Source organism: Hydra vulgaris, chromosome 03 (genome assembly GCF_038396675.1).
Source record: "Hydra vulgaris chromosome 03, alternate assembly HydraT2T_AEP".
In the NCBI taxonomy this organism is placed as follows: domain Eukaryota; kingdom Metazoa; phylum Cnidaria; class Hydrozoa; order Anthoathecata; family Hydridae; genus Hydra; species Hydra vulgaris.
The window spans coordinates 52,047,501-52,182,500 of record NC_088922.1 but is presented as its reverse complement, the minus strand read 5'-3'; the positions used below and the strand labels follow the sequence as shown (position 1 = coordinate 52,182,500).

The 135,000-nt window shown below is 27.8% G+C and overlaps 2 protein-coding genes across 4 annotated transcripts in view; both read right to left on the bottom strand.

The window, feature by feature from the left end:
• Positions 1-18,478: 18,478 nt before the first annotated feature.
• On the bottom strand, positions 18,479-76,387 carry LOC136077768 (polyamine-transporting ATPase 13A3-like). Its single transcript, XM_065791948.1, has 4 exons — positions 76,294-76,387; positions 63,181-64,722; positions 23,002-24,018; positions 18,479-19,515 (listed from the first exon to the last, which is right to left on the bottom strand). The coding sequence occupies exons 1-4, from the start codon at positions 76,325-76,327 to the stop codon at positions 18,650-18,652; spliced, it is 3,459 nt and encodes a 1,152-aa protein (XP_065648020.1). The 5' UTR covers positions 76,328-76,387; the 3' UTR covers positions 18,479-18,649.
• Positions 76,388-82,699: 6,312 nt separating this feature from the next.
• The window catches only part of LOC100204415 (polyamine-transporting ATPase 13A3), a 77,070-nt gene continuing 24,769 nt past the window's right edge, over positions 82,700-135,000 (bottom strand). For 2 of the 3 annotated variants that reach the window (XM_065793618.1, XM_065793619.1), the window contains 2 exons: positions 114,221-115,225; positions 82,700-83,681 (listed from right to left, as the gene is read on the bottom strand). In XM_065793618.1, the coding sequence (XP_065649690.1) occupies positions 82,825-83,681; positions 114,221-115,225 (1,862 nt within the window). In that variant the 3' untranslated portion in view covers positions 82,700-82,824. Of the gene's footprint in view, positions 83,682-88,685; positions 88,969-114,220; positions 115,226-135,000 lie in introns of all 3 variants that reach the window. The other variant, XR_010637650.1, reaches the window with a different exon arrangement.

Here is a 135,000-nt window from a genome sequence, read left to right as displayed (position 1 = left end):
TTAATTGGTCTCTTACAGAGTAGAGCAACTTACTTTGCCAATTCTTGCAAACGAATGAATGTTTGGATGAATGTTCTCATTGGACAAGGAGTTGGATCTGCAAAACTGAAACGACTGCAAAAAATTGGTGAAACACTCAAATAATAAGTATGTATAAAGACGTTGGATAACCGCAAGAGTTGAAGACAATCAAATCGTGGCACTTTACTGTAATGCATGCATGGCATTTTCAAAAAAAGGTGATTAATTAAAACACTGTATTTCACCATCAGTAGGTTCATCAGGAAGAATGATTGGCGTTGTGATAGTACAATAGAAGTGTTTTCAAAAACTGATTTTAATTTATAGTCTAAAACAGATAGTTTCAAAATACCATGTAGAGTAGTTAACAAATTTTCAAAATTAATATTTGCAAAATTTTTAGTTACAAAAGTTATAGTTTTGTTCCTTTCTCTTTTTTGATGTGCTGGTCCCTGTAGTCGAGCTTTAAAAATTCCATTATTAATGATTTTTACTGGGTAATTGCATCGATTTTAAAGTTTTTTTAGTTGTTGAAGTCTGATTTCCATTTTTATTGGATTAGATACAAAACAAATGATCTGTTTACTAATGTAAAAGGTATATTTTCCTTTGTGTGTTTAGGGTGATGGCTTTCGTAATTTAGATAGTCATGGGAATTTGTAGGTTTATAAAAAATATCTGTTTCAATAATGTTGTTATCATGTAGAATAACTGTTATGTCTAAAAAGTTTAAAAACTGGTACTGTGTGGTTTTCGTATAGGAAATTTTAGATTGTTCTTCTGTATATTTGATATTGGGATGTAAAGAATTGAGACACTTTAACAGTAAATTAACATTAATTGATTTTAATAAAGCGACAAAACCATTATCTATGTACCTTTTGAAATTTGTTTGAATATTCTCGCATTCAATTTTATTGAAGAAGTTTGGTAAAACTTTAGGAAATAGTTTCACTTCTTCAAGATACTACTAAACAAGCATATGGTGGAGCCTTTTTTGTTCCTATAGCTGTTCCGATTAGTTGATTGAAAAACTCATTATTGAAAGTAAAATTATTGTTCTTTAAAATAAAATTCACGTTTTCTAAAATAAAAGCTTCCGAAAATCTGATAGGTATATCATCACGTAATTTACTTATCCAAAATTTAATTGCTGCTAAACCTATCTGTTGCTTCTAAACTTATCTAGATAAAGTAAAAGGATTTTTTTATCTAGATACAGTAAAAGGATTTTTTATCTAGATACAGTAAAAGGATTTTTTTATCTAGATACAGTAAACGAATTTTTTGAAAATCATGAGAAGAAACTGGTTATGCAAGACAATGGTTTATTTGCATTCTGTGTTAGAGAAAAATTTTTTAAATATTTGTCAAAATTTAACTAACAAATATATTTTAATCATCTTAGTTTGAATAGTTTTTCTTTTGTTACTTGGAACTTTTACTCATACTTTTTAAATTTTTTTTTGGCTAAACATATATATCTATATATATATATATATATATATATATATATATATATATATATATATATATATATATATATATATATATATATATATATATATATATATATATATATCTATATATATATATATATATATATATATATATATATATATATATATATACATATATATATATATATATATATATATATATATATATATATATATATATATATATATATATATATATATATATGTATATATATATATATATAAAGTATATATATATTTATTTATATATATATATGTATAAACATTTATATATATATATATATATATATATATACATATGTATATGTATTTATATATATATATATATATATATATATATATATATATAAATACATATATATATATATATATATATATATATATATATATATATATATATATATATATATATATATATATATATATATATATATAAACTTGTATATATAAATACGTATAAATATTTTTTTATGCATACACATACAGGCCTGGCGCTTGACATTTCGATCGATTTCAAAATATTTTGTCGTTTTAATAGAATAAATTTCAAATTATATATTTTGATACAAATTTTTTGAAAAAAGTTTAATAGTAATTTATATTGAAAATGCTTTTCAAAACAATACTTCTGAACAATATCAATAGTTGTTTAGCGGAAAAATGCTTATGCATGATTTGCTCTTAATTAACTAAAACATTTTAAAAATTGTACGCTAAATAAATTAATTTAACATTAAACATAGTGGAAAGTCAGCAGCAGTGAAGGATAACCTCAACAGATGCTAGCGTAATTGAAGTTTTTATGTTTATAAGACGTATGCCTAACACAATATCGTTTAAAACAAAATTTTATGTTTTACTGTTAGAAAGAAACAGCAGCTTTAGTAAAAGAAAAATCTGTATTATGCTAAAAAGTTTGAAGTTTTGAATACTTGCTAAAAAGTTTGGAGAGTAACTAAGTATAGTCAACTTCTAATTTATCGTTTTTAATCATAAAAAAATAATAAATAAAAATTGCTTTTATTAGTTTTAAAATTAGTTTTTATTGTGGAACCCACTGCTTCTAATTATTAACTAAAAGCCAAGACAACATTTTGCAATTACATGCATATAAAAATAGCAAAACGTTACATTTGTTTATTACAAAATTTGTTTGTTTTCTTTACTTGTGTTAATAGGTTTGCATTTTTAGACATAATAGTTTTTTAGCAAATATTTTGAAACCATTGTAAAAATATCATAAAGTTTATCTGTTTTCAAATTTTAAGATATAATTTTTTTTGTTTTGTTTTAATTAACTTTATTTACTACCGCATAATTATATTGATAGATATGTAATCATTGTTGCTATTAGCAATACAAATTGGTTCTCATTTTATTAATAGAAACTGCCATTTGAACACAAGCTGTGATTTCTTTAAATTTGTAATCTCTTTAATGTTGCATTACGCTATTTCGCAAAACCAACAACCAGTGACGTCACTGACGTTGGTGTCATCTGGAGCGGTAAACTTTTGGTGTCACCCATCTAGACTAAAAACTAAAAAAAGTCCTGTATATCTAAAAATTTCTTAAAATTTTAAAAATAAAAATCTTTATAAGAAAAACTAGCATATTTGCTTTTATTCAATTTAGTGTCGCCCCCCTGATGATGTCACCCGGTGCGGACCGCACCCCCTAATGACGCCACTGCCAACTGATATTGTTGCACCGCAGCAGGCTACCGAAAACAGGTATATCGATATCCAGGTTTTTTATGTGATGTACTTTTATTTTTGTTTATAATTTCTTTGATTTTTTTATTTTAGATTTATGATCTATTTAGGCGTTTTAGAGAACTAAATTGTCATTAATTACGTTGAGTTAATTTTGGTTGTAGATATATAAACTTAAATTTTCCATTATTTACGATTTAGTTTTAAAATGTTGTACAAGCAAACTATGTTTACCTGTACGATAAACTGGAAGGAGTGGCTTAACACAATTGAGAATCGAAAATATTTCTCCCATTATTTTCTAACATTTAGTAAAACATATTAATATAAATAGACTACAAAGAGATCAGTATATAAATAGAAGTTGTGAAAGCGACCTACCATGGGCCGGTTCATCAATGATTACTGCTAAAATATTTCTAAAATCTAATAAATCGGTTTTTTAATTTCTAAAAAATGTCTTAAAACAAGAAATACACGTAGAAAATTGTTAGGATAATGCCTTTTTTATCTATAATGGAGAGATGTGAGATATTAACATCTATACTTAATTACATAAGTCTGCACACTTAAATTGATACAATTTTTTTTCTTGAAAAACAAATATTGCAAAACCATTTTTTATTTAATTATTCTTGGGTGCTTTACACAAAAAAAGGGAGGGGAAATATAGTCTAGAGTATGGGTTGCGGTCAAATGCGCATTTTTTTTACAGCTGTTTCCATATAACTTATTATGCTCATATAAATTTAAATTATGGTGAGAAATAAAGGTTTATTAATTTTGACAAACCAAAATTTTTTAAAAGAATTATATATGACTGATATATATATACATTATAAAAGTGTTTTTTTGTTGATATTATTTAATAAACGTCCTCTTACAGCTCCCCGCTTACCCCCTCCCTCAATTAAGCACCTCAGAGTTTCATCTCAGGGTATCAACATCAGTTTTTGCTATGTCTAATAGAATCTGTCCGACAAAATCTGTAAATATAATGATGTAAACTACATCTATCCAAAAACATCTGTAAATACACTGTGGTATAATAGCATCTGTCCAACAACATCTAAAATTTCATTGATGTCTAATAACATCTGTAAAAAGTACTACAAATGTAGTTACATCTTTTTAATTATCTAAGTATGAGAACATCTGCGGAACTACATCTGGAAATTTTACAAATGTAGTTACATCTTTTCAATTATCTAAGTATGACAACATCTGGGGAACTACATCTGGAAATTTTACAAATGTAATTACATCTTTTCAATTATCTAAGTATGACGACATCTGTGGAACTAAATTTGGTAATTTTACAGATGTAGTTACATCAATTATGTTAAGTAGAACTACATATGTACAGCTACATCTGTGAGTTCTAGAAATGAAGTTACATCTTTTCAATTATATTGTAACAACAGGATTTGATGAAGTTATTAAATTATAATGCATTATTTTAACCAGATGTTGTTACATATATGGTTTATTTTCAGATGTACTTACATCTGAAAAAAATAGTAAATATAAATGCATTACTTTAACAAGATCTAGTTACATATAAGATTGTTTTCAGATATAGTTATATCTGAAGGAAATTCTTCCAGATGTTATTTGACTTGAAGAAAAATTACCAGATGTAGTTATATCTTAATGAAGATGTTCTTAGCGGTCATTGAAATTCAAGATGATATTGGACGAATGTTGTTTGAGTAAAAAAAAAACACAGCTGATCTTGGATAAAAGTGGGGAGATGATCTTGGAGTACTCTAAAGATGTTGTTGGACATATGTAGTAACCTCTTAACAAAGTTTTTACATTAAAACTCATAAGCAATAGAAGAGGAAGGGAGAGGGGTGGGAAAGGGAGAGAGAGTCAGAAAAAATATATAAATCTTTGACGTCCAAACCCGGCGTTTAATAAAAGATTTTAAGTCAGTTTAAAGTTATATGGTGTTAGTCGTTAACTGAAAACCAAGATGAATTATTTTTGGTCTCAATTGAAATAATTTGACTAAACATATATGTAAAATAAAGTATATAAATGGTAAGTGTCAAACAGACCTAGCGTGACCCATTTTACGGGTCACGCTAGGTCTACTAGCGTGTTATTACTAATATTGTATAATAACATAGTTCTTTTTTTTGCTATACTATGTTAGGTGAGTGGATTAAAAATTTTAAATTGATTAAATACTATATAGTTATACATCATCGGAAAGAGCTTTTATACAGTGTTTTAAAGGTGAAAAAATTGCCAAAATTGAAAAATTTTACAAAAGCTGAGGTTTAAGTTACCAGGTTTCTAATATATGGAATTGTTGAAGAAGCTGTTCTTAAAATTTAGTTTTTATTTATCTAAATTGTTATAACATTGTCAATTCTTACCTAAACACATATAACTTGGTATTAAAATATTAAAAAGGTGTAGCATTAGACTACAAAATTATATTGGTTTCTACCCACCGTGCGTATCTTGGGGAATAGAGGGGGTGCCAAACCTCACCTTAAAAAAATGTATATTTACTTCATAAAAAAACTTTTTTTTTAACAAAATTTGTACTTTTTTAAACAAAAAGTTACCAAAACTTGATTCCAGACCACAAACAAATATACGATTTGTATCTTAAAGTTAAAAATGTTTAATCCATATAAAAAAATTTATCTTTATAACAATGAGTGTACAGTGGCGGGTTTTAGGGGAGGACAATGGGTGTAGTAGCGTCCTTCCCCATCCTTGGGACTTTTTTTCAGAAATGTTTTTTGTAAATTAACTATTATACAAAATTGGACTATTATACTGACGAATGAAACTGACCATTATACGTAATTATACGTATACAAACTTGGAGGAGTTCTGATATGCTATAAAGAAAACATCGCATATAAAGTTGTAAGCAATTTGAACGTTTCTGACGAAGATAAAGAGATCGCAACAATTGAATTAATTATTAACAAAAAAAAAAAAACATACTTATAAGCAGCTGCTACAGGCCACCTGGCTTAAATAAATCTTCGAAAATAAAGCAAAAGTTGTATATAAAATATTTAAAGACTAAATCTTCTGCGAATGAAAAAATATATAAAAATTATAAAAATTAATTTGAAAAAGTTTGTAAAAGTCTAGAAAAAAAAATTATACTAATCTGATCGATAAGTTTAAAAACAATTCAACGCGCACTTGGCAAATAATAAAAGAAATAACAGGAAAATAAAAAAATCATTTAAGTTCTTTACCACAAAACTATAAAATTTATAGATGTAAATATAAGTGAATCGAGCAAAGTTGCAAACATAACATTATTTAACGTTATATATAATGTTATTTAACAAATTTTTTACTGAAATTGGAACCAATCTCTCTAAAAAAATTCCTATGACCGAGAGTTCGTTTAAAGGCTACTTTGTGTCCTATAAATAAATCTCATTATAACAATGAGTATTCTTCTGAATTATCCTACGACGAGCTCGAAAGAGCCTTAAAAGCTCTTAAAAGAAATAAAGCTAGTGGTGCCGACGAAGTAAGTGTTAACATAGTTGTAGATTGTTATGAAAATCTGAAAGATATTCTTTATAAAGTATTTAATGCATCTATAAAACAAGGAGTTTTCCCGGATCAATTGAAAATTGCGAAAGTTGTACCAATTTATAAACAAGGCGATAAAACAAATATTATTAACTATCGCTCAATTTTGGTTCTTTCAACTTTTTTAAAAATATTAGAAAGAATAATATCTAATAGAATATTTAAATATTTTGATCAAAATAATATAATATATACCAAACAGTTTGGCTTAAAAAAAAATATTTCAAATGAGCCCGCAATTATTCAATTTGTTAGGGAAATCTAAGAATCTTTCGAAAAAAAAAAATATACCCTAAGAGTCTTTATTGATCTTTCGAAGGCTTTCGATACTGTTGACCATAAAATATTGCTTAAAAAGCTCGAATACTATGGAATAAATAACAATATGCTAAAATGGTTTCATAGTTACTTATCAAATATAAAGCAATTTGCAACCTCTAATGATGACCTTCAAAGTGACTATATTGAAATAACCTGTGGTGTTCCACAAGGCTCTATTCTAGGTCCTGTTATGTTTTTAGTTTATATTAATGATTTAAGTTTGCAGCTAATCTACGGAGTATTATGCTTGCTGATGATACGAATTTGTTCTTATCAAATATTAATGAGCTGTTATATAACAATAATATTAATGAGCTGTTTTCTGAAACGATTAAAGAACTTAAATGCGTATCTGAGTGGTTTAAACGTAACAAATCGACCTTAAACCTTGATAAAACAAAATACATTCTGTTTCACCCTATTATCTAAAAAACGTTTTTTACCAACAACCATGCCAAAAATTCTTATTGATAAACTTGAAATAAAAAAAGAAACTTTTACTAGTTTTCTTGGCATTTATCTTGATAAGAATGTTACATGGAAACCACATATTGACTACATTTGCACTAAAGTTTCTAAAAATATAGGAGTCCTCTATAAGTCAAGAAATTATTTAAACAAAACCATTTTAATCAAACTCTATTACTCATTTATACATAGTTATATTAGCTATGCAAATACTGGTTAGGGAAGTACAAGTAAAAGTAAGTTGCGTACTCTTTATCATCGTCAGGAACGCGCAACACGCTTAGTTTGTTATGAAAATCGATTTACGCATTCAAAGTTTTTATTTAAAAATAATGAAGTACTTAATATTTATGAAGTGAATGTATATAAAATATTATGTTTTATGTTTCAATGTAAAATCAATCCGTCATTACACATTTTTAAAGATTTTGTTACCTTAAAAACAAAAATAAGTATACACTACGAAATAATAACTCACTCTATGAACCCTTTTGTCGAACAAAATTCAATCAAATTATCGTACACCTAATCTCTGGAACAAAATCCTGGGGCGGATGCGGGATTTTTTGTGGGTGTTGCCAGTTTTTTTTCGAGTTGCCGAAATATGGTCGGCGATATTTTTTTGTAAATCCCTTCCCCGGACCATCGAGGTTGGGGGAGGGGGGAGAAAGAATGCATAAAAATATCGCCGACTATATTTTGGCAAATCGTCATCAAAGCGGCATCAGTACTTTATTATTACTTGACATTGTTCTTAATTACCTTATTATTACTTGGCATTGTTCTCAATTACCTATATAAAAAAAAAACCAAAAAAATAAGAAGCCATAGGACTTTGCACTCCATCTGTAAACTGTCTTGTGGCCTAAGGTTAGCCCACCATTTCTGGATTCTTACCTTTTCTTGATAGGCAGTTTTTTGCCAAATTTTTTTAATAGTTTTTTTTTTTAATTTTTTATGTTGGTTTTTCTAATTTTCACTAAATCTATGATAAACACGAATATAGTCAATAAACAAAAAAGAAATTAATAAATTAATATTAGGTGAAAACCAACACTTATACATTTAAACCTTTTTCTACATCAGGAAATATTTCTTGATGAATAGACATCAAAGCTAAAGAATTAAACCTTGACTCTGCACGCGGCTTCGCATATAAGTTTTAAGTCAACGTATAACAGAAATGATTCTCTCACATGTGGTAATTGAAATTGTTCCCATTAATAAAAAACTTTCCTTAATGTTTAAGAAACGCCTCATATCAATAGATTTGAAAGTCTCTGTAATAGTGATCTTATTCACTATTGATTATTGATTCACAGAATAATTGTTCCAAAATGTTTCCCACAAATCTAATTCAGCATGAATTGATGTAGGATGAGGCATATTGGATATATAAAAATGAAAAAATTCTATAAAATCTAACTTCCAAAAACATTTTTCTTTATTTTTTTTACAATAGTTGCAGGAAAACCAGATAAACCTGTGATGTGATGGAATATTTGAAATAATCTTTTTTGGATATCAATTATGATCATCAATTTCAGAAATTATGTTTTGCGCAAGACTTACACCAATTGTACCAGATTTACATTTCAAAAACCATAGAAAGTCTTGATAAATAACATTATCACAGTCAATATATCTTATAACTAGGATAGCTGTTCCACATTAGAAAAATCAGAGGCTCTATCACACAAGATAGAAAAAATAACCTGACTTTTTAATTTTCTTAATTAGAACTTCTTTGATTGTTTTTCCACAGCATTCAATAAGTTCGCTTTGTGCGGTTTTAGTTATTTAGGTTGAGTTTTTAGGAGCAGAGTGAATATGGTGCTCAAGAACTTTATTATCTGCTTCAATTTGAAAATTTAAAAGCTCTACAAAGTTACCTATACCAATGTTGTCTTTACATGTTTTTTTCGATCTCTGGATGATACTTACTGTCGTCACGATGACCTCCAAAAACATTACCGTTGCGGCCAAGAAAAATAATTCTCTTTATTATTAAAATTAATTTATTTCGATTACTTATAAATACTTTTTTTGTAAGATTATCGATGTCAACTTTAATCAGATTTTTTTTGAATTAGATCAAGGTTGCAGCATGTTAAGACAATGCATTGACATTTGATGAAGTCGACAATTATTATTGTGATTCATATAAGCACGAGTTACATTACCCCATATGGTAAAAGGTTTTTTAATTAAAGTTGATTATTGAGGTATTTTTTAATATACTGCTACCCAACAGTGTACATGGAAAGCAGTATGCTCCATCTTAAATCTGTGAGCAAGCTAACCAGGAATATTCAAGTAGCCATTTATGTAAAAATGATCGTTTCTTTTTTTCACCAGAAACAGAAAAAACAAAAGACAAGTTTGGAATAAATATTTTATTAACTAGATCTAATAACATTGAATCATCTTTACCAGCAGATAGATGTCTACCACGCTCATTGTAAGTAGAAACATCATAAAAAGTAAGGCTTGAAGGTTGATATGATGTACAAGGAATACAATTAAGTAATATTGAATTAGGAGTAATACTAATATTTACATCTATAACTTTATTTTCATTATCTATGCAAACCTTTATGCGACATTGATACTGAATTTTTTTTTGAAAATAGAATTTTAGGAGGTTGACAAGATAAATTAAGAACCTTAGTGGTAGCAGAAGAATGTGATAGAACACTTGACAAAACTGAACGCGATCTTCTTTTTAAATCACTTTTGACTAATTTCTTTGAGCATAAAACTTTTTACAATAGGGACAAAATGATTTCGTGACTACATATCTTTATCCTCGGAAATAGAGCGACAATCTGTGTTACACCATAAAATATTCAGAATCTCTTTATTTTTTTTATAATCACCACGTGGGTATATACTTACATTAAATAATTTTTTATATTTTTCAAGTCCAAATTCAGGATAAATAGACCGAATTTGTTTATTTAACACTGTAGATAATGCAATTAAACAAAGAAAAGGAGAAAATTTATTACTTCTGCAATTATTATAGGCATCTTCTTTTATAAATTCAGAAATATTTATATCATTTAATTCTGTAAAAGACTCAAATGAAACACATACCATGAAAACAATAGAGATTGAAGAAAAACTTATGAATTTCACTTGGTTTAAGATTATCTTGAAAAAAAGATTGCTTTCTCAAACAACTCAACAGAAGTTAGTAGTCGAAAAATTTCATGTGTTTTATCTGATATATTTAACAATAAGCGGCAGAGTTGTAAAGACAGCTACCATTTTCCATTGACCTGTAAAGTCATAATATATATTTACTAAATATAATAAAAAAAACCATATGTAACTAAGATTATTTGTCAAGAATTATTGTTTTACAAAACATAATAAAACATAAAAAAAGACATGTTTAAACTCATACTTTAAAACAATATAGTCTTCATTTTCTTTTTGCACGGGAATAAAAGCTTCCATTTCAGAATTTCTTAAAGAATGAAGATCTTTGTTTACAACAGGAAACTTTGAAATTAATTCTTTGAGATTATTACGAAACTTTGCTTTGTAAGTCGTAATATTAGGCAAATGCTTGGCTTTAATGACATTGGATAGCGACAAACCCATAATTGCAAATAAAAATAAAACTTGTATTAAAAATTAATTTAAGCTAATTTTTGATAAACTTCAATTTATTCAAATGCTTAGGTTTCACACACATGTACAAAGGCTTTATGCGAATAATTAAGACGCTATTAGAACAATTAAGGATTCTTTTTTATATATAAACAGAACCGAGAGAACCCTTTTGATCAAACATTCCTGCAACTTTTTTTTGTTGTCAACCGGAAATTTGGGTCAAATGAATCCTGCAACAATAAGGATTTTTTTGGCCTTAATTACGGTAACTAATATAAATATATTGCAACTGCAATTGATTAAAATGGTTCTTTCGGTTCTGTTTACTTTAAAAAAAGAATCCTGATTAATAGCGGTGTTTTGAAACATAACGGTGAGAACTAAGCATTTGAAACATTGTTATAAGCTGTGTATTTTTTCTATAAAGGCAGTATTTATTTTTTTTAAAGATCTCATATACGCATATTAGTATACTATAAATTTAAGTTTAGTATTTTTTATATTATGAAACAGAATTTTTTACAATTTTTTAGAATATTATGAGTGAATACTGAGCAATCCCTAGATCGGCCCCTTAAAATTCGTTTTACCTAATTTCGATTAATCAATTACCTTTCCATTCTTTAAAAAGAAATTTAAAAAAATCATTCTTTTTATTAACAATATTTTGAAATACTTTTAAAAATAGGAAATTTATATTAACACGCTCTTTTGTTTTTGTATTTTGTTATTTTTGTTTGTTTATATTTACTAATGGATTAAGTTGTATTTTATTATATCGTTTTATGGTTCTAGCGACAAGATCATTAAATCTTCTATCAGATACCAAGGTTTATTTAAACTAGTCTATTTCTCTTTTGTTATTTTTTTTTATTATATACAAAATTTTTATATACAAAATGTATGTATGTATGTATGTATGCATTATGTTACATATATATATATATATATATATATATATATAGAGGATCTATATATATAAATATATATATATATATATATATATATATATATATATATATATATATATATATATATATATATATATATATATATATATATATATATATAGGATGTATATATATATATATTTATTTATATATATATATATATATATATGTATATATATATATATGTATGTATATATATAGGATGTATATATATATATATATATATATATATATATATATATATATATATATATATATATATATATATATTTATATATATATATATATATATATATATATATATATATATATATATTTATATATATATATATATATATATATATATATATATGTATATATATATAGGATGATATATATATAGGATGATATATATATATATATACATATATATATATATATATATATATATATATATATATATATATATATATACATATAGGATACGCCTTTATAGACAAAGGCTAGAGATGGTGTAACGATAAAAATACTCATCTTAGACAGATGTTAAATGCATCCGGCTACTGTCTTGTAAATGACCTCCTAGGCAAAGACTTAAGGGGTAAACAAATTCTATCTATGGACTAGCCTCGCATCTCTTCTTCATCTATTAGGCTGGCGCAGATGTATTTTAAATAAATTGTTTCCTGTTTAGGACGTTGAATGGTGGATCTTCTTGACTCAATGCATGGGTTTTGCTTGTGTCTCTGTTTTTATGACTAGACAACTCATTCTACTATCTCCTAAGGAGGCTACAGCTCTAAAACTCAGTTTTATGTTTTTGAAGAATTCAAACATTTGTCGGGAAACTGTGTTGGAATCAACAAACTATTCTTTAATGTGCTTTCGTTTAGTACCACTTCACTCTATCACCTTTTTCTTTGTTCTATATTGGTCTCCTTCATCTCGAGACTGCACTTTTTTTGATGTTATTTCTGATCATACTGACCAAGCCCTCTCTCTTTATCCATCAACCTATATTGTTGTTGTCGATGACTTGCTCATAACACTGAATGGCTTAGGTCTAGTGTCAGTGATTCTGCAGGCATTAAAGCCCGCAACATTTGCCTTTCTCAATCCTTAACTCAAATAGTAAACTCTCTAACTCGCTTTCCAGACAACCCGAATCATTTACCTTCTCTACTCGACTTATGTCTTGTTTTTGATCCTAGTCAGTGCTCAGTTTCTCCACATTCACCCGTAGGTGCTTCTGATCACAGTTTGATTTCGCTAAAACTAATATCTCATTCTTCTTTATCACCTGAATCCCCCTATTATCATACCTCTTAAAACTACCTTAAAGCTGACTGAGATTCTTTCCGTGATTTTCTTCGTGATGGCCCTTGGGTAGTAATCTTTCGTCTTCCTGTCGAAAAATGTGCTTCTAATATAACTTCGTGGATTTAGGCTAGCGTGGAATCTTTTGTTCCTTCTCGACGATTCCAGGTCAAGCTTCGCTCTCCTCCATGTTTTTCCTCAAATTGTGCTGCTGCGATTGCAAATCGAAACCGTTACTACCATATCTATCAGTAAAATAATTCTCCAGAAAACAGACGTCTGTTTATTACTGCTAGAAACCATTGTAAAAAAGGTTTTGTCTAACGCCAAAGCCTGCTATTCTCAGGTCATGAAATCTCGTATCTCATCTTAACAAATTAGGCTCTCGTGACTTCTGGAGAATCTTTAATAGTAGTAATAATAAGGGCAAAACTTTATTTCCACCTCTCTCGTATGGTTCAGACTTTGTCACCTCACCTAAAGACAAAGCTGAACTGTTTACTAAGAACTTTTCATCAATATTATCTCTTGATTCCACAAGTTGCATTCTACCTGATATTGCCAAGAAACAGGTTGATCATTTGCTTGACATTCGTATCACGTCAGCTTCAGTATCTAAAGCAATTTCCTGCTTAGATTCTTCTGCAGCTTGTAGCCTGGACAACATACCTGTTAAAGTCTTGCTGAAGTGTTCTCCGGAGCTGTCATCTATACTCTCAAAACTGTTCAACAAGTATTTATCAAAGTCTTGTTTTCCAGCCTGCTGGAAAGCAGCATTTGTTATCCCTATTTTCAAAAATTCTGAAAAGCGATCTAAAATGTCTAACTGCCATCCCATTAGTCTTCTTCCTATCCTAAGCAAGGTTATTGAATCTTTAATTAACAAACACTTAATTTCTCATCTTGAACCTAATAACTTAATTTCTGACCATCAATATGGATTTCGATCTTCTCGTTCTACAGCTGATTTGCTAACAGTGATAACTGATAGGTTCTATCGTGTATTTGATAAAGGTAGAGAGGTTAAGGCCATCGCTCTTGACATTTCAAAAGGTTTTGATAAAGTTTGGTATGCTGGTCTTCTCCATAAGCTTTCTTCTCATGGTGTATCTGGCAACATCTTTAAGATTATTGAATCATTCCTTTCCAATTGTACTATAAAAGTTGTCCTCGATGGACAGCACTTTTCTTCTTATTCTGTAACTTCTGGGGTTCCTCAAGGTTCTATCCTTGGCCCTATACTCCTTTAATTTACATTAACGATCTTCCAGATATTCTCATATCTAAGGTGGCATTGTTTGCTGATGATACTACCATTTATTCTTCTCGTGATAAGAAACCAACACTCTCTGATTGCTTGGACGGGGCATTTGAGCTTAAAATGGATTTCACTTCTGCTATAGCATGGGGCTCACAGTGGCTGGTGAACTTCAATACAGATAAAACTCAATTTTTTTCAGCCAATGGTTATCGCAATAGTTTAGATCTTCCTATATTTATGAACAGTAATGTACTCGATGAGTCATTTACCCTTCATCTTCGAGGATTAACTCTAACTTCCAATCTTTATTGGAAACCATATATCAAATCTGTTGCAAACTTAGCATCTACTAAGGTTGCATCTCTTTATCGAGCTCGATACTTTCTTACTTTGGATTCTATTCCCTATCTCTATAAATCTCAAACCCTGCCTTGTACGGAATACTGTTGCCATATCTGGGGCGGATCTTCTAATGATGCCCTTTCTTTTTTAGACAAGGTGCAAAAACGCATTGTATACATAGTTGGACTTGTGCTTGCAGCCAACCTCTAACTGATATCACACCGTTGTGATTTTGCTTCTCTTTCTCTTTTCTACAAATACTATAATGGGCGCTGCTCTAAAGAGCTGGCGTCTCTCGTGCCATCTGCTAAAATTCATTCTCGCGTTACTCATCATTCAATTAAGTGTCATTCTTTTTCTGTAACTATTCCTAAGTGCTTAAAAAACTCTTAATGGTCTAGTTTTTTTCCTCAAACATCAGTTCTTTGGAATTCTATTCCTTCATCTCGCTTTCCTGATTCTTACAATTTGCAATCTTTTAAGACGTCTGTCAATCGTTATCTTGCTCTACATTCTTCATCTTTTCTCTTCCATTGACTTGCAACTTTAATTAGTGGTTGCTTGCAGCCTTATTTATATTTATGTATTTATATGTATATGTATCAGTATGTGTATGTAAATATGTGGTCAAAACAGCAATTTTTAAGTGTCTACGTCGTTATTAGTTGTCACAAATTTGAGACGATTTAAAAGGAAAAAAAAAAGGCTTTATTTTATTAAAACTGAAGAACTTTACGATGATTTAAAAGGAGAAAAAAGTTATTAACTTTTTAAAAAACTGAAGATTCGGATGTTTAACGACTAAAACTAACTGAGAGTTTGGACAAAATTATAACCGGATATAAAAACTCGAAATACAAATTTCAACAAGCAAAGACGGTCAATTTTTTCAAGTAAACGTTTTCACCACCTACAAGTTATAAAGATAAAAATGTAAACTATGTAAACTATATTATTGAAATATATAAAAAAAAAGCTAAAAAAAATTTGGATGAGTGAAATGACTATTTTTCACAATCAAATTACCGTTTTTCCATTTTATGGGCGTTATTTAAATAAACAAAACACATTTGACGCATTTAATGTACAACTTTCTAGATGAAAATATTTTAGAAAAGTTATTTGGACGACATTAAAACTGAAAGTACTAGATGATGTGGTTTACTCACTTTCAACACAGCGAGAAATTAAAAAACTGCTTTTCTCGTAAACAAGCTAATTTTAACTCTTTACTCACCTAAAGTATTGCCTCCTAAAATTTTTCATTCGCACTTGTTAATGATACAGCAGCTGCAAATAGTGAAGCGTATAATGAGCTGCAAATCTAATTGAGAAGCAAATTGATCGTTCTTTACTTGAACGTAGCCATCAATACCAAAACTCTTAATGAAAGCAACATCCAATGCTTTCTATGGTCCCTATAGTTTACCAAGCTATCAGCCCCAAAATTTCTTCATCCCCCACCCTCACCCACCCCAAACGTGAGAGCAATCAGTTGATAATATATTTTTTGTACTATTCTCAAATAGACTTATATTCATCCATAAATTTTAAGTTTCATACTATTATCTCTCAGCGTTCAAAAACTATACCGTATAAGTTTAAATTCCCTCAATTTGTGGGGGTTACAAGTTTTATATGGTCATAACTTTTAAACGCTGAGAGAAAATACAACGAAACTTAAAATTTATTGATGAATATAAGTCTAGTTGAGATAATTTCGTAAAATATTTAATCAACTTGTTGCCCTCACGTTTGGGTGCGGAAAGTTTGAAATTTTGGGTTTATTTGTTCCCAACCTTCAAATCCTTGTTTGTTCCCTCCTCTTTCATAAATTGTTTTATAACTTTTCGCAATAAGATTAAAAGTGCTATTTAAAAAAGATTTTAACTCGATTTAAATGATTAAAACTCATCTATACGCATCTTTATCAGTTTTTAAAGCAAAATCTACGATTGGGTATTATTTATAATAAAAAGCCTAGGACCTAGTGCGCTTAGCTGAGCTCAGAAAATTTGGTTGTAAATTTTTATCTATAGATGAGACTGTGATTTAAAGTAGACCACATGTGAGGCCTAGTGTCGCCTGGTGTTTTTCAACTTGTGTAAAGGTAAGTGTTAAAAAAATGCTGTGCATTTTAAGGGGTTTTATTAAAAAACGCTTTGAAAAAAGGCAAGCATAAAAAATAGATTTCATATTTCTTCTTCTTATTTCAATATATAATGTCAAAGGACTAAACTTTTAAGAAATTAAAATGTTGTAAAATTGTCTTCTGCCCTCATATTTCATTTTTGTATGGTTTCTTGCATTTTTACCAATATTTGATAAATAAAATATTGCTATTTTTGTAGTTAAATTAATATACTGAGTTCAAAAATCACAGTAGGGAAATTATATCAGTTTTAGAGTGCTGGGGGTCTCTAGATTACATTTAAAAAAAGTAATTACTCCAATATTAAAGTTGGTTGAAAAAGATTTGCTTACCTTTGGCCCACTGTGCAGTGGTAGGATTCGAACCACAACTTTTGCGTTCAAAAGCTTTGCTCACCATCTACTTAGCTACGCTGGAACATTTACAAAATTTTAAAACTATATAATAATTTTTTAAACGAAAATAAATCCTATAGATAAAAACTACGGAGAGGATGAAGCAATGTAATTTTCAAGTGTAGGATGTAATATTTCAAACTGTAAAACTTGATATATATTTAAGTATGCTTTAACATTACATAATTTGAAGTTTACGTACATTAGATATTTGCATACACGTTCGTTTACGTTTCCTTTTAAAACAAAGTGCAGCGACTCCTTCTCGTCATTACCTCAATTGCAATTACTGCCAAGTGTTCCGTGTCAAGGGGCACTTACACTACTTATAAAACTACTATTAAGTTCGGCAATAAAATAAAGAGATGTTGATACTAGAGCGGAAGCTAACTTGTCGTTGTCCTTGCGCCCACTGTAAATTTTGTCAAGCTGTACATTGTATTCAAAATTCATCACCACTAGGCCAATAATGAGTTAAAAATTAAGATCTTTTTTCAGTTATCTTCCCAAATATATCTCCTATAAACTTTTAGTGGATTAGTACGTGTTAGTCATTATAGGCTTGTTAAAACGCCAAAATGCCAGCACTGCAACGGATCCGCCATGCATTTATTATAATGCGCATAACATCCTAGTGCAATGCCCAAATCGTTACTGAAGAAGATTTTAACAAAATGAAACGGTTTTAATATTTGATTGGTGGATTTAAATAATTGATAAACTTGTTATTAAACCTTTTTTTGCACTATTAAAAATAACTTGATCAAACTTCATCAATAGCATTTAAATTTTTTCAAAATATTTCATCGCATCAAAAATGAAAATACTTAACACTCTTGAAAACAAATGTTTAACATTCTAAGAATATATTCTACATTACACAATTCAACATCATAAATTTAAATTTTTTTCTTGATATTTAAATATTTTTTCTTGTCTACAAATTTTATAATCTTTTAAATAACAGTTATTATAATAATATTTGCTCATAAAATAAAAATTTAAGTTTAAAAAAAAATATTATAATTGAATTTGTTCTTGTGGCGGCCAGTCCTGGTTTTTTAACTCTTTTAAAATATGCTTGTAAATATTTCTTGGAGCTTTTTTTTTTCTAAGCCAGTCAGCAAATATCTTTGAGTATTTAGTTTCTAACAATCGTTCCAGTAAAAATGCTGAAACCAAATGGCATAAAGCAACTCCAATTAAAAATACTGAATACTCAGCGTTTGGCGGCTCAATCAAATTCAATATACTTAGGAGACTTCGTTCAGGATAAATTGTTATATAAAGTGTTAAAGCTATTAATGTTGAGCAAATAATTCCATAAACGTAGTTTTGATAAATAGGAGATAAAAATGGCCGTCCTTTTAAACATATTAATGATAACCAAATTGCCATATAAAATGAAACAATAGCAACAGAAGCGTTTTCCATAGAATTAAACTGTATAGAGTTTATGGAGGGAGATGGGAAATACCAAGTCATTTTTTTAATACAAAAGAAAGTAATTAATTGAATACCAATGACAAGAAAAACGTGTAAAATTATTCCACCTATATATATTGGATGAAAAAGCCTACCCATTGGTCTTTTCATAGCTAGTTTTCTGTTTGCATTGGATAAAGTCATAGCAAAAACCAGAGGAAAACTTAACGCTAAATCTAAGTAAATAAACTGGTTGTTCGAAAATTTCGATTGAACTATGTAAAGGACAATAATTCCAAAGAACATTATCATGCTGTAAAGAATCATGTACTTGAATGTTCCAAAGGCTGTCACAAGTGATGCACGTCCTTCCATAATAAGATTTGGAACACACGATATATTAAATATTTTTGAAGTAAAAGGTGCTGCTATTGATGCGTCTGCGTAAGAAAGTGCAATACCTAAGCAAAAATAATATAAAAAGAATAGCGTAAACATAAGGCCTTTAAGTTTACGGCCTAATTTTCTGCATTTTTGCTTTGAATAAAAGTTTAATGATCTATATAAATAAAAAGTTTTATAAATGTGAAAAAGAAGAATAAGAAAAAGTTATATTAGACATAGAATGGTTAACAAAGTTTTTGGTCCTTATTCAAACTATTCAAAACATGATGTGGTGCAAGTTTTTTCATTTCCTTTTTTTCATTATTTTACCAAAACCGATACCGAAATTTCGGCTTGTCAATATTTATTTTATTAGAAAAATTTATTTAAAAATGCGATTTTACATTTGTCGGTTTTTTATACTTGTATTATGTTAAAATTAATTACACGTTTATCCCAAATTGAGATTTAATACATAAGTCGGCGATATAAGTTAACAACGAAATATAACAACTGGCAGATTTTCTCTGCAAAACAGGAATTTTTTGAGGTATTTTGTGAAAATTCTCAATATTTTTGTGAAAATTCTCAAAATAGTTTGTGAAAATTCTAAAAAATAACTGTTTTTCTAAATTAGATAAATATCGGCTTTCGGTATGTTTTTCAACGAAAGTTTTCGGTTTTTACAGAACTTAAAAAAGTACCCAAACCGAAATTTTGGTACCGGTTCAAATTGAAATTTCGGCCGAAACCGATACCGAAATACAATTTCGGTTGATCATTATACAAAATTTAATAACATAATGATCATATTGTGTTTTAAAGAATGTTGTTTAATGAGCTTTCTATACCAGAGGTTATCGAGTGTATAAGAGTTAATAATAGCTTTTATGTAAAACTATTTTACAAGGGTTGTTCAGTACCATTAGCCCAGTGGTTTCATTGTGGTCATATTTGAATCTTAACTCGTAAAAGTATGTTTGAAAACTTTTCAGTCTATTTAAAAAATCAAGCAGAAAATAGTTTCTTTGTTTTTGAAGAACTTGAGAAAATAGAAATATCAGAAAAAACCAGTGTAGTCTGCCAATGGCATTCGTTATGCATTATTATTGCGCTATATCTCTATGCAACCTTACAAAATGCTTTTCGAAGAATTTCCATTATCATCACTTTTTTTATTAAATAGAATAAGTTCTGGTAATATGAATGCAGTAAAATCTACAAAATTGTTACTTGAAAATGGCAAAATGTCACAAGATGTCTGTAAAATATTTGATGAAATGAATTTGCAGAAATGTACAGAGTACTCTGATGGAACTATAACAGGTGTAAAGAGTATTGGTGAAATTTACAAAAGTTTGCTTGATGATAAATAATTACAAAATTAAACATTTCATACATTATGAAGACTGTTCAAGTTTTAAAATTTATAGCAATAGGTAACGAATGCGGTAGTGGTGTAGTGGTAGAGCGTTCGCTTCATAAGCAAGAGGTTTCGAGTTCGATCCCTACCACGTCCCTGGTAGAACAAAGCAAAACTGATTTCTCTGCGCAGCGGCCTTGTTTGTAAAGGTTCGTGTTTCGAGATATAGAGTTGAGAGAGGGTTATAACCAAAATTAAGTAGCCTCCTCGTCTGTAGTGGCCTTCACGGCTTTGAGGAGGTGAATTAACAAAAAAGTTAAAAAGAAAAAAAAATTGGTTAAAAAATGAGATTATTATTGCTTTAAAAATTTCTTTCATTAGAGGTTTGTTGTAAGAACTATTGTGTGTGGTAAACATGCAAGTAATGTTTGTGCATTTAATTCACTGTTATCAGAATATAAAAAAGGCTTTGATAGCCTCTCGATTTTATTTAACTACAGAAGTTTATTCTATAATGCTGCGCATTTAAGTAAAAATGTCAGAAATAACTTGCTGAATTGAAAAAGTTTTGTGTTTCCTCCATTTGAGATCATTGGTTTTAAAGATGAGGTAATAGTTAAATGTGGAGAGGTATCTTGGAAACTATTTACAATGTCCATGAAAATAATCTGACTTTAGATGCAGATTTACGTAAAGCTCCAAAACTCACAAATAAAGTGCTATATCCAGGAAAATTAAAGAAAAAATGTCCTGGTTGCTCTTGACTTGTGTACTGAAAGTACCATAGCTGGTTTAAAATCATATTTTATTTTACGTGAGGATGCTGTTAACTTTTTAATTAGGCTTGTTTATTAAATAGTGAGTTATTGCTAATAGTAAAAACCAGTTTTGTTCTAATCACTATTTAGGAAATGCTGCCATCTTGAATGATAAAAAACCTGAACTCTTACGAGCAATGGCATTATGGATGGATAGTTGGGATTAACAAAAAATTATGAACTATGATAGGTTTATTATGTCTGCTTAAACTAGTTCAGCATTTCAACAAAAACTTAATTATCATGCCTCTCTAAGTAAAGGTCTTTTAAATTTTATGATTATAAATTTGTCATGGCTGCTAGATTCCAAAAGAGAGTAGGTTTGGACTGTAACAACAGATGGGCGGTGGAAGGTTTTTAGTGTGCTTAGAGGATGTTTTTAGTGAGCTTCGAAGATGTTTTTAGTGAGCTTAGAGGATGTTTTTAGTGAGCTTAGAGGATGTTTTGTGCTCAGAAAAAATTATCAAAATTAAATTTTTAGTTAAAGAAGGTTTTGATATTTCCGATAGTGATATCGAGAAAACAAAAAATCAAAAAGATATCTTTAAAAAACCTTTAGAAAAATTACAGTGCTCTTCTTTAAATAATGTATCTTTGTCATAAGAGAGTAGAGAAGTTGCCTTTCATATTGCGGTTTATATTGCAAAAAAAAAAAAAATTTAAAAAGATTTGGTGCCTAAAACTAATGATTAGAGAAGCTAAATATAATTAGAGAAGGTAAACATGATTAGAGAAGGTAAATATGATTAGAGAAGGTAAATATGATTCTCCAGATTAACAATAAGTTGAAATTTTTCCATTAGCAACATTGATTTGCCATTTACAACAATTCATTTTGAAAAATCTTATGTTCAACGAAAACATTCTTTGTTTCAAGCATCTTAAATTTGGTATAAATCTAACAAACAAAGTAATAAGTAATATATTTTTCAATAATAAAATAAAGATTAAAACTGTTCAAAGTTATAAGAATGACGTAGTTAATTTTAAACAAAAGACAATGCAATAAGAAAGATTCAACATAAATTTGAAATAAACAGCACATGATATTTTAGTTATGAATATTTCTTTATTTTTTAAGACTTAAAAAAACATAAATCAAATAATTTTTTAAACAAAACTTTTGTTTTCTTGAATAAAAAATGTTCATATAAATAAAAGTTTTTGTTTATTTTCTTTGCTTTTTTTAGAATAGTAATTCTATCTAAATGCTTTCTATTTTTCGGCAAAATGCAAAATATTAGGCCGTATAATTAAAGTAGGCCATGGTAAACATTATCATAATTACAATTAAATTTAAACTTAATTATAAAAATTAAAATAATTTAAACCTAAAAATTTACAAATAAACTTTTAAAGAGAAAAAAGAACAAACTATTTACCAGCGTGAGCCGCTTTTAGTGCACCACAATCATTTGCACCATCGCCACACATACAAACACCGTAACCAATCTTTTGAAAATCTTTAACAAGAATAGTTTTTTGATAAGGCGACATCCTGCTAAATATTGCTCCACTAACTAAGGTTTTACGAAGTAAATTTGGCATACTATTATGAATTTTTTCGTAAGACTCTCCTGTAAGAGCAAGCAAAAACTTTGGTTTGTCGTCTATGTTTGACATATCATACCTCAATGAATATTTCATTTCTGCTGTGCTGTTTACTAATTTTTCTTCTAAAAAAATTGCTTTTTTATGATTTTTCAGTTTTTTATACACTTCATTTCCATTAAGAAACGATAACTCAACAAGATCTTGATCTGGAGTTATCATATCAATTTCTCTTGCAACAAATGACGCTGTTAGTAGATCGTCGCCTGTTACCATAGCTGTTTTTATATTTGCTTGCGAAAGAATTTTAATTGTATCATGTGTGCCTTGTTTAACTACATTTTCAAAAACAATTATACCAGACAACAAAAGGTTTGATTCAATTTCACCCCTTGGTATTTTGTTTAACGAACTCCATTCATCAATCTCAGAAATAGTTTTGTGTGCTACTGCTAAGACACGGTTACCTACGCGGGTGTACTTTGCAATTTCTTCTCTAATACCGCTGGGAATACTACTACCAATACACATAGACAGTATTTTTTCTGGTGATCCTTTTGTATAGACAATAAATTCATCGTTGTTATTAATGGTTACGACAGTCATCCTTTGCAAAGCAGACTCAAAAGTAAAGTGTTTTAAAATACTTAAAGACTTGTTATTATCTGGAAACACAACTATAGCTTTAATGTACGGTTTAAAGTTTAAAGATACATCTCCGTATTTAATCAACTCTTTTAAACCTGAATCATGTAATTTACATTTTGTAAAGTTAAACATATACATATCAATTGGATCTCCTGAAATTTTTGCATCAATGATTGACAAGTTATGGCATGTAGACATAGCTAAACATGTTAAAATAAGAATTTTACTTAAGCTATTATGTTTAACGGAATTTTAGTCAACATATATTTCTAAGAACGTTCAAGTAAAATTAAAATTAAAAGATTTTTAAAAATATATACTCCCAAAAGTTATACTCCCAAAAGTTATACTCCCAAAAGTTATATTCCCAAAAGTTATACTCCCAAAAATAATTTTTGAGAGATTTATGCATACTTGTTTCAAATATTTATAGAGACTAAAAACTCTTGAAAGTATCAAATGTTTTTAGATAATTTTTATCATTAACTTTTATGTTCCTAGTATGTTTCATGTCGTTTATCAAAACGATATTGGTCAAACGTAAAAAAAAAAAACTTTACGTAAAAAAAAACCATTACTTAAACACGTTATATTTAAGTAATATGTTTCTCTATTGCAACCTTAGTAGTTGTATCATGTTATGCCATGATAAGTTTTACTTTGAGTTCATATTAAACTTATCTGTTTAACTAAATTTACATTCGCAAAATAATACATAAAAAGTAAACTAGGCATTAATTTCATCAAATAAAACATCATCGTTATCAAATAAAATTTAATATCTGCAATCTTAAAATCAAATTTGTTTTAGAAAATGTCTTTGCAACTGTATGACTTTAAACTATTAATATAATAAACTTATTGTTATAAACTATATGATTTGTTTTACTAGTTTTTAGTAATATAGTGGCCAGAAGTTTTCGTCAATTGAAACTGTTTCTAAATAAGTTTTTAGTGGTCTTTTTAAGGTCACAAAAAACTCTTGGCAATTACAGATTATTTCTCTGTAATTGCATGTCACGGTGTGTGACCTGCGATCACCCCAGGTTACTCCAACGTGATTTATGCTTTTGTTTATTTAACTTTTAGTTTCTTAATTTACTTATTTAAAAAAAATTTAAATTCAATAATATTGTTCAGTTCTCATTTCTACATTTTTAAAGTTGCTTATAAATTACAAATGTACTAATGTAATCATATATTTTTGTTCTTCGAACTATTTATATTAGAAAAATTGAGTATGATGCTTTAAAGATTTATTTAAATTGTAATTTTTTGTTGCTATGGTAAAATATCAAAACAATGAAGTTTTAAGCTACTCATTGTGAAACAGAGAAAACTTTTTTTAACTTCAATTTGCAGAAGCTCCTTTTGAAACAAAGACAACGATTTTTAACTTCAGTTTGCAGAAGCACCATTTGAAACAAAGACAACGATTTTTAACTTCAGTTTGCAGAAGCTCCATTTGAAACAGAGACAACGATTTTTAACTTCAGTTTGCAGAAGCTCCATTTGAAACAGAGACAACGATTTTTAACTTCAGTTTGCAGAAGCTCCATTTGAAACAGAGACAACGATTTTTAACTTCAGTTTGCAGAAGCTCCATTTGAAACAGAGACAACGATTTTTAACTTCAATTTGCAGAAGCTCCATTTGAAACAGAGACAACGATTTTTAACTTCAATTTGCAGAAGCTCCATTTGAAACAGAGACAACGATTTTTAACTTCAATTTGCAGAAGCTCCATTTGAAACAGAGACAACGATTTTTAACTTCAATTTGCAGAAGCTCCATTTGAAACAGAGACAACGATTTTTAACTTCAATTTGCAGAAGCTCCATTTGAAACAGAGACAACGATTTTTAACTTCAGTTTGGAGAAGCTCCTTTTGTTATTAGCGACGTTTAAAGCAACTGTTGGGAAAATTCTCATCAAAGTTTAAATTTTGAGACAAAATTTTTTAATTTGTACTTTTGAATAATATTTAGCAAACCAAAAAGGCTTTTTCCAACGTATTTTCAACGTTTTTCCAACGTTTCTTGTATATTTGATATTTAAAACCGGACCACTTGAAATGTGGTCATTTCAAGTGGTCCGGTTTTTGGATTTATAATTTTGCGATTATTTAAAAAAAAACCAATTTTAATACCTTGATGGATATTAAACTAACTTTATAGTGGTATAACTTAATTAGAAACTTGAATTGACGTACCTTATTTTATTTCGTTATAAAGAATTCAATTTTTAAATATTTTCTTTTGTTAGTTAAAATAAAATTAAAAGGATTATTACAGTTAGAACAAATTTTAGACCTTCTTTTTTACATACACTCTGAGTAAATTTTTTATTAAGAATTTGTTTAATTATCATCAGGAGGCAAAATTAGTTAGTAACAACAAGTATATATCAAAATATATCAATAAACATCCCCAGTTTAACTGCACTTCACTGTGTATTTTTCAATTAAGTTTGAATTATGAATAAGGAAAGAAAAAGTTTCAAATATGAAAAATTTGGACATTCACCCTGCTTCGGACATTCACCCTGCTTGATTTTTGTTTTCATTATATTTGTGATTTTTGTTTTATTAAATTTGTGATTTTTGTTTTATTAACTTTGTGATATTTGTTATATTAAATTTGTGTTTTATTAAACATAAAGCATAACCGTTGGTTAGTTTAAAATGTCGCTTAATTTAATAAGTTTATATAGCACTTCCAAGTTAGTAGGCCAGGTCGTGGATAAAAGTAAAAAAAGTACATTTTCAAAAATTCCAATATTATATACGATTTTAAAGCTTGAATATTCAGCTTTTATAAAATATTTTTGTATAAATATCATGCCCTATGCTTCTAAGCTGTATAATATAAACTTTTTTTTTTTTAAATGTTTTTTCAAGTTTTTTTTTATTTCTATTTTAACTTCAAAACCTTGCGTATTATTGCATAGTTTAATAAAACCAAGTATTATTGCATAATTTAATAAAACCTCGCGTATTATTGCATAATTTAATAAAACCAAGTATTATCTTTCAAATGAGCTAATACAACATCATTTTGCACGTAAGTTATATCGAATAAAATGATTTCAAATAACAGCGCATTTAAAGTACTTTTTTTAGTTAAAATTTCAATTAAGTAGTCGAGTACTTTTGCGGTCCAAAGCGGTTTAGTAATTTGAGACTTGTAATACATTGTTTAATATGTATATTATCAATATAAATTTGATTTATATTTCGCAGATGTCTGTATGGCCACTAATAATGATTTTTACAAGTTGTAATGAGTTTTACAAGATGTATCCGATTTTACGTGGTAAAAGCAATATATGTTGTTTAATCTAAATGGTTATCTAATAATTAGGTCTCAGTGAGACTAGATCAGTGTTACAAACTTATCTTATTATTGATACATTCTAAAATACCTATTTATAAGATTTTCTAAATGAAATTCATATTTTTCTAAAGTTAAAACATGAAAAATATTGATACTTGTTCATGTATAATCCAAGAAAACTTGAACTAAGCTAACATAATATTTTAGATACAGTTGTAAATGGCATAAACTTAACTGTAAATAATAACTTGTTTAATTTCATTGAACATCTTTGACAGAGGTATATATGTAAATGCTCTAAAATTCGATTTGAAGGGAATCACAAGTAGCTAAAAAATTACTATAGCTAAAAAATAAACTGATATCAGTTAAATTTGTAACTGATAATAAGAAAATTCTATTAACTGCTTTTATTAAAAAGAAAACTCTTATCCAACTGCAGTATTTAGCAGGCAGCAGGTAAATACTTCAAGTAGTAAAGTAGGCCTCAGGTTGATAATTCAATTAGTAAAACTAAGAAAAAAAGATTGACGCCATTAGTTGCATCATATTCATCTTAAGAACAATTGTTTGCATCAAGTTGTAGTTTGCGACTATGTGGTAAAGAAAAAGAAGCTGTTATTCGATTATCAGAATATAAGAGTTTTGATTCGAAAAATAATATTAAATCAAAACTTTTATAATACTATATACACAAATAGGTTTAACCTTTAGGTTTTTTTTGTATGGATTATGTAGTAGTTTCATGAAATATAAAATAGAGCCCTGGAACTGCATCAAAATACTTAAAATTAGTAGTTGGGAATGTGTTAAATTTTTTAAAGGCATAAATAATTTTCAATCAGACTGTTACATTTATATTAGTCTGGTTTGTAACATTGATGTTTTAAGAAAAGTTTCGTAAGCTAGAAACTATGCAAATGAACCGTTCATTTCAGGTGTCACTTTCAACCAAATAAAAAATCCATAGTAACATTATATTTGTAGTATAGAATACTCAATGTGGTAATTATGGGAGTAATCCAATAGAGTTATTACTTTTTCTAGTTTATAATTGTTAAGGTAAATAAAATACGTGGTTGCTAAGCAATTTTAAGTACCCATAGCAATCCACAATTAAATCTATTGTCAGCATTGAAACCGCAATCCTCTAATTAGTAACCAGTGCATTAAATGGTTCTTAGATATTTTTTATATGACGAGTTATTTGTTTTGTCCAGTAAAAAAGAATTCTGACCCACTGTGCTTTCGAGAGAAGCATTGAAAAAAAGTATCCTTTAAAGTTAGGCAACCAAATATTATATTAGTGGTGTAGATTTTTTGGTATCACAATATCCTTCGGTTACAAGAAAGGAAGGCAGAGAGTTATTACAAGAAGTGCTGTTTATAATTGTATCAATTAACACTAGCCTTTCTTCTTGGATAATCAAGCATTTGTGGCAAAAAATAGTCTATATCCAGATTTTGGGCTTATTAAGTATATATTATTATTTAGCCAAATTATTTATCTCTTATGAAAATAATGAAAATTATTATTACCTTGTTATCACTACTTTTTTAAGCAATAAAATTTCCCATATTCACAAAAAGGAAAAATTTGTTTATTTAGTGTTTTAATAAAAGCTATTACTGGTTTTTCTTTGGATATTACGAATTGTGAAATCATGGCATGGATACTTTACAAAAGTTTTTTATTCGTGTGTGTTTTTTTTCTAAAGAATGTCTTTAGATATCGATAGAAATTTTTTGATCTTGCTTTTAAACTGTGTGTAACAACACATGTTTCTGATATAACTTTTAATTGCACGAATGTGCGCACAAGTAATAATGATAATTGATAGTTTGTTATAATCAAAGGTGTTTAAGATTTAAATATAACAAATTGAGTTTATTGTAATCAAAGGTGTTTAAGATTTAAATATAACAAATTGAGTTTATTATAATCAAAGATGTTTAAGATTTAAGAGAAAGATTTTAATTATTTAACGTCATTAAACAAATGCCAATAGTAATAATAAAAATATTATTATAAACAATTTTAATATAATATATTATATAAATATTACCATAAACAATTTTAATATCATTACATGTCATTTTAATGTGATTAAATAATTTTAATGTCATTAAAAGTATTTATTAGTAAAATAAATCAAATAACTAGACGCTTTAATAAAACTTTTTTTAACTTAAATGATAAGTTATAATTTATAACTCATTATTAAAGTAGATATAATTATTCTTTTACTGGTTTGTACTTTTATTATTTTAACATTAATGTTCATGCTATAGCAAAAGAAGTTTTTTTTATAAACAAAGGTTTATATACATACACCTTTTGTTTATTTAAAATCGTTTCAAGATTTTGTAACATCAAATTCGGTCATGATTGTTAAACGTCTTGCAATCCGAGGGCACCTATTTATTCACTGCACTCATAATCATAGAATCAAAATGAAGAATATATAAAGGGCAATAACAGAGTTAGTCGAATAAAATAACGAGATAAGCATGGTTTGGCTTTAATTTCACAGTAGAACAATATATTGACAAAAAATGAAAAAAACAAAGAGCAAAAGCAATTCATTCTGCAGAATGAATTGCTTTTGAATTTGCTTTTGAATTGCATAAAAAATTGAATTGCTTTTGAATTGCATTGAATTGCTTTTGAATTGCATAAAAAAATTAATTAATCGTGTGATTTAGCATCAGTATAAATATATTATATTGGTATATTGATATACTATATACTGCCTCTGTTTCGAAATACTGTTTCGATTTGCATTCATAGTAAAGAATTATTGAAAATTAATTATGTTTATAATTAAACACATATTTTATATAAAATATAGATGTTTTTCTATAATGTTATAAACAATTTATTCCGATAATATTATATAATAACATCCACCATTAATTTTTAAATAGAATGTTTTTTTTTGAAATATTTTTATTACAAACTTACAAACGAGCTACGTAGAGTCATTTACGATGAGTTGTTATCCGAAAGCATTAATGAAAAACTAAAAAAAGAATTCATTAAAAATACTGCTAAAAATTTTTGCCTTTGAACAAAAATAATCATTAACTTTTATAATCGTGGACAAGAAAGTGTGCCATCAAACGTGTGCTCCAAAAAGAAGGGAAGATGTGGATGAAAAAAGAAAAATCCTCAATTGAAAGGAAGAATCAGTAAAATCCCTTTAAACAAGCGTAAAACCATTCGATCATTGCCTATAAATACTCCAACAACAACCCTTTATTGTCAACTTAAGACTGGTGAACTGAGAGTGTCCACGTCAGCTGTGACACTTTTTCTAACAGATCAAAATTGGAAGCATCGCATTGAATTTATTCTCTCTCATTTACAATTTTTTGCAAATGGTACAATTCAGTTTGTAAATATGTTCAACACGGTTCATCTAGATGAATATGGTTCTATTTGATAGAAGAATCAGGACGGTGCTACTTGGAGAATAATAAACCTGAACCCAATTGACATGTAAAATAAAAGAATTTTATCATAAAAATTATGTTCCTGGCCGCCGTTGCGTGACCATTGATGATACAGAATTTATGGTGAATGCGTCTCAGGATGAGTTTGATATTCATTTAATTTGTCAGCCATCAAAAAGTTCGGATATGAATATCCTAGATTTAGGATATTTTAGAGCACTACATAGTAAATAGTTAGGTAACAGCCCCTCCAATGTTGAGGAGATAATCAACCTTGTACATGAAACGTTTGATAAAAAGGTGGTGCACTTAATAAAGTTTTATCGCTTTAAGATTGTACGTCAGCAATACTGAAAGTCAATAGGGGAAATTGCTACTTACAACCTCATATTAGAAAGAATCAATTAATCAACAAAGAAAACTTGCTAATTTCTCTTTTTGTCAAACAAAGTGTTCTAAGAAAACCCCTTAAATTTTTACAGCAATAAATAATCTGGGTTTTTGATTTAGTTTTTTGTATTTTCATATATAAGCACTTATAGATAAGTAACTATACAAAAATAAGATAAAAAGATAGCCCAGTTTTGGTTTATTGTAGTATATAGCTACGCAAATGTATGTATATGCACATACACATAGGCCGGGACGTGACATTTTAGGAGGAGGGGAAGGCTAAGCTACAGTGGTCCATAATACCCGTCACAGTGGTCCATAAGACAAGTTTTCAAATAATTTTTTATTTTCTTAAAAAATTCGTTTCATTAAAAATATTTGATTTTTTTTCATCACAATAAGTAATAAAATTAAATCGGAATAGTATTTTGGAACAAAAAAAACAACGTGAAATCAGAACAGTATATCGAAACGAAGAGAGTATAATATATTATCTTGTGCTATAGCACAAGATAAAAGAGTTGGCATGCATCAATTTCCTTAAACCTTTCCAGAAATCGCAATTTTGTTTTAAATTAACTGATTTTTTTTGCTATAGCTTTTCAATAATTTTTTAATAGTATTATATTGTAAGAGTTTTGAAATTTTTTTAAAAACCATTTTATTATATAGCAGATTCGAGTAATATGAGCATCTAGGTAATATGAGCATACAAAAGATTTCCAAGATATGATTAGTGAAGTTCAAGTTGCTTTGTATTTTTTTTAATCGACTATGTACTGATAACAGAAATCAGTCTAATTAGCGCAATTTGATCCGCAGATATTAGCGGCTCTCATCTTATTAAAAGGCTATTCAATTTTTTGCTTTGATAAAATTTAATTATTTTACATGAAAGAATCTGTAGCGTGAGATTTTGATGTTAAAATATACCCACTAAACACATGACGTCTTAAAGACGTTTAAAAAACCGCTTTAGGACTTCCAGACGCCTAAAAAACGTTTTTTAGGCGTTTTTAAGACGTCGTGCGTTTACTGGGTAGGCATTTTTTTTTTTAGTAAAAATATATTTGTTAGAAATCCGTTCCATTTTTTGTTTGGAAAAAAATGCTTAAAAACATTTAATTTTGGCTTCATATAAAAACATCATTTTCGTGTATTCATAATACTTAAATTACATAAATGCTTGCTTAAATGCATGCTTGCTTGCTTGCTTAAATGCTTGCATGCTTGCTTAAATGCATGCTTAAATTACCCAGTGTTGTTCATTAAAATACCAAGTTTAAAGCTCTAAAATTGCCGTGGTTTAATTGCTTTTTGAACAAAAGCAAAATATAAAAAAATTATTTCATTTTTTACCAATACTAAATATCTTTCCGTAATTCAAATTTAAAAAATTTGTATTTTTCTCGTTTAAAAGTTTGAATTAATAAAATTGAAAAAATAACGAACCAATTTTTGTTTGTTTTTGTTTTGCGGAAAACATAGTAGTATTGTTTTTATTAACTAGGTTAATAAAAAACTAAGTTAACTATTAACTAGGTCTTTATTACTTTACTTAACTATTACTATTTTTTTGAGCAAGTTTAAAGTATTGAGTGGTCTGGGTAATATGAGCGCTTTTACTAGTATTTTAAAACCTCTGTGTTTTAAATAAATTTTTTGGCTGCCCAAATATCTAACTGAATCGTTAGTAATAATCCCTAAAAATTATTTATTCGCAAAAATTTTTGATCCTGAATAATTATTCTTGAAATTATTTCAATTTTCATACAAGGTGCTCATAGTACCCTAATCTACCCTTTAAGGACAAACGGGGCAAAATGGTTTATTATATAACAACTCAAAATTAAAAATAAAAAATTAAACAATGTGCGGAAACTAAACCATATAATATATGGTTGAATATTATATAGACCATATATATGGTTATATATTATATACTTTATATATTATATATTATATATGTTTATATATTATATATTTTATAAACCATATAATATATGGCTATTTATTATTTAGCTTATATTTTAAAAAACTAATTGTTTTTTTTTAAATATTTTTAACGTGACTTTACACAGATAAGTTTTTTTTTCAATGCCTCACAGTAGTTAATAGTTTATTCAAATTTTATATAGTTGGAAACAAAAAACGTGTAGTAAGTCATTTTGCCCCATTCACGTGACCAGATGACAAATTAATGAATTTTACATTTGAACTTTATTACAGATTTTTTCTATTTGCAAACTGAAAACTCACACAGGCAACTAATTACATAGTTATAAAAAAATGAGTTTTTAACTAAAATTAAGCAACCAAATCTTAAAAGTTAATTTTATTGAAATATATACAAGCAAAAAAAGACAAAACGATAATATTAATATAAACTTTCATTTACTATTAATTTAATTTAACACACAGTAAATAAAAATTCTAACACTTTTAAATAGAGAAGTTTGTTTTGATGTTAAAAAATGTTTAAAATGCCAAAGCAAACTTATATAAATTTCACAATGAGTTAATCAACACTTCTGGATATAAATAAAAAATATAAGGAAAAAAACAACAAGTGAATAACTCCAAAATTATGAAGGCCACGAATAATTATGACACAAAATTTTTATCAATGCTTCAAAAAATGATCTACGATTTTTAATTTGGAAAGTGTTTCAAAAAAACATTTATTACTTTTTTCAACTTTACCTTTAAATATTTTAAAAATTTCTAAATTATAAATTTTATTCATTAAGATGAGATTGCTAAAAAAAATTCCTTTGTTTTTAAATTTGAGAGCAACCGGACTTTTCATTTAAAAGTTAATTCAATTTATGCTCCCATCTGTTTAATTTTACACACTACTATATATGTATATATATATATATATATATATATATATATATATATATATATATATATATATATATATATATATATATATATATATATATAAACATGGAAACTAACAATTTTACTTACTCTCTTAAAAATATCCCGATTCCAGACAAAAAAAGTTATACTATTTCATTAATAGACAAAGGAGAACACTTTATTAAAAGAATTCGTTGGAAAGCCCATTTTTTCTCAGAATCTGAAAAAAATAAAAACCCTTTAATTGAAAAAAAACAGAATGAAAATTATGGATTCAAAACAAAAAACGCCCCACCATTTCTTTCTGACCTGGAAAATTTTGAAAATGATTTATTACACTTAATTAAAACTATAAAATTCCAAAACATAAATAATGAATTCCAAAAACAATTAAAATTAGACATTAATAATATAAAATTGAACCCTAATATTTTAGTTTTTGCTGACAAAACAAGTAACATTTACCAAATTACCCCAGAAACTCATCAAAAAATACTGCGCGATAATATTTCTAATAATTATACAAAAGCACCAAAAAACTTGGAAAACGCCATTAATTTAGAAGCTGTAAGACATCGCCAAAAATATTAATTTAGGTGCGAGAATTGAATCAGTTGCACCAGCGCAAGCGTTTGTTTCGCTAAAAGATCACAAACCAAATTTTCAAAATAAACTCCCTTGTAGGCTACTAGTACATTCAAAAAGTGAACTAGGGCACGTTAGTAAAATAAAACTAGACAAAATTAGTAACTCTATTCGGAAAAAATTAGGTTTACATCAGTGGAAAAATACCACTGATGTTATAGATTGGTTTTCTAAAATTAACAATAAAAATGAATGCACATTTATACAATTTGATATAATTAATTTTTACCCCTCAATTACAGCAGAAATTTTAGATAAAACAATAGAATTTGGAAAATCCCATTTAGAAATTACTGAGGACACTATCCGTATAATTAGGCACTGCAGAAAAAATTTACTCTATTTTGATAAGGAAACGTGGAAGAAAAAAACCACGCACGAATGCTTTGATGTAACAATGGGAAGTTACGACGGAGCAGAAATTTGCGAATTTGTAGGTTTATATATTTTAAATACCCTAGCTAAAATAATCCAAATTAATCAATTAGGTCTTTATCGCGACGACGGTTTAATAATAATGCATAAAAAATCAGGGCCACAACTCGATAAAATTAAAAAAGATATTATTAAAGTTTTTAAAAATATTGGCTTCCTAATTGAAATAAATATAAATTTAAAAATAGTGAATTTTCTTGATGTCACACTTAACCTTTCAGATAGTTCCTATAAGCCCTACAAAAAACCTAATGACGAATTATTGTATATTAATGTGAATTCGAACCATCCCCCTCAAATTCTAAAACAAATTCCAATTTCAATTAACAATAGGCTTAACCAAAACTCTTCTAATGAAAATATTTTTAACTCCTCTAAACGCGTTTATGAAGATGCCCTTAAAAAAAAGTGGCTTTCAAAATTTCGAGCTAAAATTTGAAAAGAAAATTGCAAAAAAGCGTAATAGAAATAGAAACATAATTTGGTTCAACCCCCCGTACAGCAAAAATGTTTCAACAAATATAGGTAAAATTTTTCTAAAATTAGTAGACAAACATTTTCCTCCCTCTAATAAATTACATAAGATTTTTAACAGAAATACCATTAAAGTAAGTTATAGTTGTACAAAAAATTTAGAAAAAATTATAAAAGGCCACAACTACGCGTTAATTAATAAAAATGAACATATAAAAGAAAAAAACACTGATTATTGTAATTGTAAACAAAAAATAGATTGCCCTCTAAATGGAAAATGCCTTTCGAAAAATGTAATTTACAAGTGCATTGTTTCCTCACAAAACAACCCTGATAAACAATATATTGGCTTAACCGAGGGGGAATGGAAAAAACGTTATGCCAACCAACAAACAATCGTTTAAACACAAAAAATATTCAAAAGAGACTATGCTGTCAAAATATATTTGGGATTTAAAAGAAAAAATAAAAATTCTAATTTACAATGGTCTATTCTAAAATCTGCCCCTGCCTATAATAACATTTCCAAAAAATGTATGCTATGTTTGCAAGAAAAATTTGAAATAATTACTCATTTAAATCAAGAAAATTTATTAAATAAAAAATCTGAATTAATTTCTAAATGTAGGCACGAAAATAAATACCTCTTAAAAAATTATAAAAACAAATGACCAAATTAAACTATCCCCATTCCAAAGAAAATTATTTCATAATTACTTTCTGTAACTTCCCGTTAACAAAAAAATATAGTAATTAAAAATTTTTTATAATAATTTATAACTGTAAAATATTTTTTTTCTATAAATTGAATTTTTTTTTAGATTTAGTAACTCTTCCTGATGATCCAGCAATGGCGAAACTTCAAGTCGAAGATAAAAGTTAGATAAGTGTTTTTTACTAATTAATTATTGCTCTGTTCTTTAAGAACATTGAGCACTCTATTTGTAAAATACACTAACATAATTTACATATATATATATATATATATATATATATATATATATATATAAATATATATATATATATATATATATATATATATATATATATATATATATATATATATATATATATATATATATATATATATATATATATATATATATATATATAGAATACTAATGGGGGATCCACTTATTATCTAATTTATGCTTGTTAGTCCTTGGTTTTTGGCAAATACACTAACATAATTTACATATATATATATATATATATATATATATATATATATATATATATATATATATATATATATATATATATATATATATATATATATAATACTAATGGGGGATCCACTTATTATCTAATTTATGCTTGTTAGTCCTTGGTTTTTGGCAAATACACTAACATAATTTACATATATATATATATATATATATATATATATATATATATATATATATATATATAATACTAATGGGGGATCCACTTATTATCTAATTTATGCTTGTTAGTCCTTGGTTTTTGGCAAATACACTAACATAATTTACATATATATATATATATATATATATATATATATATATATATATATATATATATATATATATATATATATATATATATATATATATATATTTATATATATATATATATATATATATATATATATATATATATATATATATATATATATATATATATATATATATATATACAATACTAATGGGGGATCCACTTATTATCTAATTTATGCTTGTTAGTCCTTGGTTTTCGGCATATATTTTACGTTTTACTTTTGTCATTGGTACTTTTTATATTTTTACTTTCATTTTTGAAAAATGTTTGGAATAAAATAAGTCACTGTTTAATTTCGTTGATTATGAGGAAACTGTGGGTAAAATTAGATGTAATAATACAAAATTTTTTAGTAGAAGTAAATGCTATGGATTGACGGCAGAAATATATAAGTTTGGTCAAGTTTAAAGTTTTTGATTCTTTTTATTATTATTAACTTTTTTTTTAGATATTTCAATATTTCAATATTTTTTTTTTTAGAAATTTCGAGTTCTAAACAGCGAAACTATAGCCCTATTAAAAACTTATAATTTCTATGTTTTATTCAAAACATTTTTTTATTTAAAAAACCTCACAAAATACATTCCCATTTAGTAATTAATTTCCCTTACTTTTTTATTCTAATTATGTAACTAGGTCATAGGTTCTTTAGTCATGGTAAAGAGTCCTTACCTTCAGGAATGAAAATTCTGATGAAAAACCCCAAATTTAAATATGGTAGGCGTAAAAAGAACTTGAAACCCATAGTAACCTAGTGGTGGTATCAAAATATTAATATTCAGTCTTAAACTTTAAACAAATAAGGTTGACGCCAGGAAGGGCATTTAGTTTAGAAATGTTACCGCAACTCTTGCATAATGTCATATTTAAATAAGACAATAGAACTATAAAAACCTAGGTAACAAAGAGTTAAAATGGAAACAAAGTAAATGAAGAAGAGATAACAAAGAAAATAAGTTAGAAAAACTGTTAAGTGGAAAATTTTTTTTTAAATCTTTATGGCAGAATTTATATTTATTTAATGAATTTATGAATTGTCTTTTAGTTTCAAACCTTGATAATTCACACTGAGATATGAGCTTAGCTTGAAAGACTTCGTCTCTTGCTTTATTTCCACAAACTTATGTAGAAGTACTTGATACGTTATTTGGAATATAATTAAAGAAGTAATTGGCACGAAACAAACTGACGGAAATAGTTTTCCTATGAATCTAAACATTGAAAATAAAACTGTTACAAATAAATCTTGAATTGCTGAAACACTTAATCAATATTTTTTCAGTGTAAGTTCTACTTTAGCGTCGAAAATAGAAACTACTGAAGTAAACTTTGAGTCATATTTTACTCCTAATAACACCTCTAAGATGGATAATTATGAAATTACTGAAAAGGAACTCTTAGATGCAGTATATCTTTTAAAACTAAACTAAAGTGTGGGGTATGATAATATTAGTAGTAATATAATAAAAAAATTGATAAAATACTTAACAATCCCTCTTTTACATACTTTTAATTATTCTCTAAATCTAGGTATTTATCCGGAGAAACTTAAGATTGCGAGAGTCATACCTATTTTCAAATTAGGAGACATTTCTAATCCTGAAAATTATAGACCAACTTCAATTCTTCCTTGCTTCTCAAAAATCTTAGAGCGAATTATGGATAACCGAATTTTACCTTTTATTAATATAAATAATATTCGATATAATAAACAGTTTGGATTTCAGCCAGGGTATTCAATTGACTATACCATTATTAATATTGTTCACGATATATTTAAAGCATTGACGAAAGAAAGTTTACCCTCGGAGTTTTTATAGATCTTAGCAAAGCCTTTGATACAGTAGACCATAGTATTCTTATAAAAAAACTTGAAAGTTATGGAATTAAAAGCACATATTTAGAATAGCTCAAAAGTTATCTAAGCAATAGAAAACAATACATAGCACACGAAGAAAGAAAAACTGATTCCTTGACAATAACTTGCGGTGTTCCCCAAGCCTCAATTCTGGGTCCACTGTTATTTCTTGTTTATGTAAACGACTTCCATAAGTTTTCAAACATTTTAAATTCAGTTTTATTTGCAGATGACACAGTTTATTTTTTTGTAATGGAGATGTCAACCTTTAATTTAAAATAGTAAACAAGCAATTTGTAAATCTAGCGGAATGGTTTGAGGCAAACAAATTGTCCTAAAATTTAAATAAAACTAAGTATACTATTTTCATAAAATTCACGATAAAGAAAATATTCCATTAAAACTTCCTGATCTCTATATTGGTAACTCTAAAATAATTAGAGAATCATCATTAAAATTTTTAGGAGTGATACTTGACAAAAACCTGACATGGAGAGAACACATAAGAACGTAAGAAGATAAAATTTCAAAAAATATTGACATTCTATATAAAGCGCTAAGCAATTATTAAACCAAAACTGCCTAAAAATTTTATGTTTCTCCCTCATACATTGTTATATAAACTATGCAAATATTGCATGGTGCAGTTCTAATGTAAGTAAATTTAAAAAATTGCTTAGTAGACAAAAACACGCTGTCAGAATTATTTCAGGTGCAGGTTTTACACATTCTAAAGAACTATTTAAAAATCATCACATAACTAATGTTTTTCAGTTGAACCTTTATCAAATTCTTATATTTATGTATAAATTTCATAATAAAATAATTCCTATAATATTTTATACACTTTTCAATAAAATTAACCATGAGTACCCTACAAGGTTTTCAAATTACAATTATGAGCAAACTAAAATGCACTATTTGGTAACTAAATTTTCTATTGCAATCAGAGGTCCTAAATTATGGAACACATTTTTCTTCTTCTTTTTTAACAACTATCTTATTAACTGGTCTTTAATTTAAATTTTCCTTAAATTCTCCTAATAACTTATTTTTAATTTTTAGGTGTAATTTTTATTATGATTATTATTTTTTTATCTTTTTTTTTTACGATTTTCTTTTAATTATAGATTAGTTACTGATCTTAACATACTTGTAAAACTTGTATTTATTTTTTATATGGCACAAAGTAATTTTATGTTTACATTTTAATGATTGGACATGTTTGCTGATGAAAGCACGCCGGGGCGTAGTGATAAGGTAAATGGTCTTCTTTTGGTCTTCTTTTAGCCCCGGTCATGTAAATTTTATTTATATAAAACGAAAAATTTTTTTAATGGCGTAATTAAATAGAATAAAAAAAAAAAGTAAAACCTTTATGTATCGTTCAAATTCTTGAGTATGGTACTTTTAAAAGATATTTTTACAACATCAATTGCATCAAAAATGAAGGAAATTTTTTTTTTTTAAATTATCAATTGAGATGTGTCTTGAGTAGTATAAAAGGCGGGTTCTGGGCCAAAAAAAAAGTGCATTTTCAAAAAAAGTGTGTAGCTTAGAAAGTATGGCATTATTTCAACTATTTTCGAAAACGTTTGCTTTATGAAGTGTGGTATTAATTCAACTATAATTTCGATAATGAAAAAAATAATAACTTTTTTTTTTAATTACTAAATAAATTTTGGCTAACTTTGAACAAATGAACAAATTCAAGGTGGTTCATAACCATTAGGCGTAATAGTAAAATTGTCCTATTAAAGCATAAAAACTTCTAAATTGTCCAATTTAAGCATCCCCAGAGTTTAATATAACTATTAATCTTCTTTCGTTATTTTTTACAGACTTATCAATTTTTTATTGTCAATCCATTAGTTGAACGTATCAAGGTACCCATACCACTTTACTAATGATTGTTTTTGAGTTTACGAATAACTTTTTCAATCGTAAATAATTTTTGATTAGTTTTTTGCAGTTCTTGTTCATAAAAAGTACCATTTATTTCTTCAACATTATCTTCAGTTATTTTATACGTTGGTGGATCTGTGAACTGAATCTATGGCACAGTAAAAACCTCGGTGTGTATCCTTTTCAAACGTTACCTTCTTTTTAAGTTATCCTAACTCTATCACTATTTAAAAACTTTGGTTTAACAGGCTCTGATCGTACCTTTCCATTTAGATTTAACCAAACAATACTCTCATTCTTTTTATCGCTTGCTACAACTGGTGTAATTTTTAATTGAAGAATGACTTGTTTTGTTGTATTTATTTACCATTTAAAACGTCGATATATTTACTAGTAGAATTAGCTGAAAAGTACTTGACATTTTTTCTTTCATTGTTCTATTTCAACGTTCAACTACACAACTTTTTCCGTCATTTTCAGTTGAATATAACTGAACACCCAGTGCTTTAAAATTCTTATTATAAAATTCTAAGCCTTTATCGACCCATATTTTATTACAATTTCTTTCTTTTAAGATTTTATTTAATGCATCAGGAACATCAACTCTAGTTTTACTCTTCAATGGAACAATCCATCCATATTTTGAAAAAACATCTATTACCATTAATTAGTATTTCATACCGTCATTGAATTTAGAAAAAGATTGCATGTCGACTAAATCAACAGCCCATATTTCATCAATTCCATTTATAATAACTTTTCTTTTTCTGAAATGTTTTACAACTGGTCTATGAAGTTCGTTTTCAAGTTTTTCAGTCCATTTTAATTCTTTATCCTTGTCTTTTTTACTGATCTTTGGTAGTTTTTTTGAACACCTAATCCAAGCTTTGCTTTAGATGATATAATGGATTTTATATTACCCCGTTCAATTCTTTCATGTATTGTTGGATTTTTTATAGCATCCATTTCTTCGAGCGTAATTTTATTGCCTACATTTCTTTTTGCTATATTTATCATCTGTAAAGTGTTTATAAGCAAGATCATGATGGTAAGCTGCATTATCAACTCTATCTGTAGGTTTACTCCATTCTTTATATGCATTAGTAGAAGTTAATCGTTCATCTAAATTAGTATCAGGACCTGCAAAGTTCATACCAGGTAAATGCCTTTCACCTGGGAACTTTGACCATGGTAGTTTTATTTTACTTGTTGCTGAATTAATTGAACTAACTAAATCACCTCCTGTTTTTGCTGATACAAATTTAGGTTTTGTTTTTCTACAAATAGCGCAAGTTCCACGTAGCATACTTCTTTTGTTTTTACTTACAACATTTTGAAAGTTTAGTGTGTTTTGTTTTTACATTTGATACAGTACATTTTTTTTTATAGAGTAAATAAAAAAATGTATATTATAGATTTATCATGGAATGTAAATAACAATAAGAAAAATAGTAATAAGTTGATACCTAAAAGTATAAAAGGAATTATTGTTGGAAAATCAGGTTGCGGAAAAATTACTTTATTATTGATTTTACTTTTAAGACTTGGTTGGTTAGACTATAATAGTTTACAAGTTTTTGGAAAATCTCTTCTTCAGCCAGAATACAAAATATTAAAAAGTTCTTTTAAAAAAAGTTACAAAAAGAAATGATAAAACAGATATGGAGTGCAAGTTTTTTGAAACAGCTGAGAATGTACCAGATCCTGAAGATCTTGATATTCATAAGAATAATTTGATGATATTTGATGATTTACAATTAACAAAGCAAAATAAGTGTGAAAAATATTATATAAGAGGAAGGCATAATAATGTAGATTGTTTCTATCTTGCACAAAATTATTTTATGTTACCTAGACAAACTATACGAGAAAATACAAATTTTATTTTCTTATTTCCTCAAGATTCAAAGAATTTAAATCATATTTATAAAGATCATGTTTCAAGTGATATGACAAAAGACGATTTTATAATATTTTGTAAGGATGCCTGGTCAGAGCCTCATGGATTTGTTATTATAGATCCATCTCCTAAAAGAGATTATGGAAAATATAGAAGTAGATTAGATAAATGACTTATGTATTATTGACTGGAAAGAACAACATCATAAAAACTAAGATTGCTCCTATTATTCGACTTAGACAAGATAAATAATATGAAATGGCTCTAGTTATTTTAGAGACATATTACAGTTTTCCTAATAATAAAACAACAAACAACAGTTTTAGATATAGCGCAGATAATGGAGGAACTTAGCATGATATAAACACTCCAGAAAGATGTTATGAGATTACTATATAATATAAATGAATATATTCAACTTATGTTATGAATATTTTATATTATGAATATGTTATGAATAACTTATGTTATGAATATATTCAACTTATTCAACTGATTATGTTACAAAACAACAACACTAGAGCAGGAGTTGAAAGTATTAAACTTGAAGGAAATAATAATACATTAAGATCAGCTTTAATTATTGCAACTGGCTATAAAGTTGATTTTACAAATTTAAATTCATTTAGAACTATTTTTAACAGTGGAATTTATCCACCAGGTTACAATATATCAAGTAATATAGTAAACATATTATATGTTAATAGTATACGTGTTACAAGTGATGTAACAGAACCATCATATATAAATGGAGGAACAAAAAAAGTTATATATTCATTTTTCCCTACTGTAGGTCCTGGATATAAAATTGCTCAAGAGCCATTAAACTTAATTATGAACCAGTAACACTAAAAACAATTTCAAAAATGGATACTAAGTTGAGTAGAAGTAGCTATTACACTTCATATAAGAAAAAAAAATAATCTTGTATTAAACAAAATGAGTAAATATACTAGTATTATTACAAATGTTTCGCAGAGTCAATTAAAAAAACAATTGAAGATGATAATGGAGCTAGTATTAAGTTACCACCTTTAGATCTTAATGGTGAACATATAGCTGTAACAAATACACAATTGAATAAAATTACAAAAGCATATGAAAAAGGTACTGATGTAATAATTAATTTAAGTAAAACACAACTACCACATTTCTCAAATAGAGGGAGGATTTATTGGTGTACTTTTACCATATTTGGTACAGCTGGAAGATTTTTATTATTAAGCCTTGCTCCAGCACTTGCAACAGGACTATTAACAGGAGTAGGTTCAACAGCTGGATCAGTTATGGCTGATAAAATTTTTGGAAGGGGTATTGTGTACTTAAAAAAAATGTACAAGGAATTAAAATGACAGCTGCAGGATCTGGTTTATATTTGAGACCATGGAGTAAAGAAGGTTCTGTAGGTGATGGAATGTACTTACGTAGTGGAAATGGATATACATTAGCAGATTCTGATTTATTATTAGGACCAGATTCGCCATTTGTTTATATTTCATTTTTGAATATGGTTCTTTAATTTTTTTGAAATTTTTTTTCATATAGTATATATAAAAAAAAAATTTCAAAAAATAATCTTCCTCAAGCACTTTCTAAGCAACACAAAGATTTAAAACACCCTTCAGTATTAATAAGTGATAATAGATATGAAATATTTACTCAATATGACATTACAATAAAATCTTTATCACATCAAAATATTGTTTTAAAGTTAGGTGTAGCAAATAATGAAGGTCGATAAAGGTTCTGTAATATCAGAGTCTGTTGATGATATTGTAGTAAATGTTGTTAATAATTTTAATTTTGATGAATTAATTAAAAAAGGAGAAAGTTTATCTTTTATTAATTTATTGTAAATACTTTTGAAAAAAAATTTTTTTTTCATCATTAAAAATGGAATATAATAATAAAATATAACCAACTCTTCCAGATGCACCTGCTGAAAATCGACCACCTGTTAAAAACCAAGCTCAATTATAACGTCTACAAAAATTAATGAGATTCAAAAAGAAATAGAGCGTGGTAGAGAAAATTGAATCATGTTAAGTAAAAAGTATTGTAGAGCAGTAAAAATAATTTCAGCTATTGATAATGCATTACTAGCAAGCACTATGACACTTGGAATTATTGGAATTGGGTTTTTAGCAACAATAATTGCAGCACCAGTAGTTATTGCATATGAGGGTGCATCATTAAGAGCAGGTGTTATATCAATAATAGGTGGACAATTAATAAAAATAAAATTTTAAAGCAGAAAAGCATGAAAAGATTAAGGTACTTGTTGATTTAAAAGTAAATGCAATAAGTGATTATATTTCTGAAGCTTTAGTAGATGGACATATAAATGACAATGAATATAAATAATTACTTGGTGAACTTGAAAAATTTCAAGTAATGCTTGAACAAATTAAAACAAAAACAAAACCTGAAATTGATGAACAAAACTAAGGATCATTAATTAAACAAGGAAGTGATGAGGCAATCAATATACTCTAAAGTAGATTTAGTAAAAATGTTAACATAAAAACACAAAATACTTTAATTGATTAAAATAATTGATTAAAATAATTGATTAAAATAATTGATTAAAATAATTGATTAAAATAATTTATTAAAATAATTGATTAAAATAATTGATTAAAATAATTGATTAAAATAATTGATTAAAATAATTGATTAAAATAATTGATTAAAATAATTGATTAAAATAATTGATTAAAATAATTGATTAAAATAATTGATTAGAATAATTGATTAAAATAATTGATTAAAATAATTGATTAAAATAATTGATTAAATTAATTGATTAAAATAATTGATTAAAATAATTGATTAAAATAATTGATTAAAATAATTGATTAAAATAATTGATTAAAATAATTGATTAAAATAATTGATTAAAATAATTGATTAAAATAATTGATTAAAATAATTGATTAAAATAATTGATTAGAATAATTGATTAAAATAATTGATTAAAATAATTGATTAAAATAATTGATTAAAATAATTGATTAAAATAATTGATTAAAATAATTGATTAAAATAATTGATTAAAATAATTGATTAAAATAATTGATTAAAATAATTGATTAAAATAATTGATTAAAATAATTGATTAAAATAATTGATTAAAATAATTGATTAAAATAATTGATTAAAATAATTGATTAAAATAATTGATTAAAATAATTGATTAGAATAATTGATTAAAATAATTGATTAAAATAATTGATTAAAATAATTGATTAAATTAATTGATTAAAATAATTGATTAAATTAATTGATTAAAATAATTGATTAAAATAATTGATTAAAATAATTGATTAAAATAATTGATTAAAATAATTGATTAAAATAATTGATTAAAATAATTGATTAAAATAATTGATTAAAATAATTGATTAGAATAATTGATTAAAATAATTGATTAAAATAATTGATTAAAATAATTGATTAAAATAATTGATTAAAATAATTGATTAAAATAATTGATTAAAATAATTGATTAAAATAATTGATTAAAATAATTGATTAAAATAATTGATTAAAATAATTGATTAAAATAATTGATTAAAATAATTGATTAAAATAATTGATTAGAATAATTGATTAAAATAATTGATTAAAATAATTGATTAAAATAATTGATTAAAATAATTGATTAAAATAATTGATTAAAATAATTGATTAAAATAATTGATTAAAATAATTGATTAAAATAATTGATTAGAATAATTGATTAAAATAATTGATTAAAATAATTGATTAAAATAATTGATTAAAATAATTGATTAAAATAATTGATTAAAATAATTGATTAAAATAATTGATTAAAATAATTGATTAAAATAATAATGCCATTAGCAGTTTTATTTTTATTATTTTTTAGAAGTAAATAGAGGTATGGATGTTATTTAAAGTTATACTAATGCTATGTTTTTTTAAGTTTTTTTAATTGACCCTGCGAAACATTTGTATTAATATTAGTAAATTTACTCATTTTGTTTAATACAAGATTTTTTTTTTTTATAAAGTGTAATAGCTACTTCTTCTCCTCGTAAATTCAAAGGATTTCCATTTTGATTAAGCAATTTATTTTCCATATTTTAAATTTTTTTTAGTGTTACTGGTAAATAATTAAGTTTAAGGCACTTGAGCAATTTTAAATCCTGGACCTACAATTGGGAAAAATGAATATATAACGGTTTTTGTCAAAAAAAAATCTATTATTCAACCTACTTTAATGATAATCTAAAAAACCTTAAAAACACCTGGAAAGGAATAAGTAGTATTATTTGTATTAAATCAAAGAACAACAATAATATAGATAGTTTAAATATTAATAATAAAACTATAACTAACAAGAAAAAAGTTGCAAACACATTTAATGATTACTTCTCTTCTTTAATCTTGCTAAAGAGGTTATACCTCCTAGATTTCACTTCAGCCACTATCTAAAAAACCAAAATCCTGATACTTTTTATATCTCCAGTTACTTCTCAAGAAGTAAATGACTATATCTCTCTCTTGAATCCAAAAAATAGCTCCGGACCCAATTTTTAAAAGCGGCTGTAAAAAAGATCCTTGTAACTATTGGCCTATATCCGTACTCTCAAATGTAGGAAAATTAATTGAAAAGCTTATGTATAACAGGCTACTTAGTTTTTTAAATCTATCAGATAGCTTATATATTCTGCAATTTGGATTCCAAAAGAAACACTCTACTAACCAAGCACTCATAGATATAACTGAAACCATACGCGAGGCTTTGGATCAAAAACAATTTGCTGGTGGAGTGTTTGTTGATCTGCAAAAAGCTTTTGATACTGTCAACCATGAAATTCTATTATCAAAGCTGTATCATTATGGTGTAAGGGGAATTGCTCTGAACTGGTTTAATTCATATCTAAATCATCGTCCACAAAGTGTTACTATTGGTAATATCTCACCTACTATTAAGTTAACGTCTATAGGTGTTTCTCAGGGTTCAACTCTGGGTCCCCTTCTTTTCCTTATCAAAATAAATGATTTAAACACTTGTATTAAATACTCAAAGGTGTTCCATTTTGCTGATGACACTAACTTTCTGATTGTAGAAAAGTCTTTAAAAAAGCTAAATAAGTACTTAAATTATGACCTTGGATCACTGGTTAAATGGTTGCGATCAAACAAAATATCTTTGAATGTCAAAAAAACTGAATTAGTTCTATTTAAATCTCAAGGCAAAAAAATTACCAAAAAACTTAATTTTAGAATAAGTGGTCAAAAACTAAATATTGTAGATAAAATAAAATATCTGGGCATATTATTAGATAAAAATCTTTTGTTCATTCAACAAATTAAATCCATATCAAACAAACTAAGTCAAGAAAATGGAATGCTTACCAAAATGAGGTATTTTGTGAATTACGAAACCCTTGTGAATATTTGGCATGCTATTTTTAACTCCCATCTACGCTATGTTTGTCAGATATGGGGACAAAGTTCATCCATTTATTAAAAAAACCTTATAAATCTTCAGAATAAATCTTTGAGAAGAATTCACTTTCAACCTAACAGTTTTGGTTCTGACATACTATATAATCTTTCTTAAATTTTAAAGCTTGACGAATTTATCTACTTATCAAACTGTGTTCTTGTATGGGACATTGTCCACAATAATACGCCCAGCTGCTTCACTAGCTACTTTAAATTCACAATGATATTCATAGTTATAAGCTTAGGTCTGTATCTTATTGTAGTCACTCTATGCCTTTAAAACAAACACATAAGTATGGTATAAAGTCAATCAAGTATCAATCAATTCACTGTTGGAACTCTCTTCCTGTTGAAACTAAAAAATACTCTCCAAAATGACAAATAGAAATGCCTTCATAACCCATGTAAACAAGTTTATCCTCAATAAAAATAATCAATGAACTATCCGTTATGCAATCACCCCTAAGCTATTCTCTATAACTAAATTTTTAATATACTAAAAGTATAAAACTCATAAATAAAAATAAAAAATAACAATAACAATATAAAACCTAAAGATAGAAATAAAAATACAAAACTCATAAAATAAAAATATAAAACTCTAAAAATAAAGCATAAAAATATATAAATGTTCATTTAGTCACAACCAAATACCCTCATTTTTATCATCCTGTAAAGTTTATATGGTTCTAAAATTTGTGGCATTTTTACTAAACCATCTAACATGTCTTAATTTAACTATAAACTATTTTTTATGTAATCGCCCCGCTTAATTTTTTATAACAATTCTTTTTATTATACTTTAATGCATATTCAATATTTTTATTTTCTTATAAAATACTATGCTTAAAAAATTCTGGTACTCAACAAAACTCTCCTAGGGCTTCTCCTTCTTGTTAAACTTCTCTCCATTTTCTTACCTTCTATTTACTGTAATGTAAGATTCTTTTACATTCATTTATTCAATTGTAACAATAGTAAGATAACTGTAAAGATGTTTAATGATAATAGTAAAATTAAAATAGATTATGTGAGGCTCAAAGAAGTTATTAATGTAAATGCTGATTGGCAACTTAAAAATAGTTGTCAAATGAAAAAAATAGATCTAGGCAGGATGAAATTAATTATCGTTAAAATGTAAGAAATGCTGCTCGGCGAGCAGAAAACTTGCCAGAATTCACTGTCAAGCAGTGTTCATGTCTATTAATTTGATTTTACTTTAGACACTTTAGAACAATGCAAAGTATGAATTTTACTATTTATAGTAACAACTAACAACACTTTTAAATTTTAAATGATTTTAATTTTTTTTATAATTTCTAACATAATTATGTTCTTCTTTTTTTCTTTTTTTTAGTTTATCTTCCCTTTGTCATTTCTTAATTAGTTTGCTTACTGTTGAAACGTGGTTTTAGTTTTGTAAACTTAGTATGATGTGAAATTTACTTTATTAGTCATTAGTCAACAGTTAGAGAGAAGCTGGAGCTTAATTAAGAAATGCTGGAAATTAATTCTTTATCAAGGTAAAAATAATTTTGTAAAATTTAGTAAAACCAGTTACTACTATGTATTGCGTGTTATTTTTTTTTTTTTAACATGCTGCTTTAGATACACTTTCTTTCTCTCCCTCTTTCCCTAAGATGACAGGGAGATTTAATAAAACTTATGCTATTACTGAGCTCTTCGTGTTTCTTAATACCACAAATGATAATAACCATTTATAAGAAATATTTTACGAGTTGCGTGCTATTTTATGATATAATTGTTCAAATTGTTTAACTATAATTGTCCCTTGGTTGTTCAAACATTGTAATAAATAAATTTTTTTAGTCCAATTATTTTAGTTGATAAAATATCTTATCAAGTTGTAGTGTTATTTGCCAGTGTACTGTATTGTGTTGTCTAGCCTTTTTATAATCTTTTATTATTTTTACATATTTTCTGTTATTATTCTAATTCTACTAACAATAAAATGCAAATAATACTTTTGTAATTGAAAATTGCAATTTTTTTTCATTTCTTATTTTAGGTATTAACAGGCTTTACTTGACTTTCTTTTTCTGGTACTTGTGTTGTGACGGATTTTAAAAAAAACTTAATTGATGTTAATGCGATCTTTATGTCGTTAACTATAAGCAATGACGTTGCTGAAAGTGAGTCAAAGTTAAAATATTATATATAGATAAATTTGTATTTAATTTTTTAGATAATATATTAAGTTATTAATGTGTTTTTATTGTTATTAAGGATTTAATTACTTATAACCCGTATTACGGGATGCTTACTGCTAGTTAAAATAATTTATTAAAAAACGTAAAACACAACATAACGATTTATGTTGTGTTTTTTTTATTTTATAGTAAATAAAATGTCAATTTTAAAAATTGAAGATCCTGAAAAAAGAGATCAAATTGTTAAAGAATTCTTAGATAGTAAAAAAAGAATACAGCAGAGTAATTTATATGAAAAGATGGGTGAAACTAATTTACAATTAGACTTGAAAAAATTGTGCAAGCCATTAAATGATAGTCAATCTGTGTTAAAAGAAAACATCTAAATTGCACAATCAAGCTAATAAATTTGCACTCACTTTTTCAAATGTTTATACTGAAATAATGGCTGAGCATGCATATAAAGAACGACCGCCTTCTTATGAAGAAACTAAGACTTTGAGGCTCGGAAAAATTGCAACAGATTATCTAAGAATGTATACTAATAGTAAAAAGTCTACAGATACTACATTTGAAATACATTTTAAGGATGATAAGTTATACATTGGAAAGAAAACCAATATTTATTAATGATGATGGTATAACTATTGATAGTAAAACATATTATGGTACTCCTCGTCTTTGGGAGTTGATAACAAAGTTTAATCCTAATGAAGCAATATATACTGAAGATGATCTTAAAAATTATACAAATGTATTGATACAAACAGATGCAATTACTACTGAAAACCATGCAATTACTACTGAAAATTCATCTGGAAAATACAGAAAAGTAATCGCTCCTATTTGGAGAGATATAAAGAAAAATAAGACGCGTGAATCAAAAGGAACAGGATTACCAACTATAATTCTTCCTAGTGACCCTAATGCACTAATTAAAATGCTTGAATTAGGTAAAGCTGCATAGAAAGCAGGTAACAATGGATCAAGAATTGAAGCTATTGCAATTTGTGATGAATTATTACGGCAAGGTGTTATAAATAGTGCACAGTATAAATCAATACAAAATAATTTATAATGACATATATCTCAATGCATATAAAAAATATATAGCACATCAAAAATACTAACTGTTCATAATAAGAGATATGTTAAGAAACTTGTTGTTGGAGGAAGTGGCATATTCATCAGTATAAAAAATTTATTTAAACGAGTAGCAGTGTCAAAAGTAACAAGAGTATCATCAGCTATGTTAAATAGGTTAGCTGCTAGCGATTTAGGAAAAACTGCAATAACTGCTACTAAATCAACAGGAAAAGAACTTTCAACATCAGAAATAGAAGCTGCTAGAAATGCTGCAATTGGAAAAGAAAAAACAATTAATTGATAAAGCATCTTCAAAAAAATTTATATTGCATTTAAAAAAACAAAATGACAACTTCTAAAGTATTAAATTTTACAGAAATAACAACTGTTGTTGAGGGAGTTAAAAGATTTAAATTCCATAAATATGAGCATGTAGCTCGTACAAATCTAATTAGTGCTGGAGAAATAAAAACCAACGCTGAACAACAAAATTTGTTCACACTTCCATCTGAGAGTTTTCTCTTGTTTGAAGGAAGGCTTCGTAAAGCTGATGGAACATCTTATGCTAATGCAGATGCAGTGTCATTTACAAGTAATGGTATTATGCACTTATTTAGTCAAATAACATACCAATTATCAAACCAAGAAGTAGAAGCTTTTATCATCCAGTTCAAGCAACTACAATGTTAGAAATGCTTAAACACAAAAAATAGCACAAGGATTAAATCAATTGTGGTATAAAGATTCTGCAACAACGGCAGTACTTGCTGATAACTCAGGGTTTGCATTAAGACAATCATACATAATTCAAAAACCAACTACAAAAGGAACATTTTCATATAGCATACCTTTAAGGCACATTTTTGGATACTGTGATGATCACGACAAAATTATTTATGAATTTAAACATAGACTAACTCTTGCAAGAAAAAGTAATGGTAATGCAATTTTTAGACTTGCTGTTGCAGCAGCAGGAAAAGTTAATCTTGATAAAAATCATTGTTTATACTACATGGGACTCCATCAGATATGGAAAGGATTAATTTTTATAAATCTATTGAATCAAAAGTGAAAATTTCAGTTAATTTTCGCGCGCGGCAGCGTGATACTATATCTGTTCCACAATCTACTAGATTTTCTTGGAGATTGAGCGTAAAGACATCTCCTGAAAAACCAAGATTTAAAAATTTATCATTCCCAAATCAACAATTTTCAAGAGCTTATAGAGATGCATCTACGTTTAGTAAAAAATTTTATGGAATGAACAATTTGATTACACACAGCAATATAACTCCTTTTGACTTTAAAGATTTATACCCGCTTTTTGTTTTTGATGTTAGTAGACAATCAGAAAGATTAAAATCATCAGTAGCAGATGTACAAATTGAAGCAACATTTAATCTGGCTTTTCCATTAGATACTGAAGCATTTGCTGTTGTAATATCTGATAGATTTTACAATTTCAATCAGACGGAAATAAAATGAATATTGTATATAAAATTTTTTGAAAATTGGTAAAAAAAAATTTTCTTTATATAATAAAATGAATATAAAATATAAAAAGAAAAATTTTAAAAATCTATTAGAGGAAAATAACATTTCAAAAACATCTGACATCTCGCTACATTGGTAATGATTGATATGGATAATGGGTTATTAAATAAAGAATCTATTATAACTGAAGTGAAAGAAGTAAATGAGAAAAGACCAGAAAAAATTATAGATCCAAAATATGAAAGATTAGGGGCAATTAAAAATAATCCAGTGTCTATTAAATTAACTAACATGGAAACATGAGAAATTACAATATATCCATCATTATATAGTGCTATGCGCATAACTAAGTATGGATGGAGATATTTTGAATTACGTGATGGAAAAGTTGATAATGGTGTTAAAATGGAGACTATAAAATAAAGAGCAGTACAATCTACTGCAAGTTGGCTTATGTCATTTGTTCCTGATACGATTAAAAATGCAGTTAATACATTAATAGCAAAAAAAGAATCTACTATAACCAATAATTCTACTGTAAAAAAAGAATCAACTGAGAAAAGTAGATTTAATTCTATTGCATTACGTTGCACGTACCAAACACAATAAAAAATAAACTCAATCAAAAAGCGAACTCGTTAAAAAATTTATACAATAAATTGGAAGTTAGATATGAAATTAAACCGGATAATAAAGTTGAAGTAAGAGCAGCAGTAGAGTTTAAATTAATACAATCATCTTTTAAGAAAGTTACAAAACAATTTAAAGCTACAGGTGAAAAAAGTTATGATGCTTTATCATTTATGAATCTTGTAAAAAACAGTGCAATTAAAATACTAAATGAAAATAGAAAATCAAAGGTTTATATAGTTCTCTCTTGTGAAATGGAGAGTACTGATATTAAAACAGGAGAAACTAAATTCACAACTGCTTTATTTGCAGCGAAGAATTAAGTTGTATTAGAGTCAACAGATTTGAATGAATCATATGAAATATCAAAGCTGAGAATTCTAGAAAATTTATCATCATTTCAACAGTTAAGGTCAGGTTGGAGGTTTGTTTCTATTAAAAAGATGGATATAAATATTTGATTATAATCCTATCAAAGCTATATCATAAATTCCACTTGATAAAAATTTAGCAACTAAAAAGGCAATAGTTAATATAAAAAATGAAGATAATTAGTGTTTTAAGTGGTGTATTGCAACAGCATTAAATCCAACAGGTAATCATTCTGAAAGAGTAGATAAGGAGCTTAAAAATCAAGCTGAAAAATGAATTGGGAAAAAATAGAATTTCCAGTATCATTAAACCAAATTAAACAATTTGAGAAAAACAATACAGATATCAGTGTCAATGTATTTGGATATGAAAATTCATCAGTTCATATTTTCCAGGTGTCGAAAAATAATAATGGTAAGCATTTAATAGATTTACTATTAATCTCAAATAATGTTACTAATCATTATTGCTTAATAGAAAGTTTAAGTAGATTACTTTCTTTACAAACATCTAAGAAACTACACGGTGTGTCGCAAAAATAACCAAACTTCATATCTATGTCATATAACATGCAGCGCCATCCATTGATAATTTGCAGCATAAAAAAGATACACTCATCCTCTTTCAAACGCACCTACATTCATGTAAATCGGATGACAGTTGTGAAAGTTATTGTTAGAGCCATTTCAATAAAAGTAAAACGCGTCCTAGTGTTACAAAACGAAAATGGAACAAATAGCGAATATAAAATTTTGTGTTAAACTTGAAAAAAAATTCGCTGAAACATACGAATTGATGAAAAAAGTTTATGGTGATGATTGTATGAGTCGTACTCTAGTTCATACGTGGTTTACACGATTTAAAAATGGTCGTGAGGATTTAAATGACGATCTGAGGCCAGGTCGTCCAGAAGCTAATAATCGTGCTGAATTGGTGGAAAAAGTCCGTGAAATTATTGGTATCGATGCAAATTTTACTAAGAGAATGTTGGCTGAGGAATTAAATACAAGTAAAAACACTATTTGGAGCATTTTAACTCAAGATTTAGATAAAAGAAAGGTGTGTGGGCGTTTTATCCCACATGAATTAAATGAAGACCAAAGAATCGCTCGTGTGGAGCATTGCAAAGACATTGTTGAAACTGTTGAAAACGATCCAGACTTTCTTGATTCGATCATAACTGGTGATGAGTCATGGCGCTTTAAATATGACCCTGAAACTAAGCGTCAATCTGCTGAATGGAAGTCTAAAGGCGAGCCAAAACCAAAAAAATTGCATTTTCAGGAGTCTCGAAGCAAGACAATGTTGATTACTTTTTATGATTCGAAGGGTATTGTCCACAAGGAATTTGTTCCAGAAGGTCGAACTGTTAATGGAGAATACTATTTAGGCGTTTTAGATTGTTTGTGGAAACGAATTTGTCGTGTTAGACCTGAATATCCAGCAAGAAAACAACTGTTTTTATTGCACGACAATGCACCGCCTCACATGACTAAAAAAGTGAACGAATTTTTGATGAAAAAACGGATTTCTCTCATTAACCACCCTCCATATTTGCCTGATATATCACCAAGAGACTATTTTCTATTTCCTAAACGGAAAACCAAGATGAAGGGAGCATTTCATGATGATATCGCAGCCATTCAAGCAGCTGTAACCGAGATGCTGAAGAACAGTCCTATAAATGACATAAAAAAATCTATGCATGCGCTGGTTGATCGCGCCAAACGTTGTATTGAGTCTGATAGAACCTATTTTGAATAAATAATAACTTTCAATGATGATACAATGTGTGTTTTATTTTATATCCAAAAAGTTTGGTTATTCTTGGGACACACCGTGTATTTATTATGTGTATTTTTGGGACACACCGTGTATATAATATGCACTACTGCAGAAATTGCTCATTAGGATTTAGTACTGAAAAATCTTTATCTAATCATAAATTGTATTGTGGCACAAATAATTCAGTGCGTATTGAACCTCCACCACCAAATTCAACAATGCAGTTCAATAATCATAGCAAATCTATGAGAGTACCGTTTGTAGTATATGCTGACTTAAAAAGTTTTATCAAGCCAATTAACACTTGTGAACCAAATCCAAATCACTCCTATACTAAGCAATATCAAAGACATAGTCCAAATTCATTCTGTTATTAAATTAAATGTTTTGACGAAAGTATTTATCAAAGCAGTCCAGCTACATTTACTGCGATTAATGAAACGGATGATGTTGTACAAATTTTTGTTGACAGCTTAGAAGAAGATATTAAGAATATTTATAACACAATTAAATTTCCGAAAAATGAGATATTTACTCCTGAAAACGAGGATGATTTTAATGCTGCAATATCATGTCACATTTGTGAAGAAGATCTTGAAAAATTATAAAGCAGCTAATCATTGTCATATTACTGGAAAATTTAGAGGTACTGCTCCTAAAAATTGTTATAAAAAATATGAAATTCCAAATTTCTTTCCAGTTATATTTCACAATTTATCTGGTTATGATTTTCACTTGTTTATAAAGAACTTATCAAGAGGAAAGATGAGTTGTATACCAAACAATGAAGAAAAGTATATTAGCTTTTCTAAAAAAATTGAAGTTGGTGAGTTTATTAGAGATGGTAAAAAAGTCAAAATTTGGCGGGAACTCCGTTTCTTAGATAGTTATAGATTTACGCCTTCTAATTTAGATAGTTTATAAAAGAATTTAACATAAGATCAATATAAATATATCGGAAAATTATATTCAGGTAAAAAATTAGATTTGTTACTAAGAAAAGTTGTATTTGTTACTAAGAAAAGTAATAATCATCATTTATTTTAAAAGTAATCTTTTTAAAAATAAATGATGATTATTACTCACATGCACAAATTGTATGGAATGACTTTAATTGTTGAATATTTAGAGATTACCATGATTTGTACAACGTTTCAGATGTGATGTTGCTAACTGATGTATTTAAAATTTTTTGAGATGTTTGAATTAATTGTAACAAATAAAACCCTCTTGCTATCATACGTCACTAGGGTTAGCTTGGGATGCAGCATTAAAGAAAACAAAAATAAAATTAAAATTGCTGAGTGATTATGATATGATATTGATGATAAAGCAAGGAATAAGAGGTGGAATTAGTATGATATCTAATAGATTAGGAGCTTCTAATAATAAGTACATGGGTGATATGTATGACCAAAGCAAACAATCAACATATATACAGTATCTAGATGCTAATAATTTAAATAGGTGGGCAATGAGTAAGCCACTTCCAACACGTGGTTTTAAATGGATGGATGAAAACAAGGTTATGTGAAAACATTAAACTAAGTACAAAACTAAGAACTAAAGCAACTAATGATTTTGAAAAAGACTTTTTTAAACTAATGAATAATTCAGTATTTGGAAGAGTTGATACTAGATAAGTTACAAGCAGAGATGAGGCTTTCAAATTAGCATCTTAACCAAACTATAAAAGTAGAACAATATTTGATGAAAACTTAACAACAATACATATGAAAAGAACAAAATTACTTTATAACAAGCCATTTTACTTAGGTATGACTATATTAGATTACAGTAAAACACTAATGTATGAATTTCACTATGATTACATACAAAATAAATATTCTGATTGAGCGAAACTATTATTTACAGATAAAGATTTTTTAGCATACGAAATAAAAACAGAAGACTTTTATGCAGATATTTCTAATGATGTTGTAAGCAAATTTGATACAAGTGAATTTGACCCAAAGCACCCAGCAATTAATAATGTAGATTTTAAAGTTGGTGCTAATAAGAAAGTAATTGGGATGTTTAAAGATGAAACAGCAGGAGCAAAAATTAAATAATTTGTATGACTCAGATCAAAGTTGTATTCTTACAAAGTACACGGGAAAGATTAAAAAAAGTGTAAGGGAGTAAAGAAAAAAGTTGTTAAAAAATATATAACACACGAAGATTACAAAGATTGTTCAGTAAGTAAAAGGAATCATATTAGGAAAATGAATGTAATAAGATCCTATTTACATGAAATTTACATAGAAGAGGTTAATAAAATAGCATTTAGCGCAAAAGACGATAAAAGAGTCATTTTAGAAGATAGCATACACATTAGCCTATGGACACTACAAACTAAAAGAAGAAAATAATAATAATTTTTAAGTCAAAGAGGTCAAAGAGGTCAAAGAGTTATTTTAGAAGAAAAAAAACAATTTATTCTTAAAAACGGAAAAGATTAATAACAATTATCACAAACTTATCAATGTTGAAGGAATAAATTTACCAAACTTTCGATTAATTAAAGCAGCAAAAAAGCAAAAAATAAAATATTTTAAAGGTGTATTTGTAAGAGATGAATTACCTAAAAATACACAATTGAAAAGAATGTGGAATATTAAATACAGGAGATTTCAGTACACATGGATTTCATCGGATTCGCTGGTACAAAGATGGAGATAAAAAACTAAGTTTTGACTCTTATGCACAACAACCACCAGTTGAAATTGTTAATTATTTAAAAAGTCCTGCTTATTATAATAGTGAAGGAGTTTAGTTTAAAAATACCTCATTCTGTGGACACTTGTGTCTATATGTTTTAAAAAAACTAGATGAGGGATGTGATTTTTAGAATATTATTAATAATCTATGGTAAAAATTTTTTTCTATATATATAAAAATGCCTGCTGATAAATTTGGACCCAATACTATTTCAACTGTAAATTCGTTTAACAACATCTAAAGCCACTAACTTGTTTATTAGGAGAGATAGACAAAATAATGCAACTAGTAATATTAATATGATTTCTAATAAATTTATAAATGTAGCAGAACCTACAAACTCAAATGATGCTGCTACAAAAAATGTTGATAATAAAACACCTAATTTTGGCGGTTTAGGAATAATACCAAATTCAAGTTCAACGTGTTTGGAATAAAATCACAGAATATTGCACCAAATACAGGTGTTGATGCAACAACTATTTTTGTTTAGTCTTCTGGTCCTGGCATTCTCAGAAAACTATGGTTAGAACATGTAGGAGCAGATACAAATAGAAATCTACCAGGTCACGTGTTTCTTAGTATATACACAGATAATAAGATACACTTTGCATTGGATATTATTTTACTTCTACAGATAGAACTGGAATAAATTATTTAGGTTTAGCCTGTGATTTTTTGATTTCTCTACTTGGTGGACCATTTTATGCAAACTCTTAACAAGGTTGCAATGTGCCTACAGCTAAATCATTAGGAGGATACTTTACAATTGATTGACCATTTAATTCTAGTCTCGTAATTCAATTATACAATAAAACTAGTAACGTAGTTACATATTGGTTACAACCTTTTATTACAAGATTTCAATACCTCAATCATTGTCATCTATTAAATTATACTCATCAAAATTTAGATATATAAACACAACTTTGATTAATTAAATAACTTTTCAACCATGTTAAAACATTGCCTGTGATACGATAACATTTTAATTTTTTGGCAAGAATTTTATAATCAATCGTATCAAACGCTTTCGCTAAATCTAAAAATATTGTATGGGCCATCACCCATAAAACCAAATTGCTAAAATTGCAGAGTCTTTAAAACCATTAATGTAAGGCAATCAATTATTTAAATAGGTTAGTAAACCCGGCTCCAGTGATTAAAAGCATGATGGTTCTAGATAGTGAAAAACTTAACACATTACAGATATAAATTTTTATGTATAATTATAAAAATAATCTACTGCCCTGCGTTTTTTTAGATGTTTTCTTGATATCATTTTCTGAAAAATATAATCTGCGTTCAAACATAGGTACAACTATCACCTGGGGAATATTAAATCACAGCAGTCAAGTTTTCTAACTACAAACCGTGGTCCATCAATATGGAATCATTTCCAAAATAAAAAGATTTAAGACCAAAAAAGCATTTCATCGCACAGTGAATCTTTTCATACAATCTAGCTGGACAAAAATATTTTATTTACGAATTCGATTGTTCTAGCCATGACAGGTTGAAATAAATAATATTTTGTTGTTTCATTGAATAATTACCTTGGCTTTATTAACTTAAAAGTTTTTTTTGCGCAGGATAGGAGGAAAACTATTCACCTACACTTCCCTCCCCCACATTCCCCCTCAAGTTATAATAAAAACTGAATTTTTATTATAACCACTGTTATAATAAAAAAATGAAGTAAAAAAGAAAAAAAAAATTTTATGAAACAAGGATACATAATACTATACAATAAATTTTATATTTATCAGTTATATTTTTTATATTTAGTTATCAGTTATATTTTTTATATTTAGTTATCAGTTATATTTTTTATATTTAGTTATCAGTTATATTTTTTATATTTAGTTATCAGTTATATTTTTTATATTTAGTTATCAGTTATATTTTTTATATTTAGTTATCAGTTATATTTTTTATATTTAGTTATCAGTTATATTTTTTATATTTAGTTATCAGTTATATTTTTTATATTTAGTTATCAGTTATATTTTTTATATTTAGTTATCAGTTATATTTTTTATATTTAGTTATAAGTTATATTTTTTATATTTAGTTATCAGTTATATTTTTTATATTTAGTTATCAGTTATATTTTTTATATTTAGTTATCAGTTATATTTTTTATATTTAGTTATCAGTTATATTTTTTATATTTAGTTATCAGTTATATTTTTTATATTTAGTTATCAGTTATATTTTTTATATTTAGTTATCAGTTATATTTTTTATATTTAGTTATCAGTTATATTTTTTATATTTAGTTATCAGTTATATTTTTTATATTTAGTTATCAGTTATATTTTTTATATTTAGTTATCAGTTATATTTTTTATATTTAGTTATCAGTTATATTTTTTATATTTAGTTATCAGTTATATTTTTTATATTTAGTTATCAGTTATATTTTTTATATTTAGTTATCAGAAAACCCGTCGTTTATGTCCACCAAACATCTGAAGATTCTCTTGAATCTTCAGATAACTCATCATTTAATTCATCGGACAAGTTACAATTTCCAAATTTTGGAACCGGAACAATCAAATTCAAAACCTCTAGTGGCAATTTTCTTTTTGCAGGCAATTCTCTAAGTGAATTGATAATAGGGTCAAGACCAGAGCTTCCGTCGCATCCCCATTTGCTAATTAATGTAAGCGACAAATTAGAGGATGCATTTTTGAGAAATTAACTTAGTGTTTCAATTAAAAGTTTAGTTGTTTTATTCAATATGGCTTGAAGTTTAATTTCAGCTTGTGTTTGTGAGATAGAAATAAATTCTTCTGGAGGGTAACACAATCTTTTGGATTTACATAAATTATAGTAAGATGGAAACACTTCATGCCCTGCTTTCATTGACCACTTTCTTGTTTGTTTATAAGAGTGACTAGTACACTTGGAATCTACATAATAAGCAAGTGCCTCATCGCTACTCAACTTTTTATTTTTTTTTTTTATTTTTTTTTTTAAGTGCCTCAAGAAGTCCTTACGGTCTTATTACAGAGCACCACGGATGAGAATTTAATCGGAAGTTCACACCTCTTTCCTAACCGATGTCGCAAAACTTGCCCAGAGGCGGGCTTTGAACCACGGATCCTTTGTTTCAGAGGCAAGTGCGCTACCACTGCGCCAGGGCTGCTCAAACTGCCTGCTACCTCAAATAACATCAGTAAATTTTCTTCGCTCTAAGGTTTCTGTACTTTTTCTAATATAAGTAGCTACGTTTCTTTGACCCGACAAACGATGTGCTATTTAAGCAGCTGTTGTTAATTCATTTGCACTCCGCGATTGCAATAAGTCTTCAACTCTGCGTCTTTTGGTTTTTAAAGATGAGTCTTCAAAGTTTTTTTTGACCGACCTTGAGGCCGACTTCCTTCAAATGTTGTTAAAGCACAGGACCGATGAAATTTTATTTTAAATTCTAAATTATTGTCCACTAACCAACTTTTATTTTTATTTAAAAAATGATCCATATTTCTATTGGCTGCATTCCACTTTTGCGCAACAGACGGCAAACGCGGGCAGCCAAAATTTTATTTTTAGACGCCTTATTTTTGGTTATAATATATAAAAAAAACAGCCTGGATATATTCGGGTAAATTAGTTACACGCTTTGAAAAATAAAAAACGAAAATAAAATTCCAATTTATGCCATTTATTTTAAATAAATTTTCGATAAAATACAAAGCACATACCCTCTAATGTAAAATTCATTACAGCAGAGTTAATTATTGTTCACAATAAATTAGTTATACGTTATTGTTACGCAGCAAAGTTGCAGCTATTTTTTTTTTACAAAAATATGTTTATCTTTAAGTGACACTTGAGTGACCATGATTTAACTCTTAAAAACGCGTTCACTAATTAATATTTTGAATTTTTCTCTAAGGAGTATTCAGTAATATTATAGGAATATCTATTAATTGATTCCTTGAATTGACTTTTGTCCAGCTAGATTGTATTAGTCAATTCACTGAGCATCATTTAAACGGCAAACTCAAATGCATCTTTTTAAATTCTGAAATATATTATAGTTTACAGTATTTATTTTCAGATTTTTGATTTTTTTTATCTTCTTTTTTTCTTCTTATTTGTTTTATTATTTTTTATTTTCAATTTTTTAGACTAAAAAAAAAATGAGCTATGTTTTATTGAATTTTTATTTTACCTAAAAAATTAAAGTGTTTTTTTTAATGAGTGACTAAAGGGGCTCTATGAAAAGCTTGTGATTATATACGCATCATCCTTACCTACTTTGAGTCCCTGACTGATTATAACAGTATATATATATATATATATATATATATATATATATATATATATATATATATATATATATATATATATATATATATGTATGTACATGCATATATATATATATATTTATATATATATATATGTATATATATATTTATATATATATATATATATATATATATATATATATATACATATATATATATATATATATATATATATATATATATATGTATATATATATATATATATATATATATATATATATATGTATATATATATATATATATATATATATATGTATGTATGTATGTATGTATGTATGTATGTATGTATGTATGTATGTATGTATGTATGTATGTATGTATGTATGTATGTATGTATGTATGTATGTATATAAATACATACACACATACACACACACACACACACACACACACACACACACACACACACACACACACACACACACACGCATATATATAATTGCAACTGAGGAAATTGTTATTAAATGTTTAAAAATTTATATTATAAGAGAATAGATTTTTAAAAAATTCTACCTTTGAACAAGTGCGTATTTGCTAATCCAGTTGGTTCGTTTTTAAGAGATTTTGCTTTTCCATTTATAACTGGTATGACACCGGAAACTGTTACATGATCATCAGTTAAAGTTCCAGTTTTGTCAAAAAGTACGAGTTTAACTTTTCCGCAAATATTTATGCGGTTGGGATCAACACAATATATTTTTTTTGTATTTAATCTTCGGGATGCATTCATCAGACCTATTGACAAAATAAGTGGAAGAGCAGCGGGTATAACTACAGTCACTAAATCAAGTGCATGTATAAATATTTCAGATTTGCTGAGACCTTTTTTTATAAAAGTAAAAGCGGTGTAAATAAAACTAAGTATAGCTAAAACTGAAATGCAAAGTAAAAACTTTACTACGTCACTGGAAAATGTAAAATGTATTGGTGTAGGATATACAATAGATCGAATTAAATCTCCTTTTAATGTATAAAATCCTGTTCGAACAACTAAAGCTAAAATATTTTGATTTTCTCCATCAGCTTGCGCTTGTATGATTGTTGTACCGTTGTATATGGTATGTTCTTTATGCAAATTAACATTATAAAAACATTCAGGTTCTAATGCATCTTCAATTGCTGTTTTTATATTTGGTATACTCTCACCTGTTAATGAACTCTCATTAACAACGCATCTTCCACTTAATAAAACAACATCACACGACAACTCTATACCATTAACAGGAATAACTAAAACATCACCAGGAACCAGTTCCCGTGTTGATTTTGAAATAACTTTAAATGATTTATTGAAGAATGTTGTTATTGGCTGCAATGTTTGCACTTCTTTTGCTTTCGGTATAATATCGTGCAGTTTTTTTACTGCTAGTTTTGTCAAATATGCGTTTAATGCTAATGACATAAATGTCATTATAAAAATAAAAGTTGCGTACAAATAATAATCTTCAAAATACCATAAAATAACACTAAAAAGCTGGAAAATATAAATCGGATTTAGATATAATTGCAATATAGTCAAAAAGTATGATCTAATCGGTATATTAATGTAGTTTACGTCATACATTGCTAACTTATTTATTACAGAATTTACATGAATTCCATTTTTGCAGCGACGGATGTCTGAAAAACTCCATCTGTTTCCTGCATCTTTAAGTGGAATAATTGTATCGCTTTCTTCACAAATTATGTAACGCAAAAACGTAAATTCAAAGTACCGTAAGTTTGATTGATTCATTAAATATTGTTCAAACTCGGTGTAATCATCCATAAAATCTTCGATATTAAATCTTTCATTAAACAGAATATTTATCCTAGAAACAAAAAATTGTTTTCTGTCGGGCTTTTTAATTCGAACTGAAGAAGCTTCTTTAATGTTGCATCTGTTATGAGTAAACATTAAACGATGGGTTGGATACCAGTAACCAATAAGAAAAACTATTCCCGCTGTAAAAATACCCAAGACAAAAAATAGAACGGTAAAAATCCAATTTTTACAATAAAAATGAACAGTAAACTCATCTTCTGTTTCTGCGTGAACAACTATCTCATTATATACTAAATAAGACAATGTTTTAACATTTTTAAAAATAGATAAAAACAAAATTTTATGCAAAATCAGTTATGTAAATATAAAGTTTAGGTTTGATTCAAGCATTATTTTCTTATTACCAGGGACGGGAGTACCAAATGACTCCAGTTTTAAGCCTTTATTTTTTTCCAATTGCTCTAAAAATGTTGAGTAAAAAGCAAAAACTTTCAAATATAAAAAATTTCTTGAGATTTAATAACTTGGAACTTATTGAATTGTATAGCGAAATACTGGAGTCCATGGCGCCATTATAAATAAGGACTCCGATCATAAAATTTGATTGTTCCTCTAAACTAAATTTTTGTTTTCTAAAAGTATTCCATAAGCCTCTTTACATTTTTGGAGCTCTTGGTTCTAAAAACCAGAAAGAAATAATCACTTTGTGATTTTCAAATCTGGAGCCAATTTTGGGATTCCACATCCCTGGTTGAAACCATTAAATATAAAAACATTTTTAGCAGATAAAATATTTTTAGACTGTTGTCCACAAAAAGAATTTTTAAATTATAAGACTAATATTTTTTTAAACAAGTTATGAGTAGAAAGCCAAACTACAAATTAAATAAATATTACGAAGACTTTTTTCTGCACAAAGCTCTCTCTATATATATGCTCTATATATATGCTCTATATATACTTAAAAATTATGAAGATGTCACTATAAAAACCTTTTCCAAATCATCCCGAGGACTGTCACTCAGGTATTTAATCCTTCACGAGAAAATAAAAAAGTATAATCACTTATTTCTTTTAAAAGAGCAGTCAAACAGTAATTATCTGACTTAAATGCAGAGTTGTTAGTCCTTGACCTTGCCTTTAGGTCACAAATTAAGGCCTTAGACTTGATATTTTTGGCCTTGGCCATGATTGTTTGGTCTTGGCCTTCATAAAAAATACATAAAATTAAATTCGTTATCGACAGATACTATTACATTAGATTTTGGCTTTAATTAGTAATAATAGATTAGAATTGTCAACAAGGTAATAGTTGACTATGACCAATATGCAGCTTGAACAGTATTCTGATATCCACATGCATCCTTTTGTGAATAACCAAATTTTGATCTGGTTTAAGCATTTCTTTTTTGATAAAGATATTGCTCTGACTGGTGCCTTTTGAGATGATGCTCATTTAGTTCTGGCAATGAGATGATGCTCAATTAGTTCTGGCAAATGATTTCAAAAACATTTATAAACATCGGATATGGTATTGGTGTTTTGATTAAGTACACAGCGATGTTTATTATTTATTCACTAATTATAGGTAGTTATAAGATCAATGACTCTGTTATTGGGTGCAAAAATGTTTTAATAATTTATAATTACAACACAATGAACATTTTACAACCAAATATTTATTCGTTGGAGGATTGCATACGTTTCTATCCGCTCAGTGCAATACAAAGCAGCACACAAATAAAAAAATTGCTTTGATATAAATACTACCACCTATTTCAAGTGGTGTGGCTTTTCACCTAACAATGTATTTTATTTTAAATTCACAATATTTACTTAGTTAAACTGTTTTGCTGGTACTCTTTGTATAATACCGTTGATTCAGTTACTTTAAACTCATTACTAAAAAGAGATTCTGAATTTTTTTTCTGTCAATTTTTACATAATCTTTTCCTCAAGCAGACATTATTAAAAGATTTTATTTTTCCCAAAAATGCTTTTACTTTTTCAATTTCTTCTGATGCAAATTCGTACTATTTCTTTAATAGTGCATTGGCCATATTCAGCACTAAAATTCTCTAAAATAATGCATCTTTTACTAGGAGACTTTGAAAAAGTCCGTTTTGTTCGAAAAGTTTTATTTCATATAAGTGAATCCAAAATATATGATAGCAATAATATTAAAGAGCTTTTATTAAAACTAAATAGTTGTTTGATGCCCTTTTCACTGACGATTTGCAGTTGCAGGAGTTGTCAGGCGTAAAATGTAAACTGAGTTTAGTGTTGAATTCTTTTTTTTTATTCTTAGTTTTTCATTTCGCAACTTAGCCTGATTTTTTTTTTGCTTTTCTTGGTGTCAATAAATTTCTTTTTTGATTACTTCTAGTTCTTTCTTTTTTCAACAATACTTCTCTCGTTCTTGTTCTTTAATCTTTCAATTTTTCAGCATATGTTTTTGGCATCTAAAACACTTTATACATAACACAGCTTTGCACTGTTTGTTCTATAAAACCTAAATGCAGATATTTCATGCTGATTCCAAATTTGTAATTTAAACTTTGTACCACGTCAAGATTTTTTGTAGTTATAGTTATACATATATATATACATAAATAAATAAATATATATATATATATATATATATATATATATATATATATATATATATATAAATAAATATATATATATATATATATATATATATATATATATTTATTTATATATATATATATATATGTATAACTATAACTACAAAAAATCTTGACGTGGTACAAAGTTTGGATTACAAATTTGGAATCCTATACAATTATTTGTACTAATAATTATATAGGAAAAAGTTTAAAAACCAGCAACGAATATACTATGGATAATAAATTCAACTATGCAGAAAACTTTTGGAAGTTACAAAATTATTAACCAAAGCACAATATAAAAGCAGACTTACATTTATTAATTATCTGTCTTTTCAGTTACTTTCATTTATAAGCAACCAAAAGTCCTAAGTTTAGTCACCATGTTCTAAAAGAGACTTTTGCAACTGTCTTACTTGAAGTTACCTAAGAAATTGTTGACAACATCTTTAAAAGCATTTCAGGCTTTCAGTTTGACTCAGGATAATTTATATGTAAACTCCTCATCTTTCATATCTTCTATCCAAAAAAAAAATACCTGCAATTAACTTTGCTTAAATTATATGTGAAAATTTGTCTAAAAAATATAGAAATTCAAAGCCAGCATAGTCCATACTCTAGATAAAAGCTTTCATTAACCCTAATTTTATCTGAAGTGGTAGAAGAAGAACTCAGTGTTCATCTACGAAAGGTTTTCATTTTACACTGTAACTTCCTAGGGTGAATTCTTATCTTGGTAGCCACACTTTCTTGGCAAAATGAATCACATAAAACATGGATATTTTTTATACCCTCCTTGGAGCTCTAATATGATGTATGACCTTTAAATCCTTAGCATCAATCACTTGTGCTGGTCATAATCTCCACTAATTTGTATCATAAACAATTTTTTTTTTAATTTTTGTTTTAGGTGCCCCAAGAAGACGGTCTTGTCACAGAGCACCACGGAAGACCATTTAACTAAGAAGTTCACGCCTCTTTCACAATGTCGCAATGGTTAGAAAAAGTTCTCTAACCACAGCACCACGGCTGCTCAGTATTCACCATAGATGTGACAAGACCTTCATTATTATTACAATATAACAAGTCTGGCTTATTCGAAAAGAACTGTACAAATTCTGCTTCACGATAACGGTACATACTTGTACTAGTATCAGGAGTGAGTAGGTTCCTTGTTTTGTAAACGGCATGGAAGTACTTCAGCTAATGACTTTAGAAGGTCAAGATCTTGAACTAAATTATCAAGACTATTCTGAGTAAGAAGTTTTGGTGTAATTACTGCACTAAAGTCAAATTCATAAACATCAGCCCTGCCTTCAGAATTTGAGCAGTCATCACTTTAAATATCATCCAGCTGAGTAGAAAGAGTAGTTACAGGAATGTCTTCAAAGTGTTCAACAGAACTCAGGGCTGATCGTACATTTGGATATTGAATATTGTGGCTACTCCTCTTTCCGAATCTAAAAACATTTGTCATGCAAGAGTAGAAGACTGTCACATGATTTAAAAGCTCGCGCTAAATCATGGGCACACCAAATGGCCATTATAACACTTGTCAAGAGTTACTTCACAAAGTTTACAAAGGATATCAGGCACTCATGTTTTATCCTGGTTGCCTGGTTTAAATCCAAAATATGCATGATAATATTTCTTTCTGAAGTGTGATATTTTCTTCTTCTCAGCCGCAGTACAAATATGTCCACAAAATAGCAGAAACTGTCTGCTGAATTCGTATAATTTTTTACCATAGCAAATCCAATTTTGAAATTAAAATCAAATAATTCATTAAAATCTTAAACACCCAAACAACAAGATTAAAACATTCATTTAAATATCCAACCACAAAGTTGGTTGATTACATACAACATATTGATGCGATCTCACATCATGGTCTGTGATTATATTGTACATTTGTGCTGAAAAATGGCTAAATCCACTGTCTAGGGATTTGACAAAATCAGTGACAGAATGAGGAAAAACGTAAACTTTATAAAAATAAAAAAAGTCCCTATTTCTCTTTGACGTACTTGCCCAAATGTAATTTGCACACAAACACACACACACACAAAAAGAAAAAATTCATAAAAAATGAAAAAGCCTTCAAAAATATTTGCAAATGTAAAAAATTAAAAACAAAATTTTATAAGATAAGTTATTTAAGAATAACTATGGAAGTATTCAACTAAGTTGTTGAAAAATTTGGCAATCATTTTCAAGAATTACTTAATACGACGCAATTTGCAAATAACAAATTCAATCCTCTTTAAATTCCACATTTAAGTAAAGAGCCAACAGCTAATATTAAAAAGTTATGCTAAAGCTCAATAATAATAAATCCTACAATTTTTTATGAAATAAGGGCTCGGAATCTTAAAAACTCTTGCAGCAACAATCTTCAAATATAACTTTCTTCTTTTTTTAACAGTATGTTAACAAATGAATAGGTTCCTCGATATTTATCAACCGCAACAATTATTCCATTAGTTAAACCTTATATAGCATCACTGAAAAATCCAAATAGTTATCAAGGAACCAGCATTTTTCCTGTTCTTAAAAAACCTCTCAAATATTTTATTGTACACATATGTCCAGATATAACAGTAAGTCATTCCCATCAATTCGGTTTTTAAGAAAATAGCTTTACCCTCCACGATGAATTTTTTCTAAGTGAAACAAAAAAACACTATAAACATAACAACTCAACTTTACATATATGCAGTTTAGATGCCAAGCAAATCTTTTGACAGTTGTAATTGAGAATCACTGTTTGAGAAACTCTATTATCAGAAAAAAATTCTATTATCTATAGTTCATACTATCTCATCGTTATATCGGGCAAGTACTGATATATATCATATCTCGGATGTACATCAGAAAAATTTAGATTGTCTCAGAGAGTTCAACAAAGATCCATACTTTCGCCTCATCTTTACATTATTTACACTGAAAATTTTTTGGAAAAATTTTAGAATCCAGAATAGAAACTTCAATAAATTAATAACAAAATTTATATTAACGGCGCTCCTATTAACTCTTAAAGAAATTTAAAACATTTTGGTTTCCTTTAGGATAATAAGAACAAAAGCATGACGGCAACACTCCATAAAACAAATATAAATGAGCGTATAAAGTAACTTCTATCTGTTGCAAAAACTCTTAATAGAAATGGAATTTGCTTTTGCCAGCCTGCTACAATGGTTCATTTATTTAGTTTCCTTGTTATTCTAACGTTATTATACAGATTAGAACTGAGTGGTTGCAGCAATAAATTTCTTCAGAATTTTGATATAGTTAGAGGACCTATCTTGAAACCGTTTTTTAATTTTTTTAAGCATATTAAAAATTACCTTGATTCTTTTTTTAAAGTAGTTTCTGTGTCAAACATATTTTTAAGAAACAAATTAAACTTATTTATCAGGCCCTAGACTATGTTACTCAATTATACTAACTCAGTTGCAGTGTTTAAATAATCAAAGATCATTTGTAGATGAGGTATTGATAATATGCGAGATAACTGGTGTAAACGTGGTCCAAAATATGCTTGATGGTAACAAAGACAGAATTGCACGCCCTTTGGAATTATTTGAGGTCAATGTTGCGGTAATTTTAATGGAGGAAAACGTTATAAGAACAATGCAAGAACATACCTAGCAGTTTCTATTTTTTTCTCCCTATAACTAATGTAATTATTGGGTGTTTAAAAGAATTATATAACAATAATAATAATAACAATAATAATGACAAACAGATAGAAGCATTGAAATTCTTCGGGACTATACTTGTAATCTTTTGTTTTGTGAACAAAAAGAAAAGAACATCATGACTGTACTTAAACCTATAATCTTTATACTGTGACGCAAATAGGTACGTTCATTATGGTTAAAAACTTTAGTATTTTAAAGGTTCGCCAATAATATTCAAGAATAAATATTAAAAGTGGCGACAACGAAACGGCAAATAACAACATTTTCTTAAACTTTGTATTAAATAAATGGAGTAGGGGAGAGTGTGTATGAAAGAGCCAGGTTTTGAAGGAGCCAATACCATTATTTCTAACTTACTGGCATCCGATCCTTATCGTATTTAACTCTTTGTGTGGCAACACTAGATATCTGTAACCCACAAAAAATGTACAGTTCTACTAAAACAAATAGCGTCGTAAGGGAGCACTAAAATTTTGAAAATGAAAAGTAATTTTTTGGTGGTTTACTCATTTATTACTAAGATTAAGTATAATGTTTCGTTTGATAAAAGAAACATGCTGCATTCTTATATATATATTTGCCCTTCATTTACACAAAAAGTATTAGATAAAAGCTTTTGTCAAAATTGTTTAATTTAAGGTTATTATTTAACCAAACAATTTTTTGAAAGAGCCGACTGTTTACGCTACGAATAAGCCGACTTTTTTATTTGCCTTTTCTTTATACTAAATAATCGTTAAGCGCTTCAACAACTTCATATACTTTTCGTAATGTTTCATTGAGCTTATTTGATCCTAATTAGTTGTTTTAATGACTTTTCCTGAAGTTGTAAAAAATAGCTCCGTTTGAATTTGAAATAATATTTAATATAATTTTTAAAAGTCAAAGTTCTGAAAAAGTCATACTTTTTCTTTAAAGTTTAAATATTTTTTTAAAACTTTTTTTGTATTGTTTGATTCATTTTATTATATTCTATTATGTATTTATTATATTATTATGTATTTTTATTATTATGTTAATTCATTATTCTCATTCTCATTTAATTTTTTGATTTTCAATAATTTGTAAAACTATTATTAAAGCTGTTTTATCATTAGGCTTATTCATGGCACAGAGGTGGCTCTTTCATTGACAATGTTATGAAACAGCTGTTTTCTTTTTTTATTTAAAACAGGTGTATGATAGATTATTAGCATTTTTATCCGATTTATTTTAGTTTTAAAATATTACCCAATAATCTTCCCTATAACAAGCATGAATGGAATTATGATATACAACTAATGAAACTATAGCTTAGGGTTTTAGGCTTTAATAATCATGAAAATACTTTATTGATTTTTTAATACGTGTTTTAGTTTTCTTTTTAATCAAATGTCGTGTTATGCTTAGAAGCAAGAAAGAATGCAAAATATTGTTTATTGTGGTTTAAAGCAAATATATTATTTTTATATTGCAATAAAGCAAGCTTTACTCTTTTCATTCCATAAAAGATACTTAATTAATTTCCCGTTAAAGTTGCCAAAATTATTTATCAATAAAAATGAAATAAAGCAAGAAAAAACATATAAAGTTTTTAGAAGTTTTATACAACAAGAATCAATAATGGAGAAGTTATATTGGCTTTATTGAAAAAAAATATCCTATGTTATAAGTGTATTATATAAGTAAAGAGCTTTTATTCATTATAAGTCGCGAAAAATGCTTTACGTCAGTCTTGTTCATTGTCTCACTCCGACACTAATAGTATATGGACAGGTACACAAAAATAAGTCAATAAAATCAGAGAGCTTACAAAAACAAGCTTGTTAAGGCATTAATTATTTTAAAAGATTATAAAATTTTTTCCCTGCAATGAAGTACATTAACTTCCAAGATACAATAATAAATATAAGAACAATTTGCTGCCAAAAGTGTTTTCTAATACTTTTACGAAACTATTTTACTTTTTTTCAAAAAAAAAAAATTTAGTCAAACACCAACCACATCTAATTTTTGATTAGAGTAAAATTACAGGTGTCGTATTTTTGGTTATGAGCTAAGGTCTATCATTATGGAACAAACGACAACATAATAGTATAAAAGATTTGAAATGTATTTTCTTCTTTAAACGATAAACGATAACATCTTCACTTCAAACAAGACTGCAAGCAATCACTATTAGATTTAGAAATTAGAGCAGTGCGCATCATAGTATTGGTAGAAAGGAGAAGCAACATTACATCAATGTTATAATGGTTGGAGGTTAGCTGTATGAGCAGGTCCAACTATGTTTACAATGCGTTTTTGCAGTAAACAATGCAACCTTAGATGTGAAAATTTTTGGGAGATTGTTAATGAAAATTAAAAAAGTATAGGGCTAAGAGCAGCACCTTGAATACCCTAAAAATTTCAGGAAACAACAAAGAGTGTTGTCCATTAAGGACAACATTTATACTGCGATTAGTATGGAAGGATTGAGTTGTCTTAAAGATGCTACTTGATACACCGTAAAATAAGAGCTTATGAAGAAGACCAGTAATGCTAAATTTTATCAAAGGCTCTAGAAATATTGAGAGTGAGAGCCTTAAACTCTTCATATTTATCTAATGCAAAATTAATCCTATCAGTTATTACCGTTAACAAATCAGCAGTAGAACAAGAAGATCAAAATCCATATTAATAATCAATAAATAAGTTATAAGATTCAAGATAAGAGAATAAGTGTTTGTTAGTTAAAGACTCAAAAACCTTGCTTATGATACGAAGAAGACTAATAGGACGGTAGTTAGACGAGTAATATCACTCTCCAGAATTTTTGAAAATAGAGATAACAGATGCCGCTTTCTAGCAGGCTGGAAAACAAGATTTTAAAAACAACTTGTTATGTAGTTTTGAAAGTATAGACGACAGCTTCAGAGAACACTTTTGAAAAACTATAACAAACGTTGTCTGGACCACAAGCTGTAAAAGAGTCTAAGTAGAAAATCACTTAAGATACAAAAGCTGGAGGGATACGAATGTCTTACAATGGTAACTCTGTTTGTCACCTATATCTGGTAAGATGTGATTAGTGGAATCAAGAGATGAGATTGATGAAAAGTATTTATCAAAAAATTTAACTTTGTCTTTAGGTGAAGTAAAAAAGTCTAAAGAAAATCTGAAGAGCAGAGGAATAACTGATTTGCCCCTTTTATTGACATTGTTAAACTTTTCAATTAGTCTCTTGAGCCTAATTTTTGAGATAAAATACAAGATTTTGTGACCTTAGAATAGCGGACTTTAGAGTTAGACAAATCCTTTTTAAAATTTAATCAAGCAGTAGTAAACAGAAGTCTGATTTCTGGAGGATTGTTTTGGTGATAAATACGGATGTAATGGTTTCGATTGGAAACTGAAGCAGCACAATGAGGAGGAAACCACGGAGAAGAGTGAGGCTTGAATTGGAAACTTTAAGAGGGAATAAAAGATTTTATGATAGCCTGAATCCAAGAAGTATATACGTAAAAAAGACGTTTGTCAGCTACCCAAGGATATCACAGAAAGAGTCCCAGTCAGCTTTAGGGTAATTGTAAGAGTTGAAGTGACAGGGGGATTCTGATGATAAAGAAGAATGAGATATAGTTTTAAAGAGATCAAACCGTAATCAGAAGCACCTTAGGGTGAAAGTGGAAAAACTGAGCACTAAATAGGATCAGAAACAAGACGTTTCAAGTAGAGAAGGTAAATGTTTTAAATTATCTGGACTGTGAGTTAAAAAGTTGACTATTTATATCAGATTAAAAAAGGCAAAAGTTGGGCCTTAAAAAAAACAGAGTTACTTACACTTGAGCTAAGTCATTTAGTGTGTTGAGCCTTAAAGTCACCAACAATAACGATATTGGCTGAATGATAAGTTGCTCGGTCAATTTGATCAGAAATAACATCAAAAAAAGTGCAATCTTGAGATGAAGGAGAGCGATATAGAGCAAAGAGAAAGGTGATAGAGTGAAGTGGTGCTAAACGAAAGCACATAAAAGAATAGTCTGTGGATTCAAACCTAGTTTCCCGACAAATGGGTGAATTCTTACGAATGTAAATGTCAAGACCGAGCATGTGACTACTGGAGTCTTTACGAATTAAAAGAAGATAACCATTAACATTAAGATCACAAGATGAGACACCTGGACTCAATATAGTCTGACAAAGAGCAAGTTGAGATAAGACCCAACAGAAGAAAAGTTACATCGAAGACCACGAATATTAGTGAATGATAAGTTTAGAGATCTCGGTGATGATGATGGTTTTTTGTGTTTTGTAGTTGTTGGTGCTTTATTCATTTTTAAATTTGTTAAAGAACTTGACTCAAAGCATTGATAGTATTTAGTATACTGTTTAATAGCCCAAGCAATCGCCTCATTACTATTAATAAACCCTAAACCATAAAACTGAGTTTTAGAGCCTTATTAGGAAATAATAAAATTAGTTACAAAGTCATAAAAACGGATACACAAGCAAAACTCATGCAATGAGTAAAAAAGATGCTGCATTCAACTTCCTAAACTAAAAAAAATGTATTGTAAGTATAAAGGGTGCGAGGCTGGTCAACAGACAGAATCTATATACCCCTTAAGTCTTTGGCTCGGGGTTCTTCTACAAGACAGTAGCAGGATGGCTTTAACATGTGTCCAAGATGAGTATTTTTATTGAAACATGATCTCTAGCGTTTACTCAACCGAGAGCCGCAAGGAAAAGTGTGTGTTAATCAAAAGTTAGCATCTCCTTGCATTTGCCTAAAAAAATATACCATACAAAGCAGCAGGGCATAAAACAGGTTGTAGTAGGTTACATGTCACCAGTAGTAGGATAACCTGACCTGACGTGACTTATATTTATATACTCCTAAAGGAGTATATAAATATAAGTCACGTCAGGTCAATGTAGTTCGATGTTTTTGACATTTTTGCGATGAAATTCGATGCAATTGAGATGCTTGCGAAAAACATTTCAATGTAATTCGATGTTTGCGATGACACTTAAAATCCTCAATGTTGTCAGAAGTGTCGACTTTTATTTAACCATTAATTTTGAATATATAAACAAACTATATTAATAAAAAAAACTTGGAATGAGTAATTAGCTATATAAGAATTAAAATATATCTCTGCCTCTAGTAAAGAAATTTTGTTTTTAAATTAGTCGAATTATGGCTTCCTACTATCATTTGGTTTAAGACAATTTTTTTTTTTTTAATTTTATTTATAATGATAAATTAACGGCTAAAAAAGTAATAAATCAATTAAAATGATTAATAATGAAATGTACGAAATTTTATCATAAAAAATAGGGAACAATATTAGACCTTTGAAAGTAGTTGCCTTATGACTTTTTATTGTTAATTGATGACTAAAAAAGTAACATAGCAGTTTTAGTAAATAATAACCGGATCACATTATCCTATAAAAAAGTCTCTATATCAGAAATTTTTTCACAAAACTTAAACTAACAACAAAACTAACAAAAAAATTTTTTGTGCTATTTAAATTTTTTAAATTTTATAAATAGAACTTACTTGATTGCTGATCATTGGCGTTAAAATTACTCATTTCTAAGAAAATTTAAAAAATTTTCTAACCTGCTTATAGCAATTTTAACTTGATAGCTCTGAGAAAGCTGAGAAATTCCATTATTTTAAGAACAATAGAAAAAGATTTGTGTCATACCTTTGAATTATCTTACACCTTTATACTCTAATACGAATGGATTACTTTTAATAAAAAATAAATGATGACAGCAATCAAATATTGTTGATTATGTCATTAAAATAATATTACACTGTTATTCGCCTAGAGACAAAGAAATTAGGTTCAAAAATAAGGAGATTATAAAAATTTTATGTTCACCTTGTAATACTATAAATCTCATAAAGCTAATTTCTTTGTTTCATTATGGTTATTAGACTATAATCTCTCTTCCCTCAAAATAAGTTAATTTAAATATTAATTGTTTGTTAAAAAACAAAAAGATTATTAATCTTTTTGCAGTTTCATTACAGATTATAATAGACAGTAAGAAGGTTTAAAATATGAAAAAACATGTTATAAACTTTTTTTTTAATAGAATAAAAATTCTAAAATGTTTTTTATTTTTTTTTGTTTAAATTTTGTTAATTTAAAAAAAGGTGCATGATTACAAATTTTAGATTCTAATAACTCTGGGCTAATGATCTGTGACTCTAGCTTCAAAATTTGTCATTGTATTTTTATGCTAAAAGCTTGTGTTACTTTAGCAAAGTTATGAATTTTTTACGCTGTTTTTTATATTAGCCATCTCGTCTATTAGTAATAATTGATGACAATGATAAACATATCTTCTTTAAAAATAGAAAAAGTAAATCAAGTAAGTTTTATATAAAAGTGAAACATATTGATAATAATTAGAATACATTTAAAAAAAAATTAATTGTACTATTCTTATTTTAGCATTATTTGGTAAAATTATTTTAAAATGTTTGAAAAATGCATTATACACGAAGCAAACATGACAACGTTCAAAGATTGTTGAAGGTCATATAAAGGTAAAGTGTTACTTTTATAATATATATTAAAGTTATATTTAATTTTATATGTATAAATTTTAGTTTATGAATGATCTTAATAATTTTTTTTCAAATGTTATGGTAAGTTGATAAAAACTTTTGATAATCTTTTAAGTCGTTATGCTCATATCTAAGCCATGATTTTAACCTACAAATTCAACTTAGAACTAAGATTAGATATAGTTTTAGCTCTTAGTAATATGCTTTGTTGAATTTGTACATTTAAATAATGGTAATGATATGAGCATGCTGACTTAAAATACTATAGCCTTTTGAATAGACGAGTTGGAAAACTTGTGCCCCAAGGTACAAGGTACAAAGAGCTTTTTTGTAGTTGTATCTACGGCCGTCAGCTGATCTATCTACAGTCTCACTATAAAAGTTCATTTCATAATAAAAAGACATCAAATATAGACAAATTAATTTTAATATAAAAAAATAACTTGTCACAAGCTTGTTTACTCGAATAACTGCAATATTATGTTTAACGCTACGTTGTCCCTATTTGAATCAGAAAGTTTTAAAAGCTATTCAGGCGTTATACATGAAACAGTCTTTGATAGAGAAACGTAAACTTTTATAGTGGGTAAATCTTCTTCTTGTACAGAAATATGGCGGTTTTGGAAACTTTAGGAATATATATATATATATGTATATATATATATATATATATATATATATATATATATATATATATATATATATATATATATATATATATATATATATATATATATATATATATATATGTATACATATATATATATACATATATATATATATATATATATATATATATATATATATATTATATATATATATATATATATATATATATATATATATGTATATGTATGTATGTATGTATGTATGTATGTATGTATGTATGTATGTATGTATGTATGTATGTATGTATGTATGTATGTATGTATGTATGTATGTATGTATGTATGTATGTATGTATGTATGTATGTATGTATGTATGTATGTATGTATGTATGTATGTATGTATGCATGTATGCACGTATGCATGTATGTAGGGTTATGTGTACCCAGCAAACATTATTTTTCTTCAGCATCTACTTTTATATTGATATCTATAGATATCTATAGATGTAGACAGTATATTTTGTGTCTATGCACTATAGTGCTTAGGTACAAAATATATTTTATGTAAAAATTCATAAAATATATAGTTCATGTCTAGATACACACTAGATCTGGTACCAGATTATTTCATGAAAAATATTTTTTCTTAAAAATTGAATAATTATAACATAAAAGCGACAGGAGAATATAAATAACTATTTGAAACAAAATAGCTCGCAAGATTCTCAATTTTATACTGAGGTCCTTAATTATACAATAAAATACTCACTGATAAATTTAAATAATGAAAACTCTATAAAATAAAATTAAAAAGTTTAATCATTAAATCAAATTATTGTAAATAATTTTTTAAAACTACTTTCATTTAAAACAAAAATCTTAATCAAAATTAAAATTACTGTGAAACAAAGAGATCGCCAGGTTTTATATGATGGTTATTAAGGTTTTATGTCATGGTACTCATATAAAACCTTCTGAACATAAATGTCCTGTTTAGAAAAAGGTTTAGAAAAAAAAATTTAAATCTGGACAAAGTGCTAAAGTCAAAAACAAATAAGGATAAAAGGGTAAATAAATGAGGTAAGGTGAGGTAAACAAGGGTAAGTTTGCTTCGAAAAAATAAACATAAATGTTTTTTCATACATTTATAACGCATACAACAGCACAGTTAAAAAATATAAATATATATTTTTGTACATACGTTCTTATATATGTACAAAAATATATACTTGTATGTTTATATATCATGTACACGTGTTTATATATCATGTACATATGTGTAAACCCTCACACATTTATATCTGTGGGTTGATAAAAAAGGGAAAGTCACAAATCTTTTCTACTAAAAAGCAATTAATTTTGACATAAGCGCTTATAATAATTTACCAAAATTCAAGATTTCTTGAAATTACATGGTTTTTACAGTCAACAAATTCACACTTCTGCACATTTAAGTAATTGGAAATATAATCTTCTAATTCAGAAAGATGACTATTATTATGAGACTTTATAAAAAGTCTCTTTTGATTTTATCTTTGACAGCACAAGCTTTTCTAATTGATAATACCTATAATGGCTTAACTATTTCCAGGGAAAGCTGCTCGATAATATTTCTTTCTGCTCTTTCATCTGGTGTGCCAATTGTGACTATGAGAGGATTTACCCCGGTAGGTAAATAAAAAATAGATCCATTAATCAAATTTTTAGCAGCCACTCTACTTTTTGTGGTTCCAAAAACAATCTAAATACAATTTGCCCTAAAGTATAACTTTTATAGAAAACTATATATTTATCGCAAAAAATATTTTTTTACTTATTCAAATATTTTCTTACCTTATAATTTAAAATAATATATTTTTCAATAATAAAATTTTTTTTTACCTTGAAGGTAACCTAGTAAGAATACTTATGAAATAAAATTAGCCACCACATTGGTGGGTTTACACTTATAAGCATTACCAGATGCGAGATATGTATATCAAAAGAAAATAAACTTGGTTCAGATTTAGATAAATTAATTGTCTCATATTGACGCTGACACTGGAAGAGTTCCTCAAAAGAGTTTTCCGCTCAACCTAGTCAAAGGAACTTTCATATGTAAACAAAAGAAAGTAAGAATGATAAAAACGATGAAAAATACCTTGGTTCCCCATTTACCACGACGTGTATCTCTCTTTATAAGTCTATAAAAAATTTTTCTGCACCCAGGACAGCTGTTGGATGCCATTTGTTGTTCATCGAATATTTTAGAAAGATAAACAGCTAGATTTGTTCCTTTAAGTTTTTATTTATACGTAAAAAAAATACAAATAGTAATTAGGATAAATCTTAAACGATAGAACTTTCCGCAATTTAAAAACTGCCGTACAGATTTATTTTTTATTCGGGAAATATATTAATTTAGTTAGATTAGGACCAGAGGTGATTTTATGGGGCAGTGTTCCATCCCCCCTCCCCCAAATAAGCTAATTTTGAATTCATAGCCGGTTTTTTTACGAATTTAGTCGGCTAGTCTGGTGTTACACAATTAAGTCGCGTAAACATTAGTTATGGAGAGTTTTTTTTTTTTCAGGAGCCAGTCGGTACTTTTTAAAGATTCACCCCCCCCCCCCTCCTCCCCTCATTTTATTTGAAGAATTGCCTCTGATCAAATTAAACTTAACTCTTATCAAATAATTTTGTTGAAATTACTCCAATTAAAAGTTATAACTTCAACTTTATTTTTTTTGTTAAAACTTGTAGTATATAATTATAAAAAACGCATAATTTTAAAATTATGCATTATAATTTTTAAATGTGTTGTTTAAAAATGTATAATTTCTTATTCGGGAAATATTTTAGTTTAGTTAAATTACGGGTTAAATTAAACTTAGGTCTTATAAAATAATTTGATTGAAGTTACTCCAATTAAAAGTAATGACTTCAAATTTATTTTTTTGTTAAAGCATATATTATACAATTATAAAAAATGTATAATTTTAAATGCAGTATATTAAAAAAATATTTTTAAATTATTATTATAAATTTGCCGTTTAAAATAATTACAACTTTCGTATTTGTAAAATATACAAACGGCGGGGGCAAGAAGAACACAAAAATAGTCTTATTGCCGAGCCAATAATAATCCGTGAATAATATAGCCATCAAAACTTATCATTAAAAATGCTGTCATATATAAATACAACAAAATTGAAAAAAATAATTAAGATAATAATGTTATATAAAAAATAAATGTTATAAAATGAATAAGAAACCTCCTTTAAAAAAAAACTTTAAAAGGTTTTAAGTGATAAAAATATTTTTTTATTTCAGTTTTTTTAAGATTTATTTTTTTGAGATTTCGCAAAATATTCTAAAATTTTAATGCAACTTTAGAATATAGCTTTATTTAAAAATTTATGTTAGCAACGCAGCTTGACTTCAGAAATAATTTTATTCTGAAATAGTATGGATAATATTCTTACATAATAAGGATATGATTTGAGTGCCACAGCATAAAATCTGGCGGTCTCTTTGTTCAACAGTGAAATGTAATCAAGCAATAAAATAAAAAAAAAGTGTAACAATAACTTTCTATATAATATTCATATTAATTACAAAGTGAAATGACTTCTTTATGTGTAGTATATGGGTTCTCGATGGTTACACTGATTTCAGTCTTCTACGAGGTTCCAATGACTACGTATAGATAATTCCAATCTAATTTTTTTCCTGTTTTAAAAAAACTATAATATTTGAAACAGTTCGATAAAATAATACTTGTTGAAACATATCACAAGATGCAAAAATAAACTAGATATAGTATAATAGTTTATTTGTAATAGTATAGAGATATATTTATCGGAGCTTTATACCTTTACATTATGCTATTGTCATATCATCTAATTATATTTATACCTTTTTTTTTTTTTATCAAAGTTGTATACAACTGTTTCTTGGATACTTACTTTGCATATTTTAAACTTTATGCTTACGATACTATTTCTTTTATATATCCATACCATCAATCTGTAAATTTGAAATGGCTACTTGTAACATTGTAATTTAAAAATATATATGTACTTTAAAAAAAATCAAAAAAAAAACGAAAACAAAACGCAAACAAATATAATCTTCCTTATGGAAGAAATCTCCAAAAGCCTTTCTGCCAAAAAAATTTGAACAACTAATTATTTCTTGGTGCGGCCCTTTTTTACGGAATAAGATAGTTTTGCCTAATTTTGCTTTGTCTTTGAAATGGACTTTTACTTCTTTTAAATTGAAATTAAAAGAAGTCATCTTTTCAACAGAAAATATAATTTTTTGTTTTTATTTCTTTTCTTTCATGTATTTTAATCAGTATATTTATACTTTATATGCACAGTTTTGAAAGTGATTGAGTTTTTTTATCATTATTATTTTAAAATAAAATAAGTTTTAACATACTACAAAAGTACAACACAACATAATACAAAGATAAAAATTTATATAAAACAATAAGCAGATAAAGTTATTTTTATTATTGCAATTATATACAATTGGCGACCGAACCTTAATACTTTAAAGATATCTATTAAAACCGTTTGTTTTTAAAGCACATATTTCAGAAGAGTTTTTTTCGTAAGTTTTGTAAAAGCAAAAATTGAAGTTAACAAGTCATGAGTTAAGAGGAAAATGTTGCAGTCTTAATTCATGTCGATAATTAAGTTTAGCCAACAGCCAAATATTACTAAACGAAGTTGGTTCTAAAATATTGGAGGTCTTTTTTAAAATAATAAAAAGGCAAAAAAAGTTATGGGCACAAGTCTTAATTTGATTTTCAAAATCTGATATACAAAGATATAGAAATAGAATAAGATATAGAAATATGGTATATAAAGATGATAAATAGAAAAAACTATTCGATAATGCTTGAAATTACTCTTGTGGAGGCCAATCTTGATTTTGCATTTCTGTTAAAATTTGTTTGTATAAATTTTTCGGTAATTTTTTCCTTCTTATCCAGTTCGTTAATCTTTTTGTATGTTTTGCTTCCAGCAAACGTTCGAAAAGAAAGGATACCACTAAATGACTCAAAGCTATTCCAATTACTAGAACAGAATGTTTAGGATTCGGCGGCTCAATCAAACTAAATATATTCAACAATTCTTGAGTTGGTTTTATACTAATGTAAAGAGTTATAGCTATTAAAACTACAATTAAAATTCCGTATACGTAGTTTTGATAAATAGGTGATCGATATGGGGTACCTTTAAAACAAACTAATGATGTCCAAATAGTCAAATAAAACGAAACGATTACGACTACACTGTTTTCAAAACAAGTATTATTTTTATCGGCGTTAAATTTTGTTACCGGTACGTACCAACTCATTTGTTTAATGGAATAAAAAGTAATCAGGAGGGTTCCTATTATAAGCAATATCTGTAAAATGATTCCACTTATAAAAATAGGATGAAGAAGCCTACCCCTTGGTCTTTTTAAAGTTAGTTTGCTACTTGCTTTTGATAAAGTCATGGCTAGCACAAGTGGAATATTTAATCCTAAATCTACGTATATAAACTGGTTGTTGGAAAAATTTGATCGAACGGTATAAAGAATTATTACGCCAAAGAATTGAATCATGCTGTAGAGTATCATATACTTGAATGTTGCAAATGATGTTACAAGTGCTGCGCGTCCTTCCATAATTAGCGTTGGAACGCACGTAATATTGAATACTTTTGATGTAAATGGTGCTACTATTGATGCTTCTGCGTAAGAGAGTGCAATACCTAAAAAAATTATTATATTATTACAAACTTTATTTCAGGTTTACAACTTATTTTCTAATATTAAAATCAAATATAACAGATTAGTATTTTAAAATTATGAGCTGATAGCTAATAACCCTTTCCTTCTTTAACTTGTTCTGTTAAACTCTTATGTATCTGAGAAGATATATAAATAATCCTTTTCTTTGTCATCTTCTAATATCGCATCAAATTTTTAACATTTACTTAATGATTTTATAACTTTATTAACAAAATTAGTTTGCTAGAGGTATGAAACTAGTAATTTAAGTTTCAAATAAACGCACATTTTTTCCTAATGTTTTTTGTAAAAGGATTCTATAAATTACTTATTTTATTTTTGGGCAAAAGCTATTACTTATTTGAATTGAGATTTTCTTTCAAAAAATATTAGGTTTGACATTTTGGCGTTTTTTAAATATTACAGTAATGGTTTCAAAGATGTACTTTAGAGTACTTAGTTATTTTGTTTTAGATAGTTAGTTGAAGTTAACTTAGCTTTAAGTTAATTTAGTTTAAATTGATTTAAGTTAACTTAGTTTCAACTAGTTTAAGTTAACTTAGCAGTAGTGTATCATGAAAAATGCTAAAGCTATGATATTAAGCTATCATGTTAACTTGAGCTGCTTTTATTGTTATGACTCATAAAACGACAGTTTGATTAAAAAGATTTCCATAGCCAAAAATTTTACTTCTTTTGGAAACTTTAAAAATTAAAAAAAAAATTTTTTTAAATAAAGCGCCCTCCAGCTTAACAAGTAGGCTAACTACAAATTTTCCAAGCGAAGGGTTCTCATCTAGTTCTTCAATCCAATACCTACATACAAACTTACCAGCCACCTTCAGTTTTTTATCTTATGCTGAACTACTTTTTTTAATTACATATATTTTGTGTATATTATATACAACTCAAATGCCTTTACAAAAACCTGAATTTTCTTATAAAAAAATTGACCAGCTTAACTTTCATTCTGTTCAGAAAAACTATTCTGATAAGCTTTGTTTCTGTGAAACTTGTTTCGACCCATAAAACCAATTTTGATTAAAAATTTCACTCTTTAGTCGTTTGCGTAAGTTTTTCCAAGGAGAGTTTGATGTAAACATAGGCTCAAATTCAACAAAGTCAAAACTCTTTTTTAAACTAATAGCAAGTAAGGGTTAAAATCAATATTGGTTCTTAACGTATCTTTTTAATAATGCAATTATTAGTTAATGCATTCAATACATTTCTCAGAAGTCCCAAACAGCGCCCTACCCTTCTTGGTGAGCTGCATAAAGTTTTTCACTACCGATGCTGTCGCTGCTAACATGAAGCAACCCAACGTCACAAAAATTAAAAAGAAAAGATGATTTTCAAAAAAAGGACAAACAACCGTGGGAACCGGCAGAAATTTATTTCTCCACTGTTTCCTGCGAGGTAATGAAACACTTGCTTAGTGACTCTATTCTTTTTGACTTATTCCTGGAAGATACATTACGAACCTAGTCTAGGTTATCAACATTATTTTAAAATAGCTTAAATTTTGTGATTACATCCTCACAATTTTTCTGACTTTCACGATAAGATTTTTAAAAAAGAACCTGTAGCTGAATGACACACTATGAAGGCTACTGCTGGTCATGAAACAAGCAACATTTAAAGAGTCAAACAAGGTGATTTAAAGGTTCTCAGTGGAGTTCCAAAAGATGCTGTTCTAGAGCTTCTACTTATTGTAATCTTTATTAGCAATATGATTGGCCTCATTTGTCACTTTATAAGTATTAATTTTCCAAAGACACAAAGTTAATAGTAAAGTCACATCTGACTACTAACAAGTTCAAGAACACATTGAATTTTTTTTTTAAATGAGACCGCACCTAGAATATGCGTTTTAAATTTTGTGTAACCGTATTTCCTTTATACTTATTCTTGAATTTGTTGTCTAATCAACAGGGTTGGGGTATATCAAAGGACATTTACTTTGTTACTTTGCTAATCTTTGCAGTTCTTCTACATATAACGATTTAAATTTACAGCAATGTACTTTTATTTTACTATTTTAACTTTTCAGGTTTTTACTTTGTGACAAGTTGAAAAAGTACAAAAGTACTTAAACTTTATTGGTTTGAATGAAATGTACAATACTCACAATACCACGAAACTAAAACTGGTACCACCTGACCTTAGATTCCATCAAGACGTAAAGCTGCAGAGTAACACAACACATACAACATAAATAAACAAAGCAATAAGAAAACTGAATTTACAATCGGAAAACTGTTTAAAACCTTTTATGACAAAACGCATCTATGCTCTTTTACTTTGAGTCCTTCACCAGCGATCTGCATGCCACTTAATGAACTATATAGCTACTCGTGATAATGCAACTGCTGAAAATAGGAAAAAATAAGAATTGATTTGGAATCCCTACAAAACAATTCTCAGCAGCAGTAGCAACTGAATAAAAACAATGACAATGCAAATGCCAATTCAGTATGTTTGAAGCAGTCATGTCTGAAATCACAGTTGAATTCTTTCATTTTGTCTCATGGCACTTGTACTGCTTCTGATAACATTATTTTAACAAACATTATTAGCACCTGTTCATCACTTGATTACTTTCATAGTTCTCCACTGTTGAAAAACGTTTTTTGAAAGGAAATACAACTTGCCAGCAAGTGCAGCCTGCGAACGGTAATTTAGCTTTCATGCCAAATTGCACTAGAATGACTGGCGAACATTTTGAACAACAGCTCCTATTACAAGGAAATTGTAAGATAAAGCCTTGACACACATGTTAATAAATACGGCCCTTCGTATTATTGCGTCCTAAATAAAGCAAAACAAATATAATTGCCAAAATATCAAGCTAATTTAAATCCTCAAAATCTAGTGTAAACCTGTTAGTCTGTTTCAATAAACGTATAATCGATTAAATATATAATAATTTTTATTCCAAGATGATTTAAAAACTTATTTCTCGTGTGTTAACGTTGATTGTATTCACTTTTGTGACCCAAAAAATTAGTTTTTACTTTGTAACTTTAAAGTACTTTTAACAGACTGTACTTTTTTACTTTTATTGAAGTATTTTGGTTTAGCAGTACTTTTTCTCTTTACTTTGTTAAAAATAATATTAAAAAAAAGTCGATATACAAAATGAAAAACCAATTAAATAAAACAAGTAAAAAAAAATTAAACAGTAAAAATAAACAAAAGATTTTCTGAATTTCAAAAAATAAAATAGTTGAGTTCCTGAATTTTTATAAAAATTTATAGGAAATTTTTAAATCGTTTTATAAGTAAAACTTGAATCTTTGAGACCATAATATAAAATGATTTATCAGTAATTGAGGTTTGAAGTTTCATAAAACTTTGACTTTTTGTATCATTTTTTAAATTTTTAATGTTTGGACGTAGCATTTTCATGGAGTTATAAAAGTTGATTGAAATAAGAGAAAGTGCTGATTTTTTATGAACAAATGCAACATCAATTTGAATACTTGTAATAAAAAAATGAGCTCATAAGTTGTTTACTTTTTTTCTGTTACCCAAAACCCTAAAGGTTATCAATAACATAAGTTCTGTGCTTTTGAGCATAAAGTCTCTGTTTAATCTTTGTTTTGTTAAAATGTTATAAGTTTTTTGGAAAAAAATCATGTTTTATAAATCTAAAAATCATGCCTCAAAATGGTTTATTTAAAAAATAATCTAAAAATCATGTCTCAAACCTGCTTTAGAAACGATTAAATTTATGTTAACTTTGAAAAGCAAAAAATCGATGTGTCAAAGTATAGTTTTTTGAAAATGGTTTATCTACCGAATTACTCGTTTAAATGCTTCAATGGGTGGTTGTTTCTAAATGCAATTATCTTTAGTTCAAAAAGACCTTTGATATAAAAAAATATTTGATAAAAAATACCATGAAATCTATTGATGAATCTATAATAAAAAATTAATTATTCGTTCTTCACAACATTTGTTTATATATATATATGTATTTTTTTTTTTTTTTTTTTTTTTGGTTATTAAAGTACTCCCAGAAGTCCTTACAGTTCTTACATGAAATTAATAAGCTTATTATAATAAGTATCAAGTTATTGAGATTATTTACTCATTGAGTTATTTTATTGATTTCCAAATCTCTTTACCACATGAACAAACCTTCCAACGTCATATATTATTACGCGTCATCATTATTTAGTGCCTCAAAATTAGCTAATATCTCGTCAACAAAATTTTTAGTGTCATTTACAAATACGTCATTTGTTAATTACTTTGATAAGTCTTTGATAGCTTCAATTTGCTAAGGATTTTTTGCAAGCCCTGCTGGTATTTTTAAGCATTTCGCTAAATGAAGAAACAATTTGCTGTTGAAGTTATTCATTAGAGCTAAATGACTCTTTTTCAACTTTTTTATTTCTTACTTTGAAGTGAACTTTTTCTGGTGTTTTTTGACGTCTTGTTTCTTCTCCAACAATAAATTCTCATGTGAGTCTTTCTTCTTGATTGTAAATCTTGTAAATATGCTTTCTTGTAATCTTTTGAAAATCTTGTAAATATGCTAACGTACAGGTAAAGCCGATCCTACAAGATTAATGTGACGCTCTAATTTAAATTTTTAGCTATCGTAGCTGTATCAATTGCTCAGAAAGATTTGGAGTTGGACGAACAAACAAGCAAATTAGCAAGATATTATAAAAATGAATCCATTTATGTTTGCTTGCTTTAAATGCTTCAGGCATTTTTATTCCAATGGTTTGGAGGTTTGGAGGCCACCATCAGTGTCAAAAAAACATAAGACATGACTAATCGTTGCAGCAAACACCAGCGTTAAGGCACTTACTTTCTGTTTCTTTTAATTTTTTATTGGTTCTAAACAATTTCCCACCGTAAAGTGGGGAAAGCTTTAGGGACATTGCTCCTGTTACCACAATAAACTTTTGACATAAAGTTCTTTCATTATTTTTATATGAAATTAAATGGATTGAAGTAATATTTGTTACCTTGCTATCAATGACTGGTTTTAACTTGCCAATTTCAACAGCTAATACTTTTGAATCTTTTGAACCTCCAAAAATGAAACACTCTTCTATATATACTGTGTTCACATACAGTTGTTCCCAACATTGACATGTTCATTAGTGCACCTCTTGGCAACTTTCTTGGCACTTTTGCATTGGTAGTTTTTTTGTGTCACATTTTAATCACATCAAGTGCAAATGGCAAATGTTTATCACCTTGCTAGTATAGAACAACGTTTTGCAACTTAGTTCACTGAATAACACCCTAATACGAAAACAGTAAATAGTTTATAAGATCTAGTATCAGATAAATATTCAAAAATACCATCATACATTACATGAAATTAGATCAGTCTCTTCCACCAAATTTACTACCAAATTTTAAATCTTTTGCTTTTAATAATTAATATAATATATGTAATTTCATCCGTGTCACCATACCCATACTTTGATCGTCTTTTGAACGTTTCGGATGTCTTTTAAACGTTCAAAAGACGTTTTTTTTAAGTACCTTGCCCACTGGGTAATCTACTATGAGTTTAACTTTTAGTTATTATTAGTATTTAATAATAATCAGTATTTTCTTGAGATCAGTTACTTACCCATAAGCTGGTCTCTTTCTTAACTTGGTTCATAGCATACTTTTTGGCTTTGTTTTATTGCGCGTATCTTAGAATGTGTTTTATTTAAGATTATATAAACTCAATACTTTTGAGCACACTACACTTAAATTCTTCTCTTTATTTGCAAGTGACATGCAGTCATGACATTTCCTCATAGGAATTATTTGTTTTGAAAATGTAGTATGTAAACTACGAAACATGTCAAGATTGAAAAACGTATTTTTTTTCTTAAAAGTATTTTAACATTTATTGTTATCACCTTATTATTAGAATCACACAAATCTCAGCTGATACAGTGTAAAGCAATTTTTGACTTTTATATGTAATGAAACCCATAAAGTCTTTAAGTATTGGTTTCTCTTAACGTTTTTTATATGTCTTTTGTTGTGTTTGCATCTATTGAGGTTTTGGAAATACATTTTATTTTAGGAAAAAACCCAAATATACCTTCATATATTGTATCATCAAAGCTTGGCAGTAAATGCTGTTGGCTTGATTTAAGATTTTTTTTTTAGCGATGAATCTGATAAAATAGATTAATTTATTGATTGCCATTCGTTTTGATATGAGTTTTAGGTACATAAATGCTCAGCAGATAGACTTAGCTTACAATTGCTATACAGTTACGACTATTAAAAATTGTTTCAAAAATGTACCCTTTGTTTCATTTAAATGTAAGTACTTTGATTTCCTTTTTTTGCTTCCTGGTCAAATATTTGTGCACCTTAAAAAATAAAGGTTTCCATTTTTCCAAGCATAAAAAAATAATCATTAATCATTAACAACCATCACGATGTTCATTTAAAAAAACTTATTTAATAGTTTTTATAACAAATTTTTTTGAAAAATTTAGAAATGATGATATTACTGATAAAATAGTATTTATTCAGCAATATCACCATTTCTGATATTTCTGATAAATCATCATTTCATTTATAATATCATTTCATTTCATTATTAAATATTCCATCTGGAATATTTAATAATGAAATGGTTGCGTCGGGTCTTCGATAATTTCCAAAATTTTGCCTTCTCATTTTTGTGCCTCATTCTCAGATTTTTTAAAGTTATGTACACCTTTGTTAGAATTTTTTATATTTTGTTGATTGTAGAATTTGATATCTAAGTGATGTGTGTTTTTTTAATATGTCATTTTACAAATAAATTATGAACACATAAAACACATAATCATTAAAAACAATTTACACATTAAATATATGAAAATTCCACAATTTTCTAGTTAAATTACAATAAAGCACAATAAAAGATTACTTTTATGTCGCAAAAAAAGTGGGCTATTATACTTTATGTGTATATTATTAAATTATCCATAATATTAAAGTATGTTTTGGAAATGATATAATATTCTAATGATACGCACAGTGTTATAAAATGGGTTCTAACCTTGACTTTCTGACCCGAGAAAACCCTTTTGTGGAATGATAGCCCACACTATGGGGATCACTTGGATATAAGTATTAAAATCAGATTACAACGTCCTGGCAAGTTATTGATGTTTAAATTTTCTGAATTTATTGATTACACACACATTCGAAATGACAGCTTGTTTTGCATTTTTACAGTAAGATATAATTTTAAATTCAAGTAAACAAACATACTGTAGCATAAAGAGCATTATGTTTTATAAAAACATAAAAAAAAGTTGAAAAATTAAAAGATATCAAGAAGATAAGCTTCCTTTATTACCAAACAAATATAATATTTTTTTATTCTTCTGTTTTTCTGTTTAACTTTTCATAAAAATTATTTTTAACTGTGAAAATAAGACAGTTTTTGAATTTTGGGAAAATTTCGGGAAAATAAAAATTTCGGGAAAAGGCATGATTTATTTACTTTATTCGCGAGAGCAAAACTGCGCACATCTAATTTTACAAAAAAATGCCGAATACAGCAAAAAACCACCAAGACTGCAGGAAAACTGTCTGTTTTCTTTGCTTCAGTAAATGTCAGAGGGAACTGACACCTTTCCTAAAAGAAAAATGCCAAACAATACTCAATGAGAGGATCGATTTTAGTAATGACAAAGTTCCACTTGGAATTTGTAAAAAGTGTCGTTCTTGTATAAGAAGAAAGGATTCTGGAGAACACATCAATCTCCCATCACTTTACAATTTTGAGACTATAAAAATTTGACCTCAAACTAGAGACACACAATGTGACTGTTTGATTTGTTCTGTTGGAAAACTGAGAAATAATGAGAAAACTCAGCTTTTGCAGAGCTCAGCACAAAATACTCCATCTTCAACTGTCCAAAAACGATGCTCTAACTGTTTTTCAATTATTGGAAGAGGATTACCTCATCATTGCACAAAGGGCACTTTGCGAAATAACCTTGTTGCTGTTGCAACCAAGGATCCTGTTGCATCTGAACGAGTTGCTGCTCTTGTTGTTTCAAGTAAGGATTCTTCTCCACATGGCACTGTTCGATTGAGTCAACCACAAGGTGGAAGAATGCTTCCAATAATGCCAGGTAAAAGTTTAACTTTCATGAAAAGATATTTTAGAAATTTCGAAATTAAACAATATTTGCATTTATTTTAGGTTCCTCATCAGCTAGAAAACTATTTCCTCCAAACCCATCAATTAGTATAAAAGAACTTGTTCAAGTTCAGGCAAACACAGGGCTTTCAAACAATGGCATCAAGAAACTAGCTGCTACAATTAATCAGTCAACTTCACAACATATTGTTGAGAAAAACTATGCTGTAAAATTTGATGCAGTTAGTAAGCAGCTTTCTCACCATTTCACGAGTTCATTGATTAAAGATCATGCTGGATGTGGAAAGACTGTCATTCATTGCAAGGACTTCAAAGAGCTTAAAAATGAACTCATTTCTATGAGAAGCACATCAAACAATCATATTGTGAAAGTTGGAATTGACGGTGGGGAAGGATTCCTGAAAGTAAGCCTTGGAATTATTGAATTAAATTGTGAAACTAACACTCCCCCAGCAAAACTCAATTGCACAAACAAGTTTTTCAAGGACACTGGAGTTAAGCGGCAACTTATTATTGCTGTCTCTGAGGACCTGCAAGAAAACTACTCAAATGTGTCTCAAATTTTCGAATTGATCAATATGAGAGACCAAGATTTTGTTTTGTCCTGTGACCTAAAACTGGCAAATATAATTTGTGGTCTCCAAGCACACTCAAGTGCACACCTCTGCACCTGGTGTGAGTCAAGTGTAAAGGACCTTTTAAATCAAAGAAAATTAAGAACTTTCCGATCTCTTGATCAGAATGTCTCACTTTTCAATGCAGCAGGATCAAACATCAAAAGAGCTCGTGATTACATGAATGTTGTTCATTCTCCTGTATTTGATCTTGCTGGTGGCACATTAGTTTTGGACTTCATACCCCCATCTCTTTGCTGCCCTACTAAAAGTTTTCCCTCAAGAAACTCTTTGGACTGATTCACTGCACATTAAACAACAGCTTTATCATGGAGGGCATTTTGCAGGAAATGAGTGCAGGAAGCTGCTAAAAAATATTGATCTTCTTCAATCTATTGTTGAGAAACACTCATGCTATGCTGCAATACCATTAGTTGATGTATTTCGAAAATTCAATGCAGTAGTGTCTGCCTGTTTTGGATGCGTTCTTGATCCAAGTTATGTACAAAAAATTGAAGCTTTCAGAGTGGCTTATATGGCACTGCAAAATGTTTCTGTGACACCCAAGGTTCATGCTGTATTTTTTCATGTGAAAGATTTCATTGACAAACACGGCCAAGCTCTCGGACTTTACTCAAAACAAGCAACAGAGGCAATGCATCACAACTTTCAAGTGCATTGGCAAAGGTACAAACGACCTAACCATCATCCTGAATACAGTAAAAAGTTGCAATGCTGCCTTGTGGACTTTAATAGTAAACATTGCTTGTGAAAAGAGCCATTTTAGAATGATTTTTTCTTGTATTAGAATATTTATTTTAAAGCATAATTTTCATTTTAGATACACGATAAACTCTCAGAATATGTCTTTTTGTTTCCCTAGTTCATATTTATTGGAATAACCTATATTTTGTACTATATTCTGTCGGTTTTTGACGGAAAACTCGAAAATTATGGTTTATGTCGGTTAAAACTGAAATTTGGCTTCTAAAAAAAAAAAAAAAAAAATCTTGTCGGTAAAACTTGCTTTTTTCATTTTCACCCCCCCCCCCCCCACGTCTTTGTCGTTCGGTACGGCCCTGTCAATAACTTGCCAGGACGTTGTAATCTGATTTTAATACTTATATCCAAGTGATCCCCATGGTGTGGGCTATCATTCTACAAAAGGGTTTTCTCGGGTCAGAAAGTCAAGGTTAGAACCCATTTTATAACACTGTGTACGTAAACTAAAAGAAAAATGAAAGAGTATTCGTAAAAATTCATTTTTACGAATTTAAATGCAAAAATCACTTTTTAAATGCATTAAATTCATAAACCTTTTTTTATATCTAAAATAAGTATGATATTTGAGTTCAAATATTTAAAGGTGAAAAAATAACTATATTTTATATAGATTTAAGTAAATAAGTAAACCTCATATATTAAACAACAACCAAATGAATCAAAAACAATGAGTTTTGATGAAGTTAGTTCGTTTGTTTTAAAACAAACTGCAAAAGGTTTTGTTGACCCAATTATCTAATTTTGAAATTGAGTTTTGACACTGAATGCCTTTTATGATCTTTCGAACAGTGTATTAGAGAGAGATATAGGTATTTTTGTACAACCGGATATGAAGTGGAAACATCAAACACAAGTATGCGTTATCAAAGCTTCAAAAAAACTGGGTTCATCAAAAAAATCCAAAAAAATTCCAAAATTTGAAAGTAGAGATTGGAATATGTGAAAAACCTTTATACTATTTTTGCAGTGAAAATATCATACGTAAATTGAATACTTAGTTATGAAAAACGACTATTTAAAAGGGGTTTAAAGACTTTAAATTTTAGAAGAAAACAAGGAGACTTGATTTATTTAAACAAAATATTGAACCATTTAGAGTCATTTAATTTGTCAAGGTTTGAATTAAACGTTGCATAAATGTTCTTCAACAAGAGGTCACAAACATAAAAAATCAGGATGCTTTGTTTCACCCCATGCGGAACAAATGACTTTCGCGCATTGGTTAGATAAAGAATCAATTTCTTTTCAAACAGATTGTGCAAATTTTGTAACAAACTTCCTGGTAATGTTAAAGATTCCAATATTTGAGCAGGTTTAAAGCAAGTCTCGACAAATCGTTTACAAAAAACGAAACTTTGATTTCAAAAATAAAAAAAGTACTGGGCTGCTATAGTTAATCTATAGCTATGCTATAGATCAGCTTGTAAATAGATAAGATTCACGCCGTTTACCACTAACTAACTAACAGATACTAACCATAATTTAAAAATATTGTTTATTAGATAACTACCAATTCTAATAACAGTTTTTTTTAATGTGTCAAAGGCTAATTTAAATAAAAGGTATCTACATTTAGACACAACCACCCAATAAAATTTAATAAGAGAAGTTAGGTAAATAAACCATTTAAAAAAAAAAAAGCTTTATTAGCTCAATGGCACGTTTATCCTTTGCTTGTCAAAAATAGCACAAATTCTATTGTTTTCAGTCCAGGTGAGATTTCACGGAGAGCAATAATCCTGATAAAGCCTACCTATCTGACCCAAGACCGCCACTTTTATGGGGTAATAGTGTACACAAATAAGGTAATAAGGTACCTTGTGATGCAATTTTTGAAACCTTTTCAATATGTCTCCGGAAAGCAGACCTATTAGACCTCAACATTACCAATTACTGTGATATTTGATCACTATTTTCAAAATAAAGGATACATGAATGTTCTACTATGTAATATCAACAAGTTTTGTTATAATTGCTTTATTGCTACATGTACCATTTTCATTCTATAGACAAAATATTGATTTGCTATTTGAAGCGAGGTTTTAATTGGCTTATGCATAACATGCAGTTAAGAATTTAAATGGTCAAATTTTTGATTATAAACCGTAAGCTATACCTTTCTGATGCCTAATCTAATCAATCGAATTACGGTAGCAGTTCTTTAAAAATGGTAACTTTCAGATCAGTTATGCAGCATAACAATCTTTCTTTCTTTGTACTCTGAATGATTATTGTTTTGTTTATACCGTGAGCAAGGTTTTAAAAGTTTTTATGAGCTGTTTCGACAGTTTGTTTACTATAGGGTCCCAAGCGGGAATCCTTTGCGATTGATGAAATCTTTAATGTGGTAGAAGACTGTAGGAACTTTGGGTGTTACGCTTGCACCAGATGTCATTAAATAAAACAAAATCCGACTAAACGATAAATCGAAAGGAAGCTTTAACAACCGTATTGAAACTTTTGAATGTTTCAATTATGTGAAGAATATTGGCAACCGAGTTTGTATCAGCAAGTTGCTAGAGCACATCCACATTCCTAAGAAGCTTGCTGCATTCATTTCCATTAAACTGGTCACCGTGATAAGGGGTCAGTTGAATGTGAAGAGCAGCTAGACACATAACAGCTCCTATCCAAGCAGTTCTAAGTATCTTGAAAAGATGGTTGATAACTCCTATAAGGAGTTGCAATTCCATCAATGGGATTATTTACAAAGTTAGAACATTGTCAGGTTCACTGACAATGATTGACTTTGACACTGACAATGATTGACTTTCGAATGATATTGCCAAACAACTTTCCGAGAGCAACAACCCCGCCGAATTTCCAAAAAGACTAGAGGCTTAATCTAATTGAGTCCAGTGTTGGTAAGTTCCCAGATTTGGCTAGACACTTGGATTTGACTGCACACCATGTACAAGGGTGCATACTTGAATGACTTTGAAGACAACAAATTATATTTGCAACTTTCATATCGCAAGTCAAAGTTTAAATCCATTTGCATTAATTAGTAACTAGATTTGTTTAATGTTGGAGTGAGTTTCTGGCAAATATTCTGATACCGCAACAAAAACTTGTCTCTTAACTCTAGTGTCGTTGCCAGTCCTTTGAGTAAGAGGTTGTTTAGGAGGTGGTGAGCTGGTATCAACCCTTACCGCAGCATCATTAATGATTAAAATGCTACGCCTAATTAATGGCGTATTGACAAGCAAAAAATTAATGATGGTTTTAAATAAATTAAGTTTACTTTAGGAGTATTTATTGACTTATAAAAAGCATTTGATACTGTGGAACATTGCATCTTCTTAGATAAACTAAAGTGCTAAGGGATAATTTATAAAACTTACTATTTTGAATTAAAAGCTATCTTACCAATAGAAAGCAACATGTACATAATGTACTATCTAGAATGTTAAATGCCTTAAGTGCCACATAAGACATTTAATATAGTCCCACAAGGATCGGTTCTTGGTCCACTCCTATTTTTAATTAATACAAATGAACTTTGTTATTTATTCTAAAAATTGAATTCAGTTAGATTTGCTGATTCTATTTCATTCAAATCTATTCCTTACTAGCAAAATGCAAATATGAATATTGAGCTAAATATAGAAAATACTTAGTTTAAAACTTTAAAACAAAATATATATTGTTTCATAAAAAAATATGAAGAAAACCTTATTTCTTTAGTTGCCTTTTTTTGCCTTATTTTATCTTAAATACACAATGCAAAGTAAACTGGTTTCTTAATGGTCCGAAGCAGAGGCATGGAACACCCCTCCCTAAAATCGCCTCTGCTTGGGACCCAATTTTGAGGCAAGGAAGCTGCAAAGAACTTGAAATTTACTAAAATCATATTTTCTGTGAAGAGAACGCGAAAAAAAAGGTCTTCCCTAATGAAACTGTTAGTTACAACCACGAAGAAGCATCAGAAAACCTTGAGTGTAATGTCTTAAATGTTGCAGTTGACAATCTGATTAGTCAAATGAGATCAAGCTTTAAAGTAATAGGAGAGGAATTTAACAAGTTTTTGTAGCAAGTTAGCTATCATCAATGATTATCTTTGTTCCACAATTGACCAGCAGCGATTGTGCAAATTGATGATCTTTTCAATTGAATCTTATTTAGCCAATAACTTTTCTTATAAAGAAGTTATTTCAAATTTTGCCGCTTAGAAGCCTGGAAGATGTGTTCGTCTATTAAGACATGGTTTTACTATAGCTGGTTATTAAATTAAAATTAATTAAATGCGATTTTAGAGTTTCTATGAAAGTAAGCAAAAAATAACTATACTAATTTATTTGCTATTTATCATTTTAAGACCTGAAGTATGATAGGGCATCCTATAAACTTTTGGAGGGTGACAGGAATAATGTCAAAAAATTAATTTCAGCATAGTGTCGAATATAATAAAAAGGCCTAATAGTCGCTACATGTAAAAAAAAAGGAAAACTAAACATTTTGAGTGGACATTCTAACTTTTATGTAGACTTGTTTCATATAAATTAAGAAGTTTAAAAATCTTTACGTGCCGCTTGGAAACTGCTTATAACTTTAGTTAGAGACAAAAAAAAATACAACTTATTGAGAAGTATAAATTATCCGCCATTTGTTTATAAATCGAATACCGCAAAGCATTAATTTAGTTTTCACAAATTATTGACAGGGGGTTAAAAATTTATAAAACTAAATGTTTTAAATATAAGTACTCAAATCTATGCAATTAAAATTTCATAAACTTTATTTAAAAACAAATTTGTTTGAAATTGCTTCTTAATATTGTATTAAAGTTATAATTTAATAAATCTGAAAAAGAAAATTTGTTTCCGTTCTTTGTTTACGAAAAAAAATGTTTATTTTTCAAAAACTATTTACTAAAAAAATGAGTTTATTTATCTTCATTTATTATTATTAAAGTAAATGATGATGAGTAGCAAAAAATCGCAGCATCTTAATCTAGTTCCTAAAAAAGAAATTAAAAATGCTTGCATACTTCATCGAGGAGAAGTTTGTCATAATAATAACAAACTGCGCGGTTTTACTGAAAATACGCTTGCGAAAGTAAAGAATGCTTGTTAAGTCACAAATTAAATATCCAACTCAATTTATTTATTTATATACTGCTTAAAACAATGGTACAGAAAAAATAATAAATAGCATGGATTTGATAATAATACTTTTTTTTACTTTAGTCAAATTCGAAATGACTTTAAAGTTATAAACATTCTGCCTGATACGTGCCAAACAACTCTCTTGTTTCATCAAAGATGTTACGATAAGTATGTGAATATAAAAATATTAAACATTCTATAACATCAGAAAACTAGAGTTGAAAAAGTCAATGAGAGTGTAGTTGTGGATGATGCATCCTCATGCATCATCGAAAAGAGATAGATCACGTAAATTAAAAAAACGCTGGGGTGGGAAATGCAAACAAAAAAAATTAATCTCAGTTTTCACGTTATTTATTGTTTTATGTACTACTTCAAAGTTAAAATAATTTTCCTGTTTCAGGAAAAATTATTGCGGATGAAGAATGTTGCATTTGCTATCGCAAAAAGACTAATAAAGATAGGAACGGAGTGAAATGCTTATAAAATGCGTAACGGAAAGTGCAGCAAACATGCTAAAAGAAAACGCTGTAAGTAAAGCTGGCATCCCTCGACTCATAGCTAGTATATCTGGCACAGAATACTCTAAAGTATTCTGTTCGGATTTCAACAAGTTTTAGTTCTAAAAATAGCTTCAAACTAAATCTTTATAATTTATTATTTTTGAAAACAGGGATGGAAACTTCTCCGTAAGAAGAACGAGTAAAAGGTTATTATACGTCTGAAGGAGCCATTCAACGCTGGTTACTTAAAATCATACTGTTTCAAAATGTATTTCAATTTTAAAAAATGAAATGGGAATCACAACCAAAAAACAAACACCAAAAGATCTAAAACCATCAAGAAAATATTTCAACAACGGATGTATAGAGAGAGCTTTGATATTAATAACAAATTGGGGTCTTTTTGAGCAAAGAGATTTTTTGGTAAATATTTGTTCTGGAATAGAAGCACCTGGCGAGTTAAAAGAAAATTTAATGAATGCACAACCCATCGGGGAGGCAGAGTTCCAAAGGTTCTTTAGATAACGCATTCTATCTTCAACAGTTTGTTTTTACGTTCCAATCAAAATGTGTCGTCTGCAAACATTAAACAATTTAAATTTGAAAAAAATTTATTGCCTTAAGGAGAAATCATTCACTATCTCAGCCGAACGAAGCATGTTTGGGAGATTGCTAGTTATTGCGAGAAGTAAAGAAGGTCTAACTTTGAAACAAATACTATGTTATTCTTTAAGTTCTATCCAATGGGCGTTAAGATTACCTGATGGTAGCCTCGTCAAACAAACAAGATGAATCTTCTTTGTAAGTTAGTTTACTACTGTTACTATAGGTGTTGATAAATCCTCTTATTCAATTAGCAGTTTAACTTGAAATAGTTGTCGTTAGCCGAAATCATTTGTTAAAAACATATTAGTCATTCTAAATAATTAATAAATACTACCTAAATACTAAATTTTAGTACATAGGTAACATTTTCAGTATAAGTTTAGTATATTTAGCAACTTTTAGGAGCAATAGAATCTTCAGTGGATCGAGAGCACTTTGAGGAATTTGTTTTAAAGGTTCCTTTAAAGTGCTGCACATGTTTTTGATGAAATGACAATTCTGCAACAGCTTGCTAACATTAAACTCAAAACTTTAGGAGATAGTTTAGAATTTATTTTAAATCTAATTCTGAAAGGATCCACAATATATTTTGTGACAGACCAATACCAACCTGGCTCGATAAAATCATTCGAACGTGCTCAAAGAAGTCAATAAGGATCTCTAAATTTTAAGATTTAGCGGAGAGAACAAGCAAGAAATTGTAAGATAAAAGTATTTGCAGGATGCTACCAACAAGACCAAGCTTATTTCATTCCTACTAAAACATTGGTCACATACGGAAAGATTTGCATCACAGCCAACCGAATATGTTTTCTTTGTAAACTTGCAGTAACGATTTTATAAATTGACATGCGAGGTTGGCTATCAGTTTAGCTAATAAACTAATACTTTGTTTTATTTATTTACTTAGTATAAGTTTTTTCTGATTTTCAAGTCACGAAAAGGCTGATACAAAAGTATTCTTGAGCTCTAAGCACGCTGTATATATATATATATATATATATATATATATATATATATATATATATATATATATATATATATATATATATATATATATATATATATATATATATATATATATATACATATATATATATACATATATATATTTATTTATATATATATATATATATATATATATATATATATATATATGTATATATATATATATATATATATATATTTATATATATATATATATATATAAATATATATATATGTATATATATTTATATATATATTTATATTATTGTATCAGCCTCTTCGTGACTTGAAAATCAGAAAAAACTTATACTAAGTAAATAAATAAAACAAAGTATTAGTTTATTATTAGTATATATATATATATATATTTGAAAAAATTATTAAAGTAACGTCATCAGTACCAAATAAAGGCCCAAATTTGATTCTTTAAGCACTTTTAGAACTGCTCGTAAGTTTTTCTTTAGATGTTGTTATATATTATAAGGTTTTCTCAAAAGGTTGTCTAACGTCTGACGTAAACATGTAGTTTTTAGTTTGATAAAAAAAATATACATCTGAGTGACGTCATCAGTACTAAATAAGGGCCCAAATTTAAAATTATCTAAAGTTATCTAAAAATCTAAAATTATCTAAAAATCTAAAATTATCTCAAGAGGTTGTCTAACGTCTGACGTAAACATGTATTTTTTAGTTTGATAAAAAAAATATTCATCAGAGTGACGTCATCAGTACTAAATAAGGGCCCAAATTTGATCCTGTAAGCACTTTTAGAATTGCTCGTAAGTTTTTCTCAAAAATTTATTATGTTTTTATTTATTATAAGGTCTTCTCAAGAGGATATCTAACGTTTGACGTTAATTATATTTTTTATTTTGATAAAAAAAAATATATTAGCGTGACGTCATCAGTATCGAATAAGGGCCAAATTTGATCCTTTAAGCACATTCAGAAAGGCACGTATAGTTTTTCTCATATAAGACATCAACCTTAAACTATTTAATTAGTTTTTTTAATGTCCGCTTCATTTCCGAGAAAAAATTACACGTAGCGTTCAGACTATAATGTCGCAAAAAAAAAGGAATGGTATGGTAAATGAATTTTATGAATAGCGTCGAAAATAAAAATAAAAAGAATAGTCTCAAAATTAAGAATTATATATTATAAATTAAGAATTATATAATAAGAACTTCAAGCGTCTATTTAAACCTTGGATTACAAAGGAAATCTTAAAATCAATTTAAATACGCAACCTTTTAAAAAAAAAATGTTAAGATCAAAAGATATTAGGAAAACAAACAAATTTCAAAATTGCTTTCAAACAAGATAAATACATGATAATTACCTTAATTAAGCTCAGTAAAAAAATGCATTTTAAAAAGTACTTTACAGAAACTGTAAAAAATCTTCGCGAAATTTGGAAAGGAAAATATAATTTAATAAGTGACAAAAACTCTAATCACTCATCTCCCAACTGTTTACAAGATAATGAAGCATATATATTTGAACCAAATTTTTTTCTCTGAAAGTTTAACAATTTTTTTACAAACGTCGCACAAAAACTTAAATCCAATATTTATTCGTCTTACATAAACTATTCAAAATATCTTAAATATCCCAATTTACATTGTCTACTCCTATCTCCAACAAATATTCCTGAAGTTTCATCTCTTATATCTAATTTGAAGCCGAGAAAATCAATAGGCCCAAATAGCATTCCCACAAACATTCTTACCAATTTTAACTATGAATTTTGAATTATTGTTTCTAAACTGTTTAATATATCATTTGTAAATGGAACTTTTCAGAATGTTCTAAAATTATCTGGTGTTGCTCCAATATTTATAAACGGCTCTAAACTTCTATGTACTAACTACAGACCTGTTTCTCTTTTACCTAACATTAGTAAACTTCTTGAAAAACTTATGTGTTCTAAAGTCTACTCTTTCCTTAACTCTTTTAACTGTTTAAATGAATTTCAATTTGGTTTTCATTCTGCCATGCATTGATAAGTATAACTGAAAAAATCAGGAAAGCTCTCGACGCTGGTCTTTTTGTTTGTGGTACTTTTATAGATTAACAAAAAGCTTTTAATACCGTTGATCATAACATTTTGATTTCTAAATTAGAATACTATGATATTCGTGGTGTTGTAAGTGACTGGTTTCGCTCTTATCTTACAGATCGGAAACAATTTGTAAGTATTAATGGTTAAATTCTACTAATAAATTTGTTGAGTGCGGTGTTCCTCAAGGTTCTGTTCTTGGTCCTCTTTTGTTCTTAATTTATGTTAATGACATAAACAACTCTATTCGCTTCTCTTCAATTCATCTTTTTGCTGATTACACAAACCTATTGCATATCAACAAATCGTATAATTCTCTATGTAAAAACATAAATTTGGATCTAAAAGGTATTGTTCACTGATTAAATGCTAACCTAATATGTTTAAACACAAAAAAAACTGAACTAATCTTTTTTTCATCTTCTAGAAAAAAACACAATCAAAACAACAATTCTCAAACTCAAATTAAAATTAATAATAAACGGTTATACCCAACAAAAGTTATTAAATATCTCGGTGTTTTGATTGACTGCAATCTCTCGTGGAATTTTCGTATTGATGAGCTTCGCAAGAAACTAACTCGAGCTAAGGGCACAATTTCAATAGTTCGTCATTATGTCGATAAACTCACACTAAATAATATTTACTGTGCATTATTTTTATCGCATCTTAGTTACTGTCATATTTGGGGTCAAAATGGCAACTATCACATCAAAAAAGTGATGTCCTCTCAACGTCAATCCATAAGAATTATAAACTTCCAACCTTTTAAGTCAGAAACATTAGATCTTTCAAAAATCTAAAGATTCCAACCTTTCCAGCGCTTATAAAATTTTCTTATTTTCTTTTTGTTTTTGACTCTCTTAATAAAAATTTACCTTCTTGTATAACAGACTTTTTTACAGAAAGTAGAATAATACATACATACTCTACTAAAACATGTATAATGGAAAACTTTGTGTACCATCATTTAAAACTCAGAAATATGGCAAACATTTCGTTGTTTATCAGTGCATTTGTGAATGAAACAAGAGTCTTGTTGCATAGTGAAGGAGTTAAAAAACTACAACTCCAACCACCTTTATCTTAATTTAAAACTTATCTTAATTTAAAACAAAATCAATTAAAAAAAATTCTAAGAACAATTTTATTCTAACATAGTGACATTATTTTCACTAAATATTTAAAATATACTCTTATTTTTTTTAATTATGATTACTACAACTATAATCATTAACTTCTTGTTTGTTTATTTTTTATTATTATCATCAAAGTATGATTTTTAAATGTTTACTTTGTTTATGTATGTATTATTATCATCAAAGTATGATTTTTAAATGTTTACTTTGTTTATGTATGTATTATTATCATCAAAGTATGATTTTTAAATGTTTACTTTGTTTATGTATGTTTTATGTGTACACTAGTGGCCATTGAATTAAAACCACTTGACGATTTTGCTGTAAAATGAAATATGTATAAAAAAGTAAGAACAACGTCATGCCGTTCGGTTTGTTTAATATGACGTCATTGCTATTTATGTTATGCATATTACACACGTGTTTGGCTCAGTATTTAATTAAATTCCATGATTTCTTGCTGAAAAACTATAATGTTGTTATTGCTTATTTTAGTGTGATAATGGGGAAAAAGCCAAATATTAATGATTTTGTCAAGGGGCAAATTGTAACATTGAATGCTGAGCGTTATTCTCAGCGTGATATTGCAAAGAAACTGAAGATTTCTAGAGGTGCCGTTGAGAATGTTTTAAGATCTGTAGGTGTTTCACGACATTTCAACTGCAAGGGAGTACAAAAAACAAATCATCGTGATGATCGTTATTTGAAGAGCATTGTTGTGTCTAGTCCGCATACTTCTTCTGCACGCGTTGCAAGCCTAGCTAGTGACAGGGGTATTCAAGTGAGTGCTAGGACTGTTAGGAGACGTCTGTCAAATAACTTTGGTCTTGTAGCTCGAAGACTAGCGAAGAAACCTCTAATCACGAAACAACAACTCCTCCAGCGATTGAAGTTTTGCCGTGCGATGAAAGACAAGTCAAGGGAGTGGTGGGAGAGAGTCATGTTCACAGATAAAAGTACCTTTCAGCAGCTACGAGGCCCTGGTTACAATTATGTCAGACGTCCTGCCTCTCAACGATTCAATCCCAAATACACCATCAAAACTGTCAAACATCCACCAAGCTTCATGATCTGGGGTGGCATCACAGCAAGTGGTCGGTGTGGACTGCACATCTTTGATAAAGGGGAAAAGGTCAATGCCAAAAAGTACTTGGAGGTTTTTGAAAGTAAGCTTCAAATCCACATGAACATTTCAGGAGCGACAATTATGCAACAAGACTCAGCCCCTTGTCACACCGCAAAGATTGTCCAAAAGTGGTTTTCAGACAACAACATTGAACTTCTTTCCAATTGGCCATCAAATTCACCTGATCTAAATGTGATTGAAAATTGTTGGCAAATTATGAAAAGGAAAGTTGCTGCACATCGTCCTTCATCAGAAAAAGACCTGAAAGAGGTTTTGAAGCGTGTGTTGACGATAGAAATAACACCGGAATACTGTTGAACATTTGTTCATAGCATGCCTGATCGCATTAATGCTGTGCTTAAAAATAAAGGATATCCTGTGAGTTACTGACTTTTATTCATCGTTTGAGCTAGAACTTTATTCAGTGTATTGTAAGGTTAAAATTGCATTTGATAATATGCCTGCTAGACCTTGTTGTTAGAGTAAACTGTGTATTTTCCAAAAATTTGCTGCTGGCTTTATTTCAATGGCCACTAGTGTATATGCTTATTATTAATCATATTATATTTGAAAACTGACGTCACTCCTTTTATCAGAATTCTGTTTGAGTGATACCATCCTTATCAATCATTCAGTTATTATTATTAAATACTTATAATTAATTTACTTATTATTATATTATTTTATTTTATGATCGTTTATATATATATATATATATATATATATATATATATATATATATATATATATATATATATATATATATATATATATATATATATATATATATATATATATATATATATATTATTTTTTGATTATTTTTATTAAGCAGTTATTTTTATTTACTACAATCAAGTTATGAAATTTATTATTATTATATTTATTATTATTATAATATTATTGCATGATTTAAAAAAAAAGGAAAATAAATATTTTGTTGTTGTTGTTGTTGTTGTTGTTGTTGTTGTTGTCGTTGTTGTTGTTGTTGTTGTTGTTGTTGTTGTTGTTGTTGTTGTTTAAAAGATTTTAATGAATAGTGTCGAAAACGAAAAAAAGGAATAGTGAAAACTAGGGTCAAATCCAGACAAAATAGTATAATGCTGAAAATTGGCCGAGAGAAAGTGCACAGTCTTTGGCTGGGTGTAAAAAGAAACCCAGATGATTGCACAACAGTAATATCCTTTTTGGGGCAATTTTTGGGGCAAACAAAGGTCTATTTTAAAACCTCTAAAATCTTATAAACTTTATACGGTTAGGTAGAAAACTTTCTCTTGATCAATATTTATATAAGAACTATGAGCAATTAATTGAAAAATTATTCACGGTTAAAAGTGTAAGAGTTCCATTCGACGTTTTTGCTGCGATAAACGTTTTGTCATGATGTTGTCAAAACATTGTCAACATTTTTGTTTGATATATATATATATATATATATATATATATATATATATATATATATATATATATATATATATATATATATATATATATATATATATATTGTTGAAAACATTTAATACGAATATATATTTATCTAAATTTTATTTTTATTATACCTATTGTTTCTAAAAAAAGGTTAATTTAATCAGGCAGCTGAATGGGTAAGGCGAGGGCGGCGAGAAGCTATAGTGACACGTTGTACTTAGAGATAAAGAGACTGAACTATTTATACTTTACGAATCGCACATTAAGAGCTTAGTAATGTTTATCCACTATATACTCTACTAAATCTTTTTAAACAAAATTTTTTTTAGAGAACAACCTGGTAAGTATAATTTAGTGTATTTTATAGATTTTTATTGTATCGAAAAAATCAAGATCTTACTAAAAATGTAGTTTATAACAGCTGCTCTAGAGATAATTACAAGCGAAATCAGGATTTCAATAAATCTTTATATACATCATTAGAAGATATATATGTGATATTGAATACAGACTGAAGAAAAAAATTTTAACTATTTCTTATTCTTTATTTATTTAAAACTTTAAGAAATGGATGACTTAGCGCCGAACCAACCTATACAACGAAAATATTAAAATGAGATAACAGAACACTAGATGTTATAAATTTTTTATTTTGTTGTTTAACAATATATACAGTTTCGAAGCATATAAATGAAAATAGATATTGGCGGGGCAAGAAGAAGACTTATTTAGCCTTATCACCGAGCCTCATTCTCACGTATTTACAAAAACCGTAATATTTAAATATTTATAGTTAACAAACTATTTATTAAAAAAAATATTAAAGTAAAATAGATAAATAGTAAAATAGATTTTTTGTCATTTAAAGAAAAATTTAAAGAATTAAAGTTTAAGGAAAGAGTAAGATCAAGTGAGTAAGAAAAAATATATAAGATATTATCATTTGCTTAAAACTTTAAAGTTTAAACTAAGATTTAAAAATAAAAAGTAAATAAATTAATGTACACCATAGAAATAACTTAAATAAATTAGTATACTTCAAAGAAATATCGTAAATAAATTAGCAAACGCCATAAAGGTAATTACCTAAATTACCATAAAGGTAATTTAGGTAATGAAAAAAAAAATGTCGATACACTCAGTGACATAATTTTTGTATTAGTTATTTTTTATATTTGAGTTTTAATTTAATAAAACATTTAAAATCGGATATATTAAAATCCATAAGTAAGAATGTTTTGATTCATTTTTAAATTGCTATACTAGTTTTATGTGTATTTTCTTGGAAAAGAACTTGGGAAAGAACACTAAGTTTAAAACTGTTTAATAGTAAAGCATTTGTTGTTTTTGAAATAGGTTTTTAATTGAAATAGATTTTTAATTTTTTTATTGAATAGATAAATATTATAACGTTTATACAATTAATTTAAAGTTTTAAACAATTATTTTTTTATTGAGAAGATAACAGGTAATTAAAATTATAGGGGTTTTTGGCTTTTTAGAAAAATACAAATTCTTATTCTATATGAGGTATAGGCACAAATGATGATATTTTTTAAGTTAAATTAACTTTTAGAATTTCCGAAACCAATTTAGCGTCCATGAATTTTCACAATTAATAATATTTTTCTTAAGCCTTTTTTTTTTTTAAAAGACTTGAACAAATGGACCACAGCATTAGTGGCGCCAAAGGGTCATGCTCTCCTTCCCTTAGTTTTTTAACGACTTTTTTTTGTTTGTTTAAATAGAACTTTGGTATGTTTTATTGGTCCTTTGCCTCCCCTTGCCTACTAAAATTGTCACGCACATGTATTACCAAAGGAAAAATTCGAGGTAATATTCAATAATTTAAAAAAAGCAAATCAAAAATACAAAAATATTTTCTTTTAAACTGAATGCGTTTGAAGGGCGGATCCAGACCATATAGAAAGGGAGGAAAAGGGGGGATTTTCAGATTATTTTGATTTCGTGGATCCAGACTTGCCGAAGTAACGCTAGTCTTTGCATCCTGATAATTTTGCTTTAACAAACCCATTGCTGGTAGCAAAACTATTGTTATGATTATACTCTTATACGAATCTGGAGTAAAAATTTGAACATTATTTTCGTTGGTGCACAAAATGTATCTGTATTTTACTTTCTTTGTATCGTAAAATTTTACAAAATCCATAATAGAATAACTGTAAACTCAAATTTCAGAGAAAAGATAGCAGCTAAACAAAAATGCAAAATAAACCTGCATTAGAATCCCTTTAAGTTGGACTCTCAAGAGTGATAGATATATAGTCCGAAGTAACGAATTATCTAGTGAGGTGAAGCTCTCGGTATGATAATAGACTTAAAAAGTATAAACAGGATATCAAAAATATTTTCAACGAAATAAGAGACTTACCGATAATCAAAAAAGTTCATAAAAATCTTTAGCTTGATGAACTATATTTGATGCAATACTTATTTAATTTTTAAACCTTCTAAGTTTTGAATTTTAATTAATTTTTTTAAAGACTTTCTTAAAATTTAATTATTGTATTATGTGCACAATATGCAGTCCAAAATAAAAGTCCTACTTAAGCGAATAAAAATAAATCAAAGAAACTTTAATACTCGTAATTCTCTTCGACTATAGCATTGCAAATAGTAAAAACGGAAAAGTGTCGCAAATAATAAAAAAGAAATAACTATTGTTTACTTTGTTGTTTTATCAATTTATTTTTCGATTTATTATTGTTGTTTTATCAGAAATAATAATATTGATAAAAAATAAAAAAGTGAATAATGTCACAATTATATTTATTTTCAAAGTACAATTTAATATATTAAGTGCTGGTACTTGTAAATAAAAAAGTTTTATGATTTAAAAAAAGAGAAAAAGATTGTTGTTTTTTTTCGTTTTCAATGAAAAATCTTATTAAAGTATTTACCAATTAAAAGAAAAAAAAATTGAGTTAAGGGTTTGCCAAATTGAGAGATTGACCAAATGCCTTGATGTGTTCTGCTGAATGATTGAACGAAAATATCTCTCGGTAAACAATTAAGACCCGCATTAAGACCATTAAGACCCGCTTAAGACTTTTAATTCGCATTGTTTGATTTTTTCCAACAGTTTATCAGGCTTTCGTTTTCTTTTTGGTTGCCGATTAGCCAAAAGGCGTTTATTATCATCTTCAGTGTGCTTAATTATATGCCTTTAGTAATGAAAGAAATTTCCATAATCAAGGATGAGCTGACTTGAAATTTTTCTTCAGTCTTGAATGTAATTGCTCTGCATTATTGTTAGTTTTGTGGTCAAGGCCAAAGACACTGAATGTCTCAGTTCCAACTTTTCAAATCCAAAAAGAATCTATGTACTTTTTAAATTTTAAAAGGTTTTTCTTTGTCTGTCCGGAAAATTGATTTAATTAAAGACAATGGCAATTCCACACTTCTTGAATTTTTGCTGCTGGCAACATGCACAATCCTAATAATTTTTTTAGCCATCCCCTAACATCTTTGTTGTCTCTGAATTTATTTACCAAATGAAGTTTCCTTATTTTTTGATGATTGGTTGTCCAAAATGAAATCGAGAACCACAAACTTTTGATTCTGGCCAAGTTGCACAGAAATCACTCATTAAATTGTCAGGTTTAAATTCTCAAGTTTTTTCAATGAGCTACTTGAGTTTCTGAAGTACACCCAGATAAATACACCCAGATACACCCAGAAATACACCCAGGTACACCCAGATAGCGATTGCCTTTTTGATGTCATCTGGGCCCCAAGCACTGGCAAAGACACTTCAAGCCACTAAACTTGAAAAAATAACAGTTGATAAAACCCCATACCCGGAACAATGCTAACTGTTGCATCAACAAATCCAAACTTTGTTTGTGCCAAAATTTTGAAATGCTTAGGATCAGCTAAATAGATTCTTTCTCTCTTTCTTGATTAACAGTTTCAACAAACCCTTGATAGATCTCTTTATATATAGAATGTTGTCTTTATCATCAGACACATCAAATGCTTCTTGTGGTGATTTTGAGTTAGATGGAAAGGTGTTTTTTCGACGTTTTGACAAAGTTGATTAGATTGTAGGAAAGCTTAGCATGCCTCCAAGTTCAGAATTTCGTTAGAAAAAATTTCGTTCGAAGCTCATTTCATGAGCTCGAACGAAATTTTCATGAAATAAGCTCGAACGAAATTCTGAACTTCGAGGCATGCTAGGCTTTCCTACAATCTAATCAACTCTGTCAAAATGTCGAAAAAACACTTTTCCACCTAACCCAAAATCACTACAAGAAGCCATTGATGTGCCTGATGATAAAGACAACATTCTATATATAAACGAAAGATTTTCTTTCATTGGATTCACATCACAACAATGTTCAACAGTTGGATAAAAAGAATTATTCTGACTCAAACCACAACCAGCACACTTAAAAGCCACGACCAACACACTTAAAAACCACAACCAGCACACTTAAAAACTGAATGTCTTGCAAGTCTGCATCTAAGGATTATTTTTTGGTTGTTTTAATTTTTCTTTTGTGTTGCCGGTCAAAACCATTCACTGTTATTCCAAGCACCTTCAGTAATTGTAATTTTCATTTTTATTTAAAACCTTTTGTTGAAAAACTCTCTTGCTCTTTTTTTACATTTCAATTTATTAATAAGCAAACATTTAACACAAACTTATGGTTTATTATCAGGCCTGACATGAGATTTTGTAATGGCGATAAAGAGGTTTTAATGATTAAAATTATAGCCAAAATTAATAAAAATGCTTTTGAGTTATTTTTATTGCCCACCTTCAGGTATAATTGAGTAGTTTAATTATTTTTTAAATACGGATATTATAAGAAAAAGGTTTCAAGAAAAGAAATTAAACTACTTAATTGGTGATACGAACTTAGATTGTTTTGAATATCACACAAATATGGATATAATTAAATTTTATAATGACTTGTTTGAAAATGGAGTGATTCCTTTATAACCCCAACGAGGGTAACTGCAACAGCTGCCTCATTAACAGACATTATTATAACAACTGTTATATCTAATAAATTACTATAAAAAAAAAGAATAATTAAAAGTGAGACATTGGATCATTTTCCAATTTTTTTCTTTATAAATGTGGGGCTCAGCAGAAAGTGGTTTGATCCAAAATTACTTCATTTTTAGTAAACTGGAAAAGACTTTAAGGGCGTGGTAGTAACAGTATCAAACAATATTGAAGTTGTAAAAAAGGAATAGTATCGAGAATCCGAAAAGCAGAATGTTATTATTTGTTTGCAATTTATTTATAGTTGACATGTTTACCTACAAGTTAATTAGCTCTATATTAAGCTAATTAAAGTAAACACGAACAATTATAAAAAATTTAAGAAAAATGCTTAATAAATCAAAAGTAAAAATCATAATTAACGAGTTATTTAAAGCTTGTATAAATTAAACATGTGACTTTATAAATCCAATGTCTTTAACATAGGTCATGCATAATTTGCAGGTACAGTTTTTCGGAATCCAACTTTTGATTTCTAATTTAAATCCTTTCACAGTTAATGCTGGTTTGCAACTCATTAGTACCGAATTCCGTATTGGTGATCCCAAATGCGAAAGGGACTCTATACCGTATTTCATAGTTTGTATATTATTATATGCAAATTTATCCCCCTCTAAGAAAAGTATTGTGAAAACGAAAAGTCTCTTCCATCGATTCAGGGGCAAGCTCCAATTTAACTTTGAATATATCAAAATAGAAAATAAACCGAAATTGCGAAAATATGAATATTATCGAAAATGCCAAAAGCAGAATATGCTATAGGTACAGGTCTTGCGTTTTCTTCAACATATTGATTCCTAACACTCAAATCTGCAACAAATATTGCGGGTTGGTACTGATAAATCTAACTAACGTCGGTCATTATCAATTTTGCAGACTTTGAAAAAATGTCAATTGTTATTGGTTCAGTTTCTTCTTTTATAAAAGTTCATGTTTTATGAAAATTTTACTATGCACTCCAAATATTTCAAGATATATACAGGTTTAAAAATAAAGTTTCAGGATTATTATATTATAGGATTTGCGTCCATGCTTTTTAAAAATATATATCTTTGCTATACTAAATATTTTACTATGGCATTTAAATTTTGTCTATTTATAATATTTCTTTTTGCAATTGCAATTGCAAGTAATTGGTTTCATTACTTTTACATTATTTGTTATATTATATAAACATTTTTATTTTTTTTTTAAAGTGGATTGTCCTAGTTAAAGTCATTCAGGACTTTTTTTTACGACTTTTATCTTTTTTTTTTTATATAAATTCTATATAAAAACGTTTTATGTGCTGTGGTTTTACGACTTCTATTTTTTATTATTTTGTATTACGGTATATATTAAGGGGCTTGGCAATAGGACAACTTGTCTTCTTCTTGCCCCTGCTATTTGTAGTTACATATGTTTACGGTGTAATTAAATGTATACTGGACAAAAAAAAAGTAATAAAAAAAAAAGTTCATGTTAGTTTTGAAAAAACTAGAAGAAGAAATTTGCCTAAACAATATTGAGACTGGAAACTATATTATTGTATGACAATCTCAATGAAAAGTACATCTTAATGCCTCATTAATTACATTCATACCATTACTAACATCATCCGCGAAAGACGGGTTGTTATTTGCATCTGAAGCATCACAATCACTTTAATTAGAAAGTGTTCCAAATGTTTATTGTTGCCATGTTAATTGTGGGGTAGGCAACTTTTCCACAATTCAAAATTGATTTTTCTATTAAAGTAAATATAATTATAGGTAGCAGTAGTGCTGGCTTGAGTTAATAGACTGGGTAGCAGCACTGTATAAATGGGTTTTGGGGTTTGGCACTTTTTCCACAACAAAATACATACTCAATGTATTGTTGGCGGTGAATATCCGGAAAAGTTTTAAAATGTGGGTCAAACCACTTTTCCACTGAACCCCTCAAATAATAATACCGGTTCAATACCACATGGAAAAACAGGTTGTTATCAAAAGCTTTATACAAATGATACAAATGTTTTATTATTTAAGGAAAATTTATTTAAAGTTTTTGACAAAAACTTCCCAAAATGTAACTTTTATAAAACAAACAAAAATCTAGAATAACCATGGGTAAGAAAAAGTCTTAAAAAATTGTCAAAAATTATTTATTACCTAAAATTTGTCAATCATGTGACAACTTGCAATATATTCCTTTTTCACATTTTCGACAATCAAATTTGCGACGATCAAAATTTGCGACAATTAAAATTTTGCGACACTATTCCACAAAACTCTTTTGGACCCGGGCATCACAAAAGCTCTTTGCGGGCCTGTAATTTTATATTTATAAATATTTTTAATATCTACTATATTTCGTCAAATCTTTATTAGGGAGGGGGGGCATCTATGAAAACATTGCGATTACGAATTGTCATCGTCATCTTCTTGAAGCCCCTCGCTGATTAATACTTTGATAAAAATCATTGTAAAAAAAAAAATAATATTTTATATACAAAAACGTACTTGATGACAAGTTTTTACTGTTTTCTTTGCTTTACGAACATATACAAAAAATGTATATATATATATATATATATATATACATTTTTCTCCCTTATTGTATATATATCTTGATTTTTACTTATTAAACAGTGAAGTAAATCTAGTCAAAAAAGAAAAAAAAAGATATGACACTCATGTAAAATATACAACCTCCTCATTTAAAAGGTCGCAGAGAATTGTTTTAAAATATTTTTATTCACAGGCTTCCAAGTGACTTTTTGCAACATAGGCATTAACATCATTTAATATAGACATTAACATACTTAGGTTAGGAATTTGCACAATGCCTGAAAGTGTTATATCTGAGACATCAAAAAGTCCTGTATGTGTTGATAAAACTACTCATTAATTGTTAAATAAACATCTAACTTATATCTAAACTATACCTCTTTATCATCTTTATTCAATAGTTAAATAAACTTATTAAATAGTTAAATAAAGTATAATTAATTTATTACCAGTATGAGCTGCTTTTAGCGCTCCGCAATCATTTGCTCCATCTCCACACATACAAACACCGTAGCCAATATTTTGAAGATCTTTAACAAGAGCAGTTTTCTGATTTGGAGACATTCTACTAAATACTGTTCCACTGACCAAAATTTTAGGCAATAAGTGTGGTTTATGTTGATGAATTTTTTCGTAAGAGTCTCCTGTTAGCGCAAGTACAAACTTTGGATTGTTTGCTGTTCTTTGAGTATTATAGTCTAATGAATATTGCAACTCAATAGCACTATTTCCTTCTAAAAATATTGCTTTTTTATGATTTTCTAATTTTTTGTAAACTTCATTTTCTTCTATAAATGAAAGCTCAATTAGATCTTGATCAGGAGTTACCATGTTAATTTCTCTTGCTACAAAAGATGCGGTTAGAAGGTCGTCACCAGTCGCCATTGCTGTCCTTATATTTGCTTGAGAAAGTATTTTAATTGTATCATGCGTACCCGGTTTTATGGCATTTTCAAAAATAATTACACCTGAAAAGTTAAGGTTTGATTCTATTTCATTTCGAGTAATTCTGTTCAGTTCGCTCCAATCAGAGACAAATGAAATGTATTTATGTGCTGCAGCTAAAACACGGTTACCTACGCTAGTATACTTTGCAATTTCTTCTTTAATATCATTAGGAATACTATCATTAATACACAAAGACAATATTTTTTCCGGAGATCCTTTTGTATAAACATTGAAAGAATCGTTATCATTAATAGTTATAACACTCATTCTCTGCAAAGAAGATTCAAATGGAAAATACTTTAAAATAGCAAACGGCTTGTGGTTTTCTGATGAAACTAAAGCTTTTATATGTGGTTTGAAGTTTATAGGTATGTTGATATGAATCATTAAACTCTCCAAGTTTGAATCATGAAACTTGTATTGAGTAAAGTCAAACATAGATATATCAATTAAATCTCCAGAAAGTTTAAAATCGACATTTGACAGGTTGTGACACGTAGACATTGCTAAAAAAACATAGTCGTGTATATATATATATATACATATATATATATATATATATATATATATATATATATATATATATATATATATATATATATATATATATATATATATATATATATATATATATATATATATATGTATATATATATAAATATATATATACACTCCTCGTCGGCGCTTACGGAGACATGTTATTTTTGTTCCCGTTTTGTTGTCTTTTTTTTCCTTTTTCTATACTATTTTTATCATAAATATAATTATTTTTTAATTTTTATCGTATTTTTATTTTTATTTATATATACTTAAATATAATTTTTTATTCTAAAAATATGTTTTTTATATTTATTTTCGTTACTTTTATTTATTCATTATAATATATATTTCATTTCCATTTACATCTATTTATAAAACAATTAATTACAGTAACATAACCATATTTAAGCTTTGCCGTAACCCTAAGCCTGACCTTGATGCTTACCCAAACCGAACCCTCAGTCGACGTAGCAACACTCCACTGCGAGTCAGGTTATTTGATAGTCGATGTATAAACTTTTCGTTCTCTATAAAAGTTGCTTACGGGGACGTTTTTTTTACAAAAAAACGATGCTTAAGGGGACAAAAAATTCATGGATACAGTAAAATGTCCCCGATAATGCTAATATCCCCGTAAGTTTTTGTTTTTTTGTAAAATCTGTCCTCTATAGGTGTATATATATACGAAAACTCTTGTACATGTTACAGTGCTCAATATTATTAAATAATAAAGTTATATATGTATATATTATTTAGATGAATAAAAACAACTGGTCAGTGGGACTTAAAGTTTCATGCCCGAAGGCAATTTCAACACCCAACAACGCTATATACTGTGCCGATCATTATATCGTTATCAAAAGCAAAGATAAACCATGCAAGAAAATCCCTTATCTTCAATAACGACAAAGCATGGATTAAAAAAAGGGGCGGATTGTTTGATGTTACGATCGGGGCATTTGATAGTTAGAGAGTTAATAGGTATTTTTATTCTGTATCAAATTTGCCAACATTATAACAAAGAAGATTTCGGCCCATATCGTGACGACGGTCATGCCGTAGTTAAAAACAAAAACGGTCAGCAAATGGATAAAATCAAAAAGTATATAACACATACTTGTAAAGAAACAATCTCTAAATTACCATTCAATCTGATATAAAAATTGTTAACAACCTTGATATTACGCTAAATAACAATACGTGTTACTATATTGTAAACCTGATAATCAATTAAGGCACTCTATCCACTCTAATTCTTACCACTCTCCAAGCATAATAAAAGAAATCCCTTACAACACTGAGCAAAGATTATCTGCCATGTCAACTAATGAAACTGTCTAAAAATTTCACCGTATAAAGAAGCTTTAAAAAAATCGGAATACAAGACAAAGATTAATTACAAACCGCAAATAATCCCAAATCAAAATCAACAAAAAAGTTGTTGTAATATCATTAGGCACAACCAAACTCCATTCAGCTTGAACGTCAAAACAAAAATAGAAAACCGTTTTCTAGCCATAATTGACTTGTAGAATTCACAGAGAGTGAATGGAAAAAACGTTATGCCAACCATAAACAATCCTTTAAACATATAAAAGTTTTGAAAAGACACCATGCTGTCAAAATACATATGGGAATCGAAAGTTAAAAATATTGATGATTTTATTTTAAATAAATCCATCCTTAAAACAGCACCTGCATATAATAATATTATCAAACCCATAAATCCATAATCCATAAATCAAAGATGATCAATCAAATCCATAAATCAAATCCATAATCCATAAATCCAAATCAAATCCATATCAAATCCATATCAAATCCATATCAAATCCATATCAAATCCATATCAAATCCATAAAACCATAAATCCATCCTTAAAACAGCACCTGCATATAATAATATTATCGAAAAATTCATCTTATGTCTAGGAAAAATTTGAAATAACTACATATCCGATGTTTATTAAAAAAAACACAGGATGTTGGGAATTACTATAATTCATTATGTAGTTATTTTGCAGCCAGGATGTTGCATTAACTACTTTAAAAAAACTAAAAATTTATTTAAGAAAATAATTCTTTAGAAAGATAATTTTAATCCGCTCATTTGTTTTTCTGATTTTTTAAAAGGTACTTTTTCATATTTGCATTTAGGAATTAATTCATATTTTTTGTTTAGTAAGTTTTCTTGATCCAAATGACTAATAATTTCAAATTTTTCTTGCAAACATTTTTACATTTTGTAAATATTGTATACATTTTTCGGAAATGTTATTATAGATAAGCGCAGATTTTAGAACAGCCCAGTTTAATTTGAAATTAATATTTTTATTCAGTAGATGCCATTTATATATATAAAAAAAACCAAGTAATATAAAAAAACAAAAGTATTTACAAGTAAGTTTACAATTCCTTTAAATTATTTTTACGTTTGCAAAAGAGTTTCATATAAATATAAATTATGTTATAATAATATATTTTTATAACACATAATATATTATTTAATAATTTAAAGAAATTGTGAATGATAACTATTTGTACTCTGAAAATAGGAACGATAAAGAAGCACCAATTAGTAAACTACTTTATAACAAAGGAGATTACAATAAATTAAATGAGTTAATTGGTTAATAAATAATAAAATAAAAATAACTAAAAAAAATAAAGTTAATTGGTCTGATAAATTTCTGAATTTAAACGCAATTGTTTCTTACAACATTTGGTTATTAATTTACAATTATGGATGCCATATATTTATTTCTAGGATGAAATTGAATAGCAAAAAGAGAATAAAAGATCCTCTTTGGATGAACATTGAACTAAAACGCATATGTAAAAGAAAGTGCAACTTAAGGTTTAGGTGCAGCAATACAAAATTTAGTAATTATGTGTTGGTCACAGCATACAAACATTTGAATTTGGAATTTAAAAAAATGGTGAAAAAAGTATCCGGGATTCCAAACTAAATCCTAAATCGGTATATGCATATATTAAAAGTCAAAATTCTACAAATGAATCAATAAAAGCATTATATTGGACTGATGGCATTCAAGGAGCAATTAAACAAACTACTACAGATGGTAGCGAGTTCATTAAACAAGTATTTCGTTTAAATTTTCACGAAGGAAAATTTGACAAACACTACAAAACTTAGTAATAAATTTAATTCTTAATGCCCGAATCCAAGCTTTACAGAAGCAATCATTAAACTTCATATCGACGAACTTGATGTACAAGAAACTGTAGGAGTAGACAACGTTTATCCGAAAGTTCTCAAAATGTGTTCAAAATCACTTTGCAAGCTTTTATCAATATTAGTTAAGTCTAGCACACATTATACCCCTTTTTACAATATTAGTTAAGTTAAAAAAGCACACATTATACCCCTGATTAAAAAAGGAAGCAAACTTGAACCATCTAATTCTCGTCCAATTTAACTAACTTCGGTTGTGTGCAAATTAATGGAGCGCATTATACGTTATGAGATAACGAAACATTTAGTAATGCTCAATTTGATAATAAAACAACCACACGGCTTCGTTAATAAAAAAATTACACTACCAATTTGCTTGAATCAATTGATTTTATCACAAAAGCACTTGCAGATGGATACAATGTAGGTATGTTATAATTAGATTTTACAAAAGCATTTGACAAAGCTTGATTGGCTCGGGATTAGAAACAAATTATTATTGTGGTGTAAAAGTTTTTCAAGCCAAAGATTGCAAAGAGTAATAGTAGGAGAATTTGTGTCAGAATCGAAAAAAATTGGTAGTAGAGTCCATCACGGCTCAGTTTCGGCTCCTCTATTCTTCGTGGTATTTATAAACAATTTATTAATTAAAATCAAAAGGCAAACTATTCGCTGACGATACTAAACTATTAGTAGTCATTAAATCGGAATCAGATAACGTTAGTTTACAAAACAATCTCAATATTTTAAAAGAAGGACAGAGGACTGGCAAATAATGTTTAACTCGCAAAAATGTAAAGTAATGCATTTTGGAAATAACAACCCTAAATATAAATATAAAATTGATGATGCGAGTAATAAAGCAAATAAACAAATAGGAAGAATTAAACATGCGTTTGAATATATAATTGAAAGTATGATTAGCTTATTATACAAATCATTAGTTCGTTCCCATCTCGAGTATGGAGTATTTATTTGAAGCCCCGATTGGAAAGGAGAAATAAATAGCATTAAAAAAGTTCCAAATAGAGCGACCAAAATATCATGTCTAGTTTGTTATAGTCATGAAGAAAGAAATATAAAACTAAAATTGCCTTCATTAAAAAACAAAAGAAGGTGGGCAGATTTAATCCAAATGTTCAAATTAGTAAAACGAATTGACGAAATAAATTTGCATAACCGAATTGAATATTTTAATTCTAATGGTCGAGCAAGAGGTCATAAATTAAAAATGCACAGAGAGTCAATAAAAATACAAAATAGCTACAAGTTTAACTCAACCAGACAAAATTTTTTCACTAATAGAGTTGTAAATGACTGGAATCTCCCAGCACAAGGAATCATCGAGTCAACAAACGTAAATCAATTTAAGAACCACATTGGTAAATATTTTAAATTTTAACCTAAAATCTCAGATCTTGTATATTATTTTTAATCCTTTTAAATTTTTTGGCTGTTATAGACTGAAATTCTACGTAATTTCAGTTTCTACTCTTATGAGTTACAGCGTCGTTTATATAATTCTAAATTACTTGCAAATATTTTACTTAGTTTTTTTACATTACTAGATTTTTTTTTATATAAATGGCATCAACTGTACAAGGTGATAAGACTTTCGTCTTTTACCTACTCCGGTCATATCTTAGCTAAAACTTATGAGGATGAAAAATATATTTAAAAAAATTCAAAACCGTAATCTAAACTTAGTCTTTTATTTTAAGCCGTTACTGAATAGCAAATGTATTTTTTATGTAGTTTTATCATGTCCATGCATACTACTTTATTACATATAAAAACAAGAGTTTCATATAAATATAAAATATAGTGTCGCATAAATATAAAATAAATTTCATATAAAAATAAATGGGAGTTCCATATAAATGTAAAAAAGAGTTGTGTATAAGATGTATCAGTGGCGTTGCTTTTAAAAACTTTAGGTGTATGTGTGTAGGGGAAGGGGGGGGGGTTAAATCTCAGTTTCCCAACTGCTAAACATAGATTCCCTAACTGTTTTATTTTATTTTAAGAAATCATTTTCTGTCCCATTTAAAAAATCTACTAGCTATTACATTGTTGTGAATGCTAATCTTCATAAAACTTTCAACTAAACATAGTATTTGTTATGTGAATAAAAATATTACAGTCAAAAGATACAAATAATAATAAAATATGCCAAGTATAATACACATATTTGTAACTTGATTGATAATAAACTTAGACATACAGTGAAAGTTTTAATCTTCATAAAACTTACTACTAAACACTTTTGTAATGCTGAAATATTAATACTAATGTTATGAATAATATTGTTACAGTCCATAGATAAATATATATATACATATATATACACATAAATATATATACATATATATATATATATATATATATATATATATATATATATATATATATATATATATATATATATATATATATATATATATATATATATATATATATATATATATATATATATATATATATATATATATATATATATATACAGTATTAGACAAAACATTTGCAACCAACATCGAACAATGCTAAAAAGTGTTCCTAATTTTACATGACTTAAGAACGAAACAAACTATACTACCACAGTAAACAGTTCAGGAGTTCGGAGTCATAACATGCCATGACATGAGCAATCAGCTGACAGGTGACAGCACACAGGCAGAATTTCCTTGACAAGTGCCATTTTGCAGCGGACAAAACAAGTGCAACCATTTTGGTTTGTTTCATTTACTTAAGTCTGGTCCGTGTCAACGTTACGGAAGTTTTTTAATAAATAAAGGAAGTATCCAGAAGTTTCCAGAAGCATGCAGAACCTTCCAGAAGTTTCCATAAGAAGCATCTGGAAGCATCCAGTAGCATCTAGAAATATCCAGAAACATTCAGAAGCATCCAGACGCATCCAGAAACTTCCAGAAGTTTCCATAAAAAGCATCTGGAAGCATTCAGTTGCATCCAGAAAAATCCAGAAACATTCAGAAACATCCAGACGCATCCAGAAGCATCGAAAAGAAGCATCTAGAATCTTTCAGAACAGGTTCACACAATTACATTTTATTATATAAGAGACATGTAAATCGACATGTAATTCAGTCAGTATATGGAAGTCAATCAGTCAGTATTATCAAGACAGTTTATCGAAGTGAGTTTTATCAAAGTATTTTATCGAAGAACATCAATACAAGAAGTGAAATACAGCAAGTGTTTCATTACATCAATACAGTCCATATCCAACCAAGATGTTTTGTTCCACAGAGCATTATTGTAACATCACAAGGTAAATGTAACACGGTAAGTCTTGAGAAGCGTGTTTATTTATTTTTTTATTTTTATGACTTCAAGTGCAAAAATGGCTCCCGACAGTCTTGGATTGGAACTAAGAAAGAAAATAATTGGCGATTACGTAAGTGGAATGTCACAAAAAAGTATTTCTGATAAATATCGCGTGAAAAAATGGACCGTATCAAGACTATGTTCCAAATATCGTTCTACAGGGAAGTTGGCAGCAGAAAACAAAGGTGGAAGACCGCGTTCCACCACTTCTAGAGAGGATTCTATGATCGTCAGATCCGTCAAGAAGGATCCCTGGATATCATCAGTCGAGATACAAAAGCAATTAGAGCTGCCTGTATCGGACCGAACAACCAGACGACGTGCTGTTGAAGCCGGATTGTTTTCTCGACGCCCTGCAAAGAAACCGCTGATTTCACTAAAAAACCAGAAGAAAAGACTCCTGTTTGCTACATCTCATATTGACTGGAAGTTGCAGAAATGGCGAACTGTCCTGTTCAGTGATGAATCGAAGTTCAACATCATTGGGAGCGATGGCATTTGCCGTGTACGTCAACCGGCCGGAAAACGCCTCGATTTACGTTACTGCCATAAGACCGTGAAGCATGGTGGAGGCAATGTAATGGTCTGGGGGTACTTTTCTGCTAACGGTCTATGTCCAATACATCGAAACGATGGAATAATGGACCGTTTCATGTATAAAAATATCCTGAAAGATGTTATGTTACCTCATGCTGAATGCCACAAAGTTTCATTGATCACCTGATCGAATCTATGCCTCGAAGATGCAAGGCTGTGATCGACAACAAAGGATTCGCCACGAAATATTACAGCTTGGTCAACATTTTGTCGAGTTGCACTTGTTTTGTTTAGAAGGAAATCAACTTTTTTTTAATATTTTTGATTAATTTATTAATTTTCGTGTACAAATAATAAACTTTGTGATGAATAAAACTTGAAGAACTTTGTCTCTAAACAGTTACATAGTTATTTCTCTAATTGAAAAAATGCAGCACTTTTATATAAAGAAACTAAATTAGCATTATTTAGCGTTTTGTCCGATACTATATATATATATATATATATATATATATATATATATATATATATATATATATATATATATATATATATATATATATATATATATATAAACCTCGAATATAACAAAAACTTGTAACTTGATTAATAAGATACTTATAAATACAATATTTTATCTCTAGTCATTCTTTTTTTGTCTACTGTTTGATTTTAATATGACGTTTCTTCTGTTGAGCCCATTCTATAACAAAATATTCGTGGTTAATTCCTGTACAAATTTCTTTATCACACTTCAGCAGCATGAGACCAATCAATCTCTCATCACTCATTGTTGTTCTCAAATGTGATTTTACAATCTTGAGCATCTATGTCGTTACTGTTATTTTCGTAGGTTCTTGGCAATGTTTTCAATTACATTAATACTGTCAATGACATTAAAGTCATTGAAAAAAATAGTAACAACGTAATCAAAAGTTGTTTTTGATTACGTTGTTATTTGCCTTTTGCCTTTGTTCTCGCGTTAATATTAAAAATAATATTATGTGAGATGCTTTGAAGAAGGTCAATAACCTTCTCTAAACACTGATTTAAAGTTATAACAAATTTTACTTGTGCGGTCCATCTTGTTCTAGACAGGTTAACAAGCTATATTGCATTGTCATTGTCTTCGAGTTTTTCATTTAAATGACTAAATTTTTTTATGCATTGACACATAAAACATGGCCTTTCATAGGACTGAGAGGCCATGTTTGATGTGTCAATGTCTTTTTATGTAGAGAAGATAAAATAAGCTTACCCATCACTTTTCCAAACTTATTATTGAATTCGACTGATTACAAAAGCCTTTCACGAATCTTACCATTTTTACTGGCCGTTCTTACAACTATATACATTATGTCCTTGTGTATTGTGAGTGTATTGTAAGAATTGTATGTCGGGTATCACGGAAATAAAAAATTTGAGTTTGTTAATTTTATCTATAATCTGACTCTTCAATTCAGTTGGAATTAAGCTAATTTTTTCATTGATGAGCTCATGTATAATTATGGACTCATGTTTGTAACTCTATATGGGTGAAAGGTTATATCTTCAATTCAGGCTTTTAGTGTGGGGTGTACCTTATTGAACACTGTCAGATTTCCTAGCCCTTGACTTTCTAATGTCTTGCATGTATCGATAAGAATTTCAATAGTTTTTCTATTCTGCACTTCTATTTCTGCACTTCTATCAATGAGGTGATCTATATGTTCTTTTTTTCTATAAGAAAGTGATAACATTCACTTAATGCAACTTTATATAATTGAGAGGTGAAGTGCGCCTAAATCTTCCCAAGTTTCTTCCCATAGCTTTTCATATTAGACCTAGATTTTTTCGCAGCGTTTTAAGCATCTTCAGTTTTTTCTAAAAGATTTTAATCAGAAAATGTTGTTTACTCTTTTATGGATAAACCAAATGTTGAAGTTGATGGTTCAACTATTGTTAGGTCTTCTAACTTTGTATGCTCACTTCTTCTATTTCATCAGCCACTTCAACATCGTTATCAGTATTCTGATGTTCGGGTTTTTGTTAAAGCTAAGGAGGCCATAAAAAGATTCTTTGGGGCTCGCACAGTTACTATCTGAACCTTTTTACCTACATTAACGGATCTTTTATGACTGGTTTTATAGCCGTTATTAAAAACGGCTTTGCATACGCAACATTGTACTTTCTATCTCTTGCTTTTGATAGTTAGTGCTCTGGAAAACAGATGCAGATACTATAATTTACCTTAATTTTTAATTGAGTTAATGTTTATAAAAGTTATCACTTTTATGATAATAGAATCAGAATAATAATTTTATTTTATATTCTTATTCATATTAGGTCATTTCCTACAAATATCATTTCAACAATTTTCCCAGTTGGGAAATTCCCAACTGTTCCAACTCGTGGCAAGGAAACTATCAATTTTTCTTTTTCCTAGATTCTGGAGGAGAAGGATGTAAGCCGATACCCCTATCCGAAGCGACGCTCCTGTATGTCGTTTGCATATTAAAAAAGAATAAATCAAGTAATAAAAAGTAAATTCCATTGATTATTTTGTGCACGAGAACAAAACCGAAAAGCTTTTCGTTGACGAAAAAGAAAACGAGGACAGAATTTATTTTAAAAACGAATACAGAATAAAAACGAAAACTTTAAATTTTCAAACGGGATAAAAACTTAATCGACAAGTATTGGAAAAACTTCTCTAATATAGTTATTATTTAGTTCGAATATACTTATTTAACTGAAAAAATTCGTATTGATAGAGACAGACAGCTACACATTGAGTTTGAGTAAACTTTGTGCTGGTAGAAATGGAAATAGCTCAGTATAGAAATGGTTTAATTATGATGCGTCATCCGACAAATCAGTATGTTTAGTTTCACTTGATGGTGAAAAAGTATGCAATAAATAGTTGTGTGGAGAGAACCGAACAAATCTTAAGATTTGTTTATTTATCTGTTTGAGAAATTGTTATTATTTTGAAAAAAACAACTCATTTCATCACTTCAGAGTAAATACTAAATAACGTATACGAACTTATTTATAGATAGATTGATAAATAGATAGATATATAAAGTATAAATATACAAATAAATTATATATAGCATGTACTGGTCCGAAAAACCAATACTTGTTCTGCTTAATGTGAAACATTCAGGTAAAAAAATTGCTCATTGTTTTGATAAAATGTCTAATGTGTTAGAATATTTCCAGTGAAAAAATATTGCTTTTTATTTCGGACAATGGAACAAATATGTTTGAAGGCATAAAGTTGTTGCGAAGGATATCTCAAGCTGAAAGTGATATACTTATTGAATAAGAATACAAGGTTAATGAAGATTATGTAATAGATCTGGAAGAACATGTGAATATGACAAATAGTAAAGAATGGGAGCAAGTTGGCTTGATATTTGAAAACGTAGCATGTAGAAGATTAGGATGCCTTACACTTGTTATACAGTGAGTTGTAAAACTTTCATATGATGGTAAATGATATGGCTTACTTATACAGATACGTGGATTAGTGGGAAAAACTTGCAAATCTTTTGTGGCATTGAAAAAAATTGTCAACAAATGTTGTAACACTTAGATCAGCGACTGTTCTACGATACGGAACAGCATTTACTTTATGGTTCTGAGACTTCTGCAAATAAAGACATCTATCAACAAAGTGCTTGGTGACCTTAACATCAATCCACTTGCCAATAGCAAATTAATGATACTTTAGGATTTTTTAATCTTCGGAACCTTTTGCTAATGCGACTTTCAAATATTTAATTGAAATAAGAAAAAACGGCAAGTTTCATCTGGAAGATGAAACTTGCCGTTTACCAACATATTGCACCATTAGCTGAAGACCTCATTGTAGTTCCAGCAATTCGAGAATATGTTGAAAGACTTTTTTTAATCTGTGGCTTGCTCACAAATGGACGGAGAAATCGAATGTAGGCGTCATTGAAAATGCGAGTTTTCTTAAAACTAAATTCTCACCTAATCTGATATACCGATAATCTTACAATTACTACGTAATTATTTGCAAAATTAATAATAATTAAAGAGTAATGATTAAAGCCAATATTATAACTATTAATGAGTTTTTATTGGTGTATACAGATTCGTGGAATGGTGTATAGTTTTATTGGTGTATATAGTCGTGGGTATGCTCTCTACGCCCTCCCAATTGTAGGGTGCTCAGCAAATTTATGGGAGCCTTTTTTAAATTTTAGAGGGTTTTTACAAAATTCAAGGAACTTTTGTTTTTACATACAGTTAATATTTTTCTTTTTACTGTTATTTTTTTTTTACCAATATTTTTTGTTGTTGAAGTTTTCTAATTTTAAGGCCCTAATGGCAATGTATAATATAAAGTTGGATGTACCAGCCACGGCACCGGGTGTATAATATAAAGTTACATCAAATTAACTTTTCTCATTTTTTTATTCGCTTATAGCGCTGAGTTCTACTTTCTCTAATTATATAAGTCTATATTATCTATAAATTATTTTACATTAAAATTAGATAAGATAAAGTTTTATACGACAAACAAAAATTGAACTGAATAAAAACTAGAATTAAAATTATTTTAACTGAATAAAAACTAGAACTATATTTATTTTCAAAACAAAAATAATTATATTTTCGAAACTGGTAAATTCTAAGTAAATAGTTATAAGTATGAACTTTTTTTTATTTTATCTTACATACAGTATAATATTAAAAAACTTCAAGGTATATAAAAATGATTTTATTTGTGAAGGGCAAAAAATATATAAATTTGGATTTGAATTTGAGAATTTGTAAAACGTCATACTCAAGTAACTGCTTTTTTAAAATACTTTTGAAAATTTGAAGCAAAATTATATCTTTACTATTAATAAGAAGATATGAGCTCCACAAATGTGGCTCTTGATATGTTATTGAGAATTCAGCAGCCGCATTTACTTCTCTACGTTAAACTAACTAATTTGTGTTTCCGTTAAGAAAAAACTCTAAATGGTCGGTTTAAAAACGGAGGGAAATAAATAGTATTCTAATCCTGGCGTTTGACTCCGTATACTAGATGCTTCGATAACTTTTACAGTTAAAATTTCTTCGTTAGCCAGCTCTTTTAACTAGTTTTTGTGCTGTTTTTCTCGTCGCATTTAAACATTGTAATGCCAACAGACGCTGATATTGTTTAATTGGTAATTCGCAGCCGGTGATTTTTTAAACAATTGTTGCTGAGTAATTCTTTAAATTAAATTAAAACAGGGTACAATACGAAAAAAATTTTAAACTAAATGTTTATGCCTCAACACTCTTATGGATGCATAATATGTTTACATAATGCATAATATGTTTATATAACGCATAATGTTTGTATAATTACATATGGTTTATTTATTATAAAACTAAATGGTAATTTTTAAAGCCAAAAAATGTTTCAGAAGAAAAAAAATTTTAATCATTACTATCCAAGAGTTTCTAAAATTGGCATCAGTTAAGATAATTTATATATATATATATATATATTTATATATATATATATATATATATATATATATATATATATATATATATATATATATATATATATATATATATATATATATATATATATATATATATATATATTTATATATATATATATATATGTATATATATATATATATATATATATATATATATATATATATATATATATATATATATATATATATATATATATATATATATATATATATATATATAAATACATACATATATTTATACTATCTTCTATATGCTGAAAATACTGTCATGTGCACTATAACCAAAGACCTCCGTGAATAGGGTTAGGACTATTGTAATTGTAATGAAAACAATAACAGTAACAATAATTATTGTTATTGTATTAGCTTAATTTAGAGACAATAAAAATACTTGTGATTTACAACTATTGTAATTCTGTAATACAATAACAATAAATATTGTATTGCAATTCATCTTTATAAAACAATAACAATATTTGAAAAAAAACGTATTGTAACGACCCACTACAATAACAATAATTATTGTATTGTAATTCGTCTTTGTAATACAATAACAATATATTGTTATTGTAATAAAAGATATTAACATTTTTTTTAAGAAGAATTATTATGTTTAACTGTTTGTGTTACTAAAGTTAATTTTTATATATATTTTAAGTTCCTTTGCAGCATTAAAATCAGAATTAAATAATTTATGAATGTCATTTTTCATAATAGTAAGGCTATCATCAGACAGGCAATATTTTGCGGCCATTTAGAGCCATTTAGAAATACATAACAAGATTGGTGATGCGAAATCTAAATATGTAAAAATCAAAATTTGAAATATATTGCAAATCCGTAAACAAAAAATAGCAAAAATAATCGTAAGTTGGTCAGAGATGAATATAAGTACATTAAAATACGTAAGCTTTTCCACTTTTATTGTAATTGTTTTCATCTAAATGTTATTGTAATTGTTTTCATCAAAACAATACAATAGTTATTGTAATTTTATTTCATTAAAACAATACAATACAATAGTTCTCGAATTTTATTGTATTGTTAGAAAAAAAGCAATACGATACTTATTGTAATTGTTTTTCATCACAGCAATACAATACCAAAATAAAAATTTTTCTGTAATATTACCATACAATATTATTGTATTGTAATGTGTAATTGTATTTAATTTTTACAATTACAATTACAATAGTCCTAACCCTATCCGTGAAGAATATTTTCATGTACTTTTCTATTTGCGTATCAAAGTACATGCGTATTTGTTTTTATACATAAATAAGCACATAAATGTTAAACAGATACGCATGTATTTAACATACATATATGCTCGTAACATAGTGTGCTTTAAAATTAAATGCAAAATACATTTCATTTTATAGTATCATTTATTTTAAAAATTAATAAGTAATATAAAATTGAATCGGCTCGTTAAAATTAAAACTGCTTTTTTAATTTTAACGAGTCGATAGCTTATCGCAGGGTTATTAGCTTATCGCAGGGTTTAACGGAGAGTAGTGAATACGGCTGCGGATTGTTTTCAAAATGTTTTGCTTGATATCTATGATTTATAACATAAAAAAGATTTTCAAAAATATTTAGTAGGTAATTTGTTAATCTAATTATGAATAATAGCATACTACAAACACTTAATTTCGGAGTCCAAGTGCTCTTAACAGTCGATTGGTAATAGTTTATTTATTAGGATTTTGTTGTAAAACGTCTCGCTTGTTTTTGTTTTTCATAAATTCGTGTAAGTTTTGATGAACATGTGTTGGCCCAGAGGATGTTTCAATTACTAATATAGTTGTGGATACATAAAAAATAGATTTTAGGCAGTTTTTATTCATTATATATTTCTTATCTTAAACATAACTTTTATGCTTTTTGAGATTTTTTATCTCTATTAAATTAATAAGTTCTTTTCAGCTTTGAGTAGCACGCATTAGAACTTAATACGGAATGTCTGTTGTATTTTAGTTTTTTTCGTTGTAAGGAAGATGGGACGCATTAATCGCCGTCAGTATGATCTTTTAGCTTTTACTCATTTATCTTTACCTTTTTTGACAGAGATTGCAATTTAGTTAGCGATTATATTACCCTTTATTGTTTAATCGTAATTTTTGATAAGATCAACTTTTGTGTTAATAAAATAGAAAATACAATTTTTCATCATGAAAAGTTTTTTGATTGTAGTAAACATATTCAAATAAATTTTTAATTAGATTACGGTATGACTTTGCAACCATTTTATTGTAAACTCATACGTGTTAAGTGAATAATAAATTTCAAGTGAATAAATTTGAAAAGTGAATAATAAATTTGTTTTTTTGAGTTGGTTACAATATTTACAGTAGTTATTGGCATTAATATATCAACGATACCGATTGGGGCACATTATTTGTTGACTATGCGGGGCTTATTTATCGAAGGATCAAAGCGCCCCATATAACTTATATTATCAATAAGACTTATATTTTTTGTTTAAATTTTATACATTTAAACGAAGCGGTATGCACTTATGACGAATAAAAAGTTTTATGTAACAAATATAATTTTTAACATACCATTTAATATTATTAACAATAGTGTTAAAAACTAATGTTAATAATATTACCTTTTATTTTATCTAAAACACTTTTTTTCAAACAATTATTTTGTTTTAAAATTTTTTTTAATTTTCATATTTTTTAATGGTTAGGTATAGAAAAAAAAATACAATGAAAGCAGTTGTTAACAACGTTTTAGAGGGCAGACCAGTGAAGGTTGTATTTCGCATGTTTAGAATAAATAAAATGACTTCAAAAAGACATAGTCATAAAAAGAAGCTCAATAAAAATAAATCTTTTAAACCTAATTACAACAATAAACAAGTTTTTACTGCAGAAGATGAAAAAAGTTTATCAAGTTATTTACTACTTGCGTCAAAAATAAACTATGGACTTTCAACACGATTTATTGGCATATGAGTTTGCTCTAAAAAATAAGATTTGCCCATCATCATGGATCAAAAATAAAATTGCAGAGATTGATTAGTTGCAAAGTTGTATGAAAAGACAACCAGAGTTGTCTTTAAGAATTTCTGAAGCAACTAGCTTTGCTTGATAAGCTGCCTTTAACCTACATACTGTAACCAACATACTGTAGGAGAATTTTTTTTAAATCTAAAAACGGTAAGGAAGTAATATAAAATGGATCATTATTACGTATATAATGTTAATGAAACTGGTTTAATAACGTAACAAAAGGCAGTAAAAGTGTTGGCAGGAAGTAAACAAGTAGGAAGAATCATATCTGCAGAACGAGGAACGGTGGTAGCTGTATGTTGTGCTTCAAATGCAATTGGAAACTCTGTTCCTCCACTATTTGTTTTTCCTATGGTCAAATTTCATGACTAAATGAAAAAGGAAGCTTTTTTGTATGAATTCATACATTTTTATAGAATAGATAAAACACTTTGTGAGGATTCAAACCGTTCTTATGAGTCTCGAGTTTGGTTGATTCTGGACAACCATAAAAGTCATATTTCTGTTAGAGCTTTGTATCTTGCAATGTAACATAGAAATACAATGCTAAGCTTCCCTCCCCATTGCACCCATCAATTGCAACCATTGAATAGAACTGTTTTTGGACCATTAAAAAGGCTCTACAATGGTGCATATGACAATTGGATGGTCACAAATCCAAGACCTATGACCATTTACGATATTGTTTCAATAGTTTGCGAACCATATACAAAAGTTTTCTCACCATCTAATATACAAAGAGGATTTCAAGTAGATGGCATTTAACCATTTAATAAAGAAATATTTGAAGATGATGAAATTTACCATCAACAGTTACAGATTGTGCTGCTCAAAATGAAGTCAACACGATTCTTCTGGAACCTGAAATGATTGTAGCACAATGTTGATGGCATTGAGCCTGAAATACCTATAGTACATCATGAACAAAGTTTTTTGAACAAAGTTTCACTAAGCATTGCTTTATTACTCTCATTGGAAGTTTTGAAACCTCACTCGAAAGCATCTGCTAAAAAAAGAAGTGTCAAAATTAGGCAACTAAAACAAGGATCTTAACTGATACTCCAATCAAAGAAGAAATTCGTTTGTCAGAGGAAAAGAAAACTCTAAACCAAACTAACTAACAAAAGAAACTCATCACAAAAGATAAAAAAAGAGAAGTTAAAAACTACTTGCTTAGGAATAAAAAACAATGCAAAGTAAAAGCAGCTTCACGACTTAACTTTTACATATGATGATAATATAAAAAGTTTTGTAAACGTTAGTCTTAATAAAAGTCTTGTTTGAATTTTATATATTCTTTGTAAACTTAAAATACTGTATTCTTATAAACTTTGTAAGCTTCAAGTTTTGTAAAACTTTACACATATATATGTTATTAGTATATAACGGGCTTACATACATACAATTGTGATCATTCTTCTAATGAAAATTTATTTTAAAATTTTATACACTAGTGTGTTTTAGGGTGTAATGATTTATATTTTTTTATAATCATTTTATATTCTTAAGATGTATTATGTAATATACTCTACAACTTAAGCATTTATAGCACTTATAAATTAAACATTTAAATAATCTTACTTATATAAGATCAAAGTGCCCCAAGTTGGAGATCATATTACCCCATTGCATGGGGTACATTGATCTTTTGCAAGGTTTGTTGTAATGTTGAAATATATCATTTTCATCAATTTTTTTTATTAAAACATTTATTTTTACTTAAAGAAAATTGTTCTAGTTAAGTTTAGTAACTAATAAGTTTTTATATCGGGTTGTTTGCAGCTTACGAAATACTGCTGCGGCGATCGATTTGCCCTCTCTACCTTACTTATGAATTATTCATTATAATATCAGAAAGCTCTAAAATCAAGGTGTCTGATTTAGAAGAAAAGTGAGTGTGTTTGCTTTTAGTGGTATTTAGAGAATGTTTGTTAGCTTTAAACCCTTCATTGATATTGTCAAGTACTCGATTCATAAAAATTAAAGGTAAAGTAAAGATTGTCATGATGTAAGAGAGGGTATAAAAAAACCTTAGTGTCATCAGCAAAAAGATTGAAGTTAAGTATACTAAATGATAAATATTGTTTATATAAATAATAAACATTAATGGGCCTAAAATAGATCTCTTGGAAAACACCCCAAATAATGTTTTGTCATAAGAAACATATTGTTTAGATAGGAACGAAACCATTTTAGGTTAATATTTTATATACCTTAACCTTTGAGTTAGTAAAAAAGAATGTTCACAGTATCGAAAGCCTTTGAAAGATCAATAAAAAGTACAAAAGTAAATTGGTTGCTCTCAAATCCATTTAAAATTCCGCTAACAAATTTGACTACTGTATGTTTTATTGAGTGACTTTTTTTAAATCCGAATTAACTTTTATTAAGAACTTCGTGATTTGTAATGTAGTTGTAAAGTCTATTACGTATTATTCTATAATAAACTTAAAAAGTATGGAAGTATTGAAATTGGTTTATAATTAGATAATGTTGAAGCATTACCATTTTTAAATACTCTTGCTAATTTCAACCGAGCCGACACATCTAGTTTCACTTTCAGAATTAAAACTCATATCGACAAGTGTTCGTCACGATTCAGGCATAAACCAAAAACACGTCTATTTTCCGGGCGCATTTACTCGAGTTTAACACGTATTTTGTGAGGTTTTAAAGTCAAATTTAAGTGTCGCGTGCTTTTATCACTGGTTTCACATTCTGTACGGAAATTTATTATAATATAATACTAAGTTTCCGTGACGGAGAAACCAATAATATTTAGTTTTTTTTGATAGTGTTTTTGATAACAAATAGTAATAGTTAATTTCACGGAATATAAACCATTTTTAGGACGTGTGATTCTATTTGTTTTAGAAGATTTTAAAAAAGCAATCGAAACCAAGCGTAACTTTTTTCTGAGATGTGAGAATAGGTAAAAAAAAAAGTTTAAAAGAAATATTACATATAAAAAGAAAGGGGTAATCAATAATATCAAAAACTTTATTTACAACCTTAGGACTTATATTACTAAAGCCTAGGCTTGTAACTGATTTAGTTAAATTAAAAGCAAAAAAACTTCATCCGGAGCATAAAAACTTCATCATGAGTTCTCAATAGCTATTAGAAGGCCTAAGGTATGGAATGAGATAATTAGTATATTAAAACACTTGCAACTCTTGAACAGTTTAAACAAGAACTAAAACTATAACTTTTAAATAACAAACAAACAAAGAATTATTTTTATAACTATCTTTAAAAATATTATATTTGAAAATTATCTACTAATGCATACTTGATTTGTCTGGAAAGGTCTAAATTCTTTTATTATATACATTATAGTCAATTATATTATAAAAAAGCAATAAAAAGGATTTACTGCATTTATTGATTTTAAAAACAATAACTTAATTTTTTTTTTTTTTTTTCGTTAAATGAGAGAGAGGTAAAAAAAGCAATTTTCTTTGAATTTGTTTTTTATTAATTTTGATATTAATTTTTTTAAACTTGTTTTTGTTGAATAAATATTTTTGATTATGAACTTTTTGTATTTTTAACTTTAAATATTTTTGATTATGAAATTAGAATATATATAGCATTGCATGACTGTAAGTTAACCTCCATGTTGTAGTGATGAAATTACTTCCGTAACTTTTACTAAAAAACTTTGAAAGACTATATTAAACTATTTTGCATTTTATATAGACTTCTTTGAAACATTTTGCTCTTTTCTCTCATTTTTAATTTTAATTACAAAGTAATTATATAAATGTCTAGAAAAAACAAAGGACCTGGTGATAAGGCAAATCTGTCTTCTTCTCGTCCTTGAAATCTTTATATATATATATTATAAAACACGGAACTTGTGAATATTTGTATGGCTTAATAAATGAATTTAAAAAAAAAAATGATAGCTAAACGTTTAAAGAAAAAGATACCTAAACATGCATTTCATAATCCACTTATTTCAGGTATGATTGAAATCTAGCTTTACCTGAGGTTATTTTATCTGCAAAATTTCTAATGTTTATAAAAAAAATATTCAAAATTTCTGCATTATCTTTTGGTCTTTGATTTTTTTTTATTTTTTTTTTTGACGTTAGTAAATATTCTGGTAAATTATTATCAAGATCTTTCTTT

Excerpts from the sequence above, each read along its gene's own strand:
- LOC136077768 (XM_065791948.1), bottom strand. The coding sequence starts at position 76,327 with ATGAGTAATTTTAACGCCAATGATCAGCAATCAA. Across the intron at positions 64,723-76,293 it reads CGCCAATGATCAGCAATCAA|TATATAATGAGATAGTTGTT; the intron begins GTAAGTTCTATT and ends TGTCTTATTTAG. Across the intron at positions 24,019-63,180 it reads AAATACGCACTTGTTCAAAG|CTATGTCTACATGCCATAAC; the intron begins GTAGAATTTTTT and ends TAACATGTTTAG.